This window comes from Empidonax traillii, unplaced genomic scaffold (genome assembly GCF_003031625.1).
Source record: "Empidonax traillii isolate 1590-97213 ecotype Southwest subspecies unplaced genomic scaffold, ASM303162v1 scaffold625:size414109, whole genome shotgun sequence".
Taxonomy (NCBI): domain Eukaryota; kingdom Metazoa; phylum Chordata; class Aves; order Passeriformes; family Tyrannidae; genus Empidonax; species Empidonax traillii.
Window position 1 is genome coordinate 180,860 of NW_020955818.1, and position 121,896 is coordinate 302,755.

At 52.8% G+C, this 121,896-nt stretch overlaps 9 protein-coding genes across 11 annotated transcripts; 5 read left to right on the forward strand and 4 right to left on the reverse strand.

The window, feature by feature from the left end:
• The first annotated feature begins 12,517 nt into the window (after positions 1-12,517).
• On the forward strand, positions 12,518-47,360 carry LOC114065156 (fibronectin type-III domain-containing protein 3a-like). Its single transcript, XM_027898825.1, has 26 exons — positions 12,518-12,551; positions 23,847-23,974; positions 27,636-27,711; positions 28,541-28,617; positions 30,211-30,439; positions 31,405-31,677; positions 32,564-32,619; positions 33,727-33,881; positions 34,147-34,206; positions 35,404-35,542; positions 36,385-36,438; positions 37,165-37,286; positions 37,371-37,545; positions 37,764-37,850; positions 38,161-38,299; positions 38,621-38,689; positions 38,994-39,112; positions 39,216-39,321; positions 39,908-40,083; positions 40,625-40,738; positions 41,240-41,389; positions 41,733-42,013; positions 42,516-42,728; positions 43,293-43,459; positions 44,154-44,275; positions 44,818-47,360. The coding sequence occupies exons 2-26, from the start codon at positions 23,879-23,881 to the stop codon at positions 45,133-45,135; spliced, it is 3,573 nt and encodes a 1,190-aa protein (XP_027754626.1). The 5' UTR covers positions 12,518-12,551; positions 23,847-23,878; the 3' UTR covers positions 45,136-47,360.
• Positions 47,361-50,340: 2,980 nt separating this feature from the next.
• On the forward strand, positions 50,341-53,623 carry LOC114065157 (transcription initiation factor TFIID subunit 9-like). The gene is made up of 7 exons (XM_027898826.1): positions 50,341-50,438; positions 50,516-50,597; positions 51,094-51,230; positions 51,337-51,471; positions 52,119-52,200; positions 52,743-52,856; positions 53,333-53,623. The coding sequence occupies exons 1-7, from the start codon at positions 50,388-50,390 to the stop codon at positions 53,494-53,496; spliced, it is 765 nt and encodes a 254-aa protein (XP_027754627.1). The 5' UTR covers positions 50,341-50,387; the 3' UTR covers positions 53,497-53,623.
• Positions 53,624-53,921: 298 nt separating this feature from the next.
• Positions 53,922-70,405, reverse strand: KIF4A (kinesin family member 4A). Of its 2 annotated transcripts, none has more exons than XM_027898817.1 (30): positions 70,194-70,405; positions 69,984-70,098; positions 69,108-69,298; positions 68,771-68,863; positions 67,873-68,039; positions 67,584-67,678; positions 67,325-67,444; positions 66,034-66,209; positions 65,422-65,483; positions 65,099-65,231; positions 64,595-64,653; positions 64,325-64,430; positions 63,627-63,692; positions 63,156-63,341; positions 62,651-62,754; positions 62,278-62,422; positions 61,719-61,829; positions 61,113-61,196; positions 60,434-60,547; positions 60,062-60,217; positions 59,642-59,736; positions 59,095-59,224; positions 58,186-58,356; positions 57,726-57,833; positions 57,460-57,528; positions 57,287-57,388; positions 56,469-56,618; positions 56,038-56,154; positions 55,227-55,349; positions 53,922-54,638 (listed from the first exon to the last, which is right to left on the reverse strand). In XM_027898817.1, the coding sequence occupies exons 1-30, from the start codon at positions 70,314-70,316 to the stop codon at positions 54,456-54,458; spliced, it is 3,654 nt and encodes a 1,217-aa protein (XP_027754618.1). In that variant the 5' UTR covers positions 70,317-70,405; the 3' UTR covers positions 53,922-54,455. The 2 variants fall into 2 exon arrangements, with proteins under 2 accessions (XP_027754618.1, XP_027754617.1); XM_027898816.1 differs by having other exon boundaries at positions 65,099-65,234.
• Positions 70,406-70,730: 325 nt separating this feature from the next.
• Positions 70,731-72,747, forward strand: PDZD11 (PDZ domain containing 11). Its single transcript, XM_027898821.1, has 6 exons — positions 70,731-70,850; positions 70,969-71,052; positions 71,525-71,581; positions 71,857-71,955; positions 72,036-72,096; positions 72,621-72,747. The coding sequence occupies exons 1-6, from the start codon at positions 70,764-70,766 to the stop codon at positions 72,653-72,655; spliced, it is 423 nt and encodes a 140-aa protein (XP_027754622.1). The 5' UTR covers positions 70,731-70,763; the 3' UTR covers positions 72,656-72,747.
• Positions 72,748-74,773: 2,026 nt separating this feature from the next.
• RAB41 (RAB41, member RAS oncogene family) lies at positions 74,774-89,232 on the reverse strand. Its single transcript, XM_027898820.1, has 8 exons — positions 89,039-89,232; positions 87,493-87,551; positions 85,754-85,807; positions 80,376-80,481; positions 80,055-80,166; positions 78,740-78,833; positions 76,987-77,053; positions 74,774-76,444 (listed from the first exon to the last, which is right to left on the reverse strand). The coding sequence occupies exons 1-8, from the start codon at positions 89,115-89,117 to the stop codon at positions 76,380-76,382; spliced, it is 636 nt and encodes a 211-aa protein (XP_027754621.1). The 5' UTR covers positions 89,118-89,232; the 3' UTR covers positions 74,774-76,379.
• An 824-nt stretch (positions 89,233-90,056) lies between these two features.
• ARR3 (arrestin 3) lies at positions 90,057-97,752 on the reverse strand. Of its 2 annotated transcripts, XM_027898819.1 has the most exons (17): positions 97,655-97,752; positions 96,077-96,117; positions 95,605-95,635; positions 95,237-95,297; positions 94,830-94,874; positions 94,335-94,534; positions 94,165-94,224; positions 93,867-93,934; positions 93,430-93,565; positions 93,256-93,340; positions 93,058-93,130; positions 92,449-92,586; positions 92,243-92,326; positions 91,941-91,964; positions 91,810-91,862; positions 91,452-91,461; positions 90,302-90,507 (listed from the first exon to the last, which is right to left on the reverse strand). In XM_027898819.1, exons 2-17 carry the CDS (start codon positions 96,088-96,090, stop codon positions 90,411-90,413), a joined length of 1,179 nt encoding a protein of 392 aa, XP_027754620.1. In that variant the 5' UTR covers positions 96,091-96,117; positions 97,655-97,752; the 3' UTR covers positions 90,302-90,410. The 2 variants fall into 2 exon arrangements, with proteins under 2 accessions (XP_027754619.1, XP_027754620.1); XM_027898818.1 differs by lacking the exon at positions 91,452-91,461 and having other exon boundaries at positions 90,057-90,507.
• Positions 97,753-101,724: 3,972 nt separating this feature from the next.
• Positions 101,725-109,773, forward strand: LOC114065162 (phosphatidylinositol 3,4,5-trisphosphate 5-phosphatase 2-like). Its single transcript, XM_027898832.1, has 25 exons — positions 101,725-101,861; positions 102,717-102,780; positions 103,313-103,451; positions 103,535-103,676; positions 103,763-103,903; positions 104,055-104,142; positions 104,276-104,362; positions 104,586-104,693; positions 104,784-104,898; positions 105,069-105,175; positions 105,363-105,465; positions 105,807-106,003; positions 106,286-106,403; positions 106,523-106,619; positions 106,791-106,929; positions 107,012-107,111; positions 107,394-107,482; positions 107,709-107,790; positions 107,892-107,981; positions 108,064-108,180; positions 108,264-108,352; positions 108,519-108,606; positions 108,795-108,950; positions 109,090-109,171; positions 109,248-109,773. The coding sequence occupies exons 1-25, from the start codon at positions 101,725-101,727 to the stop codon at positions 109,771-109,773; spliced, it is 3,201 nt and encodes a 1,066-aa protein (XP_027754633.1).
• Positions 109,774-111,061: 1,288 nt separating this feature from the next.
• P2RY4 (pyrimidinergic receptor P2Y4) lies at positions 111,062-115,770 on the forward strand. The gene is made up of 2 exons (XM_027898837.1): positions 111,062-111,195; positions 114,526-115,770. The coding sequence occupies exon 2, from the start codon at positions 114,542-114,544 to the stop codon at positions 115,661-115,663; it is 1,122 nt and encodes a 373-aa protein (XP_027754638.1). The 5' UTR covers positions 111,062-111,195; positions 114,526-114,541; the 3' UTR covers positions 115,664-115,770.
• A 1,249-nt stretch (positions 115,771-117,019) lies between these two features.
• LOC114065167 (diacylglycerol O-acyltransferase 2-like) lies at positions 117,020-121,263 on the reverse strand. The gene is made up of 8 exons (XM_027898838.1): positions 121,126-121,263; positions 119,477-119,605; positions 119,299-119,406; positions 119,030-119,100; positions 118,731-118,935; positions 118,125-118,299; positions 117,840-118,042; positions 117,020-117,694 (listed from the first exon to the last, which is right to left on the reverse strand). Exons 1-8 carry the CDS (start codon positions 121,163-121,165, stop codon positions 117,540-117,542), a joined length of 1,086 nt encoding a protein of 361 aa, XP_027754639.1. The 5' UTR covers positions 121,166-121,263; the 3' UTR covers positions 117,020-117,539.
• Between the last annotated feature and the right edge of the window lie 633 nt (positions 121,264-121,896).

The following is a 121,896-nucleotide window of genomic DNA, read 5'->3' on the forward strand; positions in this document are numbered from 1 at the left end:
AAAAAAAAAAGGGAATGGAAACAATAATGAGGAATGGGGTTATTGTAGGAGAGAGCAAGTAAAAAAGGTTGTTTGGGGACAGCGAGGGAAATGCCAGATAGGAAAGAAATAGTGCTCTGAAGAGAGACAATGGAGAACTGGAGTGGAACAATTGAAATCCCATGTGGACAGGGAGCAGGGGGATCACGGATCCTGGCGAGCAGCTCTTCCCAAAGGTGCTGCAGCTTCCAGCACACACAGCTCAGGGGGTGAACATCAAACACTCTGTGCACGTGGTTAAGGGGAAATTTCAGTGCTTTCACTCCCCAAAAGTGACCGAGGGGGAGTCAGAAAATGGGCAGCAGCCAGAAAAACCAGTGAACCTGATCACCTGGGGAAAGGTGGGAAACCTGCTCCATGTGCCCAGCAGGAAGGAAACAGCCCAAACAAAGGGATGAGCATCACATTACAGCTGACACAGAAATATTTCAGGTTGCATCAGCCCTTCAGTGCTGAGGGTTCACCTGCAGCTGCCCCGGGTGAGCCTCCAGAACAAGTCAGACAGAGATCAGTGTTTAACTAAAGCCTCGCTTTTTTGTCTGATGGAATAAAATCAATTCCAAATGTGGAGATTTCAATACCAGCAACAATTTTGTTACAATTCAGGTTTATTCTGCTCGCTTGCTCTCCTTTTTGTCCTCCCCCTCCTCTCTGTTCTCCAGAAGTTGGCTCTGATGCCTGTTCTTGCTCTCCAAAGACCCTTCTCAGCTGAGTTTGATGCAGCAGGAAATGAGCCCTGCCCTGCCCTGCCCAGGGTGTGAACCCAGTCCTTCCAAATCCCCAGTCTGGGATAAAAACACGGGGCTCAGGTGCTTCAGCATCTTGGGAATGTTCTCTTCGTGCAGAGCAGCAGTAAAGCACGTCAGAGATGGTTTGTTAAACACTTTGATTTACAAGAGCTAACAGTGAACTCCCTTTGGCTTTTGCTTTCAGCACTGGAGTGAGGACGAGCATCCTCCAGCTCTCACATGTTGGAATTACGGCTGTTTGGAGCATTTCTGAGGATGCAGCTGCTCGGTGACTCAGCACCATGACCACATTCCAGGTGAGCAGAGCTGGGTGAGCCCCACGGGCCCTGTGACTGAAGAACTGCCCCTGGAGTGATGGCTCTGCTCCTGAGCCTTCCCACTGCTGATCTCTCCCCCTCTCCCATATGCTCTGGGAACGCTGCAGCAGCAGGGACTGAGGCTGGGATAGGTTCCATCCCACAAGAAGACCACGTTTTCCTTCAGCTGCACGTCCTGCTCTGGAGCAGAAGCTCTGCTTGGTGCCACGTTCCACCTGCTCTCCATGGCATGTGTTTGGACCTGCCTGTTCCCAGCGCTTTCTTGTGGCACGATGTTCTTCGGTCTGTTTGGATTTGTTTGTTGGTTTTGGTTTGTTTGTTTTTTTTTTTTTCTTGTTTGCTTCTTGGCTTGGAGAAAGAGTTCTAAATTTGTGGGTAAACACAGCTAGTGTTTGGAATTGGACTGAAACAAGATGTTTGATTCCTTATCTGGGCCCTGGCTGAAGAATAAGTGGAGGAGAAATGGGGCAGAAAGACCTTGCAGAAGGTGGGAAAGGTGTGTGGGAGAGACCAGGCAGGTGTCCCTCAGGCTTTTGCTGCTGTGGTGATGCCGAGGAGAGGAGCAGCTCCAGGCTGGGCCTGGGAGAAGTGAGGCACAGCTTCCCTGCTCCAGGTCTGCAGGAGAGGGAAGTGTTGGTGCTCAGGCGGTGCTGGAGGCCATGGCAGGTGGTTAGGGGGTAAAGGGGAGGGTAAATGCTGCCAACTCTGGTTCAGATTAGATATTATGAAGATTTTTTTTTTCCCTCAGAGAGTGGTCAGGCATTGGATGAAGCTGCCCAGGGAGGTGGTGGGGTCACCATCTCTGGAAAGGTTCAAGAGGTGTCTGGATGTGGCCCTTGGGGACGTGGTGTGGGGGTGATTATGGTGGTGCTGGGTTGATGATTGGACTTGATAATCTGGAAGATTCTGTGACTCTTGCAAACTAGCAGACACCTTTAGCCCCCAGGGAGCCTCCAGGTCCTGCACATGCCCTTCCAGCCCCTCTCCCCCCTCATTTCAGGAGCAGCTGGAGTGCACTTAGTTTGCCACAGCTGGTTGGCAGGCTGTGTCAAGCTCCAAGAGGATGTGTGCTGCCTTGCCACGCTCCCTGGAGTCCTCTGGCACATTTACAGCTATCCAGGGGTGAGGTGGGAGCTCCAGCCCTCCCTGCTGCCCGTGAGGGTGATGAGGGAGAGCTCAGCAACGGGCCAGGGTTTAATCCCCTTTTCCTGTGGTGTTCCCAACCTTGCAGGATGGGGCTCAGGGCGATGCAGGTGCAGCTGGAGGTCGGGACACGCCGTGTTTGCTCACGGGCTGTGCCACATCACGGGTGAGGGGACCATAAACCAGATGTTCTCTGTCAGGTGCAAATTCCCCAGCGCTGAACTTCATCCCTCGCGCTTGCAGGAGCCACAAACACCGGGGGTGATCGCTGTGGGCTGAGGAGGGCGTCTGGTTTGGCCTCGAGGGGGACTTTGTGCCAAGAGCTTGGTGGCTCCAGGGGTGACAGTCAGCGAGCACAGGTGGGATTTCACGGGAGAACATCTGTGTGAGGGGTTCCTGGTCTGGAGGGAGAGCTCAGGGGGGTTCTGGGGCCTGCTTGGAGCGAGAAGCACAGACAGCAAAATGTGGTGTCCACCTGCACCTTCATCCCCTGCCAGACTTCCCTGTCAGGCCACTCTGGCCTGTCCATACTGATGCCAAGAATCTGGATTTTCTTCTTAACACATCTCTTTTTTTTTTTTTTTTTTTTTTTTTTTTTTTTTTTTTTTTTTTTTTTTTTTTTTTTTTTTTTTTTTTTTTTTTTTTTTTTTTTTTTTTTTTTTTTTCCTGTGAGGCACCACCATGAAAAGCACTGAGAGGGCAGAGAGTTCTGCAAATATTACTGAACCCAAAGAGAAATCTCCAGGTTTGGATCAATTTCGTGATTTAAAATGACATTGCTTCCAGTGACATAGAGGACAGAACTGCCCAGAGTGTGGGGCACTGTGCTGGTCCCACCCAGTGCCTCTGAAGGTGCCACCTGCTTGTCTGGATGGTGTTTAATAACCTTCAGTCATTTCTGCTGGTGCTGACTTGCTTCTGGGGTTCAGTGGCAAACAAACAGCAGCTTGGGCAGGCTTGGTCTAGTGGAAGGTGCCCCTGCCCATGGCATGGGGTGGAACTAAATGGTCTTTAAGGTTCCTTTCCAGCCAAGCCATCCTGGAACTCTGTGGAACAGAGATGAGAGCACCGGCAGAGGGAAATCCCTGCCCCCAACACCCTCCAAGCTTTTCCCTCCATCCTGCCTTCCAAATATCCAGCCCAGAGCGCTGCTTTGCTGCTGATGGAGCAGATCCTCAGGAGGAGAAAACCCTCCCAGTTCCCCTGGGGTGGATGGAGCGATGCCAGTACACAGGGGTGGAAAATCTGCTGCAGCACTCACTGTTTACTTCTGAGGACCTGAGCACAAACCCTTCCAGCAAAGTGCTGTTTGAGGAGCTTTGTTTGCCAGGTTGCCCTGCCTCGCTCCCTCCCGGAGCGGACACACCAGGGGTTTGTGTATAATCCCAGAAAACCAAGGCAGTGTGTTCCAAGCTCCCAGCTCCTGATGGAGTCAGGAGAGGGGAGGCTTCGCTGGACAGGGGTTAAAATCACCAGGTTCATTGTTATTGCTGGGAAGGGATGGAAAAACAAATGTTTTTGTTATGGGCTGGAACTAGAAATCCAGGAGAGCTGCTAATCCCCCTGAGAAGTGGGGTGTGGGTTTGGAGGGGGGGTTGTGCATCCAGGTATTCACTATATCCAGGTTTTTGTTATCTAACCTCCCTTCCCATGTTCAGACTGGAATATCTTGTAATTGTAATTGTAATACTCCTCTTATCTCTCTTTTCTCCCCTTTCTGTCAAAAGGCTTTTCTATTCTATTTTTTTTTTAATATTTTTCTTTTCCATCCCTGCTTTATTTTTATTAGCTCACCTACAGCAGTTGAATCAGCAAAGCAGAAAATAGATATTACAATTCCAAATTTTCTAGTGGAATAATGAGCATGTTTTTGGCAGTGCTTCTTGCCATTGTTTTGTTAAGACAGACTCTCCTTAACTCTCCTTTTCCATTTCAGAGCCTGCCCTTCCTTTTATAAGCCCAGATTTCTTCCCATTTGTCCCGTCTTCCCTCCCTCCTGACTCATTTCCACTTCCCATCTGGGCTGTTTCTCTTCTCTTTCCTTTTCCTTTCGCTGAATGTTCTCTGATCTTGTTCTCTGCTATTTTTAATTCCTTCTTCCCAGGCCTGGATCCTCCCTGGCCCGCTGTCATCGAGGGGTGTGTGTGTCTCTACCTTCTTCCTCTCCAGGCTGGAGGGACAGCCTGGGCCACCATTTCCTCAAAATCCAGCTTTTCCAAACCCTGCTCCTGATGAGTGGATGAGGAACCCGCTGTCCTTCCCGGTCCCCACGGCTCTCCAGGAACTGCAACACATGATTAAAACTCCCCTCAGCCTCGTTCCGGGTCATTTCTGAGCCACCAAATGAGAGCCTTCCTCCCAGGCAGTTTGGTCATCGTGCTCCTCACGCCAAATATTCCCTCCTGTGCGGCTTTTCCGTCTGGAACATCCCACCCCTTGTGCCTTCAGTCTCACCGCCCAGAGAATTTCCAGTCCCAGCTGTGAAAAAAACAACCTTCCTTCCCTGTCATCCCCTGGCAGTGTGGATGAGGGGTGTAGGCAGTAAACACTGGGTCATTCCTTTTCCATGCTGTGGGAATTTGAGTTTTAAAGGAGCCCTGGAGCTTGTGGAATGTGGGCAGGTTTTAGGTCTTTGATCCCGAGTCTCACGAGCAACCAGCTACAAATCCATGAGTTTTTCCATCACTGTTTGACCAGTGGAGTACCTTGCTGTGGTATAAAATACATTTAAAGTGGAAAATCAAGGGGAAAAAAATTGATTTAATGGAAGGCTGGTTGGGGAAAGGAAAAGGATTTCCCCAAGGGCTGAAGCACAGTGTTGTTGCCTACAAAGGAATTCTTGTTCTAATCACACCTGGGGGGTCCAGTGGCCTTCAGAGCAAAGAATGCTCAGCATTCCCCCCCCAAAAACCCTCTTTATCCTGGCTATCAGACACCACCACTAGTCATAACTTGTAAGGTTTAGCTGGCAGTGGATAAATAGTGAGCCTGGGAAGTCAAAATAGTCCTTGAATCGCTGCCTTCAACGTTCACTTAATGCAGCACATTCTGAATTTCCAAATCCCATCTGATGGGTCCCTTTCAGAAGATCTCCCAAAAGTTAAGTCCAAATATTTCGCTCCAGGAATGAAATCCCCAGGGCACTTCATGTGCCTGGCTGCAGATTAGTTAGAGCCTGGGGAGTTATAAGATTCCTGAGATGGAGCGCTGAAGATTCCAGGAATTCCCTCAAAGGTGAAATTATTAACCAACCTTTTGTTCCTAAACCAGCCTTGCACGCTCAGAGCCTCACGCTGGTCTGGTCTTCTACTTTTCCTGAGGTGTTCCCAGATTTAAATCTGAGCTGGAATTAAAGAACTCCTTTTGGAATCATCAGTGACAATAAGAGTTTAATGTCAGGGACGAAAGCACGGTGTGATTCAAAACAGGAGGGGCAGCTTCGTTTTCCTCTGAATCCTTTTCTGAAGGTTTCAATCTGTTTTAGAGGCAAATTTATAGGTTCTTAACTGGCAATAATAAAACATGTGATGTGCTGATCCACACAACTCCACAGGGAAAAGGGGGAGCTGCTGCTTTTCTGTACCAGAATCAGGCCAGGAGTCACAGTCTGTGGAAAAAATCATAGAAGGGGTAGAAAGAAGAGGAAATTTCAGTGCAGAGATTGTACCAACTACCTTGTTAAGAGGAAAAGTTTCCCTTTTCCACCTGGAATTTGCCATGGATTCAGCTACAAAATTTTGCTTTTCAGGTGCAACCTGAGAATGATTTTATCTCTTCTTTCACTGTTTGCTCTCAGTTGGCAGAGAATATATTCATCATTTTATGGGCCAATGTGAGTAAAATTAAGTTATTCTGAGAGGTTCTTTTTGCATTTATTTAACAATATAACCTATCAGTTGCCTAAAAATTCAGCAGTCCCCACCACCTCTGGCCTTCCTCAGCAGTGCCTGCTTGTTTCAAAAGATGGATGGAAATTTATTTTAGTCCAGGTTGTTCATTATGGCAAATCAACCACTTCCACCAGTCTCCAGAGAGAAATTCTCTGGCATTAAGGCACAGTTGTTTCTATTCATTACATAATTTCCTTTATCCATTAAAATATATATCTAAGATCAATCCAGGGGCAAACACAAGCCCATTCATTCTAAAAGGTGATTTCTTTATGTGTCTGTTATACAGACATATATATACATTTATTATATTGCCTATGAATGTCAAGTTTGACCTTTTTCTTCTCCACTGCTGTGATCCACAGTTTATGAGGAGCTTGTATAAGAGCACAGCTGTCACATTTGTTTTACATCCACAAAGGAGCTGAATTCCACACAAAATACCCCTGAAAACACTGCTTTAAGAAGTTTGAGGCATGTTTTCAAAAATGTTTTGTTATTATTGTTTTTTTTTTTAAAGTACATCAATAGAAATGTATTGTTGTGAACTGCCAGGTGGAAATGAGGTGGAGAGTGTAACATTTATTGGTTCATTAATTGCCAGGGAAAATGGATGTGCCAGAGGGGCTCTTCAGCCCATGGGGTGTTTTTTTAGCCCCTGGCCTTGATCCTCTCTGGGCGGCTGTGCCGGGGCCGGACAGCCCTTTCCACAAAGAAATTTTCCCTGATATCCAACTAAAGCTGCCCTGGCACAACTTGAAGACACCCAGGGATGAAGCCTCTCCTTCCTCTTCGCTTTGCCCACTGGGTTGGTATCATCCCCCTCGCTCTTACGGTCGTCACTATTAACGTTTTGTGTATCGTGACACGGTTTTAGGGTCAGAGGAATGCTGTGAGCCCCAGATTGGGATGATGGGCAGTGAGTGGGGGGGACAGACAGTGCCCAGGGGGGACAGACAGTGCCCAGGGGTAATGACAGTGCCCAGGGGTAATGACAGTGCTCGGGGTGATGGGCAGTGCCCAGGGGTGATGGGCAGTGCCCAGAGGGGACAGAGGGTGCCCAGGGGGGACAGACAGTGCCCAGGGGGCACAGATGATGCCGGGGGGGGACAGGCAGTGCTGGGTGGTGACAGATGATGCCCACACAGGTCCCCAGGTCCCCCTCCCGCAGTGTCCGCTCCCCGGGCCGCCCCCCCGCGCCGCTTTCGGCGGGCTCGAGTGTCCGTGTCCGCGGAGCCGCGCTGTGGTTGGCGCGCCCGCCCGCCCCCGGCCGGCGGCGGCGCAGGCGCGGTGCCCGCATTCCATGATGGCGGCGCGGGCGGGCGGCGGGCGCTGAGGCGGCGGCGGAGCCCACGGAACCCACGGAGCCCACGGTCAGTGCGGGGGCACCGGCCCGGCCCTGCCTCCCCCGCCGCGCCCCGGGCACGGGGAAAGCGGCGTTGCCCGCCCGGGGCGCGGCGGGCACTGCCCGTAGCCGAACCCCGCGGTGCGGAGGGCGGGGATGGGGGGGGGGGGGGGGGGGGGGGGGGAGGGGGGCCCGGGGGGGGGGGGGGGGGGGGGGGGGGGGGGGGGGGGGGGGGGGGGGGGGGGGGGGGGGGGGGGGGGGGGGGGGCACGATGGGATGCGGTGCCAGGATGGGGTGCCCGAGGTGGGAATGGGGTGCCCAGTATGGCATGGGGTGGAATGGGATGGGAGCCGGAGATGGGATGGGGTGCCCAGGGTGGCATGGGGAGCAGGGGATGGGACAGGAGCCGGGGATGGGATGGGATGGGGGGTCGGGAGTGGGATGGGGTGCCGGGACGGGGGGTCAGGCCGGACTCAGGGTGTGTGGGACAGGAGGAGGGGGGTCTGTACGGATGGATCTGTACAGGGGGTCTGTACGGAGTCCCCCGCGGGGCACAGACATTCATCCAGGCAGAGCGGGGGGATTTGGGATGCGGGGTTTGGGGGAGCAGCTCCTAACGGGACACCCCGGTGCGGGGGTCAGGGCTGGGCCGACACTCAGGGCTGGGGTCGGGGGAATCCCGGCTGAGCTCGGCTGAGCCCGCCCTGACGGGGTTAATGCCACCGAGCTCCGCGGGTCGCTCTGCCCCTCGCCCGGTCCCGCTCCTCTCCACAGCGCACACATCCCCCGTGTCCCTCTGTCCCCTTCCTCTCCCTGTCCTCCCGTGTCTCGGGGAAGCAGCGGTTGCGATCTGAAGCCTTTCCCCCCCCCCCGCCCCCCCCCCCCCCCCCCCCCCCCCCCCCCCCCCCCCCCCCCCCCCCCCCCCTCCCCGTTCTCCCTCTCGCAGCCGCTGCCTGCGAATGCCACGTAGCCTTGTAGTTGTTCCCCTTGGCTGCTCCCAGCTCAGTCCCAGACACCTCCCCCGGCTCCTCCTGGGGTCGGGGCAGGGGGAGGTCACTCCTGTCAGCCCCTGTTTGGGTGGTGACCATCTTCTGCCCTCCCCCTTCGCGCTTCCCCCCCTCCCACCCGCCTTGGGGCAGCAGCAGAGGGGACCCCACTGTGAGCACTCTCAGCCCGATCCTATTTACTGCCTCTCACAAAGGGCTGGGGACTCCAGCAGCGTGTGGTTCCCTTCCTGCAGGGCTTTGGGGAGCAGTCCCCAGGGATTCGTTGCCCCCAGCCTCAGCTGCCCGTCTGCCCGCCTCAAATTCGAGGTGTTTCATGTGGTAATCTCCCAAAACAGGGCAATAATGAGTTGCTGGCAGGTGTATTTGCTCCCTTCAGCAGCTCACTCAGCTGGTTTCTGAGTTTTGTTTCTGTTTAAAACTTGGTTGGGACGATGGAAATTTTCTGCAAAGCCGATTTTTATAATTGGGGTTTCAATTTCCATCCGTTCTGCTGATATTTTACGTGTGTGCTGCCCTGTGGTAGTTAAAGTTTTTGACACTGGCAGCCCTCCCTTGCTTTCCCTGCCTGCTGATTGGGAGTATTGACACACAGATAAGTTCTCTGCGCTGCCCAATCCACGTATGGCTGTGGCCTGTGATTCCTGATGTTTTCCCAATGTATTTATCTTTACAACACTTAGTTCAGTGGGGAAATACTATCTCAGTCACAGATGGAAAGACTGAGGCACCGAAATATTTATGGCCCAAGGTCACACAGGAAGTATGTGGTGAGGCAGGGAATTGAATCTAGATTTCCTGAGCCTCAGATTAGCATTTGAACCAGGGAAGCATCATCCTCTCTGTATCTGAAGCCAATAAATTGACCTTGGAGTTAAGATCCAGCATAGAAGAAAGTACTTTGTGTCTGGTTCAGTATCCTTGTGAGTAAGAAGCAAAGCCCGAGTTGCTTCCCACACTCACATTCCTTCCCTGGGTTTATGTAATTTGTGAAAAAGGATAAGGTGGTAAAATGGGAAAGATGTTGACTTTCTCAGGGCTCAGTGTGTGATCATGCATGTTGAAAAGCAGCCAGCTATTACACCCTGCTCTTTTAGGGCCTTTTTTACCTTCCTGTGTTCCAAATCCCGGAAAGTTTTGGAGTGCCGGTGTTGTGTGGGGATCATTTGTTCTCATCTAGGATCAAGTAAATCTAATTTTCTGTCGAGCTGAACCAGTTGGATCCCAGATCTCAGTCTGAGATCCTTCACACAGCAGCCAGTGGATAAACAGGGCTGGTGTTGATGTCTTACACATCCCCTGGAACAAGCTCTTACAAGTTGTTCACTCCGCTGTAGCTCAGGATTGTTGCAGCAAGTTTTGGGAAAGCTTGGCCTTAGCTGGAATTGAGCAGCCCTTTGACAATGCAGTGGAATAATTTCAGCTCCTTGGGCTGTGTGTGTGCACAGATACCCATTTCAGGCTGCCTTTATTGCTCTTCTCTGGGGACAGCTTATTTTTGTTGGTGATTAATTTTACTGTAGCGGTTTTGAGGAATTGGATGTTAGGACGGCTGAAAACAATAACTCCTCGTGTATTCACCTTTGGAGGGGAAGAAAGATAACTTTGTCTGCACAAATCCATTTCCTGCCACAAGCCTTGATCACAAACTGCATCTTTCTTTGATGTTGCACTGAAACCAAATTGGATATAAATGTTCTATAGAACTTTTAACCCTCTTTTGTTTGGGGTTTTTTGGAGGGTGGCATTGGCATCGTGTTTGCCGTGGGGCTTTTCCCACCCACACCAACAGTCCTTCATCGTTTACAGTTATTTTGAGGAAAAGTTTAGTGAGTCCTTAAAATTTCATGTGGACTGTGCAGACAGGGAAAATTCCTCAATTTTGCTCCCAAGAGTGCCTGAATTTCAGGCAAAGAGTCAGACTGGCGGTTATATTTGGTGACTTGCTGTTTCCACAGCTTGGGAGACTTCTTGTCAAACTGTGAAGGAAAATACCATCAAAGTCAGGAGCTGGTATGAAATATTGTTAGAATGTCTTCTTTAGTTACATATTTTCTTAATTTCCTGTCACGATTTTGTTTAATTGGGGGGAGAATTTTAAATTTATCTCTGAAAGCAGATGAGAAAACCTCAATATTAGTAATGCTGCAACAGCCAAGAGGCTTGAGGATAAAAATTACATTTCTCTGTTCTAATTTTGGGCTGTCCCAAACCCATCAGGTCTGAACTCTCAGTACTTAAACCTGTGCTTGCTCTTGGGGCTGGTGGATGTGGGAACGGTGACCTGTTCGTTTTTTCACCTGTTTTTAGCACGTTGTCATGAAGCTTCCCAAGGTCAAGATGGTTAGTTTTCAGCTGTTATCTTTGCTGCAAGCCAGACCTTCACTGAAAAGTTTTGGATTCCTGAGTGAGGAGCACACACTGAACTCTTTATTGCATTCTTGAAGAGCTTATTGTAAAAGCAGCGATAATTTATTCTCTCAGTGGTGCTGACACAATCCTTGCTGTGTATTGACCAGCACAGACACACCACTGGCTCCCAGCCCTTCGGCCCTTTCAATCCTAATGTAAATCTCCCCTTGTTCCCAGTGTCTTGATTGATGTGGAAAATGCCTCCTTTTGCCCAAGATTCACTTTTGCAGCTTTGGGGCTGGTGTTTTGTGTGATACATTTTTGCCCATGTCTTATAAAGTCTGTCAGTAGGAACATGGGACTTCAGAAACATCTTCAAGTGACTTCAAGGCAGTGTCACCTCTCTGGTGACAGTGGCAGTGGATTGGGGTGTGGGAGCTTCTCAGAGTTTTCTTGAAGCATTCCAGTCAAACTGCAGAACACACCTGCCTGGGCCTTACCTTTGGAGACTCAGGAGGAATCTCCTCCTGGAAAGGGTGGTCAGGCCTTGGCAGGGGCTGCCCAGGGAGGTTTGGAGTGCCCAGCCCTGGAGGTGCCCAAGGAAGGCCTGGCCGTGGCACTCAGTGGGGACAAGGCGAGGATTGAGCACAGGGTGGATCCATGGGCTGGGAGGGCTTTTCCAGCCTCAGTGACTCTGGGATTCTGTGAAAAACTGTGCTGGGAATTGACTGATATCTGCAAAGACTTCCTGGGTTTGGAGGGCCGGGACAGGGCTCAGTGTGCAAATGATTTAGGAACAAGAATTTGGTACTGGATTCAGTAGCCTGAGAAAGGTGATAATTTTTACATCATTAAATATAACATTTGGAATGGCTTCAGCCACTAAGAAAGCTTTAATTACCTGCCAGTGTAGCACCTTCAGCGGAGCAGTCTCTAGAATAAAGCTGTGCTGCCCCATAACAGCAAGCTGGGATTGTATTTCCAGATTGATGTTCAATTTATATCGTTTTATGCACCTCACCAGAGGATAGATATGAGCATGCCAGTTCACAGTGCTGGCTGAGCAGGGCAGTGTCTTGGGAGTGCTCTGGAGCCTGGGCAGTGTTTGTGCAGTGTCAGCTCTGGCCCTGGGGACGTGCTGGGTGAACCTGGGAATGCCAGGAAAGTCCTGCTGGCTTTTCCCTTCTTCCTTGAGCTGTGGGTGCTGTTCCTGTGGAGTTGTAGCCATTGGCTGGCCCCTCATGGCTCCTGCTCAGGGGCAGAGGAGGGGCAGGACTGAGCTCTGCTCTGGGGGGAGCAGGGACAGCCTCCAGGGAATGGCTGGAGCTGTGTCAGGGCAGGCTCAGGTTGGGTCTCAGGGAAAGGTTCTTCCCCCCAGAGGCTGGTTGGCACTGAACAGGCTCCCCAGGGCAGTGGGCACGGCCCCAAGGCTGCCAGAGCTGCAGGAGGGTTTGGATGATCCTCTGGGGCACAGGGGGTGACTCTTGGGGATGGTCCTGAGCAGGGCTGAGGGTTGGACTGGATGGTCCTTGCGGGTCCCTCCAGCCCAGCACATTCTGTGCTTCTGTGACTTGCCAAGGCACTAAGATGAAGGTGACTGTTTTTTCTTGCCTGCAGAAAGAAGACTGAGGGCAGTACACGTTGCTTACCCGGCAGCTCTGGCGTGGGACAGTCCCCAGCAGGAGGGATTCCAAGGCAGCAGAGTGTCAGCGGTAATGAAACATCACTTATTGCTCTCTTCTGGAGCATTTTTTTTCTCATTAAGCCTCTAAGTAACACTTTAGGTTGAAATAAATATATTTGACAGACTTCTAAACTCGGGACTCCTTTTTCTGGACGAAATTTCTGGATGACTTATTATCAGTTGGAAAAATGAATTAGGGAAGGAAGTACTGATTGGGTTCTTGAGGTAAGAAGAGGTTCAGTGTTTTCCAGAAGCTCTGCTGATTTTGTAAGGTGGCAGCCTTACCTCTGTTTTCACATTTCTTACTCTTTCTCTCCCTCCCATCCCTCAGCTGGAAGTTTTGTCTTGGAGAGAGTTGCATAATTGGCTTTGGATAAAGCAAGTAAATTCTGGTATTAGCAAAATGTATTTCCTGTGTGGAGAACAGCTGCATTCTGAGAGTGCCCTGCAAAGATACTTTGGGTTTAGTTGGAGATCATGGGATGGATCAGGTCATGGAACTGATCTGCTGGAAAAGCAGGAAGAAATCTGTCAGAAACTTATCAGGGATTGAGAGCAAGAACTCTCCAACTTCTTTTTTTTTTAATTAATGGAGAGTCCCATGAGTTGTCTTCTGATGTACAACACTGTAAGACTCTTGTGCCACCAGGGGATTGCATTCCTGAAAATGCAGGTAGCCCAGAGTCAGGATGGGTTTTGGAAGCTGCTGGCTGAGCAGTGTTTTCCATGGCAGAACCAGCAGGTGCTGTGTACGGTCTTTGTGGCTCAGAAACCACTTTGTTATATCAAAAGGCATCCAGGCAGTTTAGTTTTTCTACCAGGGGGGTGTTTTTGCTGAGGTCAGGTCCCCTCTAGTGAAGACTCGACTTCCATGCTATGGACATGCACCAAAATTCAGGTGCAATATGCAAGTTTCAACTTAGCAAAGAGCAGTTTCTCCAGCTTCCTAAACATGGTTGGTTCACAATTCTCTAATGCAGCAGAAGAAATTACGTTACAGAATGAGTGCCATGTGATGGATGTAGAGTGGGGGGTGAAAACTCCAGCAGCACAAACCAAGGCTTTGGGGAGCAGTGCTGGAAAGCAAAAGATGATCAGCAGGTGGATTTCTTACAAGGTATGGAGAAAACCCATGGTTATCATGCTGTATTCTCCTGGAGCTGAATGGGTATGTGGGAGGAAAACAATTTAATCGGGTCAAATACAGGTTTATAAATTTGGATGGAGTTTTTTTTATCTGCTGTTTAATGCCCTTTATCAAATGCTTTCAGCATTAATATCTCTTTAATGGGGCTGAGTTGCTTTCAGTTCTGCTGAGGGAGGTATTCAAGTGTTCCAGAGCAGTGGAGCGATCGGTGCCACTCGTGTCACTTGGGGTTCTCCTCCAGCAGGTGCTTGAAGGGATGAAGGCAGAGTTTAATTTCTGTGTGTGAGGGGGTTCAGTCTCCCGAAGGACTTGCAGGATGGTACAGCTGTTTTTGAGCAGATTGGCTGTTCCCAGCAGAACCTTTAATCTGCTCACCCCTGTGTGTATTTTTGTCCGTTGCAATGTCAGGGGTGAGAATTATTTAGAATCACTCAGGTTTGGAAGGTGTTATGTAAGCAACAGTTTATATTGTAAACTGTCATTTTGCGTTTTAATACCTAGAATTCTTAAAACATAAACTTTATCAAAACTTACATATAAACTGTCATCCTTATGTTCTTCAAAACTGATAATTTCCACCTAGGGTCTTATGTAAGATATGATTATATTCCTGAATTGACAGCAGATTAACTGATTTACTAATACATATTAAAAGCTGATGCAGAAGGAAGTGGTTTCAGTGTGTTGCCATCCATCAGCTGAGCTGTGGCAGGGGTTCTGTTCCCAGACCTGGCCTGTCACACTCTGAGGGAAGTGCTCCTGCTCAAACCTCATGTGGGTGATCTCATCCTTGCATTTTCCCTTGCGTTTTCCATGAACTACAAAAATGCACATGGTCTGTTGCCACGGGACTGCTCAGCTGTGCTAATTAAAGTGATTTATGGCTGTGTTTTAGCCCTTGGTTTAAGTATAACCTGTTTTGACCAGACTAATTTCACTGCTCAGCTAAAGTGTTACAGCCTGAGCCTCTTCTCATGTTGCAGAAGGAAAACAGTCTCCAGTTGGTGTATCAAAATAATTCTTCCTTGCTCGGAGTTTGCATAATCTCTTCCAGGTTGAAGGGATCCTTTGCTTTCACTGGGCTTTTCTGGTTGTTTTTGAAGCCCTGGTTTGTAGGAGGGTTCTTAAATGGAAAAGGCTTGTTTGTGTTGCTGTGCTGACAGGCTGCATCGGGCTCCTGCTGGAAGAAAGTGGTGGGAAATCAGCCTTTGCAGCAACCTGGAAGCAAAGTCCTGCTTGTGTCCGTGCTGGGAGGTGCTGATTCCCCTGCTGTTCTGTGGGATCAGCCACCAGCTGTCTGTCCTGTGGTAGGAGCCGTTCCTGGAAGTGGCCTTGTTGTGTTGGTGTTGATGATCTGTGTGATTGGGCTCCCTGAGTCAGGCCGAAAGTAAATAAATCGTTGGAGATACGGAGTGCAGGTGCTGGGAGAAGAGTTTTGGGATCACCTCTGGGCTGTGCCACACCAGCTGTGTGTGTGTCTGCCAGCCCATAATGCTCTCCAGCCTCATTTAGGGGTTACCCAGCTCTGGCACTACAAAGGGCTGCGTTTTGGGGCTTTCCTGGCACGGTCCTAGGAGGTCCCACCCAGGTCTGGAGACACAGAGGACAAAGCAGAGCAGCCAAGCTCAGGGGGCACTGAAATTCGCCCCTTCCCACCTGCTCCTCACGGGAAGATTCTAAAAGAAACCTTTTCAAAATCCTTAACCTTTTATTCCTGCCACGAGCTGGGTGTTCCTCGCTGCAGGGAGGGGACTGGGATGAGCAAGGTGCCATGGAATGATGTGTTCCTGTTGGAATGGATGTGTCTGCATACACAGCAGACCATTCCTTTGGGTTCTTGCCAGTCTTCGAAACAGAACTTTTTCCCTTTGCACTCCAAAAAGTTGGGAAATAAGCAGAACTTTTTTTTTATTTTCAGGGGAAAAAATGATCATAAAACATGTTGAATTTTACATTCCACTTCAGATTTGTCCCCCAGGGAGGGGTTGTACTCAGTTATCCAGATCCTTAACCTGGATTTCAGAGCCTTGGACACGGGCAGGTCCCTGTAGGAACTTGCAGTTCCCAGCTGGTAAAACCTTGGCACACTTTGAACCGCTTTGCTCCACCTGCTCAGCTCTGTGCTGCTTTGAGGTGTGAAATCCAGCTGCCTTTTTGCCCTGTAGAGTGTGGGGTTGTCTGACTTTGAATCTGGTCAGAAGTTTTTTTGGATTACTTTTCAGTGGGCCACAGTGTATCTTGTTCCCATAGTTTGCAAGTGAATTAGATAACCATTGGAATATAGAATTTCCTTAGTATTTTGTCAGTGTGTAAATAAACTGGTTTCCTTCGGGGCCTAAAAAAACCAGAATAACGTGGTTTTAAACTCAGTTAAAATTCACTTTCACAATTGGAGAATCATATTTAAAATAAGTAGGTTGTTATGTTGCATTTATTTAAAGTTTTTTCTCTATCAGCTTGAAAAATTCTTGCTTTAAGACATTAAAATGAGCAACTCAGCTGATGCCAGAACATGTAATTTTCCTAACCAGGTGGAAAGGAGTTTTACATTTATTTTGTTTTTTTTTTTAACAACATTGATACAGCTGGAAAATACCTTAATCCCATTATTTTTTTTTTAAAGTTGAGATAAGAATGAAACACTGAAAAGGCTCCTTTCTTTGGGGTGCTCAGTTCTCTACCAGAAGAAGGATTAGGATGTTTCAGGAACTCCTGGGTTTGGGTTGATGGCACTGGTCAATTAGGAAGCAGCACACGAGTGCTTAGGATTCAACTCTGCTTTTCTGGCAGCGAGAGAAAAGACACAAAATTATAACTAAAGCAACGAAGGAAAATATTTATCCAAAAGTTATGTCGTGTTTGCATTATAGAAACTGTTACTGCAAGCTTTGCAGGCCTCTTAAAAGAATAATCTGAGGGCAGACATGGCCCTCCCGTGAGCGTGTTGTTAAATCAGAGCTCAGCTCGAAGCTGGGGTGCTCTGGGCAGTGACAGGTTCTTTGTTCCCAGCTCACAGAGCTCCTTCCAGTGCAGTTTCTCTTGGGAAGAGCAGCAGGAAGCTGAGCAGTCCCTGGAGAGGTGTGTGACCCTGGAGGGTGGGCACTGACCATCTGAGTGGTCACTGTGGCCCGTGCAATCCTCAGGGCTGCACTTGCAGGCTGGAAAACAATCCTGGAGCGCAGTGGGTGGTTCCTGGGTGGGGGTGGAGAGGAGCAATTGTTTTATTGCTTTCCTGGCACGGTCACAGCAGGAACCTGATCCAGGTGGATAAGGAGGATGGAAGGGGATACTGTCCCTGAGGTCAGAGCTCCCACGTGTCTCCATGGGGTTTATCTGCTGTTTCTTGCTGCCTTCAGGGATTTTGGTGTCTGATATGAGGGTTTCCATCCCAATCTTCCTCCTCCTCCAGGGAGAGTTTTAGGACTGACAGTACCCTGTGAGATGAGTGTTAGTGCTCAATTAAAATCCCTCTTTAATTTGGGAGTTGCTGGAAACAAACACTTGGAGCAGAATGTAGAAACCTGGTCCTGTGTGGAGCTGGGGTGGAATTTTACTGAGTTTTTAATGTTTTCCTGAGGTCCCAGAGCTCACCTGGGTCAGTCCTCCCTGGATCAGAAGGACTTTGGGCTCTCAGTATTCCAAATGTTTGAGCACAATCTTTGGGTCAGTCCTGAACATTTCCAGGATCGCACCAAGTCGTGTTGCCCTTCTGGCTGGAAGCCAAACTTCACACGAGATGCTGCTGACAAACCCGCCGGGGTGGCGTTGTAAATTATTGCCAGCATTCGAATCCAAACACGCGTTTGGTGGGGAACAGATGACTTATGGAGTGGTGGTGGTGCCTCCAGAGCTCAGGCCTCACTGAGCTTCTGTTAAAGCACCTAAAAAGGTGCCTTCGCCTCGCTCAGAGCACACCAGTGCACCCCGCAGGTCTCACGTGTGGTCCTGGGGCACAGGGGGACTATTTTAGGCTTGGGATGATACCTTCAAAATGCTGTTTATTTGGAAAGCGTGGGTGGCAGAGGGCAGCCTGTGTATTTTTGGTTTTTTTCCTCAAGATTTTTCCCACCTCGGAGTCGTGTGGGGCATAAATTTCAAATTCGGTTTTTTAGGAGTCATAAATGATGTCGGATCTTTTGGACAAGGTTATTCCTTAGCCCGAGGTTGGGGATGGCTTTTGTTTGGGTCTGTGGTTGTTCTTGGAACAACCTTTGGAGATGACTGATGGAAAATTGAACTGGCAGGGTGGAATGTGTGTAAAATACTCTGAAGCTTCAGTTTGCAGGAGATCTGGATTTTAAGGCATGGCAATAATTCATCATTTTCTTTATCAGAGAACATGAGTTTTCCCCCCACTTAAAGAGAATATATTGACTATATTTTTCTATATTATATAATATTTATAATACTAATTAGTAGTTCTGTCATTATACCTATAAAAAGGTATAATTAAAGCTATAGGGTTTGATACAATGCTACCTTTAGTAAATAGCAGTATTGTGGTAGTTTGCTTCCTGCAATAAATGAAAACCCAGGATCAGGCTGGCAGGTTGCATAGGGCACTGAACCTGGAAATCAGGAAGTTTCTGCTGAATTCCCAGCTCTCCATCCTGGACACATTGTTCTTTCTAACTCAGGCATGCTGGATTTCAATAAAAATTAAACCCTGCATTTCAGTAATAAGCTCCTTGGAATAGGAGCTTGTTCATCTTATATCCAGCACTGACTGAAATGAAAGTTATGGTAATTTGGGATAGTTTCTGTCTGGGATTATAAACTGATTTTTTGCTGTCTGTGAACACTGTTCACTTTCTGTGTTGGACAGTGGAATGAAGCTGATCCATTGCTGTCTGCAGTGTTCTCCCCATTTAGACTATGGGATATATTAAATTACTGGTAAAATACTTTAACACGAGCCAACAGGATTTGCAAAACTTGCTAAATCCGTAACACCGCGACACAGCAGGTAACTCACCTTCTATTAGCGATGAAAGGATGCCATTCCAATGGAAAAGCTGTTTTTTCAGTTCATTAAATGGACCTTATTTTTTTAGAGGCCACAATCTCTGTGTGTTTACACGCCCTGCAAATTCCCTGTGAGGGGCTAAAGAGAAACAGGGCTGGAAGTGGTTGCTGTGTTGTTGTTTACTGGTGACTGCTCCAAAAAACTCTGGATGAAGCGGGAATGATGTGTTTATACAGGACAGTTATTCTGGCCATGACTTTTGTTTTTTTTTCTCCAGTATATTGCTGTTGTGATGTTGGAGTTTGTGTCATTCAGGTGGAAGTGCCAGAGTCGAACGTGGTGCCTCATCCCGAGCTGCGGGGTTGGAAATGGAAACAGGAGGGTCAGTAATGCTGGGAGTTCTTGCAAGGAGTTCATTGAGCATTTATAGAGTCATTATTAAAGTTGGGAAGGACCTCTAAGATCATCAGCTCCCACCATTTCTTTGTTGGGAACTGGAATTCCACGCCCTGGGGTCGCTGGTTACTTCACTTTCGGAAGTGCCGTAGACGGTTTTAGGTTTGAATTTCCAAATGCCTGGTGAGCCCCTGATGTTTGGCAGCCTTTGGCAGGCTGCCCCGGTGTCCCTGAGCCCTGGGTGGGCTGTGCCTGTGCCGTGCAGGAGCTCAGGGCTGTTCTCCTGGCCGTGGGTGCTGCAATCAGCCAGTCCCGCTCGGCTCCTGGGGCTGGCCGGGCTCCAGCGGCGCTGCTGGGGAGGAACCTGCCTGGACACAGGCAAGGCCAACCCTGCAGCCTTCCAGGGGCTCTGCAGCCTTCCAGGGGCTCGGCATTTTCCCTCTGGCAGGAAGTGAGGTCAGGCCCAGCTCTGTGTACGGGAATTGTTTGCTGGAAGGCCGGTCCTGCAGCTTTGCTGGGTTTCTTAGAAGCCTTTGTGGCTGAGACAGCGCGTGGAAAATGTGGCCTTGCTGTGAATATGCTTGACATGAGTGACCATATTACACCAGCCCAGTGTGCAATCACTCCAGAACACATCCCAGGGTCTGTTTGTGCAATAGGAATTGCTTTTGTTTAGTTTAAAATATTTTTTTTAATGTGAAATAAATGACAGTATTTTAGCTTTTTAGGGGTATGTGTGTGTGTTGAACAACTAATCTGTGAAAACAAAAGTTATTTCACTTAGGAATGTGATCTCCACTATCATTTGTTCAAGCTCAGCTAAAACTGCTTCAGGTTTGTTTCAGAGGTGGTTAATCCCAATTACTTTAATTTTTATGGCTTTCATGCTTTGTGGGCTGAATTCATCCCTCAGCTCAAACCAGGTTTGGGAGTGACCTTTAGCTGGTGTGTAATAGAAACCACTGCAAAGAAGTGAATCAGGTCAGAAATGCCCTTGCAAAATGTAACCTTTCCTAAAACTCAATCTGTTTAATTCCATACTGAGTCAGAAATCTCCAGGACAGGGTGACAAAGCTGGAGAGACACCTCTAGAAATTCTGCTATTGATTCATATTTAGTGATTCACTAAGTTGCAGTAAATTCCTATAAATTACAAAATTTGCCTAGACTTTAACACTTCCAGATGGGATTATTCTTGCTTATTTTAGACTAAAATTTAGTGTATTAGCTCATCTTTAATGTCAGTGCAGCCTAAGAGTTCTCAGTGCAAGCACTTTTTCCTTATTTTTTTTCCCCCTGACCACTTGCACAGTAACCACTGAGGATTAACCTCAAATATCCAAGAACAGAGCGTGGCAAAAGCAGTTTGAGCCCCTGTTCCTGAGATGTGATGGAACAAAGTGGCTTTAGGGACCTGAGTAGCAATTTGATGCAGTTCTCCTGGTGGGTGGGTTGATCATTTTGGGCCATGAACAGCCCCCCAGCTGGGTTTGCCTCTCCAGGCTGACTTGGCTTGGGATAAAACTGAGGGTCTAGGGGAAGCCTGGAATCACTGCCAGGGTTTTAGGGCTGTGGGATTTGGTAGGGCTTGGGGGTGTTGGTGGGCGAGAGGCTGGACATGCCCTGGCCCCCAGAACCCCCCATGCCCTGGGCTGATCCCACAGGGATCGTGGGCAGCAGGGCAGGGGGGGGATTCTGCCCCTCTGCCCCCTCAGGGGAGACCCCCCTGCAGAGCTGCCCCAGCCCTGGGAACAGCAGCACAGGGACGTGGAGATGATGGAGAGAGTCCAGAGGAGGCCCTGGAGCTGCTCCCAGGGCTGGATCCCTCTGCTCTGGAGCCAGGCTGGGACAGCTGGGGGGGATCACCTGGAGAAGAGAAGGGTCCAGGGAGACCTGAGAGCCCCTTGCAGGGCCTAAAGGGGCTCCAGGAGAGCTGGAGAGGGTCTGGGGACAAGGGATGGAGGGACAGGGCACAGGGAATGGCTCCCCACTGCCAGAGGGCAGGGTTTGATGGGATATTAGGAAGGAAACCCTGGCTGTGAGGGTGGGCAGGCCCTGGCACAGGCTGCCCAGAGAAGCTGTGGCTGCCCCTGGATCCCTGGAAGTGTCCAAGGCCAGGTTGGATGGGGCTTGGAGCAACCTGGGCTGGTGGAAGGTGTCCCTGCCCATGGCAGGGGGTGGGACTGGGTGGCCTTTAAAGCACCTTCCAACCCAGAGCATCCTTGTACTGATTTTCTGGGAGTGTGGATGGAGGTGGGTTCAGGATCCTGCAGTCTCCTTGCCCAGGCAGTGCTTGTCCTCCAGCTTTTCCGTGGGATCAGCCTGTCCCCGTGGCTGAGGGCTGTGGGGCAGGGCTGGATTCCCTGCTCCAAGCTGTGGGAGGGTGTTGGGAAATGGCTTTTCAAGATAGAGCCCTGTCTTTGTTATGTTTTGCAGGAAATTGTGCTGAGTATGTAATAACTTTTCAGGAATTCTCTTTTTTATTTACCCAAATACCACCTACTTCCTCCAGTGAAACGGAGCCTTTGGGGAGGTGAATCTGTTTGGATCTTGTTCTGTTTCCCTGGAAAAGTTTTCCCTGTTGCAGTGGGGAGGGGTCGAGTCCCCCCCACCCTCCCTGGGCTCCCTCTGAGGGCAGTGGTGTCTTTGCTGCTCTTATCAGGATGTTCAAGGAATGAAGCAGGGCTGAGAAACCAAAACAACTTGGTTTTTTTCCAATCTGTCAGGACATTCCTCTTTGTCCTCAGCCTTCTGCCGCTCGCAGCCACCCCAGCCCAGCTGCGCAGGGAAACATCAGCGCTGGGAGCCAGGTGGAACTGCCCAGAACTTCTCAAAATGGTTCTGTTTGTGGCAGGACTTCTATTTTCTCTGCCCAGGTGGAGATTCCTGCCAAGACATGAAATTTGCTATTTTTGGTGTTTGTCATTAACTGTATAAAAGCAGCTGTTTCCTGATGCTCCAAGTATTAAGTTCCTCCTCTGAAAAATGAAATTACAGCACTAAGCAGGTAGAATGTGTGTGTGGGTGTCAATGGGAATTAAACACTACCTGAGCCATCAGGCAGGAGATTAAGCGTTCTAAACCCCAAGTGAATGTTGGGGCTCTGCTCTACAGTTTGTCCTAAAGGCAAAGCCTCAGAAAATTAATTTAACCAACACAGAGGACGAGGATAGAAACTCAGAACGTTCGTTTAGAATCGCAGGTGGCTTTGGGACCTGTTTCAGAACACGTTTTTCTGCAGCTGCTTATTTTGGTTGCTTGAACATTTGAATGCAGCTGGAGTTGCTTTTTGGTAAAGGGGTTTCCCCTCTATTTTAAGTACTAATTTCTGTCGTCTTTGAGGTTCAGAGATGAAAGAAATTGGGACTGTTGCATATAAAAAATAAAGAATTTTCGTTTTGCCTGTGTACAGCATATTCCTGTTATGGCCCTTAAGACTTAATCCAACCTCTAAACATCTGAAAATGGGAGAGGTGTAGAGGAGGAAAAGCTGCCTCAATTTTACCATTCCATGAGGGGGTTTTAAGTGGAATAAATAAATACCATCAGCTGAGTTTGTGTCCTTGGCAGAGGCAATTCCAAGCCTGACAAATAGGAGGTTATTTTATTCGGGAAATAAATAACATGCTAAGGCAGCTAAATATATTAAATATATATAGTAAGTGTAACCTGATAGAAATTTAATCTCGGAGATCGTGTCCAGCCCTTGCACCTTCGTGTTTGGCCCCTTAAAGCTGTGACTGGAGCAGACCTGGAAAACAAGTTGTTTGTGAAGTGCTGGGGGTTCTTGGGGAGCCTTGAGGAGTTTGTTGTGCTGCATTTTGTGGCTGTGTGATTGTATCTCTTATTTTGAGATGCTTTTGCAAACAAGAAGGAATGTGGGTTTTATCAGTGGATTCCACCAGCTCCTTTACCTTGCCGTGGCAGTAGAGGAGAAACCCTGGTAGTGTCAGCTTTATTGCAGGCCTTTCCTGAGCAAAGTGGGTTAAAAGCAGCAGAAATGCTAAGTCAGTGTTGTAAATCTGGAAATTCAGTGCCACAGGTGCAGAGTTCACTGGGGGTTTTCCTCTCTCTCCTTCCCCAAACACTCCCTTTCCTTGCAGCTTGTAGAGAACTGAGCAAGGACTTGGCACAGCCTGGCTTGGGTCGGGCACAGATTTGGGGGGGATGTTTTTAGTCTGGTTTTGATTTTTATTTTTAAGGAATCAACCATCCTACCCACACTGGTTTACAGGAGGTAATGGGAAGGGAGAAGGAAGTGTCAGCATTTCCTGCATCCTGTTATCTCGTGCTTTTTATGGATGCTGGATTAACTACACGCCGAAAATTCCCTACCATGTGCACTGTGTTTTGACTGGCTGTAATTGCAGATTATTCCCTGGGAGTCCACAGCTATACAACACTTTACCTTTGCATTCCTCCATGGGTCTCAGTTGAAGACTTTGGTACAAAATGCTTTTTGGGGTTGTCTTAAGCCTTGTTTTCACCGTGTCAGGCTCTGTATTGAGGACATGTGGAGAATTCACACAAGTTTGGGGGCTTTTTTGGTCATCACAGGGACTGAAATGTATATGTGCAATATTGAGCCTAAAACTTGGGGTCCGGAGTAGAAGAATTGTAAATGCAAATTTAGGAATAAAGTGCTGCATAAATGCCAGTTCCCCCAGTGTGTAATTGCTGCACTCGTGTGGCAAGTTGAATATTCATGATCATTGAAGAGGATAATTTGGGGAGAAGGGTCTGTACTGCTTAAATGAAGTAGATAAAGATGAGAAGTCGGGTGTGATGTTGTCGCTGTGCCTCTGTTGGAGCAGGTGGTGGACGTGTCCATGAACGGTCCCAAGAAATGATGGCCGACCAGCCGCCCCCCTTGGAAGCCACCCCTCTGCTGAACGAAGTGCCACTTCTACCTCACATGGTCAACGGGGACAGCATCCAGCAGGCAAGTAAACCCTGGAACAGCTGGGATTGTGGCTGCGAGAGGAGGAGACTCGAAAAACCCCAGCCCTGATACTGATTTGCAGAGTTAGGGAAGGATGTGGTTCCCAGCACTGATGTCATCACTTAAACAGAAGTGCAAATACAGGGAGGAAAAAACCACTCAGCGTTCGTCTGGGTGAAGGGAGTGTTTGTTCTGCACATGGAAGTGCTTTAAAATTACACTGCAGACTCCAAGGATCAAAGGGAAAATATAATATATGGGTTTAATAAAGCACTAAGGTTTTGAAACTCGTGTGAAATAATGAATAAAGATTAGCAAGTGGTTGCAGGGCTCTAAAGCAAGAAGTCTGTTACAGGAAAATGAAAGGAAAGACCTTGGCTTCCTGCTATTAAGTGTCTTCATTAATAATTACAGTGCAGTGGTGAAACCTGAGTGCATTTAGTTGAAACTTTAGAGTTTTATTGGACACAACCCTCCAGAAGTACCTGAGGATTAGAAATACAGGCAAAAGTGAAAGTAAAAGAGTTTTGAAGCCCAAGGTTGTGTAAGTTGTCAGTAAACATGAAGTGCATTTACTGTTTGGCAGTAGAAGCCGAGTTCCTTGTGCTGTAAATGCTGAGGATCTTCCCAGCCTCTGGAGACAGACTTGCAGTGCACTCAGAAATCTCACAGCCGTCCTGACACTTTAACTCTGCATCTTTTTTAGGCTCCTTTCCCCACAGAGGGTTGAACCAAATAATCTCAAGGTCCCTTCTAACCTGGGCTGCTCAAGGGTTCTCTAATAACAAAACATTGGAAGGATTTCTGTGCCTGGAGTTAAAGAATCATTTTGTTGAAGCCGGGGACAGACTACCCACTGCTTTAATCTGATCACTTCATCCCCTCGAGTGTCTGGCACCAAGTGAAATGGGAATTCAGGGGTTAATCCAGAAGGGAAAATTGCATAAAAGTTTCCAGGGGATAACTGTCATGGAATGATTGTGGTGACAGAGAAGCCCTTGGGATATTTGAATGTGCAGTGACTGAACAGGGTGCAACAAAATAATCATGAATTGGTAGGGGTCATTTATAGACAATAAATGCTGGGAAATTTGAAATGAGATATTCTTTAATTTGTCATTGTTGCAGATGGGAAAGAGGAGAGGCCTGTGTTGTATTCAATTTATCAAAGAAAAAGTACTTTTCTCCTTTTGCCCCAGACTCTGGGGATGGAAGTACAATGAGTGTGTCTGGAAATAAGTGAAGCTGTGGAGTCTCTCAGCTGTTTCAGAAGTCCTGGCATTGGAAGGTGAAATTTCAGCCCTGCCCAGAACCTCGTGTTTCGTGTTACATGAGGAAAAGAGATCAAGGAAGAGAAATCCAGTAGATCTAATTGGCCCCTGTCCCAGAGCTGTGTGAGGGACATGTCTGGGTGTAGGTCTGGGTGTGCTGAATGAGCCATGAGGAGGTGACATTTTTGGAACCTAGAGCAGACTGTTTGCAACCACCGAGAGCAGAAAAGGGAGAGAAAAAGGAGTTGTATCTTGGAAATGCATTTGAAGAGTAGGTTTGGAGTTTAAATAGAATCTTGACTCAGAAGCTGTATTAGTGCAGATGATTTTTAATTATTTCACTGCCAGGGCTGCAGAGGACATATATATAAATATATAATTTATATAAAAAGTTGGAAGTTTTCTGTTTTGTTGGAAAGTGTGTGTCTGAGGGCTGAAAGCAGAGCCTGGTGCTTGGCAGTGGGTGTCCTCCCTGTGCTGATGGCCTGGCTCGGAGGGGCTGCCCAGGACACCCGGAGGTGTTGGCAGGTCTGGGCTCCAGCACTCCCTGCGTGGAACTTGGCCCAGATCCACTCATTAGAGAGGCTCCAGCTTCCTGGAAATGTGCCTCCTTGGAAGGTGGCTGGAGCTGCGTTTGCTTCATTAATTACAGTGAGTCATTCCTCCAAGACATTGCCTGTGCATTCCTGGAATTCCAGGCTGGAGCTGCTGCAGCCTGTGATTGCACCACTGGCTTGGGATCTTTGCTCAGTTCGAGTTTCCTGAGCTGCTTCTGAGAACTGGAGTTCACTGAGACTTGTTCTGAAGATCTGCCACGTTCAGAGGCTCAGGATCCCTCAAAGGATCCCTTTCCTGCCTAGAGGAGGAGCTTTGCTGGGAGGGTTGATCCCATCCCCAGCAAACCTCCTCTTCCCTGGTTCCTTGTGCCCATTATTGTCAGCTTTCTTTAAACAGTTAACATCACTTCTCTCTCTGTGCTCTGAGAATTTCAGGAGCATTAAAGTCAAATTTACTTACATGCAGAAATGACAGATCTGCTGAAGTTCCAGTGTTTTAATTTACCATTTTTAAAGGTATTCTCTGCCATCTTTCCTTCTCCCAGAACCACAGTAAATATTGCTGACTGGCCAAACGGCCTTTGCAGGGGTTCTTGGTGGTTTAGTTATGTCCAGAAACAACTCATCTACCCAAAGGAAAATTCTCCTGTACAAGGAGCATCAATTCTCCTGTACCAGGGAAGTTATAAAAAATAAAGTCAAGATTAATATACCAATATGCAGAAGCTGCAAAATCAGTGTTAAATGGCATTTTTCAGTCTGTTCCTGTCAGTGTGCACTGAGGAGGGTGGTGAAAGGTGAGGGTGGTGCAGGTGCCTGGGGAGTTGAGGGAGCTCCATCACGGGAGATGTGTCAGCACAGAATAGATTTATTCACTGGTGTCATGAGTAGCTCATTTCAGCAGGAATTGGGTGGCCAGGTGATCTCTTCAGGTCCCATCTACCTGATACAACTATTCCATGAACAGCATAAAAAATACTTTATAAAAATTGAAGGATGGAAGATTATACTGTTTGAGTTTCGCAGCTAATTTAACAAACATTTTATTTCTGTTTTTACACTGGCCTTTCTTCACGTACTGGCTGTCACCAGGGGGGAACTTTGACTGTGTAATGCAGTTCTTACCCAGCCAAACCCTCATTTTACTAAAGGATTAGACCTGTGCCTGTGGAAAATCATAAAATTCACTGCAGAAGTTTGCCATGTTGCAATAAAATTACAATAACACTACAGCTGCCAGTATTTCACCGAGACTGAAACGTGTTTTGTGCGTGGGGCAGGCTGAGGTGATGGTTTGTGACACCCTGCACAGGGACATGATGGTGCCTGAGGGACGACTCTGGCAGATTTCCACATGGATTTGTGTGCAGATGGATGTGGTCATGTCCACAATGACCTGCAGAACCTCCCTGGGGGTTGCACCTCTTTAACTGCACACTTACACAAAAACACACCTGATCCGTGGGGAGATGCAGGGCAGAGGGGGGGAAGCTGGAAAAGCAAAGTGAAGCTCAGTAAGAGAAGAAAGAGCAATGTGAAAGAATTGAAATTAAAGGCTTAGTTAGTTATTTAAATATAGGTATATTTATATAGGTGTGTCAAGGGAAGCACTTCTGGTGATAATCTGAGAAACAAAAATGATTTTATGTCAAAGTATGAAGAAATCTCATCCCACCCAGCAGTGTCTCATCTTGCTTTTCTGCTCCAAGGTTGCCAGAGCTTTGTTGTTCTAATTTCACATGTGGGGAGAAGGAAGAGATGGGTTTTTTCCCCCAGATAGTTCTTAAAATGTGAAAAAAACCTGACACCTCTTTTGTATTTTGTTTCCTGCAGGTTATTCTTGTCCAGGTAAACCCAGGTGAAACATTTACAATTACAACTGAAGATGGGCACATGCAGTGTATTCAAGGTAAAGGGGAAGCTGCAGTTGTGAACCCCAATATTTTGGCTCTGAAGTTGCTGTTTGTTTCTGTGCTATCAAATGTGGTTTGTATGCTTTGCAGTGTAGTACATCAGATTTTTGTTAAAGCCCCCCTGCATCCTGCAGACTTCAATTTATAAAAGCTGGGTTTGCAGTGATCCTTGACCAACTGTCTTCCCAGAATCCTGGGAATGAATTTACATAGGATTTAGCCCACAATAATCTAAACAACTTTAGCAGCCCCTGTGAGCTCTCTGTGCTGTCAGGTACAGCCTTGGCAGGTGCTGGGGGAATTATTGCTCCCAAATGTGCCTGAAAAGTCCTTTTTACCTTCTGGGTAAGTGACGAAACATCTGAGTCAGGGCAAACATCTCCTGGAAGTCAAGCTGAATTTATCAGGATTTCTGTTTTTGACATATTTTTCGCCATTTCAAATGTTATTATATAAAATGTGTCCATTCTGCTCTCATCAAGTCTCACACAGGAATACTTCCTTTCAGCTTGAAATGTGAAAACCAATGTATTCTTATTTAAAATTTAAAAAGACAGAGTTACTAGACCAGCTGTCTGCATCACTACAGACTGTTAGCTGCCACAAAATAAAGAGCTAAAATTATCTACACTGATTTTTGTGCAATGAAACAAACACTGGTGGCTGCCTGAGGGGGGTGGTTGGGATAAAGCCAATAATCCAGTGCCGAGGCAGATGCAGTTGCTGGTGTTTCAGCCCCCAAGGTGAGCTCCCACCTTTGGAAAAAGCTGTTTCCAGGTGGGAGAAACCTGGTTTGTTGAAAAGTGGCCCCTTGTTCCTCCCCAGGTCCAGCACATGTCCCTCTGATGTCACCAAATGGTTCCATGCCACCAATATTTGTGCCTCCCGGTTATGTATCTCAGGTAAGCTTCGTTCATGCCTCTGTTTCATATTTTTATATCACATGTTTTTATGTCATTTATAGATTTTTGGGTTATATTTTATGTGGGTGGGGCTTTTAAATAATATTTATCTTGTTTATTGATTATTTTAGCTGGGAAAAAAGCATTTCTCCTATTTTTTTCCCATTGAATTTAACAACTATTTCACTTTATTATGGGCTGTGTCACCTCTGTTCACTGAATAAAATTTGATCAGGTTCCCAGGATTTTTTTAAAGTACTCTTTGGCAGCAGAAGATACTTTTAGTAAGAAAGATGGCTCTGCGTTGACTGTCTTGATCCATTAACAGGATCCACATGTTTGTTTTCCATCAGTCCTGTTTACAGGGTGAGGGTGGGTGCCTGGGTCATGCAAACAGTCCCAGCTGGCTGCAGGTTTTTGTATTTTATTATAGCTAAATAGTCATAAATAATCAGAGTTTTCAGTGCCCCTGCTCTCCTCAACATCCAGCAAAACCCCCCTGCTGGAGCAGAGGGAATGTCAGTGATGGAAACACTCACTCCAGTGACACGTGCCTGTGAAACCAGCAGGGCTTTGGGCTCTCCCAGCTTTGCTTTTCCATCCTCATGGATTTTCCACTCCTGGGTGTTGTTCAGTCACAGCAGATCGGACCTGTGTGTGGTATTTGAGCCGTTACCAGAGATGCTCAAATGACCAGTTTGATTTACTGCTAAATTAATGGATTTTAAAGGGAAATAATTAAAAGCAAGTAGTTTAATTTGGTTTTGCTGGCATTTTCTGGTAATATCTAAAATCAGGAGTTTTCTGAGTAGGCTTGAAACCTTGTAACTGCGTGTTCTTGGGTTGTGTTTTTGCACACAGCTGCATTTTGGGCTTCTGCTGGTTCTGAGTAGGTACAAACCCTGAAGGAAGATCCTCCAGATTATGTAATTCATCACTCGGAAATGGAGCCATCAGTGCAAACAGAGCGCAAAGCCCTGGCAGCGCTGAGCTGTACAGCCTGAAAAATACGTTTATTTATTCTGTGTTTGCTGTCACCTGAAAGCAGGAGGGTTGGTTTGTGTTCCCTTGGTTGTTGTGACAGGGATTGACAAGTTCTGAAAGAACTCTAAATCACAGCTTGAGTCACTCAGGCCGTTCCTGTCAGGAGATGAGACTTTACCTTTGTGTTCCCCATGTCTGGGGGAGCCCAGGGATCGTTTTTGGGTTCTGCCAGAGTGGGATGGAATGCTGCAGTGGTGAACAGGTTTCATACCCCAGCCCTGGAAGTGTCCCTGGAGCAGCCTGGCCTAGTGGGGGGTGTCCCTGCCCACGGCAGGGGGTGGGACTGGAGGGCTGTAAGGTCCTTTCCCACCCAGACTATGCTGGGATTCTGTGGTTTGTTCAGCACTGGGGTGTGGTACAGCTGACCCTGCAGCTCCTCTTCCTTCCAGTAACACAGGGCTGGTTTCCCCTGGAATTCGGTTTGGGGTGCAGATCCCTGCCTGGCGGGTTGTGGGGGTGGCCTCAGGCACAGAATTCCTTATTTACACGTACCTCTTCGTCTGTGAGGGTGTCTCTGTCTGACCGAGGGTCTCTCCCGTTGCGTGGCAGGTGGTGGAGGAGAACGGAGTCCGGAAGGTGGTGGTGGTGCCGCACTCGGAGTTCCACCCCTCCATGCACCCCCCCCCGCCCCCGCCCCCCCACGTGCCCCACTACGTGCCCCACCCGCACGCGCTGCTCCCGCACCCCCCGCACCCCGTGTTCCCCCCCGTGGGCACGGGGGAGCTGCCCCCGCAGTTCCTCCACCAGCACCCGCCGCCACACGTCTTCCAGGAGCAAGGTGAGGACACTCCCGGCAGGGACAGGACCCCCTGGGCTCGGGGAGGGGCACGCTGGGGTGGCAGAGCAGCCCTGTGTGGGGGTGTGTGCGAGCCTGGTCTGCGGGCACTCGAGTGCAGAGTGGGGCTGTGGAGAGCTTAAATGGGCTGCTGTTCCATTTTTACATCTTTAGTGCAAAGGCGGTGCCTGGGAAGTGTTCTGATCCCGGGTGTTTTCCACAGATCCCCTGCGTTTGGCACTGTAAATCCCACAGTGGTGTCTTCTGCCTCTGCCTAAAACTGGGCTCGCCAGAACTGCTGTGTTTTGTCACAGCCTCGGCTTGAAAATGTGTTTAATTTGATATATGAATGTCTTTTTTTGAGTCTAAATATGACTAAAAAGAGAATAATCAATAAACCAAAAAACATAATTATCCATGTTGGAGGGTGAAGTGCAAGTCCACTGTATATTTAAAAACTGAATGAATCAATATCTCAGTGAAGGACTGGGGGACATGCTGAATTAAACCAAGCTTTTACATATTCCAGAGTTATTACACACCTTATTATATTATCAAAAGTTAAAACTGAAAGAAATTAAACTATGTAAGACCATTCACTATCTCTCTCTCAAGCTTAAATTGATAATTAAGGTGTTCTGACTCATGTCTAGGGTCAAACAGTAGCCCCCAGGCTGTGTTCTAAAAAAGTTAGTTTGGGTCCTAAAATTGCTTATTTTTTTTGCGAATGGGGCTGTAGCAGGGAAGAAAAGCAGCTGTGAGGCAGGACCTGGAGCAGCTGACGGGAGGAAGGCCTGAAGAATTCAGTTTAAAAAGCCCTCAGAAATCCCTGCCCCTCCAGGTTGAGAGCACAGGGGAGTTCCTAGGGGGTTCAGCCCGTGGTTTCACTGCAGTGATTCTTCCAGCTTAGAGTGTTTGTCGGGTGGCAAATGGTTTGAGCAGTGAATTAATTTCTCCTCCCTTTGTAGAACCTCGTTCCCATGGAAGGACAAACTTCATCCAGCGGGATGAAAGGAGTCTCAAAATGCAGGAGCACCTGAAGAAGAGACTGAAAGACAGACAAGCCAGTGGTCACACCAACAATAAACTGAACAGTCCTCCCTCCTCACCACACAAAGTTGTTAATTCTTCCAGTGCCACGATTCCCAATGGGAATGGGAAGGGACAGCAAGGGGCAGGAGGAGCACTAAAGCAGAAGCAGATAGGAAAAACAAAGGGCAGTCCAGATGCAGAGATGGGAGGTAGGTGGCATTGAAAGGGGAAAAGAAACCTGAATTCTTTCCTAAAACAGGTCTGTAAGTTCACTGCAAAATAAGCTCTCAATTTATACATTTTTTTGGCTGATTAGAGAAAGGATTAGAGAAAGCCCAAAGTGCTTTTCACTGCATTCAGATTTTCTTTCTCTAAAAATAATAATAATAAATATCAAGTTTGCTCATTTGAGATTTATCCAGTAAGTCCTGAGGAAAATTGAACTGTAAACCTTTTTACTTCCCTGCTGTTTCTGCCCAGGACTGATCGATACTCCAGCTGAGGATGAGCTGTAGGTACTTAAGGCTTGTGATGCCATTCTTTGTGGTACTTTTTGGCTGAGTGGGTGCTACTTAATACTTCAAGAAATAAGAAGATTAGAGCAGTATCTGCACAGGCTGCTGATTGATGAGCTGTAATTTCAGCTTTGGCTACTAGAATGCCTCGTGCCAGTCCGATTGTCTTTGCTGTTGGTTTGAGGCAGTGTCAGGCTTCTTCCAGATCCTGATTGTTCTGCTGTAGAAATTCCAGGAAAACCAAAAAGCAGAGATAAGATCTTATTGTCATTTTTATAACACCTTTCATTTTCAGGGGAATCTTTTTCTGTTGTCAAAGAAAACCCATTTATGCTCAGATTAGGAAAAGATCCCCTTTGTGCAGGATGTACTAAAAGGGTTTTTGTAACACTGTTAGTTTTGGATAGTTCATGTTTCTCCCCCTCACGCAGCCAAAACAAACAGGGGAAATGAACTTTGCACAATAAGTACCATTGTTAAAGCCCTAATGAGGCCAACTCCATCTCGTGGTGGCCTTTTGGTAACAGCCTGGCTTTGCTCTCAGGGTTTGGGATTAATCTGGTTTGTGTTTAAATTTCAGAATCTGACACGGAATCCAAGAAATGTGATACTCACTTGAGCATTGGCAAACCAGTCGTAAGTATTACCCTTAAATCCCATTCTTTTCTGTGGATATGCTTTGTATAAAATAACTTGTGTCTTATTGATCCCCTTTTTCTTTGTTCTTAATGGTTTATTTTTTAAGTAGAGGAAATAAATACGGTTTAGCTGTCCGAGTTTGTAGCTGGGAAAGGGCAGCCATGCTGTGGAAATTCACTGTTTCTCAGCTCTCTGAAACTGTCTGACTCAGTCTCCCAGTCTGTAATCCCAGAATATTCCACTGGTGAAGTTTTCTGGTGTATTCAAGGCTTTAGTGCCTTGCATACCAAGGGCCTGCTAAACTGTTGCAAGTCTGTCCTCCCTTGGAACCATCCTTTGCTCAGCATAGAGGATTGAAGAAAATTGGGAACAAAATTGACAAAAACAGATCCTCTTTTTATATTATATTGAGAAATTGGAGCAAATATTTGAGTATGTACAGACTTAGGAAGTTGGAGTCTAGTGAGGTTAATTTAAGTGTCTGGTTTTGATCCTGAGCATGTTTAATGAGCTCTTCTCTGCACTATCTGTACAGCAAACATGGGTTGTGTTCCTCCACACCAGTTTTTGAGGGTTTTTTTTTTTGTTACACTATTATTTTTTTCATTGCTGCTTCTGCCATCTGTATTTAATGCTACCAGAGGGCCGTGCTGCCTTTGTCAGGGGGAATTTGGAGTGTGGGAATCCAGCAGTAAAAAAAAACTTAAGACATTTCGGTCTTGAAATCAGAGCCTCTTGCTGTCCCTTGGCTTGGTGGTTAAATGTGATGTGAGGGAGCTGTAGGAAAATGAGGTGTCTGTGCCTGAACACTGCTCTGGTGGCAGTGTCCAAGGCTCCACAGCTGAGAATGACACAGGAATTTTCTCTCCTTGCCCCGAGCCAGTGTGATGTGTCTGTTTTGTCTGGTGATTGAAGGGAAAGCCTTTACTGTGCTGGTTAGAGGAAATAATTGAAATTCAAATAATGCCTCGGTATTTCCACTACAAAGGTAAAGAATTCCTCCAGTGAGGAGCTTCATAGGCAAACTAGCCACACCATGTTGTTGACTAACAAACCTTTTCTTGCAGAAAGCAAACTTACTTGCATTATTTATGCTTTTAATAGGTTTCTGATATACAAGCAAGATCAGCCGTTCTGTCCTGGAATCTCCCAGTTAGTTCACAGAATGGAGAGAGCCATAGTCATAGTCCAGCAGCATTTACATTTGAAGTAGCAATATCCAACAGTGGTAAAAATGGAAAATTTAAATCTGTCTATGTGTAAGTTTAGTTTCTTCCTTTAAGCACAATTGCCATGTTTAAACCATTAACCAATCAGCAATCTCTCTATCAGGAGCTGTTTGTTGACTTGCAGACCTTCCTACTTCACATGAAATAAATTTTAAGTAATTTCACTAAAGAGTTACGTGGACAGTGGGAAAATTAAATGTGCTCTACGTGGTTTTGCTTTTCAATGAGCTTTGAGCCTCGAAGGTTTAAGGAGGAGCTGTAACTCTGCTTTTTGTTTGTTTTTGCCTTTTCACAGTGGGGAGGAATTAACAATTACACTTCCTGATCTCAGACCAGCAACTGATTATCACGCCAGGTATGCTGCTGGGAAGGAAATAATTAATGCTTGGGGAATTACAGAATTACTGTGGCTTCATGGTAAGAGGTGTGATCCAAACTGTTCGAGGAAGACTCTGAAAAAAACACCGTGGCTGTGGACACTGGTTTGGCTGTCTAAGTTCCCACTTATCTTCTGATTTCATTACAATGTCACCTCATTTTCCTCCCCACCATTTTCTCCGTTTCTCAAACTGTGAGTTTTTCTGCGTTACTCCCTGTCTTCAGAAGAGGATTGAACTGAGTGAGATGATTGTTGTAGGCTGAAGGCAGTGGTAAATGAAATGATTTAGCCTTGATCTGAAAGCCTGACCTGTCAGCTTGATTTGCAGAGTAGCCTGTGTGAAGTGCAGCAGTGCAAGGAGGGAATGGGGAACTGGCTCGAGTGGGAAGTCGGATGTGAGCAGGGAACGAGACGTGACGTTCAAGGATTGCCACACAGTAAATAATCCTGAGGGAGGTGTGGGACTGCTCAGGGAGAGCCCAGCTGGTTAAACAAGCCAGGGAATGTGTGAAGAGTCAGTGCTGGGGCACAGGGGGAGAGCAGACTGGAGATTTGCCGAAGCAAAGTCCTGTTCTTAAGCTGCAGAAACATTCTGAGTGTGTGGAACACTCAGCACAGCTCCACTTGCGCAGGAGGGGCGGTGGTTTGGGGGTTGTTTTCCATACAGGCCAACTAAACACAGAGAAATGAGCACAGATCTTGTAGAGATGAAACAATTACCCTAAAAACCATGATTTTATAGCCTGAGCAGCTGATTCAGCCCATTTTAGTGTCTGTACTCTTGCCCAAGTTTTGGCTGTATTTGAATCTCAGGGTCTTTTTAGGAAAAGGCTCGTTCCCAGTCAGGGCCCCCTTTACCATTTGGGAACACTGCAGTTTCCATCCTGCATCCCACCTGTATTTCAGCTCTAAAGCATGGCCACTGTGACAGAGAGTAACTGTAAGGTAAATGTAGGATGTTAAATGGGGTCTCTGGGATCAGCAGATGTGATGCCATCCCTGCTCTGTCTGGGACCAGCAGGTGTGATCCCTGGGTGATGCCATCCCTGCTCTGTGTGCAGACAACCTGCAGCCCCTGCTTGGGATTTAAATGCATTTCTGAAGCTGACAGCTCTCTCCTCAGGTCTCCAGGTGCTCATGCAGCAGCAACATCATTCATTCTCCTTTGTTCAGAGTTTCAGCAACCAGCAGCTCCATCAAGGAATCCATTTCAGAGCTGGTGAGCTTCACTACAGAGAGCTGTGAGCCAGACTGTCCTGCTGCCCCAAAGCTGATTAACAGAACCAAAAACAGCCTGAGCTTGCAGTGGAAGGTGAGAACCAGAGCTGGGTGTGCAGTGGGATCTGCTGGATTCACGTATATGTTTACTTTAGGTGTTGCCTCTTAAGTTGCTCAGTTAACACTGATAATGAAATGATTATTTTCTTCCTCTTTCGATGTTTACTGAGTTTCTTGCCTGCAGCTTTAGTGTGGCAGAGTTGGTAGCAGGTCTCTCGTGAACTGTTCTGTAGGAAAGTTCTCTTCTGAACTGGCAGAGAGGAAAGAATGGAGTATTTATGTTTTTGTTTGGGTTCCTACATGATAAATAAATACAACTTAATATTCCTGTAGTTATCCTGACCCATGCAAACTAAATTTCTTTGGCTGGTTTTGAGGATTTACACTTTTTAATCTGACTTTTGAGTATATACGGTATCTGTGAAGACTTGTTGGTAGCTGTGTTGTCTTGTTCTTATTATTGGTTTTCTTTTTCTTATAACTCTGCTGAAAATGGTTACAGCTAAATGACTTCAGTGAAATTATTTGTATAATCTGTACTTGGAAGATGAAGAAGTTCCCAGTTTATAACAAGCACAAATGTTGTTCATCTGAACACTAATGTTGCTCAGACAGTTGGGGAGCACACAGTGCAAGGCACAAGGAAAAAGCTTTAAGAATATAATTTGCTTTATTCATAAAATAAAACTATTCATAAGTTAATGTTTCAAACTATCAGAATTAATAAAAGTAGCACAGCAGCCCAGAGCCTTGTTTTAAAAGGCAGTTGGAGCATATTATATTTAATTGTTAAAATGTTGTTTTAATGTGTAAAAATATTTATAAAAGTACACCGTTCGATTTTAACTCTTTTTTTCATTGTTTCTTTATTTGCAGTCCTCAAATGACAATGGTTCCAAAATAACTAATTTTCTTTTAGAGTGGGATGAGGTAAGACCTTTTCTAGTACCAAAAAAAAAAAAAAAAAAAAATCATAATGACATCTGTAGAGCAATTATATTTAAAAATACTCTTTGCTTAGGTACAGCAGCTATTTTGAGTGCAGCTGTCCAGGCAGTTTAAAGGCACAATTGATCAGTGTGAGGGGACAGTGTCAAACTGCCTCAGTTGTCTTTCAGAGCATCATTAATTCCTGTGCTGTCTTTAACTGGATGGGCATTTGTGTCTTTGGGAGATGTCACAAATATCCCTCAGATTTTGGCCTTCTTACTGAGATGTCTTCAAAGGGATAAAAAAATGTCCAAAATGTGTTTTGTTTTTAACTGCAGTTGTTTATTGTGTCAAATCTTACATTATTTGAAATAAACAGACACCTCAGTCCAAATGTGGTTTATTCTCAGGAATGCTCGGAATGACCATCAGCATATTCAGTATGACCAGTGATGACATTGGATTTTACATTCTTTGGGTTTATTAATTTCTTTTTTCACTGTTATTAAATGATGAAATGGCATTTCTGGTGGAAGGTGTCCCTGCCCGTGGCAGGGGGTGAAACGAGATGGGCTTTGAGGTCCCTTCCAACCCGAACCAGTCTGGAATACTGGGATTTAGGAGATTTAGAGTGGAGAGGGTGACCTTGGCAGGGATCAGACAGATCCCTTGCAGGGATCATGCAGTCCCAGTGCAAGGAGTGACTCTGGTTCTCATTTTTTTAAGGGCAAGAGCGGACCCTTCAAGGAGTGTTACTACGGCCACCTGAAGCAGTACAAACTCACCAAACTCTCTCCCTCCACCAGATACTCGCTGAGATTGGCTGCTAAAAATGATATTGGAATGAGGTAAGGGCCCAAATACATGATATAATTTATTTCCCCATCAGCTCCCTCTGCTGTTGTTGATCGTGTGTCCAATCCCTTCCCCAGCGGGTTCAGTGAGCCGGTGTCGTACTACACGGCCGGGATCGTGCCCCCAGCCCCGGCCCCCCCGGTGCTGCTGGAAGCAGGAGTCACCTGGATGGCCCTGAGGTGGATGCCACCCCCGGGGGTGTCCTCAGATGACTCCCTCACTTACACCTTGGACATGGAAGAGGAAGGTTCTGTAAGTGCTGAGATTGTTGCACGTGTAAAATACTCGGTCCTCCGTAGTGCTGAAATGAAACATTCAATCGGTTTTGCCTTTGAATTGCCAAGTGTTTGATGTAACTCATGACAAAGAGATGAAGTTCAAGCTGAAAAATCGTGATTGACCTGCTCTGGTTTTTTGTTCTGTCTTGAAAAGGAGTGACTGTGTTTGTCCTTGTGTTCCCTCCTTCCCAGGGTTATGGATTCCAGCCCCAGTACAACGGAGATGAGCTCTCATGCACTTTAAGAAACCTTAGGAGGAGCACATCCTATAAGTTCAGGGTTTGTGTTGTGTTTTGTTCTGATTAAATGATGACTCTGCTTTTTTGGGTCTGGGTCTATGTATTTTCATACAGCTCAGACACTTTGTATGGAGACAGCAGGAAATGATCTGTTGTTGGAACAGGTTTTGGTGAAATCCTAAAACAGACTTTCTGCACTAGCTAGTTCTTTTTTCTCTTAAATCCTTTTCTTTATTTTGGTTGGGTTTTTAATAGAAGAATTTTGTAAATCAGCAGTATATTACTGTCATGTTGTCAATAGATATTATTGTCATTTAATAAAAAAGTTATTCTTTCCTCTCCTGAAACAGCTCTTTGCCTACAACAGTGAAGGAAAAAGCAGTCCCAGTGAGGTGGTGGAACACAGCACCAATCCTGACAAACCTGGACCCCCGAGCAAACCAGTTGTAAAGGGCAAGATCCACTCCCACAGTGTGAAAGTTGCGTGGGGTAGGTGCCTTTTGGTCTCTCCGTGCCGCACTGAACTGTGTAAGTGCAGTCACTCAGGGGTGCAGATTAAATAAGAGCTGATACCTGCAATTGGCACTATTTTCCTAGTTACTCTTCCTGGCATAATCACGATTAATAATAGGAAAAAAATTGCTCTGAAAAACATGTTGTGAATAATTAAGAACACTGGTTTCTGTTTCTGTTGGAGTTTTCTACTTGAATGTATTCTACAGTCAATGAGTATGTTCTTTGAAAAAGCTGATAACAAAATAATGACTGGTTGTAAAATCTCCCATGACTTAAGATGTTGGTTTCTTTCAGAACCCCCCAAAGATAACGGAGGATCAGACATCTCTAAATACTTTTTGGAAATCTCAGAAGCATCTGCTGGTAAGGGATCACCTTTAGGGTACTCAGTGTACTGAGTCTCCACCCCTGGAGGTGTTTAAACCACATGCAGATGTGGAACTTGGGCACGTGGCTTAGGCTTGGTGATCTTGGAGGTGTTTTCCAACCTGAATGCATCTGCACTCCTTGCTCGAGCCGTCGGTTTTCACATGTCGTGCACCTTCTCTGTGTAATCAGGCATTTAAAACTGATTCTGTGGCTTGACTGTGGCAGTTGTGTGTGAGAATTGTCAGGGTGGGATTTTGCAGAGGTTTTGAGGTGCCAAGTGTTTTGTTTCTTTGCTCAGGAGGGAAATGGGACACAATCTACAGCGGGGCCCAGAGGGAGCACGTGTGTGACCACCTCAGGCCCGGCACCTCCTACAGACTGCGAGTGTCTTGTGCCAGTAAAGGTGGGGAAAGCCAGGTGAGGAAAATCACAATAAAATGTGCTTCTGGAAGCCATTTCTGGTTATGTTTTAGTGAAATGTTCCGTGTCCCTGCTCTAAACTAACCTGTCCCACTGCCAGGCCTCCGATGTCACGACAGTCACGACGGCGGCGGTTCCGCCCGGCCCGTGTCACCCTCCAGCCCTGGCAGGCAGAGCCAAGGCCAAGGAAATCCCTCTGCAGTGGGGTGAGCACAGTGCTGGAGCACAATGCTTCTCTGATTTGGAGTGTCCAGATAAAAACAATCTGTAGAACTTCTTGGGGAAGAAAGTAAAAATAGAGATATCGAGATACAGGCTGTGCCCCCAGGTGGTTTTTAGGTTTGGGGTGGGTTTGGTTTTTTGTTTTTGTTTTTGTTTTTTTTTATGGTTGTGTTTTGTTTTGGTTTGTGGTTTTTTTTTTTTAAGAAGAGTAAAGGTTCTGACCTCCTCTGGTTGGGTGATGCAGTGAGACTTATGCAGACATAAATATATTCCAGTGAGAAATCTTCCTGCCTGCCCATGACTGACCCCTGTGTGGCAATTTAAAAATGAGCCCTTCTTTTCTTATTGTTACCTCAGTAAAGGAGATAATCAGAAATACACTGTTTTATGCAGAAAACAGGGAAAATATCTGGGGAAAAAACCTGATGAGGGCCATCTTAAACTATCAGTATCTAGGGGGAAAAGCAAGCTTCATGAAGTGTTTCTGCCCAGATATATGATAAAAACTTGCCCTAACTTATAGAATTTAGCAATTAATACAGGAAAACCCAATCTGTTTTTGTGTCCTAGGTCCCCCAGCTGTAGATGGAGGTTCTGACATTACAGAATATATTCTGGAGATGGCAAACTCTGACCAGGATGAGCACAGGGTTGTGTATCAGGGCCCAGCAGCTGAGTATGTAGTGACCAACCTGCTTCCTGGGAGAACCTACAGCTTCTGGATCCGGGCAGGGAATAAAGTCGGGGTAACCACTGGCAAACCACATCTCATCTGTCCTTCACCAGAGTGTGCAATGATGGTGCTGCTGGAGACGTCTGAGGATATTCTGTAGCTTGTGTTGTGTGAAGAACCACTTAATAATGCCTTAAGAAATTGTTTGATGTGTTGCAGTGAGCTCACACTCTGCAGCTGGTGGTGTGGGAACAGCATTGTGTGGAGAGGGGTGTGTGCAAGTCATGCCAGGTTGGAAAAAAGGGTGGGAGAAATGTTGGTTGCATAAAAGTCTTTGTGAAACAGTCCCCAGCTGCTTCTGGAAGCCAGATCCTGGCTGGGGGAGGGAGGAGTTACACAACCCTGGGGTGGGAGGATCTCAGATTCCTGTGGGAACGGGGCCAGCTTAGAGTAAACTACCTGCAAGGGCCCTTCAGTGGTTCTGTGGGACTGAGCCCTGGGCTCTGCTGCTGCCTGTCGCTCTGCCGAGTTAAAAATCGTTTGTTCTCTTCACTTGCACATCAGTCTCTGCTCTGGTGCTGTTGCTGTGTTCATGCAGTTGTGTTTCCCTGCAGTTTGGCCCCCACTCTGACAAGGCAGAGCTTTCCACTGCCCCGGGCCCCCCCGAGCAGTGCTGCAAACCCCTGATAACCTGTAAGAGTGCAACCTGTGCTGTGGTTTCCTGGGAGGTAGGTGGTGATGGCTCTCAGTAACCCCCAGATTGCTGCTTGGCTTTTAGAGTTGTAGTGACACGTGTGGGGTACACAGAAATGGGAGGAATGACATATGTAGAGCTGGAATATTTTAAGCCCATTTCTTTATAGATGTGTATGTTGGGTTTGTAAACTTTTAGTCTTAACTGGACAAATTGGGTGACATTTAATCCTCCTCATGTTGTGGTAAATAATATGTAATAGATTAGTTCATGTAATTGGTAAGAGACTGTGAATGAATGAAAACTATGGTGCTGTTACAGCCACATGTCACCTTCTAACAAGCTGAACTTAAAATCCCTTGGAAGAGACCTCAGGTTTCAACCCCAGCACTTCCAAAGGCTGGACTTGGTGATCTTGGAGGTGTTTTCAACCCTTAACAGTTCCGTGTCTCTTCTCAGTGTAGCAGTAGATCCCATCTGTGTGGTGAGTGTGTAAGTGCAACAGCTGAACTGAATTTCTCCTCTAACCCTGCAGAGCCCGGCGTGCAACGGTGCAGAGATCACGGAATACAGGCTGGACTGGGGCCAGGTGGAAGGATCCATGCACATCATCTACACTGGCCCTTGCCAGAGCTATGAAGTCAAAGGGCTCACACCTGCCACCACCTATTACTGCAGGGTACAGGTAGGAAAAGCCTTTTGCTGTCACTGAGCACACCACGGAGTTCTTGCAGTTTGGAGGAAAACTTCAGCTAGAGGGGAATAAAGTCGTGTGCTGTCACCTGGAAGGTAACTGGGAAAAATACTTCCCCTTCTTCCCCGGTCCCTCCTAATTCCCTGTATCTAGAAGAGAGGTCAGATTCACTGTACCAGGAGACTCCAGGCGCTTTGGTGTGTTTCCGTTTTATTCGGGAGATTTTCCATTCTTTTCCGTGTTGCTCTAAGAACACACAGAAGGGTGTGATAGATAGATGTGAGTGCCTGGGTAGAAAGCAGCTTTGGTGAACCATCCCTGGTGTGTTTTGCAGGCTGTGAACGTGGCTGGAGTGGGGCTGTTTGGGGAGACCAGCGTGGTGACCACCCCCCCGTCAGTGCCTGCAGCCGTGGCCGTGCTGCACCTCCTGGAGGAGGAGCAGATGGACATCTCTGCTCCCTTCTCCACGTGCCTTGCAATCCAGTGGGAAGAGCCCTGCTGCCACGGGGCTGAGATCACAGGCTACAACATCGAGTATGGGGAGAAGCAGCTGGTCACTGTGGGGAGGAGCACAACTCACGTCCTGGAGAATCTGCTGCCTGACACTCTGTACAGGTAATAACTGGCTTATGCTGAAACCACCTTGGTAGGATTTAAAATAATTGATTTGAGGGTAGTGGTGTAAATTTTTAGGGCAATTTTTCATTCAGCTGACAGACTATTTGCCAAATTCACCCTGCAACCCCAAAAAATCACCCCAAAATTGTCCTATCCAGACTCAAAGGTGATGTTGGCAGGAGTTAGACCATGGTGTTAAAACTCACATTGTGTCTCTAAGCCAAGGCCTAGTTCTGAGGCTTCTGGGGTTACAATTTTTCCTTGTGAAGCATATAAAGGGATGATTGGGTGTGTGGCCAAAGGAGGATGGATGTGCAGGTAATAAGTGTTCCTGTGTCACGTGTTCAGTCTTGGTTAAAGCAGAGTTCAGATTAGGGATCTGCAGTTTTAATTTCTGATTTTAATTGCTTTATTGTTTGCAGTTATATTCTGCACATTTTAACTCTTGCTGTTACCCAGCATTTTTCCTGACCACATAGCTGCTCTCTCCCATTCCCAGAATCAGGATACAGGCCATAAACAGCCTTGGAGTGGGTCCTTTCAGTCATTCCATGAAAGCCAAAACCAAACCACTACCTCCTGACCCTCCTCATCTGGAATGTGTGGTCTTCAGCTACCAGAGCCTTAAACTCAAATGGGGAGAAGGGCCCAGCAGAGCTTTAATTACCAACCCTACGCAGTTCAACTTGCAGATGGAGGACAGGTTTGGCAGGTGAGATCTTGCTGACTTACTACTTCAAGTTTTTAAGGTATTTCAGGTATTTTCTCTTCTGCTTGCACTAGTAAGTCACTTGGGCATCCCAGAGTGTTCCCCTTAGTTTGCAGCTTTGCATTCCATCTCTCAGTCACAAATGCTGTCTCATAACTTGCACTTTTACAATAACTTGCACTTCTGTTTGGTTTTTGAACAGTAAATACTATTTACTATTTAAATAATAAACAGCTTACCATTGTCCCGTGTTGGCAGGGTTTTATTTTTTTTTGGAAATTCTAAAACAAAGTTCAGTTTGCATAAGAGAATCACAGGGTAGTGGCCAGCTGTTCTTTACCTTGAGCTTTTAGTTTATTTGGTACATTCAAGGGTCCTTCTCTTGATTCACAGCAGGAGTTGGGTCCTGCAGCCTCAGTGGGGTGTCCGGAGTGCACATGGGGAGACACCTGGGGCACCCAGTGTGTGGTGTCCCCTCCTTGTCCTTTATGAGTGTTCCACTTCTGATACTGAGCTCGACATTTGTGATTGCTGAGTCCCTGGTCTGTGTGTGCTCTGTGTTTCCAGGTTTGTCACAGTTTATAATGGTCCCTGTCACACCTACAAGGTACAGAGGCTCAGTGAATCCACTACGTACTATTTCCGGATCCAGGCCTACAACGACGCTGGAGAGGGAGGGTTTTCCCAAGTTTACGCTTTCACTACAACTAAATCTCCACCTGCATCTCTTAAAGGTGAGCTGACCTTGCCCCAGGAACCTCTGCAAGCCTCTTCTCTGCAAGATTCCTACAGCCTGATTCTACCCAGCCCAGAGTCTTTCCAGGGCCCTGAGGGACAGAGAACAGGAACTTGTAGTGAGGGGCTTTGTGGGTATGAGAAGGGCTCCTGCAGTGCAACTTTTCCACCCCTGAACTAAGCATTCCAACCTTTTTTTCAGTTGGAAAGTCATTTTTCAGGGTTATCTATCACTTAGTGTAAGTTACAAGAGCGTGTGTAGCAAATGAGAGCACAGATAATTCCTCTGATCTTCACTTTCTAACGTGGACATCAAAGGTTCTTGTAAAGTCCTTCTGAAGATCAGAGTGCTGAGGGCGTGCAGGAAAACGAATTGACTGAGCCGTGTTTATAACGTGTAATTTCAGCTCTGGGCATGGACAGAAATGCTGGTTTGTGCAATGATTGGAAAGGGCTGCTCCTCTCTGCAAGCATTAGGCATCAGAGGCTCATCCTGTCAGCTCTGAAAGACAGACAAGTGTAATGCAGTGATCGTTTTCTAAGCTTATGTCATGAAATAGAAGAAAAACAAACAAATCTTAATTGCTTAAAATTATTGGAATGAGCTGCCTCTAAGCATAATGGATCTACATTTATAGAAACCAGTGTTCTTTTTCTCTGAAAACACCAACAAATCCCTTTATTTTCCTGCAGCACCCAAAGCAAATCAGCTGGAAGAAAACACTTATGAAATCACATGGGAGCCTCTCCAGCCGATGAAAGGAGATTCCATTGTTTACATCCTTCAGCTTGCTGCTGGCAGAGAGTTTGATCAGGTACCTTCTGTGCAACATCAGGAACCTGAGGGGTTTTTACTTGGAAAAATTATTACAAACAAAAAGATGTGGCTATTTCTAGTGGAAGGTGTCCCTCATGGCAGTTACAACTTCCTTCTGAGGGGCAGAGGAGGGGCAGGACTGAGCTCTGCTCTGGGGGGAGCAGGGACAGCCCCCAGGGAATGGCTGGAGCTGTGTCAGGGCAGGCTCAGGGTGGATCTCAGGGAAAGGTTCTTCCCCCAGAGGGTGGTTGGCACTGAACAGGCTCCCCAGGGCAGTGGGCACAGCCCCAAGGCTGCCAGAGCGGCAGGAGGGTTTGGATGATCCTCTGGGGCGCAGGGGGTGACTCCTGGGGATGGTCCTGAGCAGGGCCAGGAGTTGGACTGGATGATCCCTGTGGGTCCCTTCCAGCCCAGCACATCCTGTGCTGCAGTGACTGCAGGAGGTGCCCAGCACTGCCCACCCCTGTGAGGTGCAGCAGGGGGTCCCGGTGCGGTGTTTGGGGTGGCTCCTGTGTGAATGTGCCCCGTGTCCCCTGGCAGGTGTACAAGGGCCCCGAGACGTCGTTCCGGCTGCCGGGGGTGCAGTCGAACTGTGAGTACCGCGTGCGGGTGTGCGCCGGCCGCCAGAGCCAGGACCCCGCGGGGCCCCCGGAGCTGCTGGGCCCCTACAGCCCCAGCACGGTGTTCTCGGCCCAGCGGCACGAGCAGAGCCCCCCCTGCCCCAGCGCCGGCCCCGAGCAGGCGCAGGGCGGGACGCGGCTGCGCGAGGAGCGCCTCATCGCCATCGTGCTGCTCTGCGGCTTCGCCGTCGTCGCCATCCTCTTCGCCGTCGTCATCCAGTACTTCGTCATCAAGTAGAGCCGGGCCCGGCCCCGCTCAGCCCTCTGTACAGAAGCTCTTTCGGGTATTTATGGTTAGTCCTAATGAGAATCCTAGCTGGGAGCGGCCCCGTGCGTTCCCGCCCTGCTGCTGGCTGCCACCGAGGCTGGGTTGGCAGATCCTCTCCAAATGCTGAGCACACGTTTCTTGTAGAAAGGGTGATCGATCCTGGGTCCTCTGCAATCAGGGTGAGCTGTCAGAGAGCAGCACTAAAACTGCCTTACGGTGCACGCTGGGGGCGTGCACCCTCCTCCTCTCTCCCGATTCCAGCCCCTGGGAGAGGGAGGGCATTGCTAGAACAGTCCTTTTCCAGCACCACCAGAGCAGCGGGAGGCGAGCGCTGTTCCGTCAGGTTTTGTTGTAGTTGATATCCATGAAATCCAGCAGCACAAGTGCTTGAGCTTAGAGCTGAACTGCAGAGCCTACTAGAGCATACCACATTTACTAGACTGTAGAAGGAAAGCAGAATATTGACTTAGTGATATTACTACTTTACAGTTATTTTAATATTTGGGGTTCAGTAATAATCATTTCAAGTGTTGGAGTAGAGGGTGCCAGTTTTTTTAGAGTTTTAATCCGAATCAATGCCAGCTGGAGCGTGAGCAGGACACGGAGGAAAGGCCCCTGTTGTGACCGGAACGTTCCTGCTGTCCTGAGCAGCTTTGGCCCAATCCACATTTCACTCTCAGTGCCTGAGAGAAAAGTAATTCCCTGTGCAGCGTGCTCAGAACAGCACAGGTGTTGTTGTCTTCAAGGAGAAAGAGTGCATTTATGATAAATGTTACACTATTTGGCTCAAACTGAGCAATTTTTGTACTATTATTAACCTGAAAAATTAAAAGTTCAGCCTGCTTTCGGGTGCCCTTCTAACTTAACCCCAACGATCAAATTGTACGTGAGAGAGTTCTTTTTAGATAACGTTTATACGATGTTTTAAACGACTTGCTATCCCAGTGGTAGCAGCTTCACATTCCATGGTTTTCCTGTTGGGATCGTTCAGCCTGCAATGAACTTGTCTGAAACTCGTCCTGGTTGGCTGGGGGATATTTTTGTGGACACTGTGCACTACATTTGACTGTTGTGTTCCATCTGCTTGTGAATCCCTGGGGAGGAGCCTCGCAGCTCCTGGCCCCCCGTTAGGTAAAGGTTTTGAAAGCTGGAACTCACAAATTCCCGATGTTTCAGGATGGGTCTTGCCAACAGCGTTTGGAATGCGCCACAGAAAGGTGGATTTAGGGTGTTTTGCAGAGTCTGTGGCTCCACTTTTGTACATCAGAGCGATGCACTTGTAGGTGGGAGGGTGGGTGTGGCAGAGCTCCAGGCGCCGTGTTTCCAGTCATGAATTCACCACTCTGAGGGTCTTTCTCCTACGGCAGTTGAGGAATAAACGTCGTGTTAGTTTGAGGCATTGTGTTGTATTTCAGATGTGGAAAACCTAAATTATGGCCTAGTAATGCTTAATCCTCTTCACGGTAGATTTATGGTGCAATCTGAAATTAATCTTTTCGAAACGTACTCTTCATTTTGTACTCTATTTATTTTGATTAAAAGTCCTGGAAAAAAAAAATAAAATGTATGTTTGAATGTATTGTTCTACTTGTAGCAGAACTTTAAGTTAATCATTTATTATATCATAGAAATCTCTCCCTCCAGTGTTGGAAAGAGTTTTATACAGACATTAGTCTTTAGTTTGCAGAAGAGTTTACAATCTGTCTTTATTTTCCTCATAGCCTCCCGTTAGCAGATAAACTGATAAAAAAACCCAGATAAAACTGCCTTCAGAAACCTCTGTTGCCAAAGGGTTATTTCTTAACTCCTTGAACAGACTCGTAGAGGGTTGTTTGGCAATAATACTCCTGATCATTTAAACGAGAAATGAGGAGCGCAGAGTAAATACTAACAAGTCATGACTGCTAAAACCAGAATAAAATCCTTTTGTAATTGCCACAAAATACTCATAATTCCAGAGGTAGCTGGGATTTCTACTGCAATACAGGTTTCTCCATCAGCTGTTGTCCATTCCAGAAGGATGTACCCTCGTGGCATTAATGTTTTTAGGTATCTTCAGTTTTCTTGTATTGTCATTTTTGAGGTATCTCAAACGTATGTTAAAGCTGCCATGCATTGTATTACTAAATTGTAACTATCAAATAGATAATATATTTAATACAGCCAATAAATAATACAAATGTATTCAGATTTGACCCCGGGCTCGTGTGGTTTTGTGGGTTTTAGTCTCGTGTGTGTCGTGTGGAATTTGAGGTGAAGGAACGGGCTCAGTGTCAGGAGCTGAATTAACTCTTCTTCTGTAAAGACTTTTGTTTGTGGGACCCTTGGAATATCGGTGTCCTTTTCCTCCCCCAGAGCTGTGTTAGCAGGGACCGAGCAGTGGGAATTCCTGAACCCCTTTGTGAGAGGTCAGGACGGTGCTGGGACAGACCTGAGGGCTGAGCAGTGACTTTTAGGAAGAAGGGAATGTGTTCATAATCCCACAAAATGAGGAATTCCTTGGCATTTTCTTTTCAAGCACCTTACAGGTTGTTTTCCTTCCGCCTGGGAGAGCAGAGAGCTGGCCTGGCTTAACCTGCACTGCACCTCTTGGCTCCTGTGGGAAGAAAGGGATGTGAGTTCTGTCTCCCAGGTTTGTGAGTCACAGAAAGGGCCTGAAAACCAGACAAATCTCTTCCCAGGAGCTTGGTGGGGAAGAGAGGAGGGGAGGGGCTTTGTTTGGCCACCAGTCCAGCAAATGGGACAGTTGGACACTCAGCCTGGATTTACTTTCCACTTCAGAAAAGTCAGGGATGACGAGGTGAGGGTGATGGGGGCCCAGTGTGAGGAAAAACCCAGGGGAAGGCTCTGGGAAGCTGGAATTACAACCAGAGGGACAGGGACACCCTGCAGCAGGATGTGCCCAGCTAGAGTCCTCAAGAATTCCTTCATAACCTGGGAATGGGGCACTAGCAGAAGTGAGAGGGGTGTCAGGTACAACACAAACCTCCATCCTCCTCAGAGCTCAGCTCTTGCAGCTTCTCTGCTCTGAAGGGCTGTTGAAAAGCCAGAGTTTAGCGGAGCCAAGTAGTGTGGGATTTGGGCTGGAAAGGTCAGTGCTGAGCACAGTCACTGCATTGTCTGGCACATCCCAGTTCTGACGTTGGGGAGATTCCTGCTGCCCTTTCCAACAGGCAGAAGCGCTGGCTGTGGGTGTTTGTTCAGGGAGTTTAAGCGCTTGGACACCTCTGAACAAGAGAAGCTGTGTGTGTGCCACGGCTCTGCTTGGCTGCACCTTAAACCCCTCCTGTCTGTGGAGAGATTCCCAGTTAAGCTTCATAGAATCACAGGCTGGTTTGGGTTGGAGCAGACATGAAAGCTCATCTTGTTCCACCCCACCCCTGCCATGGGCAGGGACACCTTCCAGGTTCCTCAGAGCTCCATCCAGCCTGGCCCCGTACGCTTGCAGGGGTTTCAGATCCATGGGATTTAAATCGTGCCCCCTGAGCAGAGCCGTGCCTGGCGCGTGCTCGCCCGGGCTGTGCTCCGGATTTCTGGGAGCAGATAATTCCCAGCTGGCAGGCGCTGCCGGGGATGAACGACCCCGGCTCGCTGGTGGCAGCTGGAGGAGTCAGAGCTCAGCCGGGACACGCCGTGACCCTGTTTCCTGTTTTCCAGTGCTGAAAACAACCCCAGTGTCTGAGTGAGGAGGAAGGGTGGATGCTCTGCCACTGGAGCAATGCTCAGTGTCCACAGAATGCGGAATTCAGCCCTTTATCCTGGAGAAAAGGAGGCTCAGGGGGACCTTCTCATTTTCTGCAGCTCCCTGATGGGAGTGGGGAGACTCGAGGACAATTGTCCCCCCTGTGGAAGGCGGCTCTCCATGTCTCTCCCACACTGCTGGTTTCCCACAGAAATCCTGCAGGTAGCTCCTGGTTGTGCTTCCCAGCCTGGAATGTCACCTGTGGGTGGGTGGGGAAGGTGTCCCAGCACAGATCTGGGGGATTCTGGGGGTAAATCCAGAGTCCCATGACAGTTCAAAGCATCATTTTCTCTCCTGCCTCAGGACCAAATGGAGTGACAGCCACAGTCCCATGTGCCGAGTTCCAGCCTGATCCACAGCCTGTCGTGGAAGAGCTCCCCTCCCCCTCTTCCCTAAAACAAGGGAAAAAAAGTGGATTTTGTTTGTTGTCTAAGGTCAGTGTCTGGAGTTCCTCCTCCCTCCTCCTCGCAGGATGTTTTTGTGTAACTCTCTGACTCATGGAAGTCAAATGACTTGGCCTGGGAGCTGCAGCTCTCTGGGCCAAGCTCCTCGGCTCAGGAATTCTGTGCCTGCCCCTCGTGCTGGGTGAGGGTTTTCCAGCCCCTGCAGGCACTGCCAGAGCTGTGGGGCAGCTCCCGCACCCCGTCAGGGTGAGCCTGGCACCCCCAGAACCCCCAAATTTTGGGATGCATCCCCATCCACATTGGCTGATCCAGGTGCTGGACACCCTCCTGGGTGGGCATGAGGAGCAGATGGAATGTGGCAGCTGCTGGAACGTTCTGCACTGAGGTACAAGGTGGAGCAGAGGGAGCTGAGGGAGCTGCTGTTCCTTTCCCCCTCTCTCTGGGGAGTTGGATGGGAGTCCCCAGGACATCCTCGTCCTCCAGCCCTCGCTTCAGCTGGACCATCACGGGCAGTAACAACTTATTGCAACTGCTCCTGGAATGCTGCTGATCCCTGTCTGGCAAAATCTCGAGGAAGCTTTATCTTTGGTTCTGTTTTGTCTCTGGAAGGGAGAAACTTCGATGAGACCCACACGGAACGTGCTCTGAATTACTTCCAAATCCATCCAGCTGCCACCAAAACAAGCGGGAGAAAGCTTTTAAATTTGCTTCCTAAGTGGAACCAGTTATTTTCGGAGCAGTGGGAATGCGCAAAGAACACACTCTCGTTTTTATCTAACCCTGGGAATGCTGGCAATTTAAAAAGTGCCTTAAAGCCTTTAATGAAATAACAAAAGATCCCCTCCTGCTGTGCCGCAGGGCAGACGGAGGGCAGGAGGGACAAGGGACGGACCCCTGGATCCACTACATTTGTTCCGTGCATCGCTTGGTCTCCAGGAATATTTATATTAAAAGGAATTTCTGCCCGGCCAGGCCGCGTCTCCATGGCAACCGCCCGGGCCGCGTCTCCATGGGAACTGTGCCCTCGCGGCCGCCGTAGCCGCGCGCGCCGCCGGGCGGTCACGTGGGCGGGAGCGATGGAGGCGGCCAAGATGGCGTCCCCCAAGAGCGCCCCGAAAGACGCGCAGGTACCGCGGGCGGGGGGGGCGGCGGGACCGGGCCGGGGGGGGCTCCCCGCGGCTGAGAGAGCCCCTGTGCCCCGCAGGTCATGGCGCAGATCCTCAAGGACATGGGCATCACCGAGTACGAGCCGCGCGTCATCAACCAGATGCTGGAGTTCGCCTACAGTGAGCGGGGCCGGGGCCGGGGCGGGAGGGGCTCGGGAAAGGCCGGGGGGAGCAGGGCGGTGCTTTATCCATGTCCCCTTGGGGGCTCCCCTGTCAGCCTTTAACCACTGGGCTCGGTGGTCGTGGAGGTCTTTTCTAGCCTTAATTCGGGGATACTTTGAAAGTAATCCCGGAGTCTCAAAGCCCAGGGTGGTCTGGGTTGGAAGGGACCTTAAAGCCCACCCATTCCCCCTCCCTGCCGTGGGCAGGGACACCTTCCACCAGCCCAGGTTGCTCCAAGCCCTGGCAAGTCCAACCTGGCCTTGGACACTTCCAGGGATGGAGCAGCCACAGCTTCTCTGGGCAACCTGTGCCAGGGCCTGCCCACCCTCACAGGAAAGGATTTAATTCCATATCCCATCGAACCTGCCTGGCAGTGTGAGCAGTGACCCTGCAGGCAGCCGTGTTTGCAGTGCCAGGGCTGGCAGGGCAGGGCTGAGCTGAGCTGCCCCCGCAGGGTACGTGACCACCATCCTGGAGGACGCCAAGATCTACTCGAGCCACGCCAAGAAGTCGAGCGTGGACGCGGACGACGTGCGCCTGGCGATCCAGTGCCGGACAGACCAGTCCTTCACCTCTCCCCCGCCCCGGGACGTGAGTGCAGCCCCCACAACCCTCCTACTGCCCCCACAGCCCCCCCACTGCTGCCCCCAGGGCAGGGGAGGGGCAGGGGGGACGTGGCTCTGCCCTGTGCCCGCAGTTCCTGCTGGACATCGCCCGCCAGAAGAACCAGACCCCGCTGCCCCTCATCAAACCCTACGCGGGGCCGCGCCTGCCCCCCGACAGGTACTGCCTGACCGCCCCCAACTACCGCCTCAAGGCCCTGCAGAAGAAGGTGAGGGCTCTGGGGATGGGGGGAGGCTGGGGTGATGGTTTCCCACACCTCTGGAGGGCACTTGTGGGCAGGTGCAGGTGTTGGGCTGGGCACGTGTTCAGCCATCAGTGGGTGTTTGGAAACATCAGTGGGTGTTTGGAACCGTCAGTGAATGTTTAGGACCCTCAGAGCTCTCTGTCTCCAGCCTGCATTTGCAAATATTCTTATGGCCAGGTAATCTGAAATGCAAAATGTGTTATAAAATCCATCTGGGAGTTTTGTAGCATCTGAGCAGTATCCCAGAATCACTGAGGTTGGAAAAGACCTCCAAGACTGAGTCCAACCTGATCCCCCAACCCAAGCACTGAGTGCCATGGCCAGGCCTTCCTTGGACACCTCCAGGGCTGGGCACTCCAAACCTCCCTGGGCAGCCCCTGCCAAGGCCTGACCACCCTTTCCAGCGAGAAATTCCTCCTGGAGTCCAGGAGGAACTGTCAAGTTGTCCAAGGCACAAGCCAGGGTTTGGTGTAGATATTAAGGGGTATTTTGTTCTTTCACCTCAGTTATTTCTGCTTCAGTGGGAAGAGATTGACTTTGCTGGCAAACACTGAATGTCTCAGCGTGGGGATTTCCTGTTTATCCCCCAATTCCCTGGTTCTCTCCCCCAGGTCTCCTCCACAGCAGGCAGGATCACAGTCCCTCGCCTGAGCGTGGGCGCCGTGAGCAGCAGGCCCAGCACTCCCACTCTGGGTAGGAAACAGCTCTGGGGGCGGATTCCCACCTTCATCTTATGGAGGGAAAATAAAGAGGAATAATTTAAAGCACTTTTCAACCACTGAGGGACTGTCAGGGGCCACTGACTGTTTGACAGCTAAATTAATTTAATCTTTATCACTACAGTAAGCTTTGATACATACTGACATTACAAATGCTCTGTATTTGTGATAAATTCTTTATTTAAGAGACTGTTCAAGAAATTTACTGAATTTTCAGGGTTTTTCTTCAGTGTCAGCATGACACTGACCTAAACTGAAGAGCCATTTCTAAAAGGCTCACAAAATTGAGGGCTGAGCATGTGCCCTTAGAAATGTGAGTGATTGTAGCCTGGCATTGTGTGGGGCTGGAGCAAATCTGGGAGAAGGAGTCAGTGTGTGGTTCTGCCTGGCAATCTGACTCTTTATAGCCAGTGTTGGTGTGTCCCTGTGCATTCCCACAGGTTGCACTTTGGGGAGCAGGTTTAGGAGTGTCTGTTGGTGTATTGTGATGGGTTTTGAGGGTTGTGTTGGTTGCAGGTACCCCCTCAGCCCAGACTGTGTCCGTGTCAGCCAAGGTGGGGGCCCCGGTGTCCCTGGCCGGGCAGCGCTTCACCGTGCAGATCCCATCATCCCAGCCCGCTGGGAAGTCAGGTATGGCTGGGATTGCCCTGGGACTGGAGCACAGGGATAACCACGGGGTGCTTTGGGATGGCAGGGAAAAGCTCCTCCAGTCCCAGCCCTGCCATGGGCAGGGACACCTTCGCTATCCCGAGTTCTTCCAACCTGGCCACTTCCAGGGATGGGGCAGCCACAGCTGCTCTGGGCAGCCTCAAGTGGGACGTGAGCTCCCCTCTCCCTCATTCCAGTAACTCCCAGTGTCCATTCCCATTCCCAGCACAGCATCAGTGTCTCTCACGCCTTGGCTCCCCCTCTGTGCTCTCCTCCTCTGTCCTCACCCCACAAGCACTTCCTGCCCTTCTCCACTCCCACCTGGGGATCATTCCAGGGTTTTCACCCGGGATGTCCAGCCAGCACCCTGCTTTACTGCCTTGGAAGCTGTTTCAGTGGGGGCAGATCCCCTGTCATTTTTCCAAGCTCTCACTAAACGACTCCCTTTGGTGCTGCAGCCACCCCGACCACCCCGACCGTGCAGAACGTGCTGATCAACCCGTCCCTGATCGGCCCCAAGAACATCCTCATCACCACCAACATGGTGTCCCAGGGCACAGCCAGCGACCCCAACCCCCTCAAGAGGAAGCACGAGGACGAGGATGACTATGACACCTTGTGATGGGAATGGGGGCTTGCAGGGGGTGGGAATGTGGGAATAAAGCGGAGTGTGTTTGTAACAGGGCCCTTGTGTTTTGTGCACACCCCCACTGTGATCTGGGGCAGGTGGGTTTGATCTGGTTTTTATCTCCAAGGATAAAAGTGATCCCTGAGGATCACTCTTTTCCCCTGTTTGACATCCATGTCTCGGTGTCCCTGACTGTCATTTCCACTGTCCCTTTCTTCCCGCAGGAGCCAAATGATGCAGTGGAGGTTTCCAGACACCCCAGCCCTATATCCCTGTATCCCAGGGTCATTCCCAGCACAGAGGCACCAAGAGCCCAGGAAGGCCTTGGCCCAGGAGTGTCTGGAGACCAGTTTTAATTGCAGAGAGCCCAGACTGGGGGGTGGTTGGTGCACACAATAATAATTCAAATTCAGGGCCAGTTTTTAAACTAATTTATTTATTGAAACTAAAACCCAGAGTTAAAATTCCTAAATGACTCACAGAGGACAAGTTTCTAACTTGACTGAATAAGGACAGACCAGTTCTCAAAGGGGCCAGAAGCCCTAGGCAGTTCTGAGGTGCTGGTTTAAGACTACAGCCAGTGTGTTCTCACTTGCAGGGCTCTCCCAGGACAGCTGGAACAGTTCCTCAGGCTCTGTGGGAACACAGGAGCAGATCTCCTGCAAAGGCTGAGTTGTGTCAAGATGATGGATTAAAGTGTACCTAGTGTTCACAGCTCAGGAGCAGGGAGGGAGCTGGGAAAAACAACCTGGTATATCACCTCCCCTCCCTACAGGAATTCCAGAGGAAAGTTTGTCCCCCTCCCTCCAGGCCCCACACACAAATATTTACAGAGACACAACTCCAAACCCCAGTGTTTGACTCCCTTGCTGAGGGCAGGAGCATCAGGCACAGCAGGAGAGCCCAGCTCCTTCCAAAGCCACCAGGAATGTGGCCTAAAGGGTCAGGACAGGTCACTGGAACTCCTCCTTGATGGGGGTGCAGCCTGAGAAGAAGCTGATGTTGCTGCTCAGCATCCTCTTCTTCCTCTTGACAAAGGGCACCTGGTTCTCCTGGGCCTCCTCGTCCCTCAGGAGGGAGGAAGGAGAGCTGGGCACCTTCTGGAGCACGTCCTGGGCTGTGATGTCCTGCAGGACCTGTTGGGAGAGCAAGGCAGAAACCTTGGGTTGGTCCCTGCTGGAGCAGCCAGCGAGCTCAGCCCAGAGAGGCAGCACCGACAGGGCCTGCCAGGCCAACCTCAGGAGTTGCTTCATTTTTCACTTAAGAAAAAGATAAATTTTTAAACAAAAAGAACAAGACTGAGCAGGAAGAGGCAACAGCTGAAACAGTGAGAACTATTTAGCAATTATTATAATAATTTATATATATATAATATTATAATAATTTAGCAGTTTTTACTTATTTAGCTGAGGCAAAATGAGCCAAGTCAGAGAACACAGTAAGCTTAAAACCAGTAAATTTGAACATGGACAGATGTGATTTTATCCTACAAGCTCCTCACTTCCCTCTCTCCTTGCTGGAAGGTGCAGCAGGAAAGCAGGGCAAGCCTGTGTGGCAACATCTTAGTGCAAAAACAAGAATCCAGCCCCCTCAGAACTCCAGCACGAGCTGCCCTCTCAGCCTGGGGCTGCAGAGGCTTTTCCAGCTGCAGCTTTTTCCCCTTGGATAATCTTCCTCTAAATCCCCAGTCAGAACCTCAGCTCTGCCCCCCAGCCCTGGAATACCTTTGTGGTTGGAGTGACGCAGGGGGGCTGGAAGAAGCTCTCTCCTGCTCTCACCAGCGTGGGGTCCTCCAGCTTCAAGGAGCCTTCCGAGTCCCTCTGGGGGTCCTCGCACGCCGTGGCCTCCTGAGGGGCAGCACAGTGTGAGCACATTCCTGGTGCTACAACCCCCTCCCTAAATTACCCAGTCCATTCTTAAAGGAAAACATTTAATGATTGATATAGTTATGTATAAATATACAATAATAAAATATATAGATATAATAATAAATAATAATAATACGGGTTAAGCTTTCGTGTTGTCTGAAGCCGAAGATACAACTTGAATTTACCGAGTGCAAAAGAAAGACTGAATTATTTGTCTTAAGGTTTATGGCTATCAATTGGGAGTGGGTAAATCTGTATTGTGAGACCCCCAAATATCTGTTAATATTAAATAATACCATAATAAATACTATATATATAGTAAATATTAAATAATACCATATGTAATTACAGATATTATCTGAATTATATATAAGTAAGTGCCCTTTTATATGTCTACATACACCTGTATTATACCCACACATTCATGGCTTATTCTTTTCTACAGACACATCTATTTGTACAGTCTCAGACTCTTTTTATTCCAGTAACATGTACAGCCTGTACCATTTAAAAACATAGATATATATATATAACATGTAATACGTATTATTTTTTAATTCTAAGCATTATATGCTCACAGACACTATTCTTATTTGTATACTGTTCATATATGTGTAAATATTTAACACAACTTTTTGATACACAGCCACGATTTAAAAGAACTCACCAGGGCGGGGTCCCGGTTCCTGCAGGTGGCCGAGTCGCAGCTGCAGCCGCTGGAACATCCCACCTTCTGCTTCCTGCAGCCACACTGCCTGTTCCCACAGCGGCCCCGGCACGAGCACTGCGGGACAGGGATCCCAGCTCTGCCCGGGGCACTGGCACCGTCCAGGGGTGGCAGCTCAGGGACAGCCACGTCCCCGAGCCCACACACCCCTCGATTCAGTGCCAGCCTTGTGTCCCAGATAATAAAATCCTTCCACTGCACACCCATCTCTTGCTGCAGAACCCCCAGGATGAGCACCTGGGGTTCCTCAGGTTATCCCAAAGGCTCGGTGGTGACACTACATCTCCCTGTCCTCTGTGCACACAGAGATCCTTGGATCCAGCCCCAGCGAGCCCCTGGTAGCTCCTGGATCAAAGGGAACTGGATCTTACCCCCGTGAGGCTTTTCTTTGCCCCTCTGGCTGCTCTGGCAGGAACCCAGTCGGAATCCTCCAGGTCCCCAGAGTCGGAGAGCAGCTCCTCCAGGTCCATCTCGGGGCTGGGCGCGCGTGGCTTGGCCGTCGTCTGCCGGCGGGCCTTGGGCTGCAGCACAGGGGGTGAGGGCTCAGGGGGCAGCACTGGCACAGGGCTTGCATTCCACTCACATTTCTCCAATGGTTATTGAATATTTCACTGAGATACTCAGAGCCCCACACTCCTTCCAGCCAAGAAGGCGAGGGAGGAGGAAAACCATCAAATTGTCAGGATTAAAAATCCAGCCAATTTAAACCCCTGTAAGTGACAACTCCTCGGAAGGCTGAGTCATATTTGTCATTTCACATGAAAAAAAACCCAACATTTGTGTCACTCTTGCCCACGTAGCTTTAAATCATTTCTTCCTCCCAGCACTAAGGTTTGGCTTTTTGCAAGGCAGTGGTTACACTTGCTATGACACATTCCTTGCTCCATAGTTTAGAGACTGGAAATGCTACAGATAAAACATCTGGATTGTGAAGGAGGATGTAGAGTCAGACAGAAGTAGAAAGGAGGAAACAGGTTAGGGGGATTGGTTGCCTTTTTTTAAAAATCAAAAAACTAGTGCAAGGTAGTTTTGAGTGTTCTGAAAAGGACTGAAGGGGTCAACTTCGAAAAGCAGAATGAGCTGCCTGGTAAAAAGCAACTTAGGAGAAAGAACCCAAATTATTAATAGCCAAGATTAACTTAGATTAACTCAGGTACAATCCAAGCATGAAATCTGTGCAGGATCTTACTTTGGCTGGGATATATTCAAAAGAAGAGTCTGGAGACTCCAGTGGCCTTTGCTGGATGTGCCGGAGCTTCTGGCCACTGACAACTTGGAGGAGCAGCAGTTTCTGTTAAAAGGGACAAGAATTAGCTTTGCAAAATACAGAAATCAACGGCCATTAATCTCCCAAGGCTTTACCTGCTTCAGAGAGTCATTTTCCTGGAGGAGTTCCTGGTTCTCCTCCTTCATTTTCTCCAGCTCTTCCTCCTGTTTGCAAGGCAAGAGGAAATTTATTTAATTGAAGAGAAAAACTCCAGGATTGTTCAGACCTGCACAGCAACCACCCCCTGCCAAGGGAACACTCACAGTCCTCCTGCACCTCCCTCATTCCAAAGCTCCTGTTCCAAGTACCAGCTATCCCAAAGGATCCCACCCTCCCTCCAAGCCACAGCCAGGCACTGTACCTGGAACCTGAGTCTCTCCTGCAGCTGCTTCTCCTGCTCGTTTAGGGAATCTTCCCATTTCTTCTCCTCTGCTTCTTTTTGCTGCAGTTGGCTGAGCAGGTACAGAACCTGAAAGCAAGTAGGAATGAGCAGGTAGGAATTCCTGAAGGAACACCTGTCCAGGCCCAGGCATCCAAAGCCTTGGCAATCTCAGGCAGAGTCTGCCACTTCCAGCATTATTCCACCCTCAGCTATTGAAAAGTGATCTTGTGCTCAGGGGTAACATCCTTAAAGCATCAAAACAGTTACTGGATAAAGCAACAGGATGAATAGGGAGATTTGGCTTTTGATTGATCATCTGCCAAAGTCTAAATTTGAGTTTATGTGCAGCACCAGCTTGATTTCACCACATCCCCCTTGCCTTGGAGCAGACCTGGGAAATCGGGCCCAGAGTTCAAGACTTCCATGGCCCGTGTTTTACCTTTTCCTGGTGCTGCTGTTCCTGCATCACAAGCTGATTTTGGAACTCAGCCTCCAGCTCTGTGACGTGGTTCCTCTCCTCCATCAGCATCTTCTGCACGTCTGAGCAGGTGGCTTTGCCCTGCTCCAGGCTGCTCTGGAGCTTGCTCTCCTGGACTTTGGAGGAGACCAGCTGGAACAAAAGCAACGTTTGGGTCAGGGATTCCACGGTGGGAAAGGTGCTGCTGGCTGCAGGTGAAGCATTTCTGTCATTTCCAGCCACCCCAGGAACTGGGCTGGCACCAGCCACAAGGAAATTCAGAGCCAGACACCTGACAACCAGTTTGGGAGCACAAAACAGGGAGCAGGTTTTGTTAACAGTTCTAAATTCTCCCCCCTTGCAGCACTTGGAGTATTTTCCTTTTCACTCTTTGCCTTTCCCAGCACCAGGGAGTGACAGAGGATTCTGTCCTTCACTTGCTCTCTCCTTGATGCCACAACAACTCAATTCCTACTCCTCTATCCCCACTCTTGTCCAAACTTTTCCCATCTCAACACCCAACAATGCTTCCCCTGACCTCAACCAGCACTCCCCTTTCTTCTCTGCTTGTCCAGGAATTATTTTTAGGGACTTCTTTCTCTTCCCTTCTAAAATTTTCTTTTTAATTTTCTTATTCCCGTGCAAGCCTTTCACAAGCACAGCTTTAGCTGGCATCTCCAGACCCTCATATATTCCATTCCCCTCTTCCCTGTTTTTTGGATTTCACTGCCCAGTACAGAATATTTTAATCCAAAATTGTGAGGGAAATAAACCTCATCCAGTATAAAAGTGTGCTCCACTCCAATTCCTTTAGTGACTTCTGTTCATTCCTGGCTAAGCAGACTTAGAGCCTTTGTTTTTAGGGATAAAACAGGAAAGCCCAGCTTTTACCTCTCCCAGGAGGTACTTCAGAGCACATTTGGCCTCCAGGATTGTGGCAATGCTGTCCCAGCGCTGCTTGGCACGATCCCCATTGTCTGCATCCAGGAGTTTCTGCTGTAGATCTGCTATCTGGGCACTCCTGGGGAAGAATCCATGGATTTGGGGTTACAACACACACAGGAGAAAACCAGGGCTAAAGTTACTGTTCCCAGAATATCGGGTGAAATAGCTGAAGTTACAATTTTGATGCCTCAGTTGGGCAGCTGGAGCCTGCATTGCTGCACTGGGGAGTTCTGCCTTCCCTTCACATTCCCAAAGGAAAGGGGAAGGTTTTCCTCATACAGAGGCACTCACAAACAGCTCAGAAGAATCCAGTCTCAGTGACTGAGTGATGTCTACATTGTGGAAAACTCCAAGCCAGGAAAACCCCACGCTCTCATCTCATTGTTCCCAGCTCAGTGTATAAATGTTTTACATTCTCTTCCATTTCACAGAAGAGTTGAGAGGGAAAACCAGAGGCAAGGTTGTGCAGATCAGCTTTGTGGTACTGCCTTACCTGAGCTCCATCTCAGTTTCCAGGCTTTCTATCTGCTTGGATATGGAGAGATCCACCTCTGGGGACTGCAGCTCTGCCAGGCAGTAGGTCCTTCTCTGAGGAATTGCAGCCAAGGGAGAACAGGGGAGGAAATGACACCTTTAGACAGCCCAGCACAGAGGAGCAGCTCTCTCCAGGGCTGCAGTTCCAGAGCCCCTTCCCCAAGCACAAAGCCTTTGGTAAGGGTGTGACCCACTCACAGCCCTCACAGTCACTGAGGTTGGAAAAGCCCTCCAAAGTTGAGTCCCACCATTCACCTAACACTCCCAGGGCCACATCCACACCTTTTTGGGACACTCCCAGGGGTGGTGGTTCCACCTCCGAGGATCACAGGAACCCCAGTGCTGCTGAACACCCCGAGGGCTGGGCCCTTCCCCTCACCCGGAGCTTTGGAGGGGGGTTTTCCCCGGAATCTTTCTTCTCCTTGAGCTGCTGCAGCTCCTGGGCCAGGATCTTCCTGTCCTCCAGCAGGTCTGAGAGGTGCCTCCGAGCCTCCTCAGTGCTCACCAGAACCTCCACCTCGTTTGCCAGCCAGCTCTGCAACAGGAACCCCACCAGGAGAGGCTTTAGTGGAGCCTCAGCTGCAGAGCTGAGCACTGCTCTGGGAAGGGGTTTTAGAGCCACGGAATAAATAATCCCACTGCAGCTCCCTGTCCCTCCCCTCCCTGCTCCAATCCCAACCCCAGCAGCCCCCCCTGAGCCCCCCAGTGCCAGTTTCCCCCCTGCTGGGATGACAAACACCCTGTCACCCACCTTCACTCGGGCAGCCACTCCTTCCAAGCCCCGGTTCTGGCTCTCCTTGCGTTTGTCCGCAGCCTCCTTCTGTCTCTGCAGGGCATCCTTCAGCCGCTTGTTGGCAGCTGCTGCCTGCAAAACATTCCCCAGGAGCTCAGCAGCAGCTCTGGCACCTCACCTGCAACAGCTGGAAACACCAGGGAGTGCCAAGCCAAGGCACTGGGACAGTGAAAGCACAAGGGGAATAAACCAGAAGCACAAAGTCAGAGTTTCCAGTCCTTGACTTATTTCCTCTGCTGAGATTCCTGGTTTAAGGAGAACCTGCTTCTGGGCCTAAGAAGTAGAAGAAAACATCCCAGTTGAGGGTTGAGAGATGCATTTCTTTGACACGACCACTTTGAAAGGATTTTGAACTGCAATCTAATATATTCACGCCCAAATTCATTTCCCACTTAAGCCTGGCCAACTGCAATGGATTTCCAGAGCAGACTGATGCCCAGAGTGGAATTTAGCCTTTAAGGAGCAGATTTAACCAGGATCCCCCGAAGGCTACGAGACAGGAGCGTGGTTTTCTCTGCAGAGAGAAAAGCTCTTATTTCCATCCCCTAAGCTGCCTTTAGGAGGTCTGTGCATGACCCATCACACCCTGCAGCCCCTGGCATTGCTCAGGGCTTTCTGTGGGACGTTGCCCCCTCACCTCCTCTGTCTTGCGCCGAAGGACATTGGCCTGTTTCTGGAAATCCCTCTCCAGCTTGAGGAGCTCGTACTGCCTCTTCCGATCCTGCAGGGAAACAGCACGGAAAGATGGAGAAGTCACCTGGGCTCCACAGTTTCCATGACAGAGGTTGTGGAGCCTAAAGGCTGGATGAGACTGAAGCCCACAGGTTCATCCCACAGCACTGAGAGGTGAGAACTGCTGTGGGATCAGAACTCCAGGTGTTTGCGGTCCATTACACTGGGTGCCACAACCAGCTGGATTTCCTGAACCTGCAGATTCAATATTCCTTTGAAAGTTTAAATACCTCCCATTCTGGGGCCAAACCCTACAACTTTAAATGCTTCAAATACTGAATATTTTTGCCTTCTGCCTCAGAGTTGAGTCACAACTGTGTCAGCATCTTTAGGATCTCCAGCCACAAGTCCATTTACAAGAACTCGTGAAAAGTGGCAGCCTTATGAACCAACCTTCTCCTCAGTGCATTCCCAGCTGGTTTTCAGTTGCTTCAAGCCTTGCAGCAAGCACTTGACTGATTTGTCTTGCTCTTGGGAGGGTGGTACAGTCTCAGGGGGGTTGTTTGCTCACCTTTTCCTTCAGCTGGATCACTTCCTTGTCCTTCTTTTGCTTCCACTGCCTGAATTTCTCAGTGTCTTCCTTCATCTGCCGCATCAGCTGGACCCTTTGGTGCTTCATTTCCTGAAAAATACAAGAGGTTGGATGAACTGTCCAGGCTTTACATCCTGGGGAACTTCAACCTGCATTTCCCTTGTGTCTGTCAGGTGGGGGAAGTGGCAGGTGGAAAATTGTAGTGTGCTCCCCCCTCAGGACACTCTCCAAGTGCTAAAACCCAGGGATTCATTTTTGAAGACAAAATAGGAAGGCATTAAAGGCATAAACATGCACAGTTTAGGGAAATCAGAGTGAAGCCAAGTGATTTGACTGAGGCAATAAATTATTAGAAGAGCCAGAAGACCCTTTGGACTTATTTTCCCCCTCCAAATCTCAGCAGTCACCTGCCTATTGTGCTCCCCCAGACACATGGCCAAAGGAACCGTGCCCAAAACTGCTGCTCTCACAGAGCAGAAAGGGAGCTGTGTCTGTGTGGGAGCTGCTGTGTCTGCCCTGTGCAGTTAGGGTGGGTTACCCTGATCTCCTGGTTCAGTTTGGACACCGTGCGTTCCGTGGATTCCTTCAGCTTCAGGAGCTTGGACTGCTCATTCAGCTTCTTCCTCAGCTCACTGATTTGTCCCTCCAGCTCCTGGAGCCTTTTCCGCCGCCGCTCGCTCAGCCTGGGGAGAAACCAGCCCTTAAAAACCACCAGCACCCTCCAATCTCAGAGACACCTGACCAAAGGTTGGGCTAAATGGTGTGTTATCACCTTTCCTGCTGCTGAAAGCGCACAGGAGGCCGCTCTGCAGCTCATCCTGGCACGTCAGAGGGACGCACTGACATCAGTAAGAGACTTTATAGATAGAAGTACAAGACACTGGATTTTCAGGCATAACAGTCACACTCACTTGGCCTGGTTGATATCCTTCTTTGCCATGTGCAGAGCAAGGACCAGTTCCTCCTTTTCTTTTTGCAAATTGCTGACCTCCAATTCCAGATCCTTGATATTGGTCTAGGAAGGACAAGATCAGTCAGCCTCCAAAGAAAAGCCTTGAAAATACACTGTGAGACAAAGCTTTAGGACAGAGAAACCTTGAGAACCCACAGTGCTACCAGCAGACTGATAAACCTTATCTAAGAGCAGTGAGAGTGTCACAAGGGCTGGTTCAGACACTGAAGCTCTGGTGGGTCACAGAACCACTGTGCCAAGTGATTATGGAGTAATTCCAGAGATGGGAGAGCCCAGCAGAGCAGGGGAAGCTGCCCAAGGGGGCAGTGACCCAGCTGAGGAATAAACAGACCCAAATCAGAACATGCTCAGGAGAGGATGGATCCCCTCCTTTCCCTCCCCAGCACAGAGGGTCAGCAATCACTGGGGAAAAAGGAACTGAACAAGCAGGATCTCAAGTTTACCTGGTACTGGGACTGAATGGGCTCCAGCTGATTATCATTCTGAGCCATTTTTTTGGCAAGTGCCTCTTTCAGGGTCAGGGCTTTGTTGAGCTCCAGCAGCTCCTTGGACAGCTGGGCCTGGCGAAGGGCGTGTTGGGTGGTGAAGTCGTTCGAGGCTCTCTTGGAGTCCTGGCCCAGTTCTGCTTCCTGGAGGAGACACAAAGTGAGCAGGAGAGGCCAATCCAAAGCTCTGGAATGACACGATCTCAGACCCTGCAGAGCACTCTGAGTTCATTGCTGACACTGGGTATTCAGAATGAGAGCAGGTTATTGGTGTGGAACACACTGAGCAATTAAGAGTTTTAGAATCCAGCTCCTACAAGAGTGACACGTTATTTATCAAGCATTTGGATTAGAAAATGAGCATGAGGGAACAGATAAAAGTGATGAGGAGATAAAAACCTGCACTGCTGAGCCCCTCCCCTCACTTACCCCTGTAGCCTCCTGCTCAGGGCTTGCCATCTCTGCAGCAGCTTCTGCTGTGGCAGCTTTTTCACTCTGTAGAGGACAAAGAAAAGAAGATTTTGGTGAAAAGGGAAAGATAAAGTAAAATGAGGCTGAAAACAGTCTGTTGGTACATTATGACAAAATATAATGTGATTCTGCTCTGGTCAGAATGCTCTGGAAAGGGGAGACCATTCTCTTCCTCCTTTCACAGTGACAAAACTCCTCCTGGACTAGTTGGACAAGCCATTCCTCACAGCCTTCCCTGAATTCCAGCCTTGGCAGCCAGCTGAGTCTGGGAATGGGGGGAGTGTCTAAGGACCTCAATGAGACAAAGGTCTGGCAACTTCCATTTAACAATTTCAGGTCCCTGCAATTTGTGGTAGTTCATTAAAACCACCAAGTTCATAATGCTCCATCCAACTTATGGATTGTAAATCCATGCTGATCTCCCACTATCAGAATCTTTTATGGAGACTCTTCTCCCACAAGTGGCCTTTCTGCAGCATTAAAAGAACAACAGGACAGTTTTTAAGTCGCTTCATGCTTAGAATTCCTGGGCTCCTTGAGCAAAGTCTCTGCAGAGTGGAATCCACTGCTGAGCAGATCAGCAGAAGAATCCCAGATTTCACCAGAAAACTTGTGGAACACACAACTCCTCCCTCCCTCCCTGGATCCAGCCTTACCTGGAACTCAGCCAGCACCTGCTGCAGGTTACGAATCACCTCCACATTTTCCTTCAGCTCCTCATCCTCCACTGTCTCCACCAGCTTCTGCAGGTCCAACTTGCACCTGCAGTGCACACAGGGGAGCAAATCCAGGGCACGATCATTCCAGTGAGGAACAACCTTCCCCACTCAGCATACCAGTGAATTCTGGATGAACAAACACCAGTTGTTTGTATCCAGTTCAGCCCATTTAAGTGCCCAGCAGGAGGAGGTTGTGCACACACTTACACAGCGTGTTGCTGGAGCTGCTCTAGCTTGGCATTCATCTTCTCATTTTCTTGTTCTGTCTGAGGGAAGGCAGAATTGCACTGAATTGCAGAAGCAAGGTAAGAAGCCAGGAATCAACTAATTAATTTGTACCAAAAGAGATCTTGGCAGTGTGTGTGGCAAATCAATGCACTGAAAGGTCCTGCATGATCCATGGCCACCAGTTTGTTCAGATTTAACAGCATTTTTTCAGGACTGTACAAGACAATAGAAGCAAAACAGGGTGGAAAAGAGAGAGCACAACTGTGCAAGTGCTGGGATTTAAAATATTACAGCAACAGAAGAGCTGTAAGATCCATGGCTCCTTTCCTTTACTGAAGTTACAGATCTACAGGCAGCCAGATTCTGGCAGACTTTTGGTTCTGACTGACTTGAAACCAATTTGAAAGGAACATTAAAGAGAGATTGCCAACATGCCATTAGTGCAGGACCTGCTTAAAGCTCTCTTTGGTAACTGGACCTTACCAGGATCATCCTCTCCAGCATCTGTGCTGTCTGTCCAGCAGCCTCACTCAGCCCCTGGCTCAGCTTCTGGTTCTCCTCCATCAGGCACTGGTTCTTCTCCATCAGGGACTGCAGGTTCTCAGAGGGTGCCAGGCTACTGAAACAGCAAGGACCCTTTGGTTGAGAACATGGCTTTGCCAAAGGTTTGGAACAGCACAGAAATCACCTCCAAGTTCCCTAAATAATTTACAGTGAATATCCCAGAATGGTCTGGGTTGGAAGGACCTTAAAGATCTTTTCTGTGCCAGACACCAGATACCTGAGCACTGAACAAGAAATCTTACTTGATAGACACAGGGAGGGTCCCTCCATGGGCCTGCAGCAGCAACACCTGCAGCTCTTGGACCTGGAAAGACAAATAATTCCTGCTTGTAAACCTCTGCCATAAAGAAACTCGATGGTTGAAGGAACCCCCTTCAGATCCTTGGTCTTCCTGAGTCACCTGCTCCATCATTCTGTTTTGCCACTGCCTGAGGAAAGCAGCCATGGTGCTCCAGAAGTTCAAGGCATTCACTGCTAAAATAAAAGCTGCCTTCTTTCCCCTCTGGAGTGACCAGAGGAACACTCTCACTCCCACTCTGTGCTGGGCACAGGCAGGAGATGTCAGGAGGGCACCAAACCATCCCTGTATTTCTAATTTTACCTTTAGCCTGGGCAGGCAATGATTTGTAGGGTGAAAGGCAAATACAAATCACACCACCCCCTCATTTTTGTCTGGCATTGAATGGCTGCTGTAACATTCCAGAAGTGCTCTCACATTCCCTTTCCAGCCCCCAGAGAAACGCATATCAAACATGTCCCGCACACTTGGTGTGGTTGGGCACCCTGAGCCTTCCCCTGCTGGCTCCTGAGCTCAGAACTAACAGACCCTCCCCCAGGGGGAAGCCCCACAGCACCTGCTGCTTGAGCTGGTGCAGCTCAGCTGCCTGGGGATCCACGTTGACAATGGGTTTGTTCTTGATCTTCCTGGCCCTGTCAGCGTAGCGCAGAGTGTTGAGGGTCTCCTCCAGGTTGGAGTCTGCTGGGCTCACACAGGCAATCATCAGCGTGTGGCTGTTCCCTCCCAGCGAGTCTGGCAGGGACAACGAGGGGTGAGCAAAGCTTGCAGAGAGACAGGGTGGCCAGGGACACACCACCCTTAGGACACTAAAACCCCCTGAGTGCACCCCCAAAATACAACATCCAGCTGCAGGTTTGGGTCACTGTCATGACTTTCTCCTCTGCCCAGTCAGTTCTGTAGTAGAGAGGTTTTTTGAAGGCCAAAGTCATGTCTCAGCTCTAAACACCGAAGATTTCATCTCAGAAGCCCCACTAATATCACTGCCCTGTTAAATAATTCCTTTATGCCATTTCTGGCCTTGTTCTTCCAAGTTTTCCCCTCCCTTCTCCCACCTAATAACACTCAAAGACCTCCATGAATGTCCAGACATCAGAATTCTCTTCAATTTAAGGAATTACTGGCTAAGAACTGCATGGCCTTCCATCCTTTAGTTTTACACCAACACACATTGGCAACTTCAAGCTACTGATCAGAAAAAGGGGCCCCACATGCAGCAAAATCCAGTTTTTAATGAGGGACTCTCAGATATGGAAAACACTGAAGAGTTTTTGTACCAGATTATTTAACTACCATAAACATCCCAGTAAGTTCACTACCAAAGCTGTGCCCATGTGAAAGGTTAATTCAGATAAATGTATTAAAATACCATCACAACCATTGAAAAGCAAGTACCACAAAGACCAGATATTCAGGCTAAGAAGCAAATCAAACATGAGGCTCCCAGGGAAGGCACAGACAGCTTGAGCTTCATTCTGGCTGTGACATCATCCAGTAAGTTGCTATAATTAAGGCACAATAATAGATCTCTGCTCCCAGACTTGGCTTCTCATCTTCCCCACCAAAAATATGCTCTGAATTTGTCTCGTTTTCTCCTGTCATAGAAACTGCAGGAGAGCAGGACTCATTTAGGAGCTCATCTCACTGCATTTGCAACCTAAAAATAAAGAGTTCAAGAGAGGTCTGGCTTCAGGGAGAAGAGGAACTAAATAAATGAATCCCTCTGCCAGCAGCAGCTCCTGCTCTGAGCTGTGGGTTTGGTGGCTGTTGGGTTTTCTCCTGCTTTGTTTAAGGTGCATCCTGTTATTTAAAACACAGATTTAGGCTTTGTCATCACCTGTCTCTCTTACCTTGCAGCAGCCTTGTCAACTTGGAGTCTCTGTAGGGGACAAAGCCACCCCTTTTGTTCTCATCTCCAAGAGCACTGATGACATTCCCCAGGGCGAGGAGGCCTTTGTTGATGTTGATCCCTGCAAACAGATCCCAGTGAGCAGAGCTAAAAATAATAAATGTAAGAGGGTTCAAAAAGGGGTTAAAGAACTGCCTTGCTCTTTTATTATCTTCAAAGTGATTGGAAACCCAGGCTCTGCTGAGCCTTTGCCCACAGACCTTCTTTTAGTCTGTCTCCCTCGGCCTTGGTCTTCTTCTGTCTCTCAGAGCCAGCAAGGTCCACCAGGTGTAGTTTGGAGTGAAAACTGCAGTTCCTGTGGCAGAAATACATTATTTTATCTCTCAGTAAGGTGCAGTCAGGAGAGGAGCAGCCCAGGAGCTGAAATACCAGACACAGACACACAACAACCGCCTCGAGGAGCTCAGAGCAGGACCAAGGACAGGATTATGGAATTTTGGGCAGGTAGCTCCCAAGAGCTGCTGGGAGTGGCTGCACAATCCTACTCACTTGTCATTTTTCTTCTTCTGGTCGATGCAGATGGTGAAGATGGCGTGGGACCGTGAGGACTGGGAGTTCATGGCCGTGGATCCCACTGTCCTGGCATTGTTCCCTTGCTCCAGGCAGGACACAGTGTCTTGAGCACAGGTGACGTTTCTTTCAGTTAACCCTACAATCTGTAGCCAGGAAAACAGCATTATTGATCTCCTCCTTCCTCTTCATCCCAGCTTAGTCCAGAGAAATCCTCCTCCACCTCAGGCTGTACCAGACCAGGTGAGCTCCGTTGCCAAGAATGTCTCACCTCAAGAGGCCTGGGGTGGATCCCCCCAGGAAAAATCTGTCCTGAATTTCCCATCAGTAACATGAATTCACATCATCTCTCCCTCCTCCTACTCCTACACACTGTCCCCAAGCTCCTGTGCCTGTCTGAGAGCCAGCTGGGCTCTAGGATCCATGGAGAAACCAGGGATCCAGAGGAAGCAGCAGCACAAGGATTCTCTGCACTGTGCTATAAACTCACAGCTGGACAAAACTGCTGAGAAAATCTCTGGGGCACTGCAAGTTTGCCCTCAGGATCCCCTTTTTGCACCTGACATCTGCCAAGTGAGGAGCACGAGAGCAGCAGGGATTGGAGCGAAGGGACTCAAAGGACAAACACCTCAGACATTCACCTCAGTCACCCTTCAGAGAGTCAGAGCAGCACGTGCAAGTGGCTTTGTCACGAACACCAGACCCTCCTGGTGTTGCCCTGAATGAAGTTCAGGCTCAGGAGCCCCGTTCTGAGAGCAGGGAGTGGCTGTGCTGATTCCCTGGGCAGTGTTCAGGGAGTCAGGCAGTCGTGCCACCAGCACACTCCTCCCCAGCCCTGCCACCCCCCCATGCCCCCACATCCCACAGGGCAGCAGACCTTGATGCCTTCCTTGGGATCCTCCCTGATGCTGATCTGGGAGGAGCGTTCCCTCGAGGGGCACAGCAGGTCCAGGATGTCCTCATTGTAGATCTGGAATGGCACAAGAGCAGCTCAGAGTTACCAGCCTCGCAGAGGAAGGTGTGGTGATGCTGGAATCAGGGCTAATCTGGCATCACATTCTACTCATTTCACCTTTAGAGAAAAATATCTTGGATAAGACCCAGTTCCTAGAGCCTTAGATGTTGATTTATTCAGCATTTATTACTTGGAGGAGGAGGCCCCAAAGCTCAGTTAATTCAAAACTTGATAACAGTTTGAGAACCAAAATTTTTACCTCGAGATAAGAGACTTTAAGGACAAATTCCCAATCCTGCCTTTGCTGCTTCTCCTCAAAGAGCAGCCTGATGACCCTTGGGATGACCCCCACGCTGGGCTCGTGCTCCTGGGTGGCCGTGTAGGTGCCTCCCATGGAGTAGGTTTTCCCAGATCCAGTCTGTCCATAGGCCAAGACAGTGGCGTTGTATCCTGGGGGAACAAAGGGCACAGGATCAGTCACGTGGAAAACCACAGGAGACTTTGAACAAAGCTGGGAAAACCGTCCTTATAAAAAAGTGTCAGTTCACACCAGCTGCAAGCACAGTCACAGTCAATGAAGGTGTCAATGAAAACCCCCTCCAAAACACAGATAAAATTATTATTTCAGCTCTTTTTAAAGACTGGCTGTTGCTTTACTAGAGAGCTGGCCAGCAACAGCACAGGTTCTGTCATCCACTGTCACCCACTGCAGCACCAACAGCTCCTGGGATGGGCTGAGCATCAATTCACTGTGTGATCCTCAAAGATGGAGAGACTTTTTACAAGGGATGGAGGGACAGGAAAGGGGGAATGGCTTCCCAGTGCCAGAGGGCAGGGTTAGATGGGATATGGGAAGGAATTCTTCCCTGTGAGGATGCAGGTTGCCCTCTGTGCACAGGTTGCCCAGAGAAGCTGTGGCTTGGAGCAACCTGGGAGTGGAAGGTGCCCCTGCCCATGGCAGGGGGTGGGACTGGATGGGCTTTAAAGTCCCTTCCAACCCAAACCATCCTGGGATTCGATGAAAACCCTCTCCCTTAAAAGAAAAATCCTCCAGGGACCTTCAAGCCCCGAGGAACCCCCACCCCTCACTCTGTGCAGCAGAACCGGCAGCAAAGGGCCCAGATTTGGCACAGACCTTTGAAGATGCCTCGGACCAGAGGAGACACCGCAGTGTTGAAAACCTCCTCCTGCTCCGCCGAGGGGTCGAACACGTAATCGTAGGTGAAGGACTTGTCTTTGCCCACCACGACCTGCGGACGGGACGGGACGGGACGGGACAGGGTGGTCACAGCGCGCCCGGGCCGGGGTGCGGGAGGGAGGGGTGAGGGGTGTGCGGGTGCCTCACCTGCGGCTCGCCGGGCACAAAGAACAGGCAGCTCTGGCAGCCCTCGCTGCTCTCGCGGGGCACGAGCGGCCGGCAGCGCAGCGCCACCCGCACCGGGATGCCCTTGTCCTCGTCGCGCTGCATCGCCGGCCCCGCGCGGGACGGGCCCTGAGCACCGGCGCGGGGGACAGCGCCCGGGACCCCGCGGGCCCAGGGGGAGTGGGAACGGGCGGGGATGCGATCGGAGCGCGGGCGGTGCCGCCGGAGCCCCCGAACCCGCCTGGAACCCCCCGGAACCCCCTCGGAACGCGCCCGGAGCCGCCGCGCCCGCGATGGCCGCGCCGCAACGGTCGCGACTCAAACGGGCCGCGCGAGGGGACGGCCAACCAGAGAGCAGTGCGTCACCGACGGGCAAAGAGCGCGCCAATCACGGCGCGGTGCGTCACTGCTGGGCAGAGAGCAGCCAATCGCCGAGCAGGGAAGCAGGAGGCGGCGGGGCGGGCGGAACGCCGGGCCAATGGCGTGGCGGTGCGTGCCCCGGCGCGGGCGCGGCCAATGGGCGCGCGGTGCGCGCCGCCCGAGCCGGCGGCCATGGAGCCCCGCGCGCCCTACGACGACTTCCCGGTGGTTTTCCTGCCGCCCTACGAGAGCCCGCCCGCCTGGGTCCCGCCGCACCAGGTGAGGGGGGAGACGTGAGGGGGGTCCCGCCGCACCAGGTGAGGGGGGAGACGTGAGGGGGGAGGGTAACGCGGGTCCCACCCGGGCCGGCCCCGGCTGAGCTGGCGCGTCCCCGCAGCGGGTGTTTCACCCCGACTACAACAACGAGCTGACGCGGTTCCTGCCCCGCACCATCGCCCTGCAGAAGCCGCCCGGGGCGCAGGTGAGACCCCGCGGGGGTCCCGGGAACGGGAGTTGGGAGGGAGGGGCTGGGGCTGCTGGGGGGCTTGGAATGGGAACAGAGACCGGGATCCGTCCGGGAGAGGGAGGGGACCTGGGAATGGGAAGTGTTCTGGGAATGGGAAGGGTTCTGGGAAGGGTCCTGGGAATGGATAGGGTCTTGGGAATGGGAAGGTTCCTGGGCAATGAGAAGAGTCCTGGGAATGGGAAGGGTCCTGGGAATGGATAGGGTCTTGGGAATGGGAAGGTTCCTGGGCAATGAGAAGAGTCCTGGGAATGGGAAGGGTCCTGGGCCAAGGTAAGGGTCCTGGATCAAGGGAAGGGTCCTGGATCAAGGGAAAGGTCCTGGGAATGGGAAGGGTCCTGGGAATGGGAAGGGTCCTAGGCCAAGGGAAGGGTCCTGGGCCAAGGGAAGGGTGCTGGTGGCTGCCTTTCACTGCTGGCTTTTCCCACAGTTGGGCTTCAACATCCGGGGAGGAAAAGCCTCCCAGCTGGGGATCTTCATCTCCAAGGTGTGTCCGTCCCTGTCCATTCCCCCCTGGATCCTGCTGTTCCCTGGGGAGCTGCTGGGTGTGCAGGGGGCTCTGAGCTGCCCCCTCCACCCCCCAGCTCCTGCTGGGATTTCCCACACTCGCCCCCTCCCGTGGCCCTGCCCGGTCTCGTCCCATTCCCAGCCCCGGGAATTGCCGGGAATGCACCTTCCCTTTCCCCTGTGCTGCCGGTGCCCGGTGGGTGCTGAGGGGCTGTGGGAGGGGCAGTGCCCATCCCAGTGCCACCCCTGTCCCAGGTGATCCCGGACTCGGACGCGCACAGGGCGGGGCTGCAGGAGGGGGACCAGGTGCTGTCGGTGAACGACGTGGATTTCCAGGACATCGAGCACAGCAAGGTGAGCTGGGGCAGGGGGGGCACCCAGGCCCTTCCAGCCCCTCCTGCCCTGCCCAGCCCTGCCCAGCCCTTGTTTTCCAGGCCGTGGAGATCCTGAAAACGGCCCGGGAGATCACGATGCGCGTGCGCTACTTCCCCTACAGTGAGTAAGGCCAGGGCTGCGGGGGCAGCACCTTCCACCTCCACCCGAGTCTGGCAGGGCACAGATGGGGATCTGGGGTCAGGCACCACCTCGGGACAAGCAGGGGAACTTGGGGAGCAGGGCTGAGCCACCCTGTGCTGGAAGGGGGAATGGTGGGGGAGGACAAAGGTGATTTAGGGCTCCAGAAGCAGCTGATTATCCTTGGATAGCACAGGAATCAGCTTGGCACCAGTGCCAGTGGTGGGTACTCCTCCCTAGGGATGCTGGAATGGTGAGTGAAGAGAAGGTCTGTGTTCACTCTCAAGTTCTGCTTCTGCTCCCATGAAGTTCCAAGATTTAAGGGATAAGAGATCAAGCCAAGCCAAACTGGGATTCTTCCTGAAATGGAAACTGGCCACAAAAAGGAAAATAGGGAGTGGGGGAAGAGAGGATTTAAAACCAAGTGTTGCTCTAAATGCCCTGACAGGAGGTGTTTGCTGCCCCTGGGGGTGGTTCCCTGTTCTCAGGCTCTGCCTCTCCCCCAGATTACCAGCGGCAGAAGGAACGCACTGTTCACTAACAGGGAGCTCTGCTCCTCCTGCACAAACCTCTCCTGCTTTCCCACCTCCTGAGATGGCCCAGCACATCCAGCTCCCACTGCAGGCACCGCTGCTGTTGGGATGGAAAAGCACGAGGGGCTGAGGCTCCTGAGCAAAGCAGGGGCCTTGTCCTCCAAGAAATCCCCCTGTGCCCTTCTCTCATGCCATGGAATTCTTTCCTTCTCCTCTGTCCCACCTCTGCTCTGTTGGGTTTGCTGGGGGATCCAGGAGTAAAACCCACCCAAACTCTGTGCCCAGCTCTGGCTGCACTGGGCTCTTCGTGCCTCTGTGCTGGGAATGACCCCGGGATACAGGGCTGGGGTTACTGGAAATGTTAATTATCAGCAAATGTGGGTGCCAGTGCCTGCTGGGATCATCATGCTGTAGTGGCTTCAGGACAGCCCTGGCTTTGCCCTTCTCTTCCTTGTGGTGTTTTTCATTTCATCTATAAAGACAATAAAATGAGTAGAGCAGCCCAAATTCCCACTCAGGAAGTCTGTGTGCAGGGTTGTTCATTCCCACCTTCAGGAAATGCTGGGACAAGGCTCGGCTCCAGCCTGCAGGAGAACATTTGGGATCCACAGGAGGTGCAGCTCTGGTTGAGGGTGTTTATATCCACTGACTGTGCTGGAAGTCAGCCCTGACGAACCTGGAACATGTTCCAGCACTGCAGGAAGGAGCAGGAGCTGCTCTGGGGGGGCTTTATCTGTGGTGGCACCACCACAACTCCAGCACTGCCTGGGGCAGGAGCCTGAGGGGCACAAAATACACTAGAAAAGAGACTTTCACTCAGAATTAAAAATTAGTTTTTCTACCCAGGAAATGATTACCCTGGAAACCCCACTGTAAGACCCTGGGGAGGCAAGGTAGGAGCTCTGCTGCTGCCACAGTCTTCGTGTCCCATGGGATATTCACCGCTCTGGTCTCACACCGTTTCCCAGCATTCTCATGTTTTTTGGGGAAGGAGGGGTTCTCTCTACAGGGTACTGCAGATACAACCCTAATGTTCAATTTGTGCATCCTTCAGAGTAATCCCTGGCAGGAGCTCCACGAAGGTCTCCCCTGCCTTGGGCAGCTTCCTCCCTTTTATTACAGGGAATGACTCAGGAGCTTCCCTGCCAACCCTGGCTAACAGGAAAGAGAGGATTCTTTCTTTGGTATCTTAATTATCAAAGCATTAAGGCCATCACAGTCCATTTCATCCCCCAGAACTCGAGGGACAAAGGGGCAGTTTGTGATTCCTGGTGGGAAAACAACAGCTCCAGCAACACCGGATTTTTTTAGTGACTTACAAAACTGAGGCTGAGAGGCGCAAATTTTACAGACTCATGGAATGGTTTGGGTGGGAATTGCCTTCTAGCAACAAGTAATTTGTTTTTCCCAACCCCTGGCCATCACTCAGAGCTTGCTGGCTGCTGTTTCACGGATTAAATCTCCTTTCTTGCTGAGCAGGCTTGAAAGTGAACAAAGATCAAACATCAAAGAACAGCCTATCTCAGGAAAATTGTTACATATTCCACATCTTGCAAACACGTCAGCAGAGAAAAGTCCTTCCAACTATCTCTTCTCCTCTGTTCCTCCTCCATCCCTCCTCCTCTTCCGTCTGTCTGTTCCTCCTCCTCCTCCATCCCTCCTCCTCCTTCCTCCGCCATCCCTGCTCCTCCTCCACCATCCCTGCTCCTCCTCCCTGCCCTGCTCTGTTCAGGCCGCTCGCAGCTCGCGGTAAGTCCCCCCGTGTGACACCAGGCGAGCGCAGGTGTTGGTGAAATAACTTTATTTATTGGTTGTGATACAGGGCTGTGTCAGACAGTCCATACTCAGAGTAATAGTCACACGTACTCGCTACAGCTAAGAGACAGCGGGGCCGACACACACGGCATTGAACACACCAGAGAGGACAGAGGGAAGGGAACTATTCATTTCACTAATTACCCCCACCCCGTCAGTGGGGTCTCCCCCCTCCCTCCCCGCTCCGCGACTCCAACAACACGACAGGGGGGGCAGCGGGGCCGCCGCGAGGGGGGACAGCAACACACGGGGACACAGCGACACCAGCGATCCCAACGGGTATGTACAGGGACAGGGACAGGGATCCGCCTCCCGGGGGGACAGGGGACACTCCACAGGGAACGGGGAACCACAGCCCAGCCTCCTCCTGCAGCCCAGCTCACCCCGAGGGAAGGGAACAACCTGCCATGCAGGGACTGCCAGATCCCCGCTGCCCCTTCCCCTCCTCAGGGTCCCTGGGCTCCACACACGGGGTCAGGGACAGCCTGGCAGGGCAGGGGAGGGACTGGGGTCACACCCTGCTCAGTCCCTCTCCTGCCACCAGCATCCTCCCCGTGACACAGCCCGGGGGGAGAGGGCAGTGAAATTCTCCTTCTGCCAACTGACAAACCTCCTGTTAGGACACATGGACCCAAAAACCCCACTAAAATCTCTGAAAAGCTCTGAAAACCAGGGACAGTGGGGAGAGGAGGCATTTCCCAACCTCCAAGGTTGGGAAATGACACCAGAATTCCCTTCAGCAGCAGACAATCCACCATTCCTGCACCCACTCTGACAGTCACTCCCTGCTCCCCTCAGTCCTCAGGAGGGAAAGGGTTGGTGGCCCCATCCCAGAGTTCTGCTCCAAAGGCAGAGGCAGCTGGGTGGGATCCCATCAAGTAGCAACCTGGGAATGAGAGTGGAATGCTGCCCTTCCATCTGCTGTGGCTCTCCTGCTCCAGAGAAGCCGTTCCCCATCTACAGGATGAGGAACAGGACAATGGAGTTCAAGAAAAGAGCCTGAGCCAAATCCATGACTGCCAGGGCAGGTACTGCCCCAGCAGTGCTGGATTTCAGGTCACTGCTTGCTTTCAGAATCCCTGAGGATGTCTCCCCACCCAGCCTCACGCTGCAAAGCCTGTTCCCTCCTCCTCCTTCCCTGCACCAACACTCACCAAGCACCAACATCCTCTGGATGGGAAGGGATTCCAAGCGAGGAGAGCAGGTTGTGGGATGTCTCTGCTACACAGACAGGAGCAACAAGGCCAAAGCTTTCAGAGTTTGGGGCTTTCTAGTGCTGTGTGTGACACCAGGGGCAACACTTGGAAGTTGTGAGCAAGAGTTAGGCAGGGCCATCAGCAGGAAGGAGAAACCACGGAGCTAATGTTGTGTGTGTGCCCTGCAGGAAGCAAAGCCTGGGAACAAGTGACCTGGGCTGTCCAGAAAGGCAAGGCCGAGTCCAAGGGACTGGTTTACAGGAGCAGCCTTCCCAGAGGAAATGGGGATGCAGGGCAGGCAGGGCAGGGAGCTGGCTGGGATGCAAGGCAGGAGGGAAGGTGGAGAACCCACCCCCAAAGCTTCGTTTTTGTCTTCCCGAACGTGGCGGCTTTTCCATGGCATTCACAAGGTACAGGGGAGTGGGTGGGCTCGAGGTGGGGGAGAGGGGGAGAAGGGGAGGAAGAGAGGGACAGAGAGAGAGAGAGAGAGAGAGAGAGTGTAAAGGGCACCACGGTGCCAAAGTGCAACAACATAAAAAAATAAACTCAAAAGACAGGACACTCATTCTGCACTCAGGGCTCATACCATGCAGTGAGAGGGGCGGCCGGGGCTGCTCCCCACCAGTAAACAGGGAGGTCGCTCTCAGGAGCTGTTTTCCAGCCCCACATAGGGATGCCTGGGCAATGAGTGATGTTCTCAGGGCATGGCTGGGAGGTGCCGTTAGCAGGAGCACCCGCTCTCCGTGACTGGCTGCTCGGGGGGCTTCTCTAGTTTGATGTCGATCACTGCAGGGGAGGTTAAGGAAATCACCCAGCTGAAGGAGAACAAGAAGGACAGAACAGGGAAAGGGTTGTTAGTGGTCCCCCCACGGTGTTTGAGCAGAGCTTGTTCTGCCTGAACAGCACTCACTGCAAAACCAGGGGATTTGGCATGTTGAGACCGTTCAGAGGAAGGAGCCCAACTGGACAGGGCTGTGCAAACAGAATGAAGAATTACAGCATTTTCAAACTATACAGATTTCATCCTCACTTCAAGTGGAGAAGCAAAACTTGTGCTTTAGTTGCCCTCAGTTGTGCACATTTATCTACAGCCCATAAACAGGGTCACAGAATCACAGACTGGTTTGGGTTGGAAGGGACCCAAAAGTTCATCCAGTCCACCCTCTGCCATGGGCAGGGACACCTCCCACTATCCCAGGTTGCTCCCAGCCCTGTCCAACCTGGCCTTGGGCATTTCCAGGGCCCCATTCCCACAATGTGCCAGAAGCAGTCAGTGAGCCCAATTTAACAACAGGTAACTGGCCAGTTCCCTGGGAAAGCAAGGATACTGTCTTCTTTGCTCTTCTCTGGTGTGCTGTCCATCCCAGGTAAGGCAGCAGCCACACGGCGGAAAAGCTGGAAAGCAGGGAGAGGAAAGCTCAGGGCTTGTCAGGAAAAAATGCCTGTTAGGAACTCTTTTACAGCAAAGCTCTAAGCTGTACCAAGCTCTTATGTGGGTACTTTAGCAAGCAAAGCAGTGATCAACAATGCCACAAGAATGCTACCTGGGAAATTTAACAGGTTTTATTAAAGAAGTTATTCAGTGCCTACAAAACAGGCAGTTTTATTTGAGCTGTTTCTGCTCGAACAGAACACGGAATTAATTAGGAACAGTTCTTCCAGGGATTCATGGAACAGCTCCCTCCTGCACTCACTAACCATGTCCCAGCCTCTGCCTCTGCACCCAGTGATGTTCCAGGGCACATTTGGGGAGTTCTGATAAGTCACCTCACAAGGTTTAAGGAGTTTTACAGCCCATCCCTTCAGTTCAGTCCTGCTGCCAAACAGCCTTTCCTGGGCAGAACAGCTGGTTCAGATGAGCTGCAGTCAAGCCATTAAGGATGTGCTGGAGCTGGGAAGGACTATTATATCCCCATAAAACCTGGAAAATGGTTCTGCATAATTTCTGGACTCAGTGCTTGGAGCTCCTCCTGCTGCCATTACCCGGCCCAGGCACTGCCAGGCTGCCGAGCTGCTGCACAAAGCACCGGAGGAATCATCTGCTAACGATGATTTTCCTCACAGCAGCTTGGCAGGGGCTTCTCATCCACCCCCCAAAGCGTGTTCCTCGGAAAATCAAGGTCCCAGCAAGGTGCTGCAGTTGCATCCTCCTAATCACAGAAGCTCTTGCTGCAAACACCCACTGGGCAAATAAAGCAACAAGAGTTAAACCAAAGACCGAAGTGGATTCAATCCAGCACAGCCAAAAAAACCCCTCAGCCCAAAGTCTCCTAATCCCACTGTGGGTTCTCCCAACCTGCTGCTGTGCAGCAACCTGGGGAGGGGCTTTTCCAGCTGACACAGCTCCCTGCAGGCCCCTGGAGCTCCCAGCTCCTCACTCCAAGCTCTGTCACACTCAGAACAACCCCTGAACTAGTGGAGGGTGGGATCACAAACTTACAGCAAGAGGCAATGGGCACAAACAGAAATAGGAGAAATTCTGCTTAAATAAAAAATGTTGGTTTCTTTTTTTTTTTTTTTTTTTTCTGTATGGCTCATCAAACATCATGGCAGGCTGGCTGGAGAGTCAGTGTCTATCCTTAGAGACATTCCAAACTCAGCTGCAGCCAGCTCTGGGAAGCCTGCTATGAGTCTGAGGGCTGGAAAAGATGATTTCCAGAGATCCCTTCCAACCTCAGCTATTCTAAGATATTCCAGGATTCTCTGTGGCTTGCAAACAGAAGGAGGAACTACCAGTGATGTCAACAGTGATTTCAGCAAACTGCACTAATTGGTAATAAAACCAAACAAATTCCATCTGACTGGCTGCACAAAACGGGGATTTTCCCCCTTCCCATCCTCAGCACATTCTGGGGTTGGTTCTCCTTTCTTCCAAGGTTGGCATAGCTTGGACAGGGAATCACTGACAGGCAAGGAGCTTCCACTGCTACTGGAGAGCTGATGGTGATCACTGGGCAAGAAACATCTCAGGGGCTGGCACTGAACACAAGCAAATCCCTGCTGGATCATGAACCCCAAGCAGGGGCCAACACACACAGAGCAGGGACAGATTCCTGATTTTAGAACAGAACACGGATGTACCTGTTTCACATTGTATCCAGTCTTTGCACTGGTCTCAATGAACATCACATTCAGCTCTTTGGCTCTCTGTTCACCTTCTTCTGTAGTGATTTGCCTGCAGAAAGGTGCCAACAGGAGCAGAAAGACAGAAAGGAACAGAAGGAAGAGTTAGAGACATCTGTGAGTGAGCTGGTGGTCAGTGCTCACCCCCCTCACCGGAGGCACAGCCCACCAAGGGACACCTCAGGGCCCCCAGCTGGGAATGAAACCACCCCAGGGAACTCCTGGAGGGGTGACAATCAACAAGAGATCATCAGCACAGGGTGGAGTTTGTGCAGCACATTTAAGGCTCTTTCACAGCATCCTGCAGGGAAGGAAGAACCCCCTACACTGCACTGAGACAGAAGGGAACGCTGTGAGGTGACACAGAGACTCCAGAAAGGCTCCAGCAGCAAGGACAGCCTGGGAGCAAGGACCTGGAATTGCATCCCTGAGCACCACCCTGGACATCCCTGTCTCACATTATATCCTGCTTTAGCACCAGTTTCAATTCCATCGTATTCAGTTCTGGGGCTTTTCTCTCACCCTCCTCTATAGAAACCCACAGAGCAGAGCAACCAAACTAGAGAAAAAGAGTCCAAAAATGAGGAAAAGAAAACTGCAGGGAAAAAAAAAGACCAAAAAAAAAACCACCAGCCAAAACTGAAGCAGCAGTGACTGGAATGAAAAACTTCACAGGCTTCACTGAACAGAGCTATTTTTAGTCCAGCTTTTTGGCCTCAGAACCGAACTTGTTTTTTATCAGAGGATGAATGGCTTCCCATACTCTGAATTCTACCTCAGAGAATGTCACCTGTGGCTTTGTCCAGCCCTAACAGGCCCAGCATTTCAGCCTCACACAAACCCAGCTTCCTTTGAAAAGGAACAAGGAGAAACTGTGCCATGAACACTCACAGCTGCACATGCACAGGGAGTTGGGCAAACTGGATTACTGAAAATAAGCAGATTTCCTTGCTTTTGCAGAGCAGCTTTTGGGCTTTATCTCAGCATGAAACACAAAATCAGACAAAATAGACCACTGAGAAACAAGGTGTAGAGCTACTTAATTTCAGCAAAAGGAATTTTTTTTAGGTGGGCTTATTTTAACCAAAACTTATTTGTAGAACAGCAAAAGGGAGTCACTTCTGCTGCAACCTGAGTCTCACAACGAGGAATTTCTGTTCCGTTTCAAATCGACAATTTTTAAGATCGTCTCAAGGTAATTTTTAAAGCCAGGCTGGGCAGCCAGTCCTTGCTCCCCCCGGCCAGGGCAGCAGGGCCCAGCTCTCCTCCTCACCTCTTGTCTGCCAGGTCGGTTTTGTTCCCCACCAACATGATGATGACGTCGCTGCCTCGCTCTGTCCGAACGTCATCGATCCACTTGGAGGTTTGCTGGAAAGAATTCAAGTCTGTGGGGGGAGAACAAACGGGAGCGCTGAGCATAAAACTTCCTTTCAGAGAGGGGCAGCGCTTTGCTCGTGCTCAGGTGCTTCACCACATCACCCAGAAATCGTTAGAAAAGGAGGGGGAACACTTCTGATGTCAAGGGTGTGTGGCTGTGAGCGCTCAGGAGGGCAGGAGGGGGGGATTTCAGGGCTCCAGACCCCAAGGCACTCACTCGTGATGTCGTAGACCACGACGGCGATGGTGGAGTCGCGGATGTAGCTGGGGATGAGGCTGCGGAAGCGCTCCTGCCCCGCCGTGTCCCAGAGCTGCAGCCGCACCTGCTGGGACAGCCCCGGCCAGGGCAGAACACACAGCACCACAGCGTCCTTAGACACGAGGCCACCCCACAGCCACCCCCCGGCACTGCCCACACACACCCCCACACCCCCCCATAATGTGCTTTATCCACCCCCTGCTACTCCCAAACTGCTCTAGGATACGGCCACCACCTCCCCTGGGGGGTGTGAGGATGCTTCACTTTAAGTGTTGGAACTGCCTGGTTTTACTTCATGTTCCCTTTGCCAACAGTTACATGAGAAAGCTTTTTAAAAACAGGTAAAAATAGTAATTATGTTATAGAGATTAATATAACTATAAATAATAATATAAAATTAAATGAATATAAATTAAATTAACATAAAATTAAAATAAAATAAAGTAAAATAATATAAAATTAAATAAATAAAATAAATATAATTAAATAAATATAAATTAAATAAATATAAATATAATTAAATAAATAAAATAATATAAAGTAAAATAATATAAAATAAAAATAATATTAAAATAATAATATGAACTAAAATTAATATAAAATAATATTAAAATAATATACACGAAGCTGACATTAAAATAATAATATTAAAATAAAATTAATAAGAAATAAAAATAATATAAAATAATAATATAAAAATAATGGTGAAATAAAAATCAGGTCTCCCTGCTCCACTCAGGATTCTGGACCTCCACAGGACTCCAAGCCCAGAGCCCCTCTGAGCAAAGCTTTTGGGGCAATTCCCACACAACAGACATGCAATTCCCTCAATCTGGGTGCTGGCCATCACCTGGGTGCTGGCCATGGGGATTTTCATGCGAGATTAAAGCAATAAATAAAGTAAGTTCCAGCAGAAATGGAAGCAAATGTTACACACTGAGGGCTCCAGGTGATGGGAAGGGCATTGGGGTCACCCTTCCAGAGCAGCACAGGGGCAGAAAAGGCACAAATGCTGGGAGAGGCACAGTTTGAGCCCCAAACACACTGAGCTATTCCAGGTGGCAGCTCCATGGTCTGGGAATTGCCCATCTGAACCACAACTGCCCAAAACGTGCCGAATCCCCTAGCAAACCAAAGCTTTTACACTGGGAGTGACACCTTTTCCTTCCAGTCCTCGCCCCCCAGGGCTGGGCACTGCCAGAAAACAGGATTGCTTGGCATTCCCAAGGACTTTTATGGGGGCAGACACTGGTTCCCAGCTCCCTGACAGGAGCCTGGTCCCAGCACTGGGGCAGAGCAGTGGTTAATAAGGCAGCAAACAGCAGCTTCACAAGGACCAATAATTGCTTGTTTAGAAGAGAAATAGAAGCTGATTGAGCTGCAAAGCGTCTGGTTACACGCAGATTCACAACAAGATCTTATCTCCATCAGGGTATGTAGATCTGATGCCCTGGGGCTTAAGGAAGATTAGGAATTCTACTTAAAGCAATTAGCTCTTGCTTCATCTGGAGGGCAGACTTGATTACAGGAGCAAAAGTCAGAGTTTTTCTCTACCCCAGGAAACTCAAGGTGACAAACTCGCACCACCTGGGCAGTGTCACTCCGGAGCTGGAAGGCCAGATGGATCAGCACAGCTCCTGGAATTCCCAAACTTCCCCACTGCCCAAACAGTTATACCAGAATATTCACCCCGAAACTTGACCCAGATGGTGATCAAACACTCCACCCTTCAGACTCGCAGGCAACAAGGCAGTAGAAGCAGCAGCACAGGCCTGGCCCAGGTAATTTGTTTGGTGCAGGTGATGCTCTTTGAGGGAAGGCCTTCAGGACCTGGGCACGTCCCACACAGACACTCCTGAAGTGACCTGAGTTGGCTGCAGTGTTTCTGTGGCTTCTCATTTCTACATGTCAGAGTTTTGTGGGCACCTCTTTTGGAGGGGAAAATATAAATAACCCCCTGTGGAACACTAAGAATTAACCCTTAAAAACAATGTTCAGGAGGGGCCTGAGCTGCAGGATGGACTCTCACCACGGCTCTCTCCACCTGCATTTTGGGATGTCCAGCAGAGCAAAAATAACTAAGCAATTTCTTCATGCCCTCAGAAGTACCTGTGCATGTTCCTCCAGTAACACAAGAAAACTTCAGAGCCTCTCACTCACTGAGAACTAAGGGCAGTGGCAAGAAAACAATGAAATTATCTGCAAAGGCCATTCCCAAAGCCCATGAGATCAGCCACCACTGAATTACTTCTGACACGTCTGGAAGATGTTAAGAAGAGCCTGGACTGGCAGCATTTTTCCACCTGCCTGGATAAACATCATCCTGCACCTGCCCAGCGGGAAGAACCACACCAAGCTGTGCATCCTGCCATGCTGCCTCCCCCCAGAGGGGTCCCAGCACAGTTCAGTGCCCCTCAAACCCCAAACAGGGCAGTTCTGTGTTAATTTGCACCAAACCAGGAATTCTCCCAGAGAAGAATTCAGCCACAGCGCTGGGAGAAAGACCATGTCATTATTGCCCTCAGTGCAGAGGATAAATCATGGCAGAAGTCTTGTATTTGTTAAGCAGTTCAGCCAAGGACAGTGAAACAAACCCCTGGTCCTCACTCTAATCCAGTCTGGGGCAGAATAAAGGTGGCCCAGAGGCTTTTCCCCCTCTGCTTGTGTTCTTTTCTTAAATTTTGCCCACATGGTGTTGGCTCACTGGTATAAATCCTGACACTGTAGATGAGCAAAAACTCCACCAGATCAACTGGAACCAGTAATGAGGAGTCACAATGAAATAATCCTGTTCATATCTTCCTAAGCTGAACTAAAACATTACAGAGAATTTCCTTCTAAGCTTGTTTATTCTTTAGAAATTCTGGTAGTTGCCTCTCTCCTCTTTCAAAAGCTGGATATGAATCTCCAGTTCTCTTTTTCAAGGGAATGGGAATCTTGACTCCTCCTAATCACTCCATAGCTTCTGTTTGAATGGGTGTTGTGCTGTTTTACCTACTCTGACAGTGTTCCTTTGCTTTGGCCCCTGAAGCTGGTACTTGTATAAACTACAAATATACATATTTATTTCTCTAGAAAGGAAAAAAATTAATCCTGAAGAGAAAAAAAAAACAAACAAAACAGAAAACTAATAGTTTTCCAAAGGCTTCCAACCACCTACCATTGCAACCAGCCCAGACACAGCAATTCCCAATCCCTGCTCAGCCAACACACCCACAGTTGGTCTATTTTAGCTCTTTTTTGGGTACCACCACCACTTCCAACACATCAAGATCCGTGTCAAAAGCAAGGTCCCTGCTGGCTCAATACCTACTTGTGGTGCCACAGACAATGAGAGTCACGGCAGAGTCACGGGTGGAGCTGGGGAGGAGGCTGAGGGACCTCTCCTGGCCGGCTGTGCCCCACAGCTGCAGCCTGATCTGGGAAATGGAGAAGTGCAGGGCAAGGGGAAGGGGGAGAGCAGGAAAACGGAAAACAAAACCAAAACTCAAGTGAAATAAAAATAAAGAAACTAAAAAAAAAAAAAAAAATAAATAAACTGCGAAGCGAAACTAAGGCAACAAAAGGAAAGGTCAAACGGAACAGAACGGTGGAAAGAGGCAGCGACACGACTGAGCCTCACAGTGACCTCAGCACACACAGCCAGCAACAACCCACACACAGCACCAGCCACCAAGGTACCCCTAACGATCCCTTCTCCACCTGCTAACGAGGGGAATACAGGGAAACACCTCAGTGATCCTGCCTGCAGCTGGCCAGATGTGTGACTCCTGTTCCCAAGGGACACATCACCAGGAATGGACGAACCCACTGGGAATCCAGAGGTGGTAAAACACAGGAGCGGGAGATGAGCCAGAACATCATCTGCCCTCCAGACTGGCTTATCCTGCACTTATATCCAGCAAGGGACACCTTCCATTATCCCAGGTTGCTCCAAGCCCCGTCCAGTCTGGCCTTGGACACTTCCAGGGACAGGCAGTCCCTTCTGCTGGTTTGTCCAGACCCTGTTCAGAGCTGAGGGATGGAGCACAGGTGTAATTCCAGGATATATTATTTCCTGGAAGGACATATCAAATACACCAAAGCCCACACCCCAGCTGGAGGCTCAGCACTCCTCATTTCCAGCCCAGAAATCAAAGCTTGTTGCAAAAGACAGCATGAGGCACATCTGAGGAACTATTTCAGTGTCTGAATCTTCCCAGCTTGTGTGTTTGTATTTGTCTCTCCTCTTATCTACGTTCCACACCTCTGTTATTTAAACAGGCTCTATGGGCCCTGTGGACCACTTGCATAACCAGGAAAACTAACAGTATTCCTACACTGGAATGAAAATGGTATCTTGTGGAGGGCAGGGCAGCAGGAGAATGACATCCTGACCTACACAACCGTGAGAAATCAGCACCACAATGCTGGAAACAGCACACAGACATTCCACTGTGCCCTCGCAGGTGTCAAGCAGCGCTCCCAGGATCTTTGCCCTCTTCTGCCAGCACCACTGAAGAATGTTATGCATTAGTTCCCCCCAAACAAAGGTTAAGGAACGTCTTTTCTCATAGTGAATCACAAGTGAGATGGCAGAGAAGCTCCCAGGAAACTCATCACATACACTGGGCTCAGATTTCCTTGGAAGCAACAGAGCCCAAAGCAACACACAGGACTGTCCCCTCCTCCCCCCAGCACTGTCACACTCCTCACGCAGCAGTAAAACCAGCAAAAAAAGCAGCAAAACATGAACAAAACCACAAACACTGAAAGGCAGGGGAGGGGTGGGAGGGGTCTCTATGCAAAAAGGAATTTCATGCAGGCTAAATCCAAAACTGCTTTACTACAGTGGGTCAGAACTGTGTTAAAACAGGAGCTTTCTATGAGCAGGGACAAGGTCTAATCATGAATGACTTCAAGCCTTGGAACACCAGCTCTTGTAGAACCCCCCCACTGGCTTTTCATTGACTTCAGGAGTCAGACTTGATGATCCCTGTGGGTCCCTTCCAGCTCAGAATGTTCTGTGACACCCGAGCTCTGCTCAGCCCTGTTCCTACTGACAATCCAGAGGCAGAGCTGCAAATTCTGGGAGCAAACTACACCTAAACCAGGGACCTACAACAGGCAGCCCATTCCTTCCCTGGGCTACGGCCATCATCTTCTCCCAGTTTTCCATGGAAGATTCTCACTTCTTGCGGGAGGAATCAGATCTTAACAGGTACCACAAAGAGGGGGTCAGTGATGGGATTCAACAAAGGCTGGTCCTCGGGGGGATTCCAGCAGCTGCTGGAGGAAGGGCCGGGGAAGAGCCAGGCCCTGCAGCTCCCACGCCATCCCACCCACGCCTCACTTACCGTGCGGTCCTCCAGATACATCGTTTTTGACAGGAAATCAATGCCAATGGTTGCCTGGAAAGAAGGGAAGCGTTAGTGACTGCACACCCTGCCTGCCTCCCAGCAGCTGCAGCTCCCACCCTTCCAAACTCGCAAAAAAACCCCCACAAAGTTGTGATTAAGATGGGGAAGTGACCTGCCTTCAGCAGTGGTGATGAGAACAAAGCAATCTGGGCATCTGCACCAGCTTCACTTCACAGCATTCCTGACACAAGAACCTCCCTCTGAGGCTGGATTTCAGCCTCAGACATTCATGGATCTCAACACAGATCACAGCTGAACCGGCAGCTCCCTCTGGCCTACCCCCACTCAGTCTGCTAAAAGTTATCTTATTAGAAATAACCAAAAGGCAGAACAAATGAGATATATAAATTACGGGCCATTCAAAGCTAAAAAGCCACATTTACTCAGGGCTTTCCACGTCAGAAGTTGCTTCCCTTCCAGTGACACCCAGAAGCTTCATTTCTCAGGCAGTTCTTTCTGCAAGTCCCCATCCATTCCCACTCCCATTGCTACGGCGATTCCAGTAACAAGACATTTAAAATAGTGCACCAAGTTAGATGCACTCCCAGGCACTTCAATCAAGCTGCTGTCCCAGCCCTTCATAACCCCAGGAAACAGGAGACAGCTCTGATGTAGCAGATTTTAGTGTTTTAGACATAGATTATCTTTACTCTTAACACACACAGGCAGCACAGAAGGGCCATGGAATACCAGAAAAGACCACCAGAGTCAATTTGGGGAGGGAGAACTTATTTTTGGGAGGCCTATTTTCTAGCCAGGACAAGGTTAATAGATCTTAATAAGCACACAGATCTTTGCCAGCACCTTACAAAAGTCAGGAAAGCAGACACACGAAGTACAAGAGGATCCAGTTCCAGCGAATGGCTTGCCCTCGACTCAAAATTACCCTAGTCCAAACCAGTAACTCCTTCTGGCTGAATTAAAAGATAATCCCTGATCTCATCTGCTTTACAGATATTTGATATTCCCCTGAAATAATTCCAAGTGCCTTTGAAGCGATTAATTCTTCCTAAAAATCTTCAGGCCTCATACACATCTTCTGCGTTTCATTCTGCAGCCTCTCCATCCCCACCCTCCTCTTTCCCTGCCAAGACTTCCCTGGCTCTTCCTATCTTTAGTCTTTTAGTTAAAAAATAGTAATTAAAAAAAAAAAAAAAAAGAGAGACTGAATATACCAAAGCTGACTTCTTGCAGATCCATCTCTACACTCCAGACTCAACTACTCCTACTTAAATTGTGGCTCTAAAGACGCCAGAGACCAAGAATTATCACAAGATGTTCCTATCTTGTTCATCCCCTGTTTCCTGAGACTCCCAAATCCACCACCAGGCATCCTGACCATCATCCTCTCCATCAGCCAGACCCATAAATCAGTGTTTCCCCCCATTTTCCTCCAGGCTTCTCACATATCCAAACAGGATCTATCACATACCCAGAGAGGATCTAAACCCTGCTGCCTTTTTGTACACTGGGTTTCCTGACATCATCCTGGATGCTTTGGTTTAATCATGAAGCCTCATCTCCATTTCACAGCACATTTTAACCTTTTATATGATATTTAACTGACAACTCATGGATCAGTGTGCTTGGCCCTCACAGGCACAAATCTTAACAGCAGGGAATACATTTAACCATAAATATTTTTTAAAAAATTAAGATAAAATCCTACCACATACCTGGTAAGTATTGTCAAAACTGTCATACATAAACCTGGTGATCAGGGAGGTCTTCCCAACTATAAGAGAAGAGAAAAATTACTTTCAAGCAGCAGTGGAAAAAAAAAAAAAATAAGCACTGCTTTGGGAGTGGCACTGATCTGAAAGCAGCTGCCAATCTCAGGCCATTCCAGCTACACCTTCCTGGGAAATAACCAGCCAGGAAAACCATTCCCAAAATGACAGAGGCAAATCAATCTCTGTAGGTCAAAAATTAATCATGGTGATGGCCTGGTCCTCCAATCAGGTGTGTTGCCATGTGGATAACAAAGAACTGGTTGTCTGCTTTAAGCAACCCACAAATCTGCTTTGTTCCTCGTGCTCTGCCACTTATGTAATCCCCAAGTCTGGGACACAAACATCAAAACAAACCAGGTGACATCCCAGTTCTGCTGCCTTTGACTGCACGGAAAAGTAACATCCAAGACTTGCATCCTTTCTTCCTTCATAATGAGATTTTAGATAACAGAGCAAACTCCGGTGGCTTGCTTCAAAACTTTAAATTTGCACCTCCACATTTTATCAGGACACAAAGTGCAGAACTGATACGGAACAGGAAACAAGGAGTAGATCTCCAGTTCTCGCTCAGGAAGCCAAGAAAAATTCAAAGGATGTGGATGGAAAAGCGAAAAGGAATTAACTGCCTAAAAAAGGTTGTGAAATTATGAACATTGGACAGGGTTAAAAGCGGGTGAGACAAATGTCTACCAGCAGCAATATCAATCCTGCCTTGGAAAGGCAGGGGAATTGGAGAACTTCTGGAAATTCCTGCAAGAGCTACAGTTCTGGGCTGGAGCAATACAAATCCCAGGATGGTTTGGGTTGGAAGATAACTCAAAGCTCACGCAGTCCCACCCCCTGCCATGGGCAGGGACACCTTCCACTGGACCAGGCTGCTCCAAGCCCCGTCCAGCCTGGCCTTGGACACTCCCAGCAAAGACCACCACCATTCCAAGGAAAACACACCACTCATCCACAAATTATGCGGGATGGGACACAAAAGGGAGTCAGCTGGAGAGAAAACAAAAACCCCCGAGGCTGGAAGGGAGGCAGAGCAGGGCCGAGCACCGCCCGGGAGCCCCCGCATCCCTCGGGCCGCTCCCGCAACAGGGCTGCGGGCGCACTGCGGACCGGCCCGGCGGGGTGGGAATGAGGACCCGGTGTGGGGGAACGGGGACCCGGTGTGGGGGGAACGGGGACCCGGTGTGGGGGGAACGGGGCCCTGGGCACCGGGAGGGCCCCGGCGGGAGCAAACCGAGCCCCGCGCCCCCGCCCGCCGAGGCCTCAGGCCGAGCCGCTGGGCACAGGGAGGGGCGGCCCGGCCTCACATCCCCCGGTGCCACATCCCTCAGCCCCCCATCCCTCAGCCCCCCATCCTTCTGCCTCGCATCCCCCAGCCCCGCATCCCCCGGCCCCGCACCCCGCGGCCCCAGCGCGCCCCCCGGCCCCGCCCGCCGGCCCCGGGCGCTGCCCCCGGCCTGGCCCCGCCGGCCCCGGCCGCGCTCACCGCTCTGCTCGCCCAGGAACACGAGCTTGAACTTCCTGAGCGGGTTGCCGAAGTCGCCGCCGCTGCCGGGCGCGGACATGGCGGCGCGGGGGGGCCGAGCGGGAGCCGTGATGGGGACAAGGAGACAGCGCCGGGCGCTCCGGTGCCACCGCCCCGCCGCGTCACCTCCGCCGCGTCACCCCCGCCCCGCCCCGGGGAGGGGCGTCGCCATGGCAACGGGGGGCGGGCCGTTACCCGGGCAACGGGCAGGGCGGTTACCCGGGAGACGGGCAGGGCGGTTGCCGTGGTGTTGGGGAGGTTGCCATGGCGACGGGGCGGCCTCCGGGATGGGGACGCTGCGGCCTGGACCGGGCTGGGCCCGGCTGTACCGGGATGGTTGTACTGGAGGCAGTCCAGCTGTACTGGGAGGGTTGTACTGGAGGCAGCCCAGCTGTGCTGGGAGGGTTGTACTGGAGGGAGCCCAACTGTACTGGGAGGGTTGTACTGGAGGCAGTCCAGCTGTACTGGGAGGGTTGTACTGGAGGGAGCCCAGCTGTACTGGGGTGATTGTACTGGAAGGAGCCCAGCCGTACTGAGTTGTACTGGAGGAAGCCCAGCTGTACTGGGAGGGTTGTACTGGAGGAAGCCCAGCTGTACTGGGAGGGTTGAACTGGAGGGAGCCCAGCCGTACTGGGAGGGTTGTACTGGAGGGAACCCAGCTGCACTGGGAGGGTTGTACTGGAGGCAGCCCAGCTGTACTGGGGAGGGTTGTACTGGAGGCAGCCCAGCTGCACTGCAAATGGGCCTGGCTGTGTTGGGGAGGGCACCCAGACTGTACTGGGATGATCTCGGTGGTACCACAGATGCCCCTGGGCTGTACCAGAGATGGGCCTGGCTTGTACCTTGTACTGGGGACCTGGGCAGGAACAGCTCCCCTGGGTCCTGCAGTGCCTCAACCTCCCCCAGCCCCTGCCCCAAAGGCTCAGGCTCCCCCCCAGCCCTGGGTGGTCCCCACGCCCCCCCAGCACGACACGGAGCCTGCGCTGGGCACCGGGCAGGTTTATTGAGATCAGTGTCACAGAGCTGGGCACAGCTGGGCGGGTGACAGATGTGTGGGTGATGTGCTCTGCCGGGGCCGCCACACCCACCCTGTCCCTTTCCCCTCGCTGGCACCACGGGAACAGGGAGCACCGGGGGGCTTTCCTGCACGGCAGCCCCGGGATGAGGAGCAGAGACTCCTGCCACGGCTACCAGGGCTTGGAGGGGGTGCCAGGAGCCCGGGGAGGGGGGCACCTATGGGGGCTGTGAGGGGCTGAGGGGCTGCACCGTGTGGGCACAGCGGGGAACGCTACAGGCAGCTACATCCCAAACCAGGCCGTGTGGGACCAGCATCTTAACCCTCCTTCTCAGCTTCCTCCTTCTCATCTTCATCATCCTTCTCTCCCTTGAGCTTCTGGCGAGCGAATTCCTCGATGACAATGTCCTCCGCACTGGAAGGGAGAGCAGAGCATGGTGAGAACACAGGATGCACCAGAGAGAGGAGGGGAAATGCCTGCTGGCCCCCTGCTCCTCCTGGGGACAACACGGTGGTCACCTTGGCCTCATCACCCCACAGGGCACACACTCAGCTCACTGTGAGCCTGAACCCAGCACACAGACACAGGCCACATCACTGGCTCCACTGTGAGCCTGTGAGGCCCAAGGAGCTGGGCCTGCAGCTTCTGCTGTTTTTCAAGACATTATTTTGCGTTGCCAAGTCAAAAAGAAGGGAAGGAAAATAAATTAAAGTGGCAACAAAGAGCTGAGCTACTTCCTTGAGAAAGGTGAGCGGCAGGTGGCAGCAAGGGAGAGCCACAAAGTGAAAAGGGGGGGGAAGAAAACAGAAAAAAAGAGTCAGCAAAAGTGATTCCAAAAGCTTGTGCATGTGAAATGACTTGGCAAAGCCTACAGGAAGCCCTGGTGGGGACAGGCCAAGAGATTTGCTCCTCTGGAAGTTTAAATATCCTTGCTGAGCTGGGAAAGGGATAGTGTGAAAGGAGTTGGTGTGACAGCCAGCAGTTGGAGCCTGGGTTTCCAGGTCCCAAATCCCAGTGCTCATGTCCCATTGCAGGGTGTAACCAGACACAAAACCTTTGGGGTTTTACAAGCCAGGGCTGTGGCTGCCAGGAATGGTTTTGGCATGCTGTGGCTTCCCAGAGGGAAGCAGCCCCAGCTGTGGCTTCAGCTGGAATAAGATGAAGTGGTGGGAGGAGAAAAGGTCCCTGGTGCTAGGGAGCATTTTGGGGCACAGGGATATGACCTCAGTGTGGGGATCAAGGCCGTGGGGACACTATGTCCAGTGGTGGCACTTGTGGCTGGAAGAGCATTGCCAGCTGCTTCTGACAGACAGGGGCAGATCTGTGTGGTCTGTGTGTTAGAGGGAATATCTCTTTACCTTATCTTAGCTGTAGTCCAGAGATAAGCACAGCACAGAGAGAAAGGGATGGGGAGAGAGAGATGTGCAGGTTAGTACAGGAAGGACAGTCCAACTAACAGCTCTCCTTAATGAATGAATGAATTAAATAATTAATTAATGCCTGGGTGTTTTCCTGGGAAGAGGGATGTTGGGAAGGGGGCTTTGGGGAGAACTGCTCCCACCCTGCTCCAGGACACAGCTGTGCCCACCCCACAGCCGAGGGCAGAGCAGGACCCTTTGCACAGGCTGTATCAGGGTTGTTTCACTGATTCCCCTCTGAACCAGAGCTGCCTCTTCCTCCCCCTGCTGTTTCAGCAGCATTCCACACTCCACTTACTCTCGTCAGGCTTCGGGTGCATGAGGATGACGGGCATCTCCACACCGACATCGCTGGAAGGAAAAGCACCTCTGTCAGTGATCCCACCCAGAACCACGCCCTGCCCGGCCCCACGGGCAGCTCCCCCTTACCTGGAAGTGAGATCCCCCAGGATCCTGTGGCAGCAGGAGAGAAGGCACAGAAATCAGCCAAGGCAGATGAGGGGAGGTGTTAGACTTTGTTTTATAATAGGGCAGAGGATGATTGATAGGAGGGGTGATGGGACCAGAGGGGTGGGAGTAAGAGGGCATCCCACTGCCCCACAGATCATGGGAACAGGGCAGGGGTGAGGGGGCCCATGGTCTGAGTCCCCTCTCCATCTCCCTGGGGGTGCAAGATCCCCCAGCACAGCCCCAGGGGACAGTCCCTGGTCCCCGTGCCCACAGAGCCTCACCCTCCTCGGGACACCATCAGGTTGACCTTCACTTTGTAGGACACCAGGATGCCCAGCACCTCCTTGTCCATGCCGGGTCTCAGGCTAGGGGGAAGGCAGAGAGGAGCAGTGAGGGGGCAGTGCTGCCCACAGGACCCATCCACACCCCCCTTGAGCAGTGGAAAGCTGTAGGAGTGGGGAGCAGGGGCAGCCCAGCCAGCTCTCACATGGTGGTGGAGGCCAAGTTGGTGTCCTCGTGCTTGAGCTTCCCATCGAGAGCGAGGCCTCGCTTGTGGCGGTTGGTCGAGAGCAGGGGGGTCACGGAGTAGGTTTTGGAGAAGGTGGAGTTGGCTGCCACAGTCTCACTGGGAGGAGTGGGAGAGGAGGGCTCAGAGCCAGCACCAGCCTGGTGGGTGCTCTGCATCACCCCAGTCACCTGTGCAGAGCCAGCCCTCCCCACGCAGCTGCCAGGGCCTGTTTCCTCCTTTCATTCCCCTCTACAACCACTTCTTTTTTTTTCTCCCCCCAGCCTTTGCTCCATCCCTCCTCGTTCTCAGGGGTGCAGAGGCTGTGGCTGCCCTCAGAGATGCAAAGTGAGGAGAGGAAGAAGCCAGGGGGCAGCTGCGCACCTTCCCCAGGGACCTTCCTGGCTACCACCAGCTTGTGTTGGGGCCACAGGGGCCACAGCCTTCCCTCTCCTCTGCTTCCTCTGCATCTGCTCTTCTAACCCTGATATTTTTGCTGCTTGGTGTAAAACTGTCACCCATACCCCCTCTCCCATCCTTATCCTCCTTCTGGCTGAGATGCCACATCACCTCCAGCTCCTTTCTCCTTACTTTATCTCCTCGGTGCACACAGTCTTCGTGTATTTATCCAGGGAATAGAGGACCACATCTGTGATCTGATCCACTGAGGGGAGACAAGAGGGAGCCGTGTTGGTGGCATGGCAGAGGCACAGACACACTGTCCTCATCTCTGACAGGGGGAGCGGGATGTGCTGGGTGCTGGGATGAGCCCCTTGTTCCCCCTCTCACCTGAGATCTTAATTTTCTTCACTATCTTGTTGGTGGTGTTGTTGATGTTGACGGTCACGCTGATGGGCTCTCCATGGTAGTAGATCTGCAGCGGGAAGAGGTTTGGTTCCATGACCAGGCACCCTGCTCCCCACCCCCGGGGCGGCACCAAGCAGGGGACAGCTCCCTACTGACCTCCTTGTCCAGGGAAGCCTCGAGGTGCAGAGGCTTGTCTGACATCATGAACTGCCGGGTGGTCTCCGCCCTCGGGGCCGGCCCCGTGCTGACCGGGGCGAACTGCACCTTGCGGATGATGAGGCGCGCGGAGTTCCTGCGGGAGGGCAGGGCTCACCCCCAGTGCCACACCAGGGGCACGTCCACACCACCTCCCAGGGGTCACAGGGACTCTCCCAGGGAACATCCCAGGGTCTCCGGCCAAAGGGTACACGTTGCAACCCGCTCTTAGGACGTGACGTGGGACCACTGCCCCTATTTCGGGCAGAACACCCCACCCAAACATGACACAAACTGACAGCGGGCCCCTGGCTTGAGCTCTAAGCTGGTCACCCCAGAAAAGGTCCCGTGGCTCAGTTTTAGGGCCATGGGGCAGGAAAGGGATCCCTTGAAAATACCTCTTGTGAATTTTCTCCTCCAGATTTTCAGCACAAAATCCTTTCACCTCGAAGTCCACACCGCAGGCCTGGGGGAACACGGGTGGTCACTGAGCAGGAGGGGCTTGGAGATGCCCAGGGTTTGGGTTCCTTTCCCTGGAGATCCTGGTGCTGACTCCAGCCATCCTTCCTCCCCACCCCTCACCCCATGGGCGACGTCCCCATAAAGGGAATCAACTCTCATTTTTAGCACCCCACAATTTAAACCCCTGCCGGGGAGGAGAGGTCCAGGGGACACGGGTTGGGGACAGCAGCTCACCTTTCCCTCATCATCTGGCCCGGGCTGGAGGCTGATGGAGCAGGGCAGGTTGGTGGCAATCTGGACAGAACAGGGAAAGAAAGAGAAAAGGAAATAAAGAACACGCCCAGAAATAAATCCCAGCGCACTCCACGGGGGAGCACGGCCAGGAAGGGCTGGGCAGCCCCTACCTCAAAGGTGAAGGGGTAGGCATTCTCCCCGAGCTTCTTCAGCAGCTTGTCCTGCAGGGGAGTGAGGGTTTTGGGGGCCTGGTCCGGCACGGGTGGGAAGATCTGGACGGTCTGGACGTAAATGTCCTTCCTGAAGGTCAGCCCGATCACGTCCAGGTCGTCGCGGCCGTAGCGGAAGGCGCAGGTCAGGGTCACATACACTGAGAGGGGCCAGGGAAGGGTGGGATGGAGGGAGACACGGCCAGGAGGGGTTGGGTAGACAGGAAAGAGAGGAAACCTATTTTAACAATCCTTCAGCAGAAAGTGGAGCTGGACCTGGGGCACTAAATATAAACCGGGCAGGGCTCGTCACGTCTGTGAGCTGAGCGGCCTTGCCGAACGTGAGCTGTGGACAGCACACTGCAGCTTCCACCTGAGCACAGCCCCGGGTCATGGGGGAGCTCAGAGCTGGTTTCCATCCCCTCCCCTCATTCCCCGTGGTTTCTGCATCCATACCTTTCCTGTCCTTCAGGTACTCCGGGTCGATCAGGCAGACACCATCTGCAAACAAGCAGAGGAGGAACAGTGAGCTCACCCACACGGGGAAGATTCTTCCTAAAACACACCTTTTGAAGCTCAAATAATCCACTTTTCAGCTGGAAGGCGGCCAAGGGGAGCTGCTGGTCAGGGGACGGGGATGCCTCCCGCAGCATCTCCCCCAGCAGTGTGGCTGGGTTGCTTCACAAAGGCACTTTGTCCCTTTCCCCACCATTTTTCTTAAGGGCATTTGCAGGAAAACAGGACATTTGCTCCTTCTGCTCCAGTGGAAGGCAGAGATAAGCAGACTCCCAGCATAGGGACCAGTGTTCCTGGCCTCTCCCTGCCTGTGCTTCCACCTCCGGGGTGGGCACAGACCTACTCACCTACAGATTCCACTGAGTCCACGTTATCCACAAAGTCTCTCTTCCCCAGATAGATGGAAAGCTGGAGGGGAGAAGGAAGCAGGTCAGTATTTGCCATGGGCCCAAATTCTGTAGTGCTGAGTTGTGTCATGGGACTCAATACCGTGCTGGACCAGACATCGCAGTTAAGGGGTCATATCAGTGTGGGGTTTAATTTTTATTTTGAAAAATGAGTCTTGCAGTGGCATCCTGGCAGGTCTGGCAGGAATCAATCAGATCTCAAAGGGAAGGGAGACCCAGCCTGGGTCCCATGGGCAGATTCACCCTGGAGAATCCCAGGACAGGCTGCACCTGGGCTGACCACACCTGGGGACAGGCCCTGGACTCACCTTGGTGTTGGGGCTGGTCTTCTTGAACACCCTGCGGAAAAAAGAGACAGATATTTGGGAATGCCTTGGACAAGGCTGGATGGGGCACAGCCAGGGCAGGGAGATGGAGTTTCCCTGTAAAGTGCTGCACCACCAAGAGCTTCACCAGAGCCTGCCTGGGTGTCCTGTCCTCTGGGAATTCAGCGAATTCAGAGCCAAACCCCCATCCAGGGCATGCTGTGCCCCTGAGCTCAGGGTGATCACGGAGGGGGGGGTGAATTCGCTGTGTCTTAAGGGCCAGTGAGAAGAACCAACATGAATTACAGAGAGAAGGGGCTCTGTTGGCTCCATCATGAGGGTCCCTGCTGTGATTTCACATTCCAGCCCTCAGGAGCAGGGGGTGGGGGCAGCAGGAGGACTCTTTCTCCCTTTGCTGCTGCCCTGCAGGGCCCTGCTCCACCCCAATCACAAATAAATAACTAAAAACACTTACTTTGCTTCTGCCATTTTCAGTCAGCAGCGGCGCAGGGGGATCTGTGGGGAAAGGTGAGGGGAGGTCTGGGTGAGGTGGTGGGGAAGGGGCAGCCCCCAGCCACTGCCCCCAGCAGGACACATCCTCCACACCCCAAAAAACTGCAGGACATGGCACTGCTGGGCCTGTCCCCTCTGCAGAGCTCGGGAGCTCTGGGTTCAGCTGGGGCTGCCCAGTTTTGGGGCAGCGCAGGGGAGCAGCTGGAGACTGGCAGGGCCAAGCCAGCCCCTTGTCCCTGGCCAAAAAGGTGGTGGAGAGGAGAAAAAGGGAGAGTGATGTCCCAGAGATCAAAGGGAAAGAGAGTAGATTTATATTAGATTTAGGAAAATATACTTTTCTGGGAGAGTGGTGAGGCACTGGAACAAATTGCTGAGAGAAGCTGTGGCTGCCCCATCCCTGGAAGAGTCAAAGGCCAGGCTGGATGGGGTTTGGAGCAACAAGGGCTAGTGGGAGGTGGAGTGAGAAGGTCCTTATGGTCCCTTCCAACCCAAAGAATTCTGTGATTCCTTTAAAATAGGAGGCACAGGGGTGACTTCCAGTGGAGCAGGTTCAAGGCTGGGAAAGGTGAGAAAATGAACAAAAGGCCTTGCAGAGTTTCAACGTTATGGATTTTTCCTGTCTGCAGGAAATTGGCTGCCATGGCTTAACAGCAGGAATGGGCTCTTTTTGTCCTGTCACTCACAGGAAAATGGGGAAACCACAGGGAGAGAGGTCAAGGGAAGCTTAATTGCCCTGTGGAAAGAGGGGTGTCGAGGCACAAGGTCCCTCCATCCCCATCCCTTCATGCCAGGAGTGTGGCAGGGGCTGCCCAGCCCTGCCCAGCTGCTCCCTGTGTCCTGCTCTCTCCTGCCTGGTGTCCAGGATGAATCCGTAAATATCACCCAGATCACCAGCCAATTCACCAGGATAATGGGTGGGATGAGCTCAGCTTCTTAAAGTTAGGCAGCTCTGGCATGAGCAGAGCTTAAGCCCTGGCAGGCTGTTAAGTCCCAGGGGCACGTGGACAGAGTTGCTCCTGTAGATAAGCACAGGGATGCTGGCGAGAGAGGAGGGATTGATGGTGGGAGGAGATGATCTTCTTTCCCACAGGAAGACAAGGGAGCAGTCCCAAGCTCAGGATCTTTGATGCCCCTGAGTGCTGTGGGATGGGAAGCTCAGGAATCCTCACCTGCAGGGTTTCTTGGGCAGCAGCAGGAGAAGGTGTGAAGGGAGCTGGAGCAGAGAGCTCAGACCCCTCCAGACCCCAGGAACTGGAGATGAAGCAATGAAAGGTGGGGGAGAGGAGAGCTGAGCTCCTCCTCTGTGCCTCCCAGGCCCCAGAGAAGGGATTCAAACCCCTCCTGGTTTGGTTAAGTTCTTGCACGCCACTACTACACCCCCCAATCCACGCCCTCTGCCTTGGCCACGCTGAAATCCTGTTCTTTTTTCCCATTTCAGCCCCAAACCACCCTCCTTCCAGCCCCAGGCTGGCACCAATATCCCTGCCCCGAGTGTTTTCCAGAACTCAGAGGCCTGGGCAGCAGAGCAGGCAGCACTCACCTGGCAGGTGGATGGACAGACAGACACTCTCCTCTTCCTCTGCCAGCACGTCCCAGTGCCACCCAGTCACTACGGGCTGCTCCCAGTCCTGCAGCTTCTTATATCTCCCCTGGCTGTCCCTCCCCTGGCATCTGATCTCGCCCACTCAGCCTGGGCTGGGGATGCAGGGGGTGTGTGTCTGTGTGTGAGTGTGGGAGAGGGACTTTGGGGAAGAATCCTATTAATTGATTAACTGGGGAGACGCTTCGTGAGTAAGAGTGGGCTAAAAATACCCCTGCTGCTGGAGCCCTGGGAAAGCAGCTTATGGGGATTGGCAAGGGGCTTAGGAGCAAGGTGATGGTAATTGAGGTGGAAGCTCTGCTCCTGGTGAGAAGGGGTGCAGATTCCCACAGGGGCTCTCTGCAGCTGCTCCCATGGCGAGTGGAGCTGGGCCAGCTCTGGGCATGGAGGTGGATGGAGATGGTAGAGGGGAGTGAGGGACTTTCCCCATGTTCTCCCTCCCTTACAGATCTTCCTGGATGGAGGCACAAACAGCTTCCTGCATGACCAACGTGCCCATGGGCTTGGTCACCTAGGTCCAAGGCACATGGGACACCCTTGCCATGGGGTACAAGATGTTGGGGTGAAGGCCTTGGCAGGATTCCCCCTCCCTGAATCACCAGGGAAGGACCAGCCACCCTTGGGTGGTGCAACACAGACCTACCACTTGTCCCCCAGCATGACCTGCTCAGCCCTGGTCATTTCATAACCACAGGCTGGCCTTGCCTGACCCAATCAACACCTCATTAATTCGAGGTCTGCAAAGCACAGAGTGGCTGTGCCTTATGGCTGCCAGGACAGCAGCATTCCCACAGCCACCCTGGAGTGTGGGATCCCCTTCCCACGGGGATGGCTGCAGGATGCTGCCCCGGGCTTGCTCTTGGGATGGGCCACAGATCCCAAGGACAGCCTGGGGCAGCTGCAAACTGCTCCAGCAAGGCCCCACCCATCCTCCTCTCCTCCAGCATCCCTCAAGCCCTTCCTTGCTCACCCAGATGCTTCGGGGATGCACTTGGTTCTGGCTCAGCCTCCAGAGCTGAGCACTGAGATCAGGATGTCCCTGCTCACTGCTATGGTACCTCCATCCCAGAGCTGCCAGCAACCTCCTCCCAGCACCCTGGGTCAGCTCCACAACCTTCATCACCTGGGCACCAACTCCTCCCTAACACAGCCCACCTGTGTCCCGAGCCCTTTGGGCCACCAGGAGCCACTGAGAGCAGCCAGGAGCCACCACGGCACGGCAACCCTCCTGCCAGGGCTTTATCTGCCAGCACACGTTCCCTGGGGCTGGGACTTGTGATCTCTAATTGCACACAGGAGAGCTGCTTAGGGTGCAGATTAACAGGTGCTATTTCTGCCACAGTCAGGGGGTCACATGAACTGTGACCTTCACGCCGTAGGGTGAAAGAGAAGGAGGAGAAGGCAGCCCCACCTGGACACCCTCTGCCCAGCCGTGCCCTGGGGCACCTAATCCTGAACTCTGTGTTTGTGGCTCCCTGTTACACTCCTAGTGAGGGCCCTGTGCCCAGTGTTGCTCTCCAGGGCTGCGGCTGGGGGGTCTGTCCAGCATGGCAAGGGTGGGCAGCAGTGCTCATGGTGGATGGCTTCAGCTCAGCTTAGTCCCAGCTGCATGGATTCAGCCTTCCCCAAGCTGGGGGACAGATATTTCCCCTCCCCAAAACAGCGGTGAGGTGGACAGAGACCACATCCTCTCCCACACTGTCACTGAGCTCCAAACCAAGTGCCAGCGAAGGAAGCAGTGCTATAAATAATAGGGAAATGAGAGAGGCCTTCTTCCCTTTTCATGTGTAATAAATGGCCAAAGGTTCCTCTCATCTGCCTCATCCCACCATCCCTGCAGGTCCACGTGCTGCGTGAGGCACAGCTCAGCCACTTCCAACGGGGCTCGACACCAGGGACGTGGGGCTGGTGACACACGTGGCGGCCTCCTGATGGACAGTGCTCTGGAATGTCCTGCCCCACCAGGGAAGCCCCCTGTGTCCGTAGGGTCTGCCCTCCTGTGCAGCCTCCCAGGAATCCGGCACCACCGATCCCATCTCGCCTTCCCAACCACACCTGTGCCCAGGTGCTGGCAGAGCTGCCCAGGCGGCGGGGCCCCTGGCACTGTGCACGGCAGCCACCTTACATAAACACTCACAGCAGGCATTGCTGATTCCCAAAGCCCCTCAGAGCTGCAGGGCTTCCTCCCCTGATCCGGATTAGAGGCGTGGATGGCATTAGTGAGCACAGGCATCTCTGCGCTGCGGGAATTACTGATGCGCTGTTAAGTAACAGGGGGAGCAGCACTGGAGGGACGGGGCCTCGGGCAGGAGGGGGGTGTCCAGCAGGATGGGGGGCTCCAACCACTGTCCCTGCACAAGCCCACCCCCACTGTGTGTCCCCAAGGCAGGTGCTTGGCGAGAGATGCACCCGTCGCCACGTGGCCCAGAGCTGCCAACCCAACATCAAGAGGGTGGCCCAACTGCTTGGTGGCCTGGCCACAGGTTCCTCTCGAGGCTGGGGATCCAGGAGGAAGCCTCACAGGGGCTTTTGGCACGTCTGCACTGGTGGCTGGGGCGGGAGGTGGTGGGTGACAGTCCCTTTGCGCTGGCTCGTGGTTGCAGGATCAGTTTGGGATGCTGAGGGTGGCGGATGGCCAGGAGAGTGGCTCAGCACAGCACTCTATTCTCATCCTTATCCTCCTCCAGCAGGAACCCGCTGCCCCCTCTCCCCCCCCAGCAGCCGTGGTGCTGCCAGGCACTCGGGCAGCAGACGGTGGCTGCTGCTCATCTGTAATTAATTGGTGCTAATCACCCTGCGCAGCTCAATCCGCTGCATGCGTGGCTGCTCGCTCCTGGCCACGAGGTGCGGCTGCACCAGGAGCTGTGGGAGCCCTGGTGCCATCTGCAGCCCTGTCCCACTGGCAAATCCTCTCCTTCCCGGCCCCTTCCCAGGAGTCCCAGAACCCCAACTCCTTCCTGCCTGCAGCTGGAGTGACACGAGTGCCATCGTGGGCGCCTGGTGCCTGCAGCAGCTCCATCTCCACACAGGGGCATCTCGGTCCCTGCCCACATGACCACCAGCCCACCAGCCCAAACACATTTCAGGGGCCTCCTGCTGTCCTACACTGCTGGCGGTCCCTTCTCCCAGGGTCCTGCCTGAGGGATGTGGCTCTGCCCCATCCATCATCCCCGAGGAGAAAGCACAGCAGGAGCGGGCTGGGGGCACTCCAGGAGTGGTCCTGCTGCCCCTGCCATGCTCAGCCTGCAGGGCCGTGGCTTCCCCTGGTAGCAGAGCTGGGGCAGGAGGAGGGGCGAGGAGGAGGAAGAGAAGGAGGAAGAGCTCAGTCACAGAGCGAGAGACACGGGGCACCGGGCGGGTGGGCCCGGCCAGTGGGACTGGGGCCATCAGTGTGGGCACTGGCCCCGTGATGCCACCCCAGTGGGCAGTGTGACGGGCAGGGAGCTGCTGTGACTCACCAGAGGGAGCCCGGAGAGGCCAGTGCAGCATTGTGGCTCTGCTGCTCCTTGGCTGCACCCGAAAAGCTCAGCTTATTGCCCACAGCACCCTGCAGGAGCCCCAGGAGCCCCCACGGCGTCTGAGAGGGACGGTGAGTGTGTCGGGTGGGATCAGACCCCTGTGTGCCCCTGGGGCACCAGCACTGCCTGTCCTCGCCATGCACCAGGGCAGGATGGTGGCCCCATCCTGCTCCCCCCACGGGACTGCTCCTCTCACTGACCTGCCCTGTGCTCCCTGCAGGCTGGAGCCTTCACCATGAGGATTATCCAGACCCCCAGCCTCCACCAGCTGCCAACCTGCTCCTGCCACGCTGCCTGGCCGTGGGGCACCCTGTCCCCATGAGCTTCCCCCCAGGGGCTGCCCCTCACCCGCTGGGACCTGCGGCCAGCACCGCGCTCGGGGACCAGGGGACCCCCACACCACCCCCCTCAGCAGCCCCCGTGGGCCAGCAGACGGCCAGCAGGCCCTGCTGAGCTGGATGCGGGGCTGGGACAGGGACAGGGCACAGCAGGATGGCAGCAGCCAGCTGGTACCACCGGGACATCAGCAGGGTGGTGGCCGAGGAGCTGCTGGCCAGGGCCGGGCGCGACGGCTCCTTCCTGGTGCGGGACAGCGAGTCTGTCGCGGGGGCGTATGCCCTGTGCCTCCTGTGAGTCCCTGCTCCTGGATTCTCTCCTGCCCCTTGCTGGCATCCCTCTGTCCCTCTCCCCGCTCCAGGCACTGCCAGACCCCCAGTGGGGTGAGCACACACCCAGCCCACGATGCCCACTGTGAGCAACTCCAGTGCCGGGACTTTGGGGCTGCATCCCCAGCACGGGGCCTCTCGCCACCCCTGAACCTGGAATTGGGGTACAGCCCCTGAGAGCTGCCTGCTGGGCCTGTCTGCACCCTTCCTGCTGCCTGCACCCCTCCTCCTGCCTGCACCTTTCCTGCCCTGCACCCTTCCTGCCTGCAGCCTTCCAGCTCTGCCCCCTTCCTGCCTACGAGCCACGCGTGTGTGTCTGTGGCTTTGGCAGGATGCCCACCCTTCCTACACCATGGGTGGGAAAATTCCAAACACGTGGTGCTGAGGGACCCCGGGGGGTGCAGGACCCAAGTCAGAGTCCAGGCTGATGCCCCATGGCACAGGATGGTGGCACAGGATGGTGGCACGGGCAGGGATGTGCAGTGGCCTCAGGGCGAGCACAGCCAGGCTGCACAGTCATGGGGAGCTCAGTGATGGGCTCTGGTGTGCCCAAAGTCCTCAGTGCCACGTGGAACTATGGGGCTGGGGTTGCCCCAGGGACTGCTGGTGGAGTCCTGGCCGTGCCATGTCTGTTTGGGGGCAGGGGGACACTGCACATCCTCCCTGCAAGGGGCACACACCCCGAGCCGAGGGTGAGGCTTTTATTTCCCCTCTGCAGAGGGGACGGGGGGTTTGCCTCAGAGCTGGGCCCTCAGCGCTGCCACAGGCCTGCAGTGCCAAGGGCAGTGCCACGGGGGACCCTCACCTGCTCTCTCCCAGGTTCCAGCGCCACGTCCACACCTACCGCATCCTCCCCGATGACGAGGGGCTGCTCTCAGTGCAGGTGGGTGTGTGGGGGTGCACAGCACTGGGTGCCCCCAGGGTGTCCCCCCTGCCCTGGGTAGTGCCCCTGAGCTGGGGCAGGATGCAGCTACAGAGGGCCCAGGGCGCTCCTCACCCTCCCCAGCCCCAAGAGCCCCAGCCTGTGGTTTGTTTTCTGCACGAGCTACAGGATGTGCACCCTTTGCAGCCACTCCTTCACCTCAAAGATGCCTTCTCACAGCAAAACACCCTTCCCCTTCCTGCCACTGTGCCCTGCCCCAGCCTGGACACACAGACCCCATTCCTATGATGTCTGTCCCCAAGGTGTCTGTCCTGGCCACTGGCTCAGCTTCACTTCCCCTTTGGTGTCACTTCAGGGTTTCTCCTGGTACCCAGCTCTCTGCAGCTGCCTTTTCTGCCCCCTGAAAAGAGCATCCTGGGGGGTTGTGCCTGCTGAATGAGGCAGATGTCTCCATGCTCCTCATGGGTCCTCACCCATGGGTCCCCCGGCAGAGGATGGGATGTGACGGTGCTTCCCCTCCTCTGCCTCCCAGACCATCCAGGGCATCCAAGCCCAGTGTTTCCGTACCCTCCCTGACCTGATCTGTGCCTACCAGCACCCCAACAACGGGCTGGTGACCCCCCTGCTCTACCCCGTGCACCGGGCACGGCGGGCGCCCGACGAGGACTCGGGTGAGCCAGGGAGGGGCTGGGAGGGCTGTGCCAGGCCGGGAGAGGGGAGGGGTCCTGCTGAGCTGGCTGAACTCTGCCCACAGACGGGGAGGATGTTCAGGGCAGGGGGCACACGGCCAGCACGGTGCCACCCACGGTGGGCACGTGGCCCAGCGCTCCCACGGCCAGCCAGACCCACATCCCGCAGCAGCTGCACCAGAGGCTGCAGGAGCAGATCCACAGCAGGTAATGCCCCCCTGCCCACCCCGGGCAGGCATGGGGGGTGGGATGGGCGTGCCCAGGGGGTGTCTTTATGCCCATCCCTCTTGCAGCCCTGCCAGCGACTTCACGGGCTTCATGGCCGAGTACCTGAATCACCACGTGCAGCTGGACCCGGAGGCCCTGAGCCTCGGGCACCCGCAGCTGCGGCACCTCAGCACCGCCCTGGCCACGGCCTGCCGGCCACTGCACAGGTCAGCAGGCCAGGAGTGGCAGGGCTGGAGCAGGGACACCCCCCCCGGGGTCACCCACCTTGTCCCCGTCCCCTTATGGTGGCTGAGCGTTGCCATCAAGGCTCGGGAGATGCCCACGCTGGCTCTGACCCGCTCCTCTCCTCCCCTGCAGTGAGATTGACTTCACTCTGGCAGGGCTGGAGACGCTGGCCAGGGTGTTTGACCCCCCTGCGTCCCCTCGCAGCCCAGCCAGGGAGCAGGTGAGTGCCCCCACAGCCACAGCTGCTTCCCCTGCCAGATCTTCTATCCTGGGGTGTAGCACAGACCCACCAGGAGGAATCCATCAGTCCAGTGCCACTGTGCTGCTCCAGAAATATCCATCCTTCTCCTCAGGCTCTCCTGACCGGCGATCCAGACCTTGAGCTGCTCCTCCACAAGATATCCAGTGTCAACCATCTCCTCTCTTCGCTGGAGAAGAAGGTGCCTGTCCCCACGCCACGGTGCCAGGCTGGGTGCAGGGGGAGGCACAGCCATGCCCCGGGCTGGGGGTTAATTCTGATCCAGCAAATCCCTCACCTAAATTAAGCCCTCCAGCAGATCGAGTTGCTGGCAGTGGCACAGCTCCAGGGTGCCTGTCGGGGCAGGGTGCCCAGGGCTCCCAGTTAGCCCAGTGCCCCCAGACCAGTGCCCCTCTCTCTGGCAGGTGCTGAAGTCGCTGCAGGAGATGGTGTCGAGGCACGACCTGGCGCTGCCCAGCGTGGTGACAGGGCCTCCCCCCTCTGCCAAGCCCTTGGCTGTGCAGAGCTTCGAGGTGAGGGCAGGGGGCACAGCAGGGCCCTGGAGCGGCTGCTGGGGCAGGGCAGGGGTGGGACAGACCCGGCAGCCACGTCCCCCCGTGCAGGTGAAGGCGGGCAAGTCGCAGCGCGTGGTCCTGCTGGTGGACGTGGAGTCGGGCACGGTGGCCGTCACCAAGCGGGGCAGCGGGTCCCCTGAGGAGGTGATCCCACAGGACAAAAGTAAGGGGCTGCTGACCCCCCCCAGGCTGTCAGTGGGATCCTTTGGGGCCCTGACACCAGGGTAATGGGACACAGACCATGTCACACCTTGCCCCCCCATCCCACGCTGCCTGCAACCCCCACAGTGGGGGGTGGGGGCCACCAGTGCCCCCCTGACACCCGTCATTCAGTCCTGCAGCTGATCAAGTACCAGAGTGTGCAGAGCAAGGTGAGGCTGGTGTGGGCCCGGGAGTCCCAGAAGAGCCTGGGCAGGGACTTCATCTTCCCCAGTGCGAGGGTAAGTGGCACCAGCTGTGCCCACTGCGGGTCCTGGGGGAATATGGAGCCACTGGGAAGCAGCAAATGAATGATATCAGAGCTGAGACCACCCCTCCTACACCTGGGGGTGACATTCCCCTGATCCCAAGGCACTGTGCCTCCCCTCTTCCCCTTTGAGACACTGACTCACCCTCATCTTCCCACAGAAGAGAGAGGCCTTTTGCCAGCTGCTGCAGCTGATGAAGATCCAGCACTCCAACCTGGATGAGCCTGAGCTCATCTCGGTGTACATCGGGACATGGAACATGGGTAAGGGGCCAGCAGAAGGTCATGTTGTCCTGGGAGGCTCTTGTGAGCTTGGGTGGGTTTTGGGAGGAGGAGGCTGGAGAAGACACCAACCTGGCTGCTTTTGGGTTTGCCTGTCCCATCATGATCCACTCACCTGGTGGGTGCTGGCAAAACAGAGGAGCTGGGATGCTGGGAGGGTTTTGGGCTGTAAATCCCAGCATCAGTCTGGGACAGAGCTGGGTGAGCCCCAGGGCTGGCACGATGTCTCCCACGCCGGCAGCTCCTGGAGATGCACAGGGTAAGAGGAGCTTGAGGAGCCATGCCCGTGTCCCCTCCCTGGTGACCCGTGTCCCTGCCCGCAGGCAGCACCCCACCCCCCCGCTCCCTGGCCTCCTGGCTGACCTCCAGGGGCCTGGGGCACACCCAGGACGAGACCACGGCCTGCATCCCCCACGACATCTACGTCATCGGCACCCAGGAGAATTCCCTGGGTGACCGCGAGTGGGTCGAGTTCCTGCGCGCCTCCCTCAAGACCCTCATGGCCATCGACTACCGAGTGGTAACGGCCTGGACCCCCCTGCTGTGCCAGGGGGCACCTGATCCCCGCAGCCCAAAGCCAGCCCTGGCAGGCTCAGGGGGCTGGTTGCCAACAGCCACCGACCCGGGGCCCTCTCCCACCCCAAATGCAGCCCAGCCAACCTCCTGTGCCCCACGGGCTCCCGGAGTGACCTGCCCCGGAGTCAGGGATGGGTTGGCTGACCTACCTGCTCCTCCATCCCCACCACCCCTGGCCGTGGGGCAGCGTGGGGGGCAGGCAGGCTCACCCCCTGCCCCACCACAGGTGGCCCTGCAGTGCCTCTGGAGCATCAAGATCGTGGTGCTGGTCAAGCCGGAGCACGAGCGGCGCATCAGCCACGTCCACACCTCCAGCGTGAAAACTGGGATCGCCAACACGCTGGGTAGGGATGGCATGGCATGGGATGGGATGGGATGGGATGCCCAGAATGAGGGGACAGCCCAAGGGCCAGGACAGGACCTCTGGGCTGCCCCAGAGCTCAGTGGCAGCACATCCCTGCAGGAAACAAGGGAGCCGTGGGCGTCTCCTTCCTTTTCAACGGGACCTCCTTCGGCTTCATCAACTGCCACCTGACCTCTGGCAGTGAGAAGACCCACAGGTGATGGAGGGGCTCGGAGGGATGGGGCTGCCCCAGGGCAGGTGGGTGTCTCAGGGGGCTGGAGGAGCGCTGAGGGGCTGTCCCTGTCCCCACCCAGAAGGGGCAGGATGAGCATACAGGGTGGCTCATACAGGGTGGCTCACACGGTGCTGCCATCCCCCCTCCCCACAGACGTAACCAGAACTACAGTGACATCCTGCACTCCCTGGTCCTGGGTGACAAACGTCTGGGGGGCTTCGACCTCACCCTGCGCTTCACCCACCTCTTCTGGTTTGGGGACCTCAACTACCGCCTGGACATGGGCATGGAGGTGGGACCCCACAGGGACCACGCTGGGGTCAGCAGGGCGAGAGGAGCCCCTGGGGCTCACCAACCCTTCCCCCTCGCCACAGGACATCCTTGCCCACATCACCAAGAAGGAGTTTCAAGCCCTCTTGGCTGTGGACCAGCTCAACCTGGAGCGGGAGAAGAACAAGGTGTTCCTGCGGTTCAGTGAGTGTGGGGACAAGGGTGCTGCTCCCCCCGCTGGGTCAGCAGCACCCGGGGTCCCCACAGCCCTCCCCCCGTGCCACCCCCAGCACTCGGGGGTCCCCTGTCCTGGCACAGCCCTGCACAGGGTGCCCAGAGCCTGGGGAACCTTGATGTGCACCATGCCAGGGGTGCCAGCTGTCAGTGTGAGCCTCCCATGGGGACCGGGACACCCTACAGGGACAGTTGCTGTGGGGACAGGCAGGGACAATGGCCCCCGTGCCACCTCCATGTCTCTGTTCCCAGGTGAAGGTGACATCTCCTTCCCACCCACATACCGGTACGAGCGGGGCTCCCGGGACACCTACGTGTGGCAGAAGTTCAAGCCCACGGGGGTGAGTTCCTGGAGCCTCCTTCCAAACAGGGCATCTCTGGGAATGGTGACAGCAGGGTGCCGAGGGGCTGCACGGGGATCTCCACCCCACACCTCCACCATCCTGTTCCCTCCCCAGAGAGGGTCTGGGCAGGAGGGAACTCACTTTTTGGGGTGCTGGGAGGCCTTTCTGGGCTGGGGGAGCCACACCTGAGGGGATGTGAAGCAGGTGCTTTCCCCACTTCTAGGTGAGGATCAACGTCCCCTCGTGGTGTGACCGCATCCTGTGGAAGTCCCACCCGGAGACCCACCTGGTCTGTAACTCCTACGGTGAGTGAGAACCCAGTGATGGGGGAGCTTGGGGTGGCCAGTGCTGCCCAGGACCCCAAGGCTTGGGGACTGTCACCCAGCTGCTCCCTGCCACCACCCAGGCTGCACCGATGACATCGTGACCAGCGACCACTCACCTGTCTTTGCCACCTTCGAGGTGGGAGTGACATCGCAGTTTGTGCCCAAGGAGGGTAAGGGATTGGGATGTGTCGCCCCTGTGCCCGGTTTGGGGTGAGCCCTGGCACACACTCACCCACTGGTACCTGCCTGCAGCCCCCGGCTCCCGCCCCGAGGCGCTGGCCTGCATCGAGTGGGAGAGCATCGAGGTGATCCTGAAAACCACCAGCCGCAGCAAGTGCTACATCGAGTTCCACTCCTACTGCCTGGAGGGTGAGGGGGTGCCCGGGGTGCTGGGGGTGCATCAAGGGGGTGAGTTGGCCCTGCTCGAGCTGTGCCCCCCCTGTGCCCCACAGAGATGCAGCGGAGTGGGGAGAACACCTTCCAGAACTACGACATCCCGGGATTCCTCAAGTTGGGCTGGTCTGCAAAGCATCTGCCTGTGGTACGCGGCCCTGGAGCATCCTCCTGCCTCCTCTTCCCCATCCCTCCCTCTGAATCCAAACCCTGAGCCCCAAGGGGTGCTGCGGGCTGTCACCACCCCCAGGGCAGAGCCTCCCTGTGCCCCCTCCCCTGCAGCAGCCCCCAGAGCACCCCCTCTCCACATGCAGCTGAACCCCATCCTGCCAGACCTGGAGTACCTGGGGGACCAGCACCTGCTCCTCAGCATCAAGGGCGTGGAGAGCTGCGAGTCCTATGGTAGGTGCAGGATGGTGGCATGGGGGTGCAAAGCTCAGCCCCACAGGTGACACCCTGCTGGGTGTCAGGTTTGGCAGCTGGAGCTTGGCAGGAGGGACGCTGGCACCCAACATATTCCAGAGTGGTGCTGCACACGGGGGGCTCAGCTGCCCCCCACGGGCTGACACCGGCGTGCCCTGTGCCCCCAGGCGAGTGCTGCATTGCCCTGAGGTCAATGATCGGCAGCGCAGCCCAGCAGTTCGAGACCTTCCTCTTCCACCGTGGTGAGGAGACGGGCTCCATGCGCGGCTGGGTGCGGGTCCGGGTGCCCACGGAGCGCTGCAGCACCCGCGAGAGGCTCTACGGTACGGGGGGCACACCAGCCCCTCCCAGCACTGGGCACGGGGCTCAGGGGTACCCAGGACGTGGTGTGGGGCTGCCCGTGCCCACACCGGCCCCTGAACCCCGGCCTTGGGGTGAGCCCGGACCTGGGTGCCTTTGCAGAGTGGATCAGCTTTGAGGAGGAGGATGCTGAGCCGGTGACGGAGGCCCCGCTGCGCCCCAAACCAGCCCTGCAGCGCCTCAGGTACCCAACCGGGCCCAACCCCACCGCCAGCCGCAGCCCTGGGGGATGCTGAGCCCTCTCCCGCTCTGTTCCGCAGGAGCCGGCCCCGCAGCCTCCCCGAGGCCACCGACTACACCAACCCAGCCTACTTCATCTTCGAGGGGGTCCCCAACACGTGGGTGCCGGCCCCCGGTGAAGCCCCCCACAAGCAGGCAGAGAGCCCGGCCGGGGGCCAGCGGTGCCGGAGCCCCCCCGGGCCGCGGGTCCCTTCGTGCTCAGGGGAGGAGCAGTGGGGTGGCCGATCCCGCCGCGTGGCACCGAGCCCATCCTGCGGGCACCCACTCAGCCCCCCCGGCGTGGGCCATCACAAGAGACCCAAATCGGCCATCCTGGCTCGGGACGCGGCGGGGCTGGGGGGCTGCTTCGTGGCCACCCACCCGAGCCCGGTGTCCCCCGAGGGCAGAGGGGACATCCAGGAGCTGCGCCAGCCCCAGCGTGTCCTGCAGCCGCCCCCGCGGCCCTGCCGGGAGGTGCCGAGGCCCCCCGGGAAGGGGGGAGCGCTGGGTGCGCTGGACCTCGAGGCTCGGCCCCGTCCGGCCGACCCGCAGCCTGCCAGGATGTAGCGCGTCCGTTCCCAGCCCAGCCTGCGGCCCCGGCAGCTGCTCCCCCATCCCGGGTCAGCCCCGCTAGGATGGCATTCCCAGAGGACTTTCCCGGCAGCAGCCGCTCCCCGAGGCCGCGGCGCCAGTTCCGTGCAGGATGCCCGTTGCTATCCCTATCCCGAATAAAGTGGCGGGGGCTGGAGCGGTGTGTGCACACCTGGTTCCGTGCAGGGGAAGGAGGGAGCGCGCCAAGCCGGGCCGCTCCAGGCGGGGAAAACAGCTCCCGGTGTCCCGGCTGCTCCAGCACACTGCCCCCTCCTCCCACTGTCCCATGGGGCACCCCGCACACCCCGACCCTCGAGGCTGCCCTTGCCCGGGGTCCCGTGGGGGTCCCACGGGCTGGCTCTGCCTTCGCGGGCATCCACGGTGGCACAATTCCACAATTCCTCAGCCCTGCCCCGGCCGAGCACCCCCGGGTTGCCCCAGGACCTCGCCCCCCTGCTCCCCCCAAGCCCGCCTGCTCACGGCCGTGGCCCCCACCCATCTGGGGGTTCACCCGTTGGCCCCCCGTGATCCCCGTTCATCACAAACCCTCCAGGTGAGCTCAGCACCCGCCCTTCCCCAGCTGCACTCGCGCAGGAGGTAAATCCCCCTGAGCAGCACCGGGAGCGGGGGACACGCTACCCCAAACACAGGGACACCCCGACCCGCAGTGTCCCGGCTGCTGCGACACACAAGGTGGCCCTGGGTTTGGGGACACGATGCCCGCGCTGGCCTCAAGGTGGCACTGGCCACCTTTTGTCCCCAGGACGGCCCCGCAGGGCTGGGGGGCAGCGGGGCAGCGCCCCGGGGTGCGGGCACTGCTGGGACCCGCGTGGGGCAGGGGGCTGCCGGGGGTGGGCAAGGGACCACTGTCCCCGTGGGCGGGGGGGTGAAATCCACTGGTGAAGGGCTATGGCCTCCCAGTTGAGGGACTCATGGTCCTCATGAGTGAGGGGCTGTGGTCCCCACGGGTGGGGGGACACGGTCCCCACGGGAGGGGGGCTGTGGCCTTTGTGGTAGAGGGACCACGGTCCCCATGAGTGAGGGGCCATGGCCCCATGGGCAGGGGGGCATGGTCCCCACGGGAGAGGCCCACCTCCCCCATGCCCAGGGGCTGCTGCAGGATCTGCAGGTGGCCCAAAGCCTGCGAGGACGATGGAGGGATGGGAGTGCGGTGGGGCCGAGCCCTGGGGCAGCTCCTGCTCCTGCCTCCGCCTCCGCCCGCCTCCAGCCCTGCCTTTCCTGGGCACTTTGCTCCCAGCCGTGGGAGAGCAGGAGCGGGCACAGCACGGCAGGGCACGGCACAGGGCAGCCTGCAGCCCCTCGCCATGGCCTCCTGCCCCGTGGGGAACAGGCATTCCCCAGGGGATCCCCACTCCTGAGAGCCGCCCGTGTCCGCAGGTGAGCCGGGGCAGCAGCTGGGATGGGATGGGCCTGCTGTGGCCACACAATCCACGGGATCTGGGGCTGAGGGCAGGGATGGGATCCCCAGGGCTGGATGGGTGTGGGGGGGGAGTCAGCCAGTTCTTCCTACCCCTCCACCACCCCCAAATCCCTCCATACATTCTCCTCCCTAAAGCACCACCTGCCTCTGTCACTGAGGGCCTTCATCCTTCCAGCATGGCCACATCCTTTCCTTCATCCTCCTCTCCATCCCCCAAATCGCTGTCTCCTCACAGGGGAAGCTGTCCTGGGGCTGTCCTGGCTCAGCCCTGACACCGTGGGCTCCTGGGAGACAGGGACAGCCCACCCAAAGGGAGAAGGAACCCCTCACCCCCCTCCCATTCCCCCTCGAGCAGGGGTCACCTCAGGATGTGGTGGGCAGCGAGGAAAGGGCTGGACCTCGCTGGTGTCCCCAGGGAGGTGTCCCCAGTGCCCAGCAGTGCTGGCAGATCATGCTTTGGCTGCTCTTCCAGGCAAAGGGAAGGACTGGAATTAGGTCATGTCCCCTTGTGCCGGGGCTTTGGCTGCACGAACCACGTGGCGATTAGGGACAAGGGTCCTTCTGCAGGATGTTTTGCACAATTTCCCCTTGTTTTGCAATTTCCAAGAGCTTAGGCGAGAAGAAAAGCCCTGTTTTTCCCATGCTTCAGCAGCAGCTGGTCCCAGGCTCACCCAACCCTTGGTGGCTGCTCTGAAATCCTCTCTTGCCTTCCCTCTCCGAGCTCCTGCTCCTACTGCAGATCCCCAACACCAGGTCCCCATCCTGTCCCAACGACTTTGGCTCCGGGGCCCAGCCTGCCTCCAGTGCTGCCCCACTCATTCATTTCACTGGTGCCTTTCCAACACCCCCACAAACTCCCCAGGCAAGGGGTTCAGGGGATGCCCAGGAATGCAGCCCTTGTGCATCTACAAAATGGGCAGGGCAGGAGGGGGCATCACCTCCACAGCTCTGTGGCCTTTCCCTGCAGCATATTCCATCTCCCTGGCTCCATCTCCCCTTCCTGCAGCCCCTTCCCTCTCCTCAGCTCCATGTCCTTTCCCTGCAGTGCCTTCCAGCCCCTGCTCCAACAGGCAGCCCCATCTCTTGGCTCACACCTTGATCCCTCCTCAAAAGCTCACGCTGGAGAGGCCTTGGCCGGGGAGAGCCTTTCTGGGAGTGTCAGTGAGGAGCAGGATCGGGCCTGGTGGTGACGTGTCCTCGGGCTGGACTGATGTGAATCAGTAATTTAAAGCACTGATTTTGGTTGTGACTAAGATGAGGACACAGGAAACCTCTTGAGATATAACTTGCCAAATGTCATCTTCTGCTGCATTTCTGTTTTTTGGTGGTTATCCTCGAAGGATTGTGCTTGGGAATGGTCCGTCCTCGGGCTGTATCATCTTCCAGAATCCGGGTCTCTGTGCTCTCCTCCGAGCAGCCAGCACCCCGCAGCTGCTCAGGATATTTCCTTGTGCATTTCCCGCACCAGGTTATTAACTTTCATTTACTGTCTTCTTCGTATCTTGGTTGTTTGGTGACCTGGGTCACGGGCACTGACTTTGGGCACTGAACCCTGCAGCACCTCCCCTCTGGTCGGGCTCAAGGCTTTGTGCTCACTTGCACTCAGAGGCTGGAAAAGGAAAACAAATCTCCTGGTCCCTCCTGTCCTCAGCAGTCACAGCTTGGGGACACTCTGGGCTGGGACCAGCCCAGCACCCCATGGGACCCCACTGGCACTGTGCTCAGGGGCTCAGCGTTTCCCACCAGCTGTTCCCACTCCTGGCTCTGGGAAAACAAACCAAGGTCTTCCCACTGTTAATGTTTGATCAGGACCTGCCTGTTGCTCTCTGAACTTGTCCCGGTAATAAAGGCAGGATCTTCCCGCGGCGCTGCCGGGGGATGGGAACCACGGGGAGTTTGAGCTCGGCCCAACCAGAGGGCCAGTCCCAGCCCGCAACTCAAACACAGCCCCAGAGCACGGCCAGAGGGGCCACGGCCACCCCTACCCATCTGCCTGCTGAGTCATTTATGAGCATCTCTGCACACCTGCGCTGTCTCTCCAGGCCAGGCGTGGCAGGGACAGGATGGAGCACCCGGCTGATCCCATGGATACACCCTACGGGACACTCCTGCACATCCTCATGGCGAAGGCAAGGGGTCAACAGAAGCGGGATGAGGAGGGAGCCGAGGGATGAAGGAGCCTGACGGGACACGTCCTTCCACCCTGTACCACCAGCACCTGGTTAATGTCCATCGTCGCCCTGAGTCCTCCCCTGTCCTGGTGCCCAGCACCTCCTGGGTGAACTCTGGCCAACAGAAACTGGAGATGCACCAGCATTCCCTCCATCAGATGCGGTTTTGGCTACACCCCTGTCTCCAACTGCAGCACAGCAGATGCTCCTGCTCCCGAGTTACTCATCCAAGCATCCATCCTCGTCGGAGGAATCACTTCACCAGGGATGGTGGTGGGCGCAGAGGGGTCAAGGTGCTAGCAGCCTTCCCTGGTCCTTTGCTGGACACCATGGAGAAGAGGGCTCTGAACTTCAGACATCCAAGAAATGAACATGACCCTTTGACTGCTTGTGCTCACACTGATTTCCCAGGAGAAGGCAGATCCAGTGTCTGATCCCAACACAGTGTAGGAGGAAATGTCCTGCCTTGTTAACTTGCACTGCCTTGAGCTGGGACTTGGCCCCAGCGCAGCTCCTCTCTGGGGGTCTTAGCTCATCCCTCTCTATGGAGAATACCCGGCAGCCAAGGCCCCTCACCGTCCGGGGATACTCTCTCCCAAAGGCTCCTTTACCAACCCCCCCAGGATTCCTCTGGGCTACAACATTCCCCCAGACGAGCCTTTCTTCTCCTCCCGCCTTTCTTCTGTCAGGGAGCCCCTCTGGGAGCGGCAGCATTGTCAGGATGGTGCCAATTAGGCTGAGGCAGCTTCCAAGAGGCTGCGCTGGCCCGGCCGGGGCTGCTGTTGCTCATCAAGGTCTCATTGTTCGCCGCGCCGTGGGGCTGCTGCCCGGCGGGGCCGGCACGGCCCTCTGTGCCCGGCACGCTCCTGCTCCCGTCCCCGCGCCACTCAGGGGGCTCATCAAGGGGTGTCATTGCGGGGGCTGCGGAGGGAGGGCTCGCCCAGGCCCCCTCCCCCCGGCCCCCAGGGCGCGAGCTGAGAAAAACCAGAGGACCATCAAAGTGGCCGAAGCTCCTGGAGGGGGGCAAAATCTGGCATCTTTGGCTCCTTTCCACGCTTTGTGCCTGACAATGGTCGGGCTCGGCGACTAACGTGCTTTTGTTAACTGCTCCCCCAGATCTGGCTCGGAGAACATGGCCACTGCGGGGAGGACGTTCCCAGTTGCCCTGTGGACACCGACGCCGGCTCCCTGGCCGGGAGGGAACACCACTGAGGCGACCGAGGCAAAGTGTGTCTTCAACGAGGAGTTCAAGTTCATCCTGCTGCCCCTCTCCTACAGCATCGTCTTTGTGGTGGGGCTGCCCCTCAACTCCTGGGCCCTGTGGATGTTCATCTCCAGGATGAGGCCCTGGAACGCCACCACCACCTATATGGTCAACCTGGCCGTGTCTGACACGCTCTACGTCCTCTCCCTCCCCACCCTGGTCTATTATTACGCCGACCGCAACAACTGGCCCTTCGGGAAATGGCTCTGCAAGATCGTGCGGTTCCTGTTCTACGCCAACCTCTACAGCAGCATCCTCTTCCTCACCTGCATCAGCGTCCACCGCTACATGGGCATCTGCCACCCCATCCGCTCCCTCAAGTGGGTGAAGACCAAGCACGCCCGCATCATCTGCGTGGGCGCCTGGCTCGTCGTCACCGTCTGCCTCATCCCCAACCTCATCTTCGTCACCACCAGCTCCAAGGGCAACACCACCCTGTGCCACGACACCACCAAGCCCGAGGAGTTCGACCATTACGTGCACTACAGCTCCTCCGTCATGGCCCTGCTCTTCGGGCTGCCCTTCCTGGTCATCGTCCTGTGCTACTGCCTGATGGCCAAGCAGCTCTGCAAGTCCAGCCTCTCCAGCCCCAGCCCACGGATGCCCTCCTACAAGAAACGCTCCGTCAAGATGATCGTCATCGTGCTCGCCGTCTTTGCCATCTGCTTCGTGCCCTTCCACATCACCCGCACCCTCTACTACACCTCCCGCTACTTCCAAGCCGACTGCCGGACCCTCAACATCATCAACTTCACCTACAAGATCACGCGGCCCCTGGCCAGCATCAACAGCTGCCTCGACCCCATCCTGTACTTCCTGGCGGGGGACAAGTACCGGGGGCTGCGCCGGGGGGCCGCCCACCGGCTCCGGCCCGTGCCCACCTGCAACCTGGCCCTGGTGTCACCCTACATGGACACCCTCACGGACAGCGGCCACGTGGCCAGTGTCACCCGAGGGACAGGGACAGCACGGAGCGGGGGCGGGTGCTGAGGGGCCCAAGGGGGTCCCATAACCTCATCCCTGGGCTCCAGGAGCTGCAGCCCCTCCATGTGGGCACCCCCAGGTCCCCAGACCTGCCCTGCCCCGGCCCAGCCTCTGCAGGGCTGAGAGCTGGAGGCCACGGGCCAGTGCCAGCCCTGCTCTGGGATGCTCTGCAAGGAGGGTGCTGGTGCTGGTTGGGGCACGAGAGCACGCCTGGGAATGGGAAGGACACTGAGGAGGCTACCTGGGGAAAGCAGGCTGGTGTCCCCTCCCAGGGCGCTCCTGGGGACACAAGAGGGGTGACAGGTTACTAAAGAGAAGGGACACTGGTCCTTTCCTGGGCAGGCACTGTCCTTCCAGACTGCTCAGTGGTGATGTGTGGGGAACAGACTGAACCAGGGGACAGAGCCCACGCTGGGGTACCCCCTGCCTGGTTCTCAGAGATGTCTCTGTCCCACCACTGGCCTTGGCAGACAAGGAGAGATGTGACATGGGGCACTTGCAGCACTTGCTGCCTGTCACCCCCCAATAAAGCCCCTTCCCCTTTGCTCCTGCCTGTTTCTCCCTGCAGCACAAGGAAGAGGAAGGAGATACCCACCCTCACCCCAGAGAAAAGCCACCTCCACCACCACACCAGTGCCAGGGCAGGTCTGGAGCGATGAGCTGCTGGCACCCCTGGTGACGGGGGAGGCTCTGGGGAATGTGCCTTTATGGGTGTTTGCTCCTCAAATGTTTACCCAGCCCTTTTGTTTGACCAAGTGCCTGCGCAGAGGAGCAGACCAAGATTGGTATCAGCACTGTTGACTCTCCCATGCCAGCCTGGCAGGGATGGGACAGGGACAGGGCTGTGGGGAGCCCCAGGAGGGGCCATCCCCATGGAGCCCCACAACTCCTGTCAGCACATGCCTTGGGAAGGGACACCCAGAGCATCATCGAGGTGTCACCTCTGCCATGGCACTGGTCACACAAGCTACGCTCCAGCAGGAGCTGCCCAGGGGAAGGAAAGGGCCCCAAGGATGGCACCTCCCAGCCCTGTGCCCCCATCCTACCAGTAGTGGTGCCCAGAGAGCCCCTCACTCACCACTGAGCCGAGAGCAGAGCGGGCAGATCCCCCTCCTGAGCCCAGTTAGCCCAGTAAGAGCAGCTGCTGCCCCTCTCCTCCCATTATATCCAACGTGGCTCAGGTGCAGTGGGAGTGGCATGGTTGCACCTGAGCAGTGCGAGGGGCCCTGCCAAGTACAGCCCCAGCTGCAGATGGACCTTCCCCAGAGGGACACAGGGGATGGCAGGTCCACCCACATGGGGAATGTATGGGTGTGTCCCAGTCCTGCCCATCCTGCCCCCCAGAACACACACAGACAGGGCTGGGGAGTTGGAAACCTGTATTGGGGACAGAGGCATCTGAAAAGGCTCACCTGAGGCCACATGGTCCTGGCTGAGGCCGGTTCCACAGGTCCCCAAGTCTAGGAGTGTCCCCACTCAACCCCAGGGTGGGATGTTCCCCAAGGCTGGTCCCACTCACCATCAGGATGCCACCCCAAAGATCCTACTTGATTTCTCCTCCCATGGCACCCCCTCCCTCAGCTCGTGGTGACCTGGTTATCTGGGGGGAGCGTGCCCATCCCTGGTCCTCAGCCTCACCCCAGCCCCTCCCAGGGGACAGCTGTGTCACCTGCAGCCCCTCCAAACCCCTTCCAAGGGGGATCCTTTCCCAATCTGCCCCTGGCTTCCTCCTCTCCTCCCACCTCCCACTCAGGTTTTTGGGGCAGAGGAGCAGAGGGCTGGGGTGGGGACTGTGCCCCGTGTGTCCCCCGTGCCAGGCCGGCTGAAATCCCCCCCCAGGAGCCCTGGTGAGCTGGGCCGGGGCCGCCGGGGCCAGGGGCGCTCAGAGGATGTGCAGCTCGTCCGTCTCAGACAGCCCATACTTGGTCTTGTTGTCGTTGAAGAGCTTGAGCAGGGCCTGGATGTACATCTCGTGGTACGTGTCCACCAGCTCCCGGCTCGGGTTCTGCACCTTGGGCACCGTCAGCGGCTCCCCCACTGCCGGCAGGGGACAGGGCTGGGTCAGACCGATGGCCTGGGGACGTGCTGGGCTTACGGGGACACGGCCCGAGCGCTGCCTTCCAGAGGGGGAACATCCCTGCTCTGCCCCTCCTTCTGGGGTGCCCCCAGCCCAGCTGCTCACCCACGGTGGTGATGGGTCTGGCGTAGGGCAGGAAGCCCCGGGAGCGGCTGGAGGTGAGGCCGCGGCCATAGAAGACGCAGGGAGCGAAGCCCATCATCTTCTGGAAGCGCTGCTGGATGCTCCTCATCCAGCTGCCCTCCTCAAACACCACCTGGCGGAACAGGTCGTTCTCCCCAAAGGAGAAGGAGGGGACGAGGAAGGCCCTGTGGAGGGGACACGGTGAGGGGTGCCGTGGTGCCAGGGCCCCGCGGAGGTGGCCGTGCCTGCGCCCCACCCGTGACCCACCCGTGGCGCAGGGCCATGCGCACGAAGCCCTTGCGGTTGCGGAGGATGAGTGTGGTGACGCCGGGCCGGCAGGACAGTGACTCGGCCGCGCCGCCGATGACGATGGCCACCGCGTTGCCGGTGCCGTTCTGGGACAGCAGGTACCCGATGGCACGGCGGGTCACCGGGAACAGCCCTGCGGAGGGAACGGGGCACCCCGAGATGTGGGACTGCCCACCCGGGCAGTGCACGGGGGTGGGGACAGCACCGGGACACCACGAGGGATCACACCTGGTGGGACCAGGGCAGGGACAGCGCAAGGGCACCCCCTGGTGCGGGCAAGGTGCAGGCAGGGCAGAGGAAGGGTGCAGGCAGGGTGTAGGTGGAGTGCAGGCAAGGTGCAGACAGGGTGCAGACAGCATAGACAGGGTGTGGGCAGGACACAGGCAGGGTGCAGGCAGGGTGTGTGTTGGGTGCAGGCAAGGTGCAGGCAGGGTGCAGGCGAGGTGAAGCTCAGGGAGAGCACCATCCCTGCCCTCCTGCTCCTGGGAGCACCATCGCTCCTCTGTGTTTCCCTCCGAGGGATCAGGGACCCCCTGCCCGCAGAGCTGGGCAGGGGCTGCTCACCCCCACTCATCAGGTACTCCCGGAAAAGGGGCAGGCGGAAGTTGCCAGCCAGGGTGGTGAGGAAGGAGTGGATTCCCGGGAACAGCTCCTCGAAGCCCGTGGAGCCCGTGATGAAGTTGCAGAAGGCACCGACGCAGAGGATGCCGTGGGGGTGGGAGCCGATGATGTAGTTGTGTCTGGGGGACAGATCGTGGGTCTTCACCAGCTGTGGGGACAAGAGGGGTCACAGGGACATGGCACCTCCTTTTGGGTGGTCCCACCCCCAGCACCTGCAGGAATCTCCTGTCCTGGCACTGTACCTTCACCGGGAAATAATCCCGAAAGTGCTTCCACACAGTCCATCGCCGCAGGCACGGCAGCCTCCTGCCACCTGCAATCCAGGGAGGGCCACAGCACATGACACCCACCCCGGTGGGCAGTGGGATCCATGGGAAACACTCCCCGTGGACCCACTGCATCCCTGTTCCCACCACCCATGGTGTGGGAGTGGAGGGAAGGAGCAGGTGGAACGTGGTGCTCCCCATGGGCTGTGAGGGACCTGGAAGAAGGGGGATGTTCCCATGCCCACCTCTCTCCGGTGTGTTCCAGTCGAAGATGATCCAGGCCAGGTAGAGCGCTGGGATGAGCCAGAAGCTGGTGAACAGCAGGTAGATGAGCACCACGAGGCTGACGGTTCCTGCGGGGGCCGGGCAGGGGGTGAGCGGGTGTGTGCCCACCCCCAGGGCCCCCCGCAGCCCCCTACTCACCCAGCAGCAGGAAGCTGAGCACCCACTGCAGGACGGCGAGGAGCTGGAGCGCGGAGCGGACGTCCCGCTGGGAGGGCCAGGGCACGGCCAGCAGCGTGCGCAGGGCAGCCTGGACGCTGGCACGGCTCCCTGTGGAGGGGGACACGGCCCCAGCCCAACACAGCACGGCTTGAATGCAGCCTGGGCCACTGGGCTGGCAGGGGCACCCAGGGGTGCCAGGGCTGGGGTACGGGGCGAGGCGGGAGGTGGGATGGGAAGGGTGAGCAGTTGGGGGAGGAGGGTTGGGATGTGGTGGGGTGGAATGGGGGATGCCATCCCCAGAGAGCTCTGGACCATGCCAGGAGGTGGCCCTGGGCAGCCAGGGTGGTCTGGGCACAGAGCAGGGGGAAGGTGCCAGGGTGAGGCCCACAACCCCCGAGACGCCATGCACCAGCAGAGCCGAGCGCAGCAGCACATCCTGATCCGTGCTGACTTCCCAAGGGCTGGGACCTTTCCCATGCCCTCCTTGGCGTGCTCAGGCTCACAGAGGATTCGGGGATTTCTCAGCTGGCACAACAAGGGAGGCACCACCCCTCAGCAGGTGCCAAGGACGGCAGCTGGGGCCGAGCTGGGGTGGGTGAGGGTGGCCGTCCCTCAGCCGTCCCCACAGCCCGGGACACTCTGGAGCTGCTGCTGCTCCACTCCCCCTCGGCCCCTTCCCTCTGGATGACCTTGGTGAACCATTAACCATCCCAGGCTGGGTGCCAGGATCCAAACTCCACACACTGCCCCATCCCTCCTCCCGAAATGGGCCCGAGGCATTGGCTCTGCCAGTGCTGCTCCCGGCCAAAGGTCCACCACGGCTGAGACCACCAGCACAGCCACCACACAGGATGCCCTGAGTGTCACCAGAGCTGGGTTTTCTTTGGAAAACAACCCAAAATCTGCATGTTGGCCAGAGGGATGCTCAGGGTGAGACAGGAGCAGCCCTGTCCCCGTGGCTGCCCAGCCCAGGGACCCTCAGGTTAGGAGAACCACCAGACCTTAGTTCAGGAAGCTGGTGGAGGTTCAACTCTTCCTGGCTCAACCCAAACCAGGAATGGGACAACTGAAGTAAATGAAACACTGGAGCCATCTCCAGCATTGAGGAATTGTCCATTTCTCCCAAGCAGCACAACAGGCTCTGAGAGATCCCTTCCACCCATCCCACATCCCCAAAAGCTCACACAGCCTTGCCATTCGCAGCTTTCCAAAGCCTGTTTTTTGCCCAGAGCTCTTCCTGCAACCTTGTGCCCACCAAGCAGTGGTTTCCAGTTCCTTTTCCTAGCTCCCATCCCAAGAACTCCATGAACATCCAGACCAGAGACACAGAGAACCCCCATGGTCCTGCTGCCGTCCCCGTCTGCAACAATGGGAGCCTCTACAAACCCCAACATTTGGAATTTGCAGTGCTCTGGAGATTCTTGTGAGAGTAACATTCCCAAACGCATTGCCAGCAATTCCATTCCTGTTGAGCAACTCTGTGTTTTCCTCTGGAGTTATCCCCAAATCTCTCCCAACACCCCCCTTTCCCCTCAGCGCTCCAAAGCAAGCAGACAACAGCAACAACGAGCTCCCGGCGTTGCTGGAGCATCAGACCCCCATCCCAGCCCCCTTTGGGAATGTCTCACCGCTAAGATTTTGGGAGCAGGCCGCGATGATGGTTTTCATGGTGGCGGGAGCTCCGCACCAGGCTCGGCAGGTTGAAAGGTGAGTTTGGAAATCGCAGAGGGCGCCGGGCTGTGTGTCCAGAGGCTTTAACCACCTGACCCAGGGTCCACCCGCCACTGCCCAGGGGAGGGACCTGCTCCAGCCCTGGGTTTGGAGCAGGGACAGGAGCTGGGGGTCCTCGGGAAGGTGAGGGGGCACACTGAGGGTGAGGAGCTGCTCTGTGCGGGGCGGTCGGTGCTCCTCGGAAAGCCCGCGCTGCCGGTGCGGGCAGGGGCTCCGTGGGGGCTGCAGCCCCCTGGGAATGGCACCGTCCACGGTTTGGGTATTTCACAAACACTGTCCCCCAGAGCCACCCAAAAATGTCATCCCGAAGCTCCCGCTCCGCACAATCGGAATGCAGCCACCAGAACAGCAGCCAGCACCACTCCCTCCTCCTTCCATCCCTGCCAGCAGCACTGCCTGGACAGGGGGTGGGGGGAAAATGAGAAAATAAGGAAATAAGAGCAGCACAAAATCAACACTGAGGTGGAGCTTCAGGCCAGCAGCCAAAGGAACAGTGAGAATCCACAGGGACTGTCACTAAAGCTGCTCCTCAGGATCCACCTCTCCAGAGGTGCTCACCAGGAATTGCTGGCTAAGACCAAGTGCAGGAAATGGAAAATCCATGTATAGGATTGCCTGTGGTGCTAGAGTAAGGAACATGTTTCCTGGGAGATTTGGAACCCACAGAC

Bases quoted from the DNA above. Each gene is read 5' to 3' on its own strand.
- KIF4A (XM_027898816.1), bottom strand. From the start codon at position 70,316: ATGCAGCGCGACGAGGACAAGGGCATCCCGGTGCGGGTGGCGCTGCGC. The intron at 65,235-65,421 runs GTAAGATTTCTT...TTGCTGTTTCAG, and splicing joins ACCCTCCCTGTGTCTATCAA to TAGCCTGGCACCCTCTGAGA. The intron at 61,830-62,277 runs GTAACCCACCCT...TGTATTTTTCAG, and splicing joins AACTGAACCAGGAGATCAGG to GAAATGAAGCACCAAAGGGT.
- LOC114065157 (XM_027898826.1), top strand. From the start codon at position 50,388: ATGGAGGCGGCCAAGATGGCGTCCCCCAAGAGCGCCCCGAAAGACGCG. The intron at 51,472-52,118 runs GTGAGGGCTCTG...TCTCTCCCCCAG, and splicing joins TCAAGGCCCTGCAGAAGAAG to GTCTCCTCCACAGCAGGCAG. The intron at 52,201-52,742 runs GTAGGAAACAGC...TGTTGGTTGCAG, and splicing joins GCCCAGCACTCCCACTCTGG to GTACCCCCTCAGCCCAGACT.
- P2RY4 (XM_027898837.1), top strand. From the start codon at position 114,542: ATGGCCACTGCGGGGAGGACGTTCCCAGTTGCCCTGTGGACACCGACG.
- LOC114065167 (XM_027898838.1), bottom strand. From the start codon at position 121,165: ATGAAAACCATCATCGCGGCCTGCTCCCAAAATCTTAGCG. The intron at 118,936-119,029 runs GTACAGTGCCAG...TTGTCCCCACAG, and splicing joins GGGATTATTTCCCGGTGAAG to CTGGTGAAGACCCACGATCT. The intron at 118,300-118,730 runs GTGAGCAGCCCC...TTCCCTCCGCAG, and splicing joins GGAGTACCTGATGAGTGGGG to GGCTGTTCCCGGTGACCCGC.
- RAB41 (XM_027898820.1), bottom strand. From the start codon at position 89,117: ATGTCCGCGCCCGGCAGCGGCGGCGACTTCGGCAACCCGCTCAGGAAG. The intron at 87,552-89,038 runs GTGAGCGCGGCC...CTTCTCTTATAG, and splicing joins GTTCCTGGGCGAGCAGAGCG to TTGGGAAGACCTCCCTGATC. The intron at 80,167-80,375 runs GTGAGTGCCTTG...CTCCCCCCACAG, and splicing joins CGTGGTCTACGACATCACGA to ACTTGAATTCTTTCCAGCAA.
- ARR3 (XM_027898818.1), bottom strand. The intron at 94,875-95,236 runs GTGAGTAGGTCT...GCTTGTTTGCAG, and splicing joins GGACTCAGTGGAATCTGTAG to ATGGTGTCTGCCTGATCGAC. The intron at 93,566-93,866 runs GTATTTTCAAGG...GCCCTCCCGCAG, and splicing joins GAGGAGAAAATTCACAAGAG to GAACTCCGCGCGCCTCATCA.
- LOC114065162 (XM_027898832.1), top strand. From the start codon at position 101,725: ATGGCAGCAGCCAGCTGGTACCACCGGGACATCAGCAGGGTGGTGGCC. The intron at 108,353-108,518 runs GTACGCGGCCCT...CTCCACATGCAG, and splicing joins CTGCAAAGCATCTGCCTGTG to CTGAACCCCATCCTGCCAGA. The intron at 108,951-109,089 runs GTACGGGGGGCA...GTGCCTTTGCAG, and splicing joins CACCCGCGAGAGGCTCTACG to AGTGGATCAGCTTTGAGGAG.
- PDZD11 (XM_027898821.1), top strand. From the start codon at position 70,764: ATGGAGCCCCGCGCGCCCTACGACGACTTCCCGGTGGTTTTCCTGCCG. The intron at 71,053-71,524 runs GTGAGACCCCGC...CTTTTCCCACAG, and splicing joins AGAAGCCGCCCGGGGCGCAG to TTGGGCTTCAACATCCGGGG. The intron at 71,582-71,856 runs GTGTGTCCGTCC...CCCCTGTCCCAG, and splicing joins TGGGGATCTTCATCTCCAAG to GTGATCCCGGACTCGGACGC.
- LOC114065156 (XM_027898825.1), top strand. From the start codon at position 23,879: ATGATGGCCGACCAGCCGCCCCCCTTGGAAGCCACCCCTCTGCTGAAC. The intron at 35,543-36,384 runs GTGAGAACCAGA...CTTTATTTGCAG, and splicing joins GCCTGAGCTTGCAGTGGAAG to TCCTCAAATGACAATGGTTC. The intron at 40,084-40,624 runs GTAACCACTGGC...GTTTCCCTGCAG, and splicing joins GGGCAGGGAATAAAGTCGGG to TTTGGCCCCCACTCTGACAA.